The 144,179-nt window shown below is 38.6% G+C and overlaps 1 protein-coding gene across 1 annotated transcript; it reads left to right on the top strand.

Annotated features, from left to right (window-relative positions):
• The first annotated feature begins 26,313 nt into the window (after positions 1-26,313).
• SLCO4C1 (solute carrier organic anion transporter family member 4C1) lies at positions 26,314-113,936 on the top strand. The gene is made up of 13 exons (XM_055565547.1): positions 26,314-26,736; positions 31,174-31,437; positions 79,826-80,008; positions 85,740-85,836; positions 87,724-87,845; positions 88,818-88,930; positions 91,514-91,658; positions 92,411-92,606; positions 98,486-98,639; positions 102,203-102,393; positions 103,998-104,062; positions 108,412-108,549; positions 110,709-113,936. Exons 1-13 carry the CDS (start codon positions 26,406-26,408, stop codon positions 110,867-110,869), a joined length of 2,160 nt encoding a protein of 719 aa, XP_055421522.1. The 5' UTR covers positions 26,314-26,405; the 3' UTR covers positions 110,870-113,936.
• The last annotated feature ends 30,243 nt before the right edge of the window (positions 113,937-144,179 follow it).

Here is a 144,179-nt window from a genome sequence, read left to right as displayed (position 1 = left end):
ATCTCTTGAAAGCGAAAGTCACTCAGTCGTGTCCAACTCTTTGCGACCCCATGGATATATATATAGTCCATGGAATTCTCCAAGCCAGAATACTGGAGTGGGTAGCTGTTCCCTTTACTCCAAGGGACCTTCCCAACCCAGGGATTGAACCCAGGTCTCCTGCATTGCAGGCGGATTCTTTGGAAGACCAGCTGAGCTATAAGTGAAGCCCCATCCTCCCCTGCAAACCCCTGGTCCATAAAAGTGGCAGGAGCCCTTTTTCTGGGTCTTTATCTATTTAAATTTAGTAAAATCTAAAACATTAAAATAAAGAACTTCTGCTCTGCAGAAGAACAGGAAAAGACAAGCCACAAACTGGAGGAAAATATTTGAAACAGACACATCTGATAAATGGCTGTTCTTCAAAATAAAAGAGAATTCTTAAAACTCAATGAGAAAGCAAACTGATTTCTTCCCAAACATTTTAAACTTTTTATTTTGTATTAGGATATACCTGATTAACAATGTTGTGGTTGTTTCAGGTGTATAGCTAAGGGCCTCAGCCGTACATATACTTGATTCCATTCTCCCCCGAACCTCCCTCCCATCCAGGCTGGCACATTTTAACATGGAGCAGAGTTCCATGTGCTATACAGTAGAAAACAAACTGATTTAAAAATGAGTCAAAGACCTTAACAGATATGTAACCAAAAAAGATATACAATCAACAAATAAGCATGTGAAAAGATGCTCAATATCATATGTCATCAAGAAAATGCAAATGAAAATAATGATGAAACAGAATCATGGAGATAGAGAACAAACTTGTGGTTTCCAGGGGAAGGGGGTGGTGGTTGAGGAAGTGTGGATTGGTAGTTTGAGATTAGCAGATGCAATCTATTATATAGAAAATGGATAAACAATGTCCTACTGTATAGCACAGGGAACTACAATTACTATCCTATAATAAACCATTAATGGAAGAGTATATGAAAAATAATATATACAGATATGTATAACTAAATCACTTTGCTGTTCAACAGAATTCACATAACATTGCAAATCAACCATGATTCCATAAAATACATTAAAAAAAATGAGATACTACTACAGCCTGTTAGAATGGCTGAAATCTGGAATACCAAGAAGTCTTGGAAAGAATGTGGAACAGCAGGAATTCTCATTCATTGCCGATGGGAATTCTGAATGGTGCAGCCACTTTGGAAGACAGAGTGGCAATTTCTTACAAAACTAATGATACTCTTACCATGAGATTCTGCAATTACACTTCTTAGTATTTACCCAAATGAGTTGAAAACTTACATCCACATAAAAATCTGCACATGGATATTTATAGCAGATTTATTCATAATTGCTTAAACCTGAAAGCAAACAATATGCCCCTCAGTAGGTGAGTGGATAAATAAAGTGTGGCATATCCAGACAGTTATATTATGCAGCACTAAAAAGAAATGAGCCTTCAAGCTGTGTGAAACGACTGGAGGAAACTTAAATTCATATTTCAAGTGAAAGAAGTCGATCTGAAGGAGCTACATACTATATAATTCCAGGTTACATAACATTTTGAAAAGGGTAAAATTTGGAAACAGTAAAAAGATCAGTAGTTGCCAGGGGAGAGGAGGACCCCCAGGCAGAACACAGATTAATTCTAAGGACAATGAACCTACTCTGTATGATACTATAATGGTGGATATATTTCATTATGCTGCTGCTGCTGCTGCTAAGTCGCTTCAGTCGTGTTCGACTCTGTGCGACTCCATAGACGGCAGCCCACCAGGATCCTCCGTCCTTGGGATTCTCCAGGCAAGAACACTGGAGTGGGTTGCCGTTTCCTTCAATGCATGAAAGTGAAAGTGAAGTCGCTCAGTCCTGTCCGACTCTTAGCGACCCCATGGACTGCAGCCTACCAGGCTCCTCCGTCCATGGAATTTTCCAGGCAATAAGTTTGTCCAAATCCATAGAATGTACATCAAAAGAGAGACCTAAAGGAAATGATGAACTTTAAGTGGTAATGATTTGCCAAGATAGTTTCACCAGTTGTAACCCATCTACCACTCTGGTGGGGGAAGTTGATAATGGAGGAGGCTCTGCATGTATAGGACAGAGGACAGGGTTTATATGGGAAATCTCCGTACCTTCTCTTATTTTTGCTGTGCACCGAAAACAGAGCTCTAAAAAATAAAGTCTATTATTAAAAAAAAATACTTACTGTTCTCCAATCAGACATTTCTTTTCCACATAATTACTCATTTTTCCTTCTGATATGGCTTTCATGCCATTTAACTAGAAGGCACTTTTCTGTTTATTTCATGCTAGGTGTAGCTAGTTATACCTTTATGTGTATGATTTTATCACTCCAAATAAATGTTATGCTCCTTGAGAGAAGGGATTTTTCTTCATTTCTCTGAATATTCTCTTTACTGAGAATATGCATGCCTTGATCTCTATATGACTGAAAATAAAATATAAGAACAACTTTATTCTGTAGAAAATATTCAAAATGTGTTTTTCTTTTCACTTTGCATCTGTATTTTATAATTTTTTAATTCAACAATGCTGACATTATTATTATTAATACACTATATTTTTTAATTTAAAAGCATTGGGAGCAACAGGAAGCACTTATTTTAAGGAGAAATAAATTATAAGACTACCTAAGAATGCAGGATTTGCTTGCTTAAAAAAAGTGACACAAATTCATATGGCAATGCATTACTGAATTTAGTTTTCTTCCTTGTCTCTAAGACTACAAAGAAAAGAGGTTGTGTTACTTTGTTCCTATGAATTGATAAAAAGGAAGTTTTCATAGTTTTTTAAATGAAAATTTTATATAAAATTCACTACTTAACATAATAAATATTGTGCATGCTCAGTCAGTTCAGTCGTGTCCAACTCTTGGTAACCCTATGAAATGTAGCTTTCCAGGCTCCTCTGTCCATGGGATTCTCCAGGCAAGAATACTGGAGTGGAAACAAATACTGCTGTTTCCTTCTCCAGGGGATCTTCCTGACCCAGGGATTGAACCCATGTCTCCTACGTCTTCTGCATTGCAGGTGGATTCTTTACCACTGTGCCACCAGGGAAGCCCAAAAAGAATGGTACTTACCTTAGTGGTGGTGGTGGTGGGGTTGCTAAGTCGTGTCTGATTCTTGCAACACCATGGACTATAGCCCACCAGGCTCCTATGTCCATGGTGTTTCCCAGGCAAGAATACTGGAGTAGGTCTTTAATAGCAAATATGACAAAGCTGCACATACTTTTTCATATCCTACTTTGATAGGCAGAATGATAGCCCCTCAAAAATGTCCATATTCTTAACTGGGGCCTGTCAGTATGTTTCAGAATGTGGCAAAGGGGAACTAAGGTTGCAGATGGAATTAAGGTTCTAATCAGCTGACCTTAAAAATAGAGAGAGTATCCTGGCTTTTCCAGGTTAAATGTCATCATGAGAACCCTGGATTGTGGAAGAGGGAAGAGTCAGTGTCAGAATGAAAAGATGTGAGAAAATCCAAACTGCCCACATCTTGCTTCGAAGATGGGAGACGGAAGGCGACCATGGGCCAAGGAATGCCAGCACTTTGATTTTAATCCAGTGAGACCATTCTGGATTTCTGATCGTCAAAGACTGTAAGGTATTATATTGCTTGTTGCTTTAAGTCACTAGTTTGTGGTAATTTGTTAAAACAGCAATAGCAAATAAGTGTATCTATCATATTTAGTTCTCAAAAATTTACAGGAATGATACTGTCACAGAGATAATATTCATCAAATATTCCCTCCCCTCACTTACATTTTCCAGTCCCCTCGAAGTCAGATGTTAGTCATTCTGGCCAATGACATGTAAGCAGAAGTGAAATGGGTCCCGTTGGGATCAGATTATTTTCTAGCGCCACCACTGTACGGTTTAGGTGGTACAGCCCTGAGACAGCAGCTTCTCAGTCAATGTGCACCCCCGAGGCCTGCATACAACAGAGAAAACGTTCTCAAACCCTCTTTGAACATGCGGTGGAGCTAGAAATAATTTTAGCCACCGCAGTTGGAGTGGTCATTTGTTACTGCCATGTGACATAGTTTATTATAAAAAAATATGCAGATACTAAATATAACTTAGTAAAAATAGTGCTGTCAGGAACTAAGTTTCTGTAATTTCTAGAGTTCTGGCTTAAAGATAGAAATTACAGAATTTCCAAAGACTTGATGGTAACACTGCCCTTATACTGTAACCTCTCATCTACACTTTTAGCACATAAAATTTCCAGATCTAACTTGTGCTCTCTGGCTGGTGACTGGAATAAGGACTGTGTATTTTATTGAAAAGATTCATATGTTCCTTATGGATGATGGTCAATAGGCAGAAGAAGATGCAGTTACACAAATTAAAGAGGTGGTTTTATTTTTGCTTAGAGGTAATCCCACCTCTCATGGACGTGCCTGGGACAGAGTCTACAGTAATGCTAGGAGAGGAGCCAATATTTTTCTCAAAGAATTTTGAGCCTCTCATATGCCTGAATGGGCTTCCCTGGTGGCTCAGATAGTAAAGCGTCTGCCTGCAATGTGGGAGACCTGGGTTCAATCCCTGGGTCAGGAAGATCCCCTAGAGAAGGAAATGGCAGTCCAGTCCAGTACTCTTGTCTGGAAAATTCCATGGATGGAGGAGCCTGGTGGGCTACAGTCCATGCGGTCGCAAAGAGTCGGACATGACTGAGCGACTTCACTTTCACTTTTCACTTTCCTGCATTGGAGAAGGAAATGGCAACCCACTCCAGTGTTCTTGCCTGGAGAATCCCAGGGATGGGGGAGCCTGGTGGGCTGCCGTCTATGGGGTCGCACGGAGTCGGACACGACTGAGCGACTTCACTTTATGCCTGAATAATACTTCTGTGGCAGCTGTTTGCTGTGAACTAAAGTTTGGTTTCACCTTAGCCTAGAGATCTTTAAAGGCAAGTTGTCCCCATTTGACCCAGTTAATAGCAGAAGAACTTTAGTGTGAATCTGTTTTATAAAGTAATCAAAGATGCCCCCTAGGTTGTTTATTTACAGCAGATGGGGTCCTGTTGCCCTAAAGGTCACTGGTGTCAAACTAAAATTTTTACACATTAATAGTTTTCAACATAATAGATGTTTAGTCAGTTTGAGTTGGACTGCTTTCTGTATCGTGAGAAACTATGCCCAACATCTGCCAGCCATGGATAAAATAAACCCTGTAGCTTCAAAAGCCTGGAGGAAGAAATGGAGACCCACTCCAGAATTCTTGCCAGGATGATCCCATGGACAGAGATGGCTGGCAGGCTACAGTCCCTGGAGTCACACAGGCTGAAAGGACTGAGCACACACACACACACACACACACACACACACACACACACACAGCTACAAAATCAGAGCTGCTGCTGCCCTTTGGAGCTCTCTGACCCCAACTCCCTGCTGGGCTCCTGCAGGACTTCACTGAGACATGTAAGTCTCCTCCGTGAGTCTCCTCTCCCTTGGGAGTTCACTTGCCTCCCTTTCTCTAGATTAGTCTTCTCACCCCTTACCCCAGGGCTTTAGGCTGCAATACTATCACTATCAGTTTATTTTCCTGGGCTCCAAAATCACTGCAGATGGTGACTGCAGCCATGAAATTAAAAGACGCTTGCTCCTTGGAAGAAAACCTATGACCAACCTAGACAGCATAGTAAAAAGCAGAAATATTACTTTGCCAACAAAGGCCCATCTAGTCAAAGCTATGGTTTTTCCAGTAGTCATGTACAATGTGAGAGATGGACTATAAAGAAAGCTGAGCGCCAAAGAATTGATGCTTTTGAACTGTGGTGTTGGAGAAGACTCTTGAGAGTCCCTTGGACTGCAAGGAGATCCAACCAGTCCATCCTAAAGGAGATCAGTCCTGAATATTCATTGGAAGGACTGATGCTGAAGCCAAAACTCCAATACTCTGGCCACCTGATGCGAAGAACTGACTTATTGGAAAAGACCCTGACGCTGGGAAAGATTGAAGGCGGGAGAAGGGGATGAGATGGTTGGATGGTATCACTGACTTGATGGATGTGAGTTTGAGTAAGCTCTGGGAGTTGGTGATGGACAGGGAAGCCAGAGTGCTGCAGTCCATCGGGGCGCAAAGAGTTAGACAGGACTAATTGGCTAAACTGAACTATCATGCGGTGAGGACTTCCCCCACAAGCAAGCCTGTCTTGCTGAGATAAGGCTCATAGTACTACTGCCATCTCATGGTCATATCTTTCCCCTTTTTCATCCCTGAAATCCCTTGAACTCACTATGGAATCTTATAGAATGTCTGATTTTGTCTATCATTGCTGGGCTTCAGTTCAGTTCAGTTCAGTCTATCATTCTCAAAAACTTGTGGTTTTGCTTTGACATTGTTTAGATGTTAAAGTCTCTTTTTTTCTGAAATTTATTTGGTAATAGGTTCAGATGCTTTTAAAACTTTACTTTGTTTTAGATCAATTTCATTAACAGAAATATAACTGCTGTTATATTTATATGTAACTGTAAGGGACCTTGCGAGCACATTTAAATGCAGTGACTAAGACCATAGTCTTTGTCTCTGATAGACCAGTGTTTGAATTCCAGTTTTGTCACTTAATTATGTAAATTTGGGCAAGTTACCTAATTTCTTTAAGCAACTTTTCTCTTTCCTGCAGAAAGCAGGAATAGTAATTGTATAGAACCATGGGTCTTACTTATCTATTATTGCATAATACATTAATCTAAAATTTAGTGATTTTAAAACATTTATCACCCAGTTTCTGTGGGTCAGGAATCTGGGAGCAGTTTGCTTGGGTGGGCTTCCCTGGTGGCTCAGATGGTAAAGAATTCCCCTGCAATGTGGGAGACCTGGGTTCAATCCCTGGTTTGGGAAGATCCCCTGGATGGCAACCTCCTCCAGTATTCTTGCCTGGAGAATCCCCATGGACAAAAGAGGCTGGTGGCCTACAGTCCATGAGGTCACAGAGAACCGGACATGACTGAGCGACTAAGTGCACAGCACACACTCCTGGGTTCTGTGGCTCAGGGTCTCACGGGGGTGGAATCAATGTGTCAGTTGTGACTGCAGTCAACTCATGTCTTACATACAGAACATTCTTCCAAAGTCAACCATGATAATTATACTGCTTTTGTTTGTAGTATTCAGCTTCTCAAGGTATGTTGGACCAATGGCCTCAGTGACTCCACCGGCTTTTGACCAGAAGTCCTTTGCCACGTGGACCTCTCCATGTGGCTTATACCATGAAAATTGCTTCATCAGAGAAGCAAGCAGGAAGAGCCCAAGAGTAAGTACAAGCTAGATGGAAGTCAGGGTCTTCTGTAGCATAATCTCAGAATTGACAGCTCGTCCCTTAAAAAAAAAACAAAAAAAAAAAAAACTAAAGTACAACTTTATTCAGATTTTAACAGTTTCTCCACCTAGGGTCCAATTCAGAGTAGTCATGTCTCCTTAGTCTCTTTGTAACCTTTCATCTCTTAGTAACCATTCCTCAGTCTTTCCTTGTGTTTTGTAATCTTGACTTTTTCAGAAGAGCTAGTTATTTTGTAGGATTGCCCCTTAATTTTGAATTGTTGATATTTTCTCATGATTTTGTTGAGGTTTTGTATTATTAGAAAGATAACACAAAAGTGATATCCCTTTCCATTTTATCATAACATGGGTACAAGATGTCAATATATATTGCTGGTATCCATAAGTCTGGTGGTTTGGTAAAGGTGGTATGCATCAGGCTTCACTTCAATGAAGTTACTATTTTTTTTTTATATCAACCTGCCACTACCACCAATTTTGACATATTCTGTTTATTAGAGATAAGTCACTAAGTCTAGCCAGGACACACAAGGAAGGAGATGACATAATGGCATAAGTATCAAGAGGTAGGAGTCATTGGGAGTCATTTCAGAAATTGCCCACGATACTATGAAAGGTAAGTGTCCATCAACAGATGCATGGATAAAGAAGATGTGGTATATGTATGTATGTGTATATACACACAATGGAATATTATCCAGCAATTTAAAAGAATGAAATAATGCCATTTGCAGCAATATAGATGGACCTGGAGATTATCATACTAAGTGAAGTTGGAGAAAGACAAATATCACATAATATGCTTATATGCAGAATCTAAAAAAAAAATGATACAAATAAACTTATTTACAAAACAGAAACACTCAGACTTGGAGAACAAACTTATGATTACCAGGGGGAAAGGGGTGAGGAGAGAAAAATTGGGAATTTGGGATTGATGTGAACACTCTATTATATTCAAAATAAATAACCAACAAGACCCTATTGTATAACTCAAAGAACTCAGCTCTATTCTGTAATAAATTAAGTGGGGAAAGAATTTGAAGAATACATACTTGTATGGGTATAATTGAATTACTTTGCTGTACACCTATAACTAATGTATCATTGGTAATTAACTATAATCCAATATAAAATAAAAATTTTGTTAAATAATAAAAAAGAAAGGTAAGGACACAGTGGTTGGTAAAATAAGGTCACAAAAATGCCCATAAAGGACTTAGCACATCACTGTCAATAATGATCGTTATAATAATTATTTTGTGGCTTTCTTTCAAATTGATTTATTTGACAAAAGTTTATTCAACTCTTATAATGCTAGAACGGGAAATAGAAAATTATTTGGTTTAGGGTAGCAATGATAATAAAAAGGTAAATAAAATATTTGTGAATTTTGATGAATGATATAAAGAAAGATATCAGAGCAGGTGATTGTGTGTGTGTGTGTGTGTGTGTGTGTGTGTGTGATGACTGTTTCAATTCAGACAGGGAAAGCCTACTTGATATAATACTTATGTGGAGATTGAACATGGAGAAAATATCAGCTTTATAAGATTCTGGAAAGTAATCTTGTAGGCAGAGATATTAGCAAGTTCCAGGACAATGAGGCAGAGAAGAGTTTGGCATGTTAAGGATATAGGAGAAACTTAAGAATAAAGTACACTGCTTGTATGTGTGCTAAGTCGCTTCAGTCGTGTCTGACTCTTTGTGACCCAATGGACTGTAGCCCACCAGGCTCCTTTGATCATGCGGATTGTCCAGGCAAGAATACTGGAGTGGGTTGCCATGTCCTCCTCCGGGGGATTTTCCCAACCTACGGATCAAACCAGCGTCTCTTACGTCTCCTGCATTGGCAGGTGGGTTCTTTACCACTAGCACCGCCTGGGAAGCCCAAAGTATACTGAGCAAGAGGTAGCGTCATAATGCTGGTGAGGTAGTCAGGGACTAAAGTATATAGGACCTCATAGGCTGTGGGAAGGATGCTATTTTATTCTAAGTATGATGGAAAGGATTGGACTGTTTTATGAAAGATCTTATTTTTAAAATTTTATTCTAAATTTCTATTTCTACAAATTATAGACAACTTGCAAGAATAGTGTAAGGAAGTTCGTATATGAGAGGTGAAAAATACAACAGTGTCAATTCTCTCTGATCAAATCTATTGTCTTCAAAACATCTAAGACGGTATACTGGCTTTTCCTTTTCTAGGATTCAGAGAAGACAAGATTTCTATATATCAGGCACCATCAGAATTAGGTCACTTTTCAAATATTCAGATAGTAAATGCAAAAATATTTGGGGACTATTGAAATTATCTCAAGTGTTTAAATTTGGGAGAGTCATAAAATGACACCTGTTGACCGGTAGGAAATTATATTTCAGATCAGTCTGGTGTCATTGCAGGTATCCTATGGGCAATTTTATTTTACTGCTTGAATTTCACCTTAGGGTTTTTGCCTTAACACTTAACATTTTTTGGAGGGGGGCAAGGAAATAATAGGCACAAGTTTCTGAGCCATGGCCATTTTAAAGGAATGTGTAATTGATCCAAAACTTTGATACCAACAATACTTGAATATTTTGACACATATATGATAGTACCTAATTAATATTTGTGCCTACAGTATCTCCATGCTTACACCATACCATACTTACTGATTTTTTACACTTACTTTAGAAAGTATTGTATGACATTCATTGAATACATCTTTTATACTCAGGTTCATTGTTTGGGCAAGCATTTGTGGGCGTACAATTGAACCTGCTTTACTATTTCATGACTCATTCCACTCCATGGATGACCTCGAAACTAGGTAGTATTTCATCTGGCTTCTTTCTTGTTTTCTTCTCACCCACGTCTCAGAACTGAATCTTTCTTTCTTGGCTAACATGTACCTTGAATGCCTTAGACATAATTAGAATAAATGGTAAACAGTACACCAGAAATCAAGAAGTCTATTGTCTATTCAGTCAAGGAGTGCTAAGAAAGGAAGGTGGTCACAATAAACAAACATCTTAGCTGGTGAGCTCATGAATGGTTCTAGTTAGAATAGAACATTTATTTGCCTGGCCAAGGCCTGGAAGAAAATATAAGGTTGCTAGCTATGGGAATAGGATCATGGGAAAAAAGCGGCCTAGTAGAAAGACAAAATTCTAAGTATGGCTCTGACACGAAATAGATGTTAGATGAAACAAATTTTAATTAAGTTTATATTTTTATCAGTATTTTATGAAATGAATGGATGGCTGGAAAGGGGTTCAATGGTTATCTAACCCAAATCTCTGTAGTATGAATGCTAATACATTCCCACAATATCCCTATTAACAAACCAGCTAGCCCCTTCAGTGAAAGAGAATTTTTTACCTACTGAGGCAATCTGTCCCATTTTGTATACCTCTAGTTCAATGGGTCAAATTTTTTTTTGTCTCAGGTCCATTTATACTGTTAGAACTTACTGAATAGAATATCATAAACAGCTTTTTGTTTATATGGGATGCATCTATTGATAGTTATATTAGAAATTAAAATGAGGCTTTTAAAGACTTAGTTCATATAAAATAGTGACAATACGCCCATTAAATATTAGCATAAATGTTTTTAAATTTTAATAATTATAAGCTAGACACAGGAAGGCGACTACTGCATGATCTCACTTACATGGGGCATTTTTTTTTTTTTTTAAAGTTGAATTCATGGAGACAGAGAGGAGAGTGGGACCAGGGACTGAAAGACCTGGAGGAATAGGAGAGGTGTTGGTCAGAGTATAAGCTTTCAGTTATAAGATGAAGAAATTCTGGTGACCTAATGTATACCACAGTGACTACAGTTAATGCATTGTATACTTGAAATTTGCTAAGAGAATAGATCTAAAGTGTTCTCATACACAACACACACACACACACACACACACACACACGTAACTATATAAATTCATGGGTATGTTAGCTTGGGGCTTCCTTGGTGGCCCAGATGGTAAAGAATCTGCCTGCAATGCAGGAGACCTGGTTTTGGTCCTTGGGTTGGGAAGATCCCCTGGGGAAGGAAATGGAAACCCACTCCAGAACTATTCCTTAGGAAATATCGTGGACAGAGGAGCCCAGCAGGCTACAGTCCATGGGGTTGCAAGATTCGGATACAACTTAGAGACTAAACTACCACCACCACACCTTAAATATATATCAGTTTTGTTACTAATATCTCAATAAAGTTTAAAAAATACATTTAAAACAATGATAGTGAGGAGAATGAAATGGTTTTATCTCTTTTCAAATCTCTTTAATGTCTAGCTTAATAAGGGATTCTTATGTCTTCTTTTTTGTGATATGTCAAACAGCCTCTGGAAAACTTCACTGTTCCTTTATAAGACAATGGGAACCTAAAAGGCAAAAAACATTCTAGTATTATTTAAATATAGCTGTGAACTTGCAGACCCCTTGAAAAGGTCTCAGATTTTCCTGGGGTTCCTGGATCGCATTTTGAGAATCACTGTTCCAATTACTTATAAAGGATTTTCTTTATTTTGAACTCATGTTTTGCTTCTACATGAAAGGTCCTTTTACTAATCTTAAGAACCATAAGGAATAAATGTGATCTCTGTTTCAAATGGTACCCTCACTCGAATATTGTATAACAGCTAGTTATCCCTGTATCTTTCCTTCAGGATAAACTCTCATACTTTTTTCAACTAATTATCTTGTGAAAAATTACAGTTTTTCATCCCATCTTATTTATAACATCATTGGGCCTGCTCCCATTAGTCAGTTCTTTCCTTGGTGCATGAATCAGGGTAGTAAACAATATTTCAGGTCAGTCTGAATGATGCAGAGAGAAAATCTTAACCTGGATTTCATACTTCAATTAATGTTTCTTAAAACACACATTTGATCCATATTTTAACTAGCTGATATTTAGTCAAATGTTTATTTTCCAGTTTTAAGTTGATTTATAGAATTTTTTTAAACCTAGGTCATCTTGTTAGATATGGATCATGGTTTTAGTTTGTGAATCTTGATGCTGCTATACAAAGTTTTCATAATACTAATGGCAGATATAATGCAATATGTTCACCGAACTGTTTTATATACTGAGCTGCTTTGGCACTGAAGCGTAGGTCTGAGTTTGATCAGTGACATATTGACAGACGTTCCCTATGATCTGTTTCAGTGCTAGCCAGGAACACGCAGTACGGAGGTGCACTCTCTCTCCAACTGACTGACTGCCAGGAAAGACTTCAGAGAGAACGAAAAAGTGGGAGGAACGCGGATCCCTGAGTTCTTCATTGGAAGGAGAACATTCAGGAGAGCCTCCTAAAGAGGAAAAGTCACATTGAACCTTTCATGAACCAGAGAAAATCTGTTATTTATGAACCAGAAAGAATCTGCTTTAAGTTCATGGAATTATTTGGCAGCCTATCCCAATACATGTTCTCAGCTTCTATTAAAATTCTCTATGGTTGACATTCGTCTGTTATTCAATCACTGTTTTGCTAGAGTCATTCAACCAAAAAACGTGATAATACCTCAATAATACTGAGGAGACTAACAGTACTGTCATTTGCCTCACGTTTATTTATCGAATCCACATGAATATAAGATAACTGTTGGTAGATGCTACAGTGAAATTTAGATAAATGATAAGTGACGCTGGCCTCAGAATAAGTTGGGTTGTGTTCCCTTATCTTTGATTTTCTGAAAGGGTTTATGTAGAATTGCTTTGCTGTTTAGTTGCTAAGTTGTGTCTGACTCTTGCAACTCCATGGACTGTAGCCCGCCAGGCTCCTCTGTCCATGGGATTTCCCAGACAAGAGTACTGGAGTGGGTTGCCATTTCCTCCTCCAGGGGAGTCTTCCTGACCCAGGGATTGAACCTGTGTCCCCTACTTTGCAGGAGGATTCTTTACTGCTGAGCCACCAGGGAAGTCTAGAATTGATAAAGTTCTTCCTTAAATGCTCAGTGGAATTCCTTACAGAAGTCGATGGGTCAAATAACAAATTCCTATTGGCTATCTGTTTTACATATGGTAATGTATGTTCCATGTTACTCTCAGTGAACTCAAACCAGGGCTTGATAACAACCTATAGGGACAGGATCAGGAGGAAGGTGGGAGGGATGTTCAAGTGGGAGGGGACATGGATAAACCTATGGCTGATTCATGTTGATGTTTGGTAGAAACCAATGTAATACTGTAAAGCAATTATCTTTTAATTAAAAAAAAGTCAATCGGACTGAAGTTTTCTTTGTGGGAAGATTTCTAATTACAAATTCAATTTCTTTAACAGACCTAGACTTGTTCAGATGATCTGTTACCCCTTAAGAGTTTTTTTTGTAATTTGTCTTATGGACTTCTGTTCATTTCACCCAAACTGTCAAATTTGTAGGCATAGGTTATTTATAACTATATCCTTTTATACATGTAGAGTCTGTAATGATATCACCTCTCTTGTTCCAGATATTGGTGATTTGTGCCCTTCTGGTCAGTTGGACTAGAAATTTTTCAATTTTATCTTCTAAAAAAATCGGTTTTAGTCTTGTTAAGTTCTCTATTATTTTCCTGTTATCTATGCCATTAATTTCCTCTCCAGCCTTTATTATTCCCATTGTTTTTTATTTGATACTTTACATTTAAATTGTTCTTTATTTTTCAGTTTCTTATGGTAGAACTGAAGTCACTGACTCAAGCCCTTTCTTCTTATAGGCATGTTATAAGCATTGTTTTACTAGCATCCTGCAAATTCTGATGCTTTTTTTTTTTTTTTCATTCAGTTATTTTCATTTTGATTTTGTTTTTGACCTGTGGGTTGTTTGAGCTGTGTTATTTGGTTTTCAAACATTTGGAGATTTTCTACCTATCTTTGTTACAGATTTCTGATTTGATTCCATTGTGATGAGAGAACATATTTTGTGTGGCTTGAATCTTTTAAAAATTACTGAGACTTTTTTGATGGCTCAAAGTCTATCTTGATAAACATTCCATGTGCACTTTGAAAGAATGTGTATCCTACTGTTATTGGCGAGAAGTTCTACAAATGTTAATTAGATCAAGATTGCTTATAGTGTTGTTTGAATCTGGTATACTCTTGAGTTTTCTATTTGTTGTATTAATCATTGAGAGCATGTTAATTATTCTGAGCATGATTGTAGATTTGTGTATTTTTCCTTGCAGTTCTATCAGTTTTAATTTTCATGCATTTTGACACTATTTTAAGTGCATAATTATTTGAGATGAAGTGCTATTGATGAATTTACCCCTTTATCACTAAGAAATAAATTTATTTATCTCAGATAATATTCTTCTCTGTGAAGTCTATTTGGACTGTTATTCATGTATCCATTCCAGCTTTCTTTTGATTAGTATAAGCATAATATATCATTTTCAATCTTCTACTTTTAGCATTTATATTTAAAGTATGTTACTTGTGGGCAGTATTTAATTGGTGCTTGCGTTTTGTATCAGACCTGATCATCTTTTCCTTTAAATTGTAATCTTTATTTACATTTAGTGTGATTATTAATATCAGTTCAGTTCAGTTCAGTTGCTCAGTCGTGTCCGACTCTTTGCGACCCCATGAATCGCAGCTTGCCAAGCCTCCCTGTCCATCACCAACTCCCAGAGTTCACCCAGACTCACGTCCACCGAGTCAGTGATGCCATCCAGCCATCTCATCCTCTGTCATCCCCTTCTCCTCCTGCCCCCAATCCCTCCCAGCATCAGGGGCTTTTCCAATGAGTCAACTCTTCGCATGAGGTGGCCAAAGTACTGGAGTTTCAGCTTTAGCCTCATTCCTTCCAAAGAAATCCCAGGGCTGATCTCCTTCAGAATGGACTGGTTGGATCTCCTTGATTATAAATATATTTAGGTGTAAATCATCACCTTGTTACTTGTTCTCTTTTTGTCTTATCCATTCTGTCCCCTTTCATCTCTTATTCTGCCTTCCTTTAGATTAATTGAATGTATTTCCATTTTATTTTTTTCCCTTGGCTTTTTTATTATTGTTGCTATTTTAGAGGCTGCTCTATGCCTCAGGGTGTAAGTCATCATATTAAACCTTTGACCTGTTGTCACTTCACAGATATGACATTCACAATAGCATACTTCCATTTCTTTTTATCTGGTCTTTGCATTATTGTTGGCATATGTTTTGCCTCTACACAACTATGAATCCCACAATACTTCTTTATTTTTGTTTAAACAATGAATTGTCTTTTAAAGAGACTGACATAATAAAATCACACATATTTCTCCATGGGTCTTAAGCTCCATCTCCTCATTTCTGGTGCTCTTTATGGCTTTGCACAAATCATTATTTTCACTTGTTATCATTTTCCTTTAGCCTGAAGGACTTCTATAACATAGCTGCAGGTGCTCTGGAAGATAAATTATTAATATTTCCTTTTTTTAATGTCTGAACACTTGTTTCACATTCATGTTGCCTTACTGGCCACTGTCCTTCTAATCTGTTAAGATGGTTCTTTTCCTGGACTAGCACCATTTCTTTACACATCTCTCTCGGCTCTGCTAAATACTAGAGGGAATCCTCTGCCCATCAACCCAGTCCAGCTTCCCATTCCAGTGTTTTGTCTTGCACATTCTAGCTATCTTGGACCTTCAGCTTTGTCTTCTCAACTCGAGAGAGTCTTCTGGGTTTTCTATGGATTTCACATCTTGTCCCACCCTACCCACACACACCATCACTTGAAAACTCTCCCAAGGCAGCAAACTGCTCACCTAGTTTGTTTCCTGTCTCTTTGAGTTTACTCCCCTTCATAATCTGGTATCAGGTGTCTTGAAAACATTTTTTTCCCCCTTAGAGTCTTTCTTTTTGTCTTCTTCTTTTGGGTATTTCAAGAAGAGATTAAATCTAGTCTCTGTTACGCCATCCTGCCTAGAAGTGGAAGTCCCTTTACTGACCTTTTAATGCCAGTTTTTGTATTCCATTTTTCGTATTTTTAAAAAAATTGTTTTTGTTTCACAACTGCCTCAGAAGTTTTTACTTCTTATAGTTCTTCAGTATTTTTTTTTCTTCTTCTGGTCTAGCAAATTTTCATCTCCCCTGATAAGTTGGAGTATGGAGAGGCTTGTACCTTCTCTTTAACTGAAGAGACAGTTGAATTGTGTTAAACTGTCTGTTAAATTGTGTTAAACTGACAGTTAAACTGTCAATCAATTGACAGTAGATTCTGTGTATTTCTTTGGATACTCACTTAAGCAATTCTCTTATTTTCATATCTCTTTTGCAGAGTGTACATTTTGTCCTTGCCCTATAGGACCATACTCTAAGAGCTTTTCACAAGTTGTAGAGTGGAAATGTATGGGTTTTATTTTACCTGTGTCTACTGCCTTGAACTTTGTTTATTAAAGCTCTTACTTTATTTACAAGTAAATTATTATGCTAATTAATAGCATCTTGCTAGCTCCCTTCATCTCACACTAGACGTTTCCTAACTCCCAGTGAATTCTAAAAAGATTATTGTGAAAGAATATATGAAAATTCCTCACTCACCACTGTCACTTTTTCTGTTACTGGCCTATTTCTGCCTCTGAATGCACTGAGATTTTGGGTGTATTGGACCTTAATCTTGATAGAAGCAGGCTGCTAGAACTAAAATCTTCATGTCTCATATAGTTTTATAAATCTAAATTCTAGTAACTTTCATTATCTCCTTTTGTTAAGAAGTGGAGAGTGGTTAAATTGTGGGTGTCATGGGGACTATCAAGAGTGGTAGGATGGCTGTTTCTCTATTCAGTAAAGAAGGTATTTTGTAACGATTATGACACTGGCTGTGTAAATCCTATAGAACTGGACATGGAACAATAGATTGGTTCAAAATTGGAAAAGGAGTCAAGGCTGTATATTGTCACCCTGCTTATTTAACTTATATGCAGAGTACATCATGAGAAATGCAGGGCTGGATGAAGCACAAGCTGGATTCAAGATTGTTGAGAGAAATATCAATAACCTCAGATATGCAGATGACACCACCCTTATGGCTGAAAGCAAAGAGGAACTAAAGAGCCTCTTGATGAAAGTGAAAGTGGAGAGTGAAAAAGTTGGTTTAAAACTCAACATTCAAAAAACTAAGATCATGGCATCCGGTCCCAACACTTCATAGATGGGGAAACAATGGAAGCAGTGTCAGACTTTATTTTTTTGGGCTCCAAAATCACTGCAGATGGTGACTGCAGCCATGAAATTAAAAGACGCTTGCTCCTTGGAAGAAAAGCTATGACCAACCTATACAGCATATTAAAAGGCAGGGACATTACTTTGCTGATGAAGGCCTGTCTAGTAAAAGCTATGGTTTTTCCAGTAGTCATGTATGGATGTGAGAGTTGCACTATAAAAAAAGCTGAGCACCGAAGAATTGATGCTTTTGAACTGTGGTGTTGGAGAAGATTCTTGAGGGTTCCTTGGACTGCAAGGAGATCAAAGCAGTCCATCCTAAAGGAAATCAGTCCTGAATATTCATTGGAAGGTTGATGCTAAAGCTGAAACTCTAAAACTTTGGCCACCTGATGTGAAGAGCTGACTCATTTGAAAAGACCCTGATGCTGGGAAAGATTGAAGGCAGGAGGAGAAGGGGATGACAGAGGGTGAGATGACTGGATGGCATCACCGACTCAATGGACATGAGTTTGAACAAGCTTCGGGAGTTGGTGATGGACAGGGAGGCCTGGTGTGCCGCAGTCCATGGGGTCACAAACAGTCAGATACAACTGAGCAACTGAATTGACTGATAGAATCACAGCATGTTGAAGACTGCTTCCAGGGATCAAAACCAGACCTTGAGTATAAAAACAATGTGTTACAGAAATAATATCATAATTACTAATTTGGTATTGTACAGTCTGAGGTTGTTGATATTTCTCCTGGCAATCTTGATTCCAGTTTATGATTCATCCAGCCCAACATTTCACATAATGCACTCTGCATAGAAGTTAAATAATACAATATATAAGACAAAATACAGCCTTGTTGTACTCCTTTCCTAATTTGGAACTAGTTCATTGTTCCATGTCTGGTTCTAACTGTTACTTCTTGACCAGCATATAGCTTTCTCAGGAGAGAATTAAAGTAGTCTAATAGTCCCATCTGTTTAAGAATTTTTCAGTTTGTTGTGATCCACACAGTCAAAGGCTTTAGAATAGTCAATGAAGCAGAAGTAGATGTTTTTCTGGAATTCCCTTGCTTTCTCCATGATCGGAGTGACTGAACTGAACTGAATGTTGTGATACTTGACCATAAGTATGCTTTTAAGGAATTCAGTGTTTTGAATGAATTATAATAACAATCACTTATCAATGAAAGGCTTAACTTGATACTATATAGTAACTTTTATACTAATAGTTCATTTTTCACTCCCTGCTGAGTTTACTTTCTTATGAGAATTATTGTATTAAATGTTTACCTTTTTTATTTTAAAAATTACGATCAGTCCTATTTATAGATACTTTCATTGTGATTTATGATTTGTATTACTGAATGAAAAATATAGCTGTGTTCCTTATTAATATAAACATATTTTCCTGTGAAACTGCAATTCAAAGCAGTATTTTACAAATCTAGTCAGCATTAAATTTTTTATTGGATATAATTTGTAATTTTTAATTATACATTTTGGAGAGAGTTTAAAGTGAAGAATACTAGGAGAATCACTACTCTTCTTGAATGGGGCAATGAAACAATCTTTTCTGCTTTTGTTTAATATAAGATCTAGTGGTATAAATCTTTAATGCTGGGAATTTTTCTTAATTTTTTCTGGTGTTGCTTCACTCTGTTTTGTTCTGTCCTTTTAAAAAAGTTTTTATTGGAGTATAGTTGATTTACAGTGTTGTGTTAGTTTCTGCTGTAGAGCAAAATGAATCAGTTTTACATATACATATACCCACTCTTTTCCCATAAAGGTCATTACAGAATATTGAGAAGCATTTTCTGTGCTATACAGTAGATCCCTACTAGTTACCCATTTTATATAGTAGTATGTATGTGAACACTAGGATTTTAAGTTATTTCAAAAATATCTGCATTTGACCATCTTTCTCTTCAGGCTTCCTCAGGATCCCTCCAATTTTAACATTCTATAAGTCTCATAATGTTATACTGCCAAAGATTTCACATCCTGTCTGAAAGTGGAAGGGAACTGATGGAGTATTACAAGCAAATGAAGGAATAAAAAATACTCTAGATAGGCAGATAAGTACATTTTCACCCTATAAGCGTATCTACATAGAACACAAAAATATAATCATTAGAATGCTTTTAAGCATGGGGTCAGAGCAAGGGGAGCTGGTGGGATCATCTTGAAAGCTTCTGTCACTGGTCCAATTCCCCTGGGTTCACCCAGCTCCTGATATGGAAGATCCACTACTGCACATGCCAGAAAATGGAACTTCCAGGTAGGGACTTCTGCTCCTGTGTACACTGGGGGGCGGTTTCTACTTTAAAATCTAGATGCTGTTCTTTCTCTCATTCTCCACAGTTTAAAAATATAGCAAATAAAATCTGCTAAAAGAATAGCAATTTATTAATTACTTCCTAAAAAATTAAGATGGCATTTTGAATATGCTCACTAGATTTACCCTAGGTTGAACAAAGAATTTTCAAATGACAATTTTCCACACAATTATCAGAGACAAAAATCTATGAAATTATTTGGTTTTTGCAAACTTCAACCCCCTTCGTTTTAAAATTGCAGCATAAAGGATGTGAGGGAACAGGAAAGTACTTCTTGCATTTTCATGAAGAGCAAGAACTTAAGATGAAGCAATGCTACTTTTGCTAATCTTTCAGCAAAATTCTACTCTTCCTCACAGCAAGAGTGGCAAATTCTCCTTAGCCAGCATGGATTTAAGTGCATGAAGATTATGTTTCTTTGATTTTGATAGTTCGAATTTGTTCATTCAAAGCTGCAAAATAGTCTTAAACTACGAATGTACTTAAATCTCATCAAGCAAACTTTGCTGATTGGTTAAGTTAATTTGTATTTCAGAGATAAAATGGTGACCATATCTGTTTATACATTTAAATACCACTTATTTTTGTCGAAACTCTTTTTCAATGAGTCTAGAATGATTACATATCAATTCTAATTTGAATATTTGCAAAATCTGGGGAATTCAGAGCAGCATTAGTCTTCTAGACCTCATCAATACGAAGTAAATATGAGTTTTGATCTCTCAGAATTGCTATGCAATAATTGTAACCACAAATACAAGCTATAGCCATTACAAGAGAGAAAATGCAGAGGCCAGAAAAGAGATCTAACTGAGAGAAGTTCATTCAAATCCTTAATAAGTGGTTGACTATTTATTAGTTATATGACTTTGGAAGAGTTGCTAATCCTTTCTGGAGTGTAGCTTCTTTAATATGTAAAATGAATATGATAGTAGATACTGCTCTTAACTGGACATGGAACAACAGACTGGTTCCAAATAGGAAAAGGAGTACATCAAAGCTGTATATTGTCACCCTGTTTATTTAACTTATATGCAGAGTACATCATGAGAAACGCTGGGCTGGAAGAAGAACAAGCTGGAATCAAGATAGCTGGGAGAAATATCAATAACCTCAGATATGCAGATGACACCACCCTTATGGCAGAAAGTGAAGAGGAACTCAAAAGCCTCTTGATGAAAGTGAAAGTGGAGAGTGAAAAAGTTGGCTTAAAGCTCAACATTCAGAAAATGAAGATCATGGTATCTGGTCCAATCACTTCATGGGAAATAGATGGGGAAACAGTGGAAACAGTGTCAGACTTTATTTTTTGGGCTCCAAAATCACTGCAGATGGTGACTGCAGCCATGAAATTAAAAGATGCTTACTCCTTGGAAGGAAAGTTATGACCAACCTAGATAGCCTATTCAAAAGCAGAGACATTACTTTGCCAACAAAGGTCCATCTAGTCAAGGCTATGGTTTTTCCTGTGGTCATGTATGGATGTGAGAGTTGGACTGTGAAGAAAGCTGAATGCCGAAGAATTGATGCTTTTGAACTGTGATGTTGGAGAAGACTCTTGAGTGTCCCTTGGGCTGCAAGGAGATCCAACCTGTCCATTCTGAAGGAGATCAGCCCTGGGATTTCTTTGGCGGGAATGATTCTGAAGCTGAAACTCCAGTACTTTGGCCACCTCATGCGAAGAGTTGACTCATTGGAAAAGCCCCTGATGCTGGGAGGGATTGGGGGCAGGAGGAGAAGGGGACGACAGAGGATGAGATGGCTGGATGGTATCACTGACTCGATGGATGTGAGTCTGAGTGAACTCCAGAAGTTGGCGATGGACAGGGAGACCTGGCGTGCTGCGATTCATGGGATCGCAAAGAGTCGGACACGACTGAGCAACTGAACTGAACTCAACTGAAGGTTTAAATGATTGGACATTTAAAAAATCCTAGTTTCTACTTCTACTCTTTCCTTAGGTTTTAGGCCAGGGTAGACTTTTTTTTGACTGGAGAGGATAAAAAACAGAATGTACATGTGTTTGTGCTCAGTTGCTTCAGTCGTGTTGAACTCTTTGTGACCCCATGGACTGTAGCCCACCAGGCTCCTCTGTCCATGGAATTCTCCAGGCAGGAATATTGGAGTGGGTTGATATGTCCTCCTTCAGGGGATCCTCCTGACCCAGGGGTTGAACATTCGTCTCTTATGTCTCTTGCATTGGCAGGTGGGTTCTTTACCCACTGAGCCACAAATGTATGTCTGTTCAAAATAAGATAAATGTTTTATATCTCAATCCCTCATCAGTAAAATAGGCTTAGTATATATATAAGTGAGAAAAGTTTTACAAAATAGTACTTATGTGTCATCCACTGTGAATTTTCTTCTAAATTCTAGTTTATTTCATTAAGAAGTAATAGTGTTTGACAAACATTCCTCCATGCTACATTAAGTGAGCCTACTGTCTATGGTTACAATAAATAAAACGTCTCGTTTCAGGATGAATGATAACCTTTCCATCACCATACTCTCATCTCTGGATGTAAGGATACACTTGGATAGGACCAGCATGCACTACCGAATTATAGCTGTTTGAGAGGCATTAGCACATCCCATGGACGGAGGAGCCTGGTGGGCTGCAGTCCATGGGGTCACTAGGAGTTGGACACGACTGAGTGACTTCACTTTCACTTTTCACTTTCATGCATTGGAGAAGGAAATGGCAACCCACTCCAGTGTCCTTGCCTGGAGAATCCCAGGGACAGGGGAGCCTGGTGGGCTGCCGTCTATGGGGTCGCACAGCGTTGGACATGACTGAAGCGACTTAGCCGCAGCACCAGCACTGAATCTAGAAGTAGCTTCTTTGGTAGGCAATTAACCTGAATGAGGATAGGAAGACTTGAAAACTGTCTCTAGAAGTGATTATAAAAAGCACGTGCTTTTTATGGTTAGCATGCGCTAACCTTTTTATAACCAATTTGGCAGCACGCGCTACCGAATTACTGCCGTTTGAGAGGCACTAGCACTGAATCTAGAAGTAGCTTCTTGGGCGGGCAATTAGCCTAAATGAGGATAGGAAGACTTGAAAACTGTCTCTAGAATTTGCTATAAAAATTCTCAAACAATATGTCTGAACTACATTTAGCAAAGTTAATAGAGGTCTCAGATATTACTGGATACTATACTGCTGTCATTGTTGTTCAGTCTCTCAATCATGTCTGACTCTTTGCAACCTCATGGAGTATACAGTCTGTGGAATTCTCCAGGTCAGAATACTGGAGTAGGTAGCCTTTCCCTTTTCCAGGGGATCTTACGAACCCAGGGATTGAACCCAGATCTCCATTATGGGTGGATTCTTTACCAGCTGAGCCACAGGGGAAGCCCAGAACTTGATAGCATGATTAATTAATATTTAGTGAAGTACTCCAACTTTCGATGAAAGGGCCCTTACAAATGAATAATAGTACTAATGTACTGAAAATGATATCATATAGCAGTGTAGTGGAAAAGACTCATTGGAAAAGACCCTGACGCTGGCAAAGATTGAACAGGGGGTGGTGGCAGAGGAAGGAGAAGCGGGTGGCAGAGGATAAGATGGTTAGATAGCATCACCAACTCAATCGACATGAATCTGAGCCAACTCAGGGAGATAGTGAAGGACAGGGAAGCCTGGCATGCTTCAGTCCATGGGGTCACAGAGGGTCTGACATGACTGAGAGACTGAACAATAATGATAGCAGTATAGTATCCAGTAATATCTGAGACCTCTATTAACTTTGCTAAACGTAGTTCAGACATATTGTTTGAGAATTTTTATAACCAACAACTGGGGTTTCCCTGGTAGCTCAGATGGTAAAGAATCCACCTGCAACTCAGGAGACCCCAATTTGATTCCTGTGTCGGGAAGATCCCCTGGAGAAGGAATAGGCTACCCACTCCAGTATACTTGGGTTTCCCTGGTGGCCCAGACGGTAAAGAATCCGCCTGTCACAGGGGAGACCTGGGTTCCATCCCTGGGTTGGAAAGATCCCCTGGAGGAGGGCATGACAACCCACTCCAGTATTCTTGCCTGCAGAATCCCCATGGACAGAGAAGCCTGGTGGGCTACAGTCCATGGGGTCTCGAAGACTCGGACACGACTGAGTGACTAAGCACAGCACAGCACAGCATAACCAATAGTCAGATCTGAAGAAGTTGGTTCCTTAACAGTCTGCAGTCTTATGAAGCCTAACAGCTTTGTGTACACAGCCCTGATTACGTAGCAAATAGACAGTATTTGTGGTTTTTATTATGTTCCTTTTAGAATAAGCATTTCATTTAGGGAAAGATGAACATTCCAAGATCATAATGTCTTTGTTTAAAATACATTACTTTCAGATGCATTAGTTTACCTTCGGAAGGGGAGAGAGAATGGGTTCTTTGAAAACCTAATCATACCATGATCAAGTCACGCCTCAGCTCCAAACCTTCCTGTTTTAATCACAATAAAGCCAAAGTCCTTATAATGGCCTACAGGGTCTGGCCCCTGCCACTTCTCTCCCACCCCACCTGTACCCCTTTACACCCCTGCTGTGGCTTCTAGTGCTCTCCAACCATCTCATTTGAGCCCACTCTACTTCCCCAGCATACCAGATTCCCTCCTTTACTTTCTTCAGGTTTTTGCTTAAAAACCTGAGGCCTTTCCTGTCCACCCTATTTAAAATTGCATCAAATTCTCCCCCTTCCCCCAAAACACCCTTCCCAGCCTGTCCATAGCATTTTTTCTCCATAGCATTTGTAGAGATGTACTCCATTATTCTTGCCTGAAAAAGTCCATGGACAGAGACTGGTGGGCTAAAGTCCAGAGGATCTCAGAGTTAAACAGGACTGAGCACTCCCAGGCACTACATATGTAGGGGTTTCCCAGGTGGGCTCAGTAGTAAAGAACCCACTTGCAGTGCAGGAGACAGGGGCTGCAGGTTCCATCCTTGAGTCAGGAAGATCCCCTGGCCAAGGAAATGGCAACCCACTCCAATATTCTTGTCGAGGAAAATCTTACAGTCCATAGGGTCAATCCCACAGTCCACAGGATGACAGTCACACATGTCTGAGAACACACGCACTGCATATTTAGTACTTATTGTCCGTCTTCTATCAGAATGTAAGCACAGTAAGCCTAGGGGTGTTTGTCCGTTTTTGCGCACTTTTTCACCACCAGGGCTTAAAACAGTGTTTGGAGTCCGGAAAATAAATGTGTTTTGTTGAATGAATGAAAGGACGAATGAATGAATTGTAACTACAATTAGCATAATGGTATTCGGTTGTTCAAGGTGTTATTCTTATTTATTCCACAGATAGAAATTATTTACACTGCTATTAGCATCGTTCATCTGAAGGTATGCAATGTACAGCAGAAAGAATATTATATATATACATGGCTTTAAAGTTTCCTAATCTGTATTCCTTCACTTTGGGGGAAGTGAAAGCTACAAAAAAGGTGGTTATCATGCCAATGGCTGTGGTGGTGAGGGCTGGTAGGTATTTCCGTTTCTAGGGAGGATGACAGGTACAAAGTCTTTTAGCAGGATGCTCAAGGAATCCAAAATACTGTACCTGTTGCGGCTCAGATCCTTGGGAGTCCAGACCGAAGCCTGATTCGCTAAGCGGCAAGGGCAGACTTCCCCAGGTGGCTCAGCAGGTAAAGTGTCTGCCCGCAAGGCGGGACACCCGGGTTCGATCCCTGGGTCGGGAAGATCCCCTGGAGAATGGCGACCCACTCCCGTAGTCTTGCCTGGAAAATTCCATGGACGGAGAAACCTGGTGGGCTATACAGTCCATGGGGTCGCAAAGAGGGGGACACGACTGAGCGACTGGTTCAAGGGTAGAAGGCCGCTGACGAGTTTCTGGAATTTTCTCGTGAAGCAGGTGTGTTCACAACCTTCCCGTCAGCGGCCAGACGACTCCCACAACGTCTTGTTGGTTCCCAGTCCCTGGGAAGGGGCGCGGGGGAAACCGGGGGCCCCCTCTCAGGCTCCTGAGGAGGCTGACGGGCCGCGCGACGAGAGAGCCCCTGAGGGGGACGCCGGGGAGGCGGGGACTCGCCCCGCGCGGGCGTCCACAGGCGGGCGAGGCCGAGGGCCGACCGCACCGCCGCGGGGCCGGCGGCCGCCAGCTCGCTGAGGAGGCTCCAGGCGACGACGACGGCGAGAGAGCCCCTGAGGCGGACGCCCGGGAGGCGGGGACTCGCTCCTCGCGGGCGGGCGAGGCCGAGGGCCGACCGCACCGCCGCGGGGCCGGACGCCCGCGCTCGGCGGCCGCCAGCTCGCGGAGGAGGCTCCGGGTGACGACGCCGGGGAGCCCCTGAGAGGGACGCCCTCCCGGTTGCCCCTGAGAGGGACGCCCGGGAGGCGGGGACTCCCTCCGCGCGGGCGGCCACAGGTGGGCGAGGCCGACGGCCGCCAGCTAGCTGAGGAAGCTCCCGGGGACGACGACGACGACGACGGCGGCGGCGGCGGAGACAGACCCCCTGAGAGGGACGCCGGGGAGGCGGGGACTCGCCCCGCGCGGGGGCGCTGCCACCTGCCCGGAGGAACCTGGGTGAATTTTTTATTTATTTATTTTTATTATTATTTTTTTGCGGCTCCGGCAGCCCCGGGGAGTCGGGACGACGAGCCCGGATCATGAAGAGCTGTAAAGGCATCGAGAACCCGGCTTTCGTCGCCTCCAGCCCAGACACCCCGCGCCGCGTCTGTGCGTCGTCGCCTTCCATCGATATCTCCGTCCTGCCCACCCCGGCCGCGGGCTCGCCGCCGCCGCCCGCGCCTCAGGAGCCCCTGGAGCGCCCCGAGCCGCCTCAGCTCTCGGGGGTTCCCGGCGCCTCTGGGCTCGGGTCGCTGTCCGAGTATGAGGAGGGGCCCTGCGGCTGGGGCAGCTTCCAACCCCAGGCTTTCCAGCGCTGCAACACGCCCCTGGGCTTTCTGTTTCACTACTGCCTCCTGGCCCTCACGCAAGGTGAGGACCGGCGCCGGCTTCGGGAAGGAGGTGGGAGAGCTGCGGGCGTCGAGGGGCGCCGGGGAGGAGGAGGGGCAGGTGCGCCGCCAGCCCCGGGGGTGAGGGGGTCTGCGCGCCTGGAGGGGGGGTGGTCCCCGGGCTCGGGGCTGGCAAGCTCTCGCACAGACGCCACCCAACCAGGTTCACGCTTCTGCATTTTTAGCTTCTCTTACAGCGAAACATTGAAAACTTGCCAGGCAAGCTCTTTCTCTTCTAAGTGTTCTACCTCCGGCCTAGCAATTTCCTGCAGAGAAGGTGGAAATGAGGGGAGCCCTCCTTCGGGAACTGGGTGCAAAAAGCATGCATTTTGCTAAAAAAACAAAACAAAACAAAAAACCCCACAACACTTATTAAAGGGATTTGTCTTTACATCGCTTCTGGAAGAGAGTGGATAAATGTGCAGCTGAAGGTAGGGCGGTTCGCCAAGGAGAAACTTTTTGGACATACATAGGATTGGTCAGATCTATGCATTCAAGTTTTTGTGAGTGTAATTGGAGAGCATTGGATGTTCTCATGAGTCTAGGGAATATAAATCTGCAGAGGCTTCAGGCGTTATTAACTGGTAAGCGTAAGTGAAGTCGCTCAGTCGTGTCCAACTCTTTCCCATGGACTGTAGTCTACCAGGCTCCTCTGTCCATGGGGTTTTCCAGGCAGTAGTACTGGAGTGTTTTGCTATTTCCTTCTCCAGCGGATCTTCCCGACCCAGGGATCGAACCTGGGTCTCCCGCCTTGTAGACACACGCCTTACCGTCTGAGCCATCAGGGAAGTCCTATAAGTGAAGTGAAAGTCACTCGGTCTTCGCGACCCCCATGGACTGAGAAGTCGAAGTCCGTGGAATTCTCCATATCAGAATACTGGAGTGGGTAGCCTTTCCCTTCTCCAGGGATCTTCCCAACCCAGGAATTGAACCCAGGTCTCCTACATTGCTGGCAGATTCTTTACCAGCTGAGCCACAAGGGAACTGTTAAGGCACTTCACACGGATCTCTCTTAGATTCTCTTAGGAGTTACTGATGGAGAAGGTACTGGCAACCCACTCCAGTACTCTTGCCTGGAGAATCCCATGGACGGAGGAGCCTGGTAGGCTGCAGTCCATGGGGTCGCTAAGAGTCGGACACGACTGAGCGACTTCACTTTCACTTTTCACTTTCATGCATTGAAGAAGGAAATGGTAACCCACTCCAGTACTCTTGCCTGGAGAATCCCAGGGACGGTGGAGCCTGGTGGGCTGGCGTCTATGGGGTCGCACAGAGTCGAACACGACTGAAGCGACTTGGCAGCAGCAGCAGCAGCAGGAGTTACTGATAAAAGCCCAGGTTTATACCCTCAGGAAGTTGCAATCTAAGTCTCTATTGGAGGGATAGGTAGTGAGGCAGAGGGACAATGATTCTCACGAAGGAAGGCATGCAGAGAATGAAAGAAATGGAACTTATGCTAGGGCGACTATGAAATGGCACATCTTCAAGGACATGCAATAAGAGCTGGAATTTGATAGTATGTAGATTTTTTTGGGGGGGCGGGGTCACAGTTTAAAACTTTTGTAAAGGCAATTAAGTACTGATGGAAAGAAATGTAATCGGAAAAAAAAAATTGGGTTTGAAATAGCTCTTTTTTAAGATTAACAGAAGACTGAATCGAAATATATTCTACCTGTTCCTATTCCTGCCCCACTGTCTTAAAGCAGCTCAGTGTCGCTTGCACAGGTTAGGTGCTGAGTAAATATTTGTTGATTGCGAAGCAGCTGCAGCTCTTCTCCGAGTGACAGTTTTGTGCTTGAGTTACTTCCTTTTCCACCTTTCTTGTCCCAACCAAAGTTGGCCCTCTCTCAGCATCTTAACCTTAGTTGTCCAAAATCAGTGATTACCAAGCATCTTAAGGTCAAATGTAAAGTTCAAAGAAATTAGTTCAGTTGCTCAGCCGTGTCCGACTCTTTCACAAGTAAAAATTTATCTTGTGTTTTAAGACATATTCTGAAACTGCAATATTATTCCAGAATATATCATTTTATGTTTAATATAAAATATTGTTTAAAATTATTATCAAATGTAATTGAAATTCTTAGAGAAATGTGTCAAGTTTAGCCTGGAGTTACCCTACCTAGAAATCTCCAACTTCAGAAGTGTAATCTGAGATGAAAATGATTCCATAAATTCTTATTTCAGCTTAAGTTTGAATGACTGAAAACATTATCATGTTTCTCAATCTTGATTCTTGGGAATACCATTTCCAAGATACAGTATTATAATAGGTGATTAATTGGTGAAAAAAGACCCAAAGCTTGTCAAATGAATTTACTTAACCCAGCCACTTATCAAAAATAAACAGTATTTCTCTTAGCACTGGCTTTCCTGTTGGCTCAGACAGTAAAGTGCCTTCCTGCAGTGCGGGAGACCCAGGTTCTATCCTTGGTCTGGGAAGATCCCCTGGAGAAGGAAATGGCACCCCACTCCAGTACTCTTGCCTGGAAAATTCCATGGACAGAGGAGCCTTGTAGGCTACAGTCCATGGGGTCACAGAGTCGGACACGACTGAGCAACTTCACTCACTCACTCACTCTCTCTTAGCACTTAATTTCCTAATGTACCTCCTAGCTTCTTGCATTTACAGTGGACATAGTATGCAGCCTTTCATGAGATTTCTTTTTTTAAAAAAGCAAAGTTCTTGGAGTTTATGTAGTGTAGAATTTACTTTGGGATCCTAGGCTTAAAATGCTGTCTTTCTGTAAGAGTCTACAAATTTACTTTCCCAGAAATTTTTTTTACTGTAAAAGCAATGAATTCTAATGACTGATTTTTAATCAGTATAGCAAGGGTGTTGGGAAGTTGATTTTAGATGGGAACTTTTCAGATTCTCAGACAACCTTGGTGGTGGTTTAGTCACCAAGTCTTGTTGACTCTTGCAACCCCATTGACTATAGCCTGCCAGGCTCCTCTATCCATGGGATTTTCCAGGCAAGAATACTGGAGTGGATTGCCATTTCCTTCTCCAGGAGATCTTCCTGACCCAGGAATCGAACCCAGGTCTCCTGCCATGCAGACAGATTCTTTACCGACTAAGCTATACCCCTTATAAATCTGTCATTCCTAGCTATTTAGAAATTATATCTTAAAACATCAAGAGCTATAAATTGGTGTATAGATTTATTAAATTGATATGAAAGTAAAAATCATGTTAGGACTTTTAAAATTTGTAAGAAGTTTCTTGCAATATATTCCCAGTTACAGTCTTGATAAAGCAAAATTTGAAGAGATTACAGAGATAATGTCTTGGATATACTCTTTCTATCAATTAATGATTGAAAACAATTCATGGTAGCCTCTTAAGTAAAAAGAATAATCAGTTTGAAACTTTGTAATTTGATTAGATGGTTTTTTATTTTCACTTGATAGTAGTATCTTGGAGAAGGCAAGGGCACCCCACTCTAGTACTCTTGCCTGGAAAATCCCATGGATGGAGGATCCTGGTGGGCTGCAGTCCATGGGGTCGCTAAGAGTCGGACACAACTGAGCGACTTCACTTTCACTTTTCACTTTCATGCATTGGAGAAGGAAATGGCAACCCACTCCAGTGTTCTTGCCTGGAGAATCCCAGGGATGGGGGAGCCTGGTGGGCTGCCGTCTATGGGGTCGCACAGAGTCGGACACAACTGAAGCTTCTTAGCAGCAGCAGCAGCATAGTAATATCTAAACTTCTGTATAATCAGTATCCTAATTAGACATTTTTGTTGTTAGTCAGATTTGAATTTTCAGCTTTTTCTTGTTTATTTTATATTCTTTGATCACAGTTATAATGAGCAGATGAAGTGTAAGTTGTTATTTTCTGTCACGTTGCCTATGATTTAGAATGCTAGTAATTGAAATAGACTTTTAGTTTGTTTATTTTTGCCCCAGGAACTTTTAAATGATGGCTTTAATGACTCTAAGAGTGCTAGAAGAAGACAGAGGTTTGAGAACTCAATTGCACCTTTCATAAGACTAAGTCAAGGATTGAGTAATTTGAACAGTTTTAGCATTTGACCTCTCAATCACCTATATGTTTTGTAGTCTTCCAACTGAGGCCCATGGGAATATACTATACCTGGAAACTCTCTAATGAATCAGCTTCATGAGACTACCAGTCTCTTTTGTATTTAAAGAAACATGGTTAGCTGTAATTCAGTATGTGATAAACATCAACTTACTTAATGACTGAAAATTTACAAATGTATAATTTAAAAGAGAATTGATTTGTAAAGGAAATATGTTTGGCTTGCTTAGTTTTGAAACGTTGAGATTTTTAAAATTGGACATTTAAAAATATCGATAGAAATGAACAAACTTTAGTAATGTCATGTTAATTATCATACTCTATATGGTAAAGTTGTAATAATGCACATAAATTTCCTCTTTTCTCTTTTAGGTATTGTGGTGAATGGCCTAGTAAATATTAGCATTTCCACTATCGAGAAGCGCTATGAACTGCAGAGTTCCCTGACTGGCTTGATATCATCAAGCTATGACATTGCCTTCTGTTTGCTGTCTTTATTTGTATCATTCATTGGTGAAAGAGGACACAAACCCAGATGGCTTGCGTTTGCATCCTTTATGTTAGGGCTGGGAGCGCTTGTGTTTTCACTGCCCAAATTTTTTAGTGGAAAATACCAATTTGGGTCTCTTTATGAAGGTAAGTTTCTGTTCCCTTCTTGCTTGTTTTAAGAAGTTGTACTGCACCTCACTTGTATGGTATTTAGGGTAAGGGCTTAGCTGTATTCCAGTGTTCACTGCTTTGTTATGATATGATTTGTGTGGAGTAGGAGATTATAGAGACAGATTGTGCATTGTTCATTGCTTCAGTGGATCTCCAAGTTTTTAATCTTCTAATACTCATTCCCCATATTATACACAATCTTCCTTAAAAAAAGACATGACCTGTTTTGCTTTGCTGGTGGTGTGGCTTCGCTGGGGCTTTAAGATCTAGTTTTTCCCCTTAGTTCTGTTTGCTGTGCTTACAGCTCTGCACCCTGGACCTGTTGACTCCTGATTTGAGAAAGAGAGGTGAAACTTAAAGGAGTAGGGCCTTTTCTGAGTACTGAAACCAGTTTCACTTTTGACTCTGATTTAGAGACGCAGAACTTAGTTACCTAAAGTGTTGCTCTGCTCAGTACATTATTTAAAGGCTCAGAAAGGAAGTTTGATTATTTATATTCCTTCTCCTTTTTTCCCCCAAAGTATCTTTTTTTAATGGAAAACCAATTATGGGAGAACCCGAGAAATGTGCAAATGAAAGTAGACATTTTAAACACTTTTTGTCCTTCCTGAGACTTTTAATAGCAAATATTGAAATAAAATCAGAGAGCCACAAAATCAGAAGCTTTCAGAGGTTAGGTAAATGAAAAAAAGGCTTATAGTAAGAAGAAAGGGGAACTGGGGCCTGCTGCATGATAGTCATTATTTTCAAAAAGTTAAGATTTTTATATTTGTATTAGTATTGAAGATTCATATTAAAGTGTTAACATTTCCCAAGATCTATTTCCCAGTTGTAGACTGACAATAGGACAGTATTTTCAATAACAAAGTATATATATCATACAGCGTGGTTTTAGGGATAGACATACTAAGTAAGCAAACTTCATTTTAGAAGTAAAAATAGAATTTGCAAGTATATGGATCAAGAGAAGATATATTAAAAAGGTGGTAAAGCTTGAAATGAATGAGATAAGGTGAATGTGTTATCTATAGAAAGAACAGTTACTGGGTTCTAGTATATTATCTAAGATTCCATAAAATTTTATTAGTTCAACTGCACATACTTTCTCTGGGAGTAGTTTTATAAATAAGACATGCAGGATTTAGTATAGTATCTTTGATATCCTAATGGTAAGGGAAAAGCTGAATTTTTATCTGTCACAAGAAATACAAAACTGATTCTGTGATAGCAAAAACAGTATTGTATTGATAGCCTTTAGGTGGTGATCTTTGTCCAGATTTTAATCCCTCATTTTTCCAGTTGATCAGATACCCTACTGTTCTTAAAGTATACAGACTTTGTTAAAAAAAAAAAAAACCAACAATACAACTTTAACTCTTTGAACTAAAACATAAACACCTGCTCCAAGTGCAAAAGCCTGATCTGTCCTCAGCCATCGTCTTTGCTTCCTCTCTTCCATACACCCGTTGTGTCGCAGCCAGTTTGAATAATTTCTATTTCCCAAAGGGAAATTGCCACAAATTAAGGAGTGTGTGGCCAGAGATGAAGCCAAGAAGGTTCTTGAAACCAGATTATAAACTTTCAGTACATTATTGTATATCATGCAAGTTTTCACCACATTCGTGTTGATGTTTTCCATGATTTTAGTTGAAGTAGATTAGGTAGAGGAATTGGATGAGCTGTAAATTTTTTACTCTAAATTTCCTCATAATTTAAATAATAATTTCTCTATGGAAAATAAAAATAAAAATTCAGTTTGCCCTTATTCTGCCATTGGTATGATGAATATTTATTGGTATGGACTCTACCTGATGCCGAAATAATAGCAGTGAAACAGTTTCATGCCCTCTGGATTGTATATACTAGTGGGAGGAAATACAAAATAAAGCAACAAACACTACTGAGGTGAGTGTATAAGGGAAGAAATAGTATGAGGTAATAGTGCACACAAGGGAAAATACATGGGCAAGGGAAGGCTATTGTGATAAAAACTGGATAATGAGGAGCCAGTCCTGAAAGATGATTTCCAGGCAGGAGAAAAAATGATTGCAGGCTTTGGAGCAGGAAACAGCTTGGTAGATTTTAGGAAGTGTCAATTTTGGCCAGCATTCTCAAAGGTAGGGAGAAAGTAGCTGAGATAAACTTGAGAGGCAGGCAGACCACAGCGTGAGTCATTTGGATTTGTCTTTAAATGCAATGGGAATTCATGAGAGAGTTTTACACAGGGGAGTACATGATCTTATTTATGTTTTTAAATGATCATTTGGCGTCTGTTGTTCTGAGGGACAAGAGTATTTGTGAGAAAATCACCCAGGAGATTTTCACTATAGTTCAGGTGAGCAATAAAGGTGGTTGGGGTTGGATTGGTAACAGTAGAAATTTAGAGAAGTGATTGATTTTCAATCTACTTTGGAGGAAAAAGAGATGGGTCTTTTTTTTTTTTTTAATTTTTAATTTTATTTTATTTTTAAACTTTACATAACTGTATTAGTTTTGCCAAATATCAAAATGAATCTGCCACAGGTATACATGTGTTCCCCATCCTGAACCCTCCACCCTTCTCCCTCCCCATTCCATCCCTCTGGGTCATCCCAGTGCACCAGCCCCAAGCATCCAGTATCGTGCATCGAACCTGGACTGGCAACTCGTTTCATACATGATATTTTACATGTTTCAATGCCATTCTCCCAAATCTTCCCACCCTCTCCCTCTCTCACAGAGTCCATAAAACTGTTCTATACATCAGTGTCTCTTTTGCTATCTCGTACACGGGGTTATTGTTACCATCTTTCTAAATTCCATATATATGCGTTAGTATACTGTATTGGTGTTTTTCTTTCTGGCTTACTTCACTCTGTATAATAGGCTCCAGTTTCATCCACCTCATTAGAACTGATTCAAATGTATTCTTTTTAATGGCTGAATAATACTCCATTGTGTATATGTACCATAGCTTTCTTATCCATTCATCTGCTGATGGACATCTAGGTTGCTTCCATGTCCTGGCTATTATAAACAGTGCTGACTCTTTGCAACCCTATGAACTATACAGTCCATGGAATTCTCCAGGCCAGAATACTGGAGTGGGTAGCCTTTCCCTTCTCCAGGGGATCTTCCCAACCCAGGGATCTAATCCAGGTCTCCCTCATTTCAGGTGGATTCTTTACCAACTGATTTGTCAGAGAAGCCCCTTGGTAACCATAAGTTTGTTTTCTGCATCTGTGACTATTTCTGTTTTGTAAATAAGCTCATCTGTACCATTTTTTTAGATTCCACAAGTAAGTAATATCAAATGATATTTCTTTCTCTGACTTACTTCACTCAGTATGACAATATCTAGGTCCATCCATGTTGTTGCAGATGGTGTTATTTTGTTCTTTTTTGTGGCTGAGTAATATTCCATTGTACACACGTACCACATCTTCTTTATCCATTCCTCTGTCAATGGACATTTAGGTTGCTTCCATGTCCTTTCTATTGTAAACAGTGTTGCTATGAACATTGAAGTAGATGTCTAATTTTGAATTATAGTTTTCTCCATAGATATGTCCAGGAGTAGGATCGCTGGATTATATGGTAGTTCTGTTGTTAGTTTCTTAAGGAACCTCCGTGTTCTCCATAGTGGCTTTACCAATTTACATTGCCATGAACAGTGTAGGAGGGTTCTCTTTTCTCCACACCCTCTCCAGTATTTATTGTTTGTAAATTTGTTGATGATGACTATTCTGAACTGCAAGTGAGCGGTAATACCTCATTGTAGATTTAATTTGCATCTGTATACTAATTAGTGTTGTTGACCATCCTTTTGTGTGCTTTTGGGCCATCTGTAACAGTCAGTTTTAATGGTCTGCACTAACTTGTCTGCTCAAGTGAATTAATCCACTTTTGTAAATACAGGATCGTGTAACCACAAATCTGAGTTATTTATCCAACTCTAAGGAGAATGTTGAGAAAAAAACTGGAGATTTAAGTGAGAAAAGGAAAACAAATGAATTTGAAAGCTTTTGGAAATAAATTAGAAGGAAATGTATAATCTTCTTAGGTAATTTTAAATAAATAACCTAAAGAGAATACCATTAAGAAATCATATTATTTGAATCATACATGTCATTTTAAGTTAATTTGAAACCGACATTGAGGAAATTAATATATTCCTTTGTATGCTTTTTTTTGTTGATATTGTTTTGAACTTGAGGGAAACCAAACAGCAGTTTGGATGAAATACTCTCTGTAAGAGGAGATTAAAGTAATGTAATATAATTGGTAAGTAGAAGAAAACAAAATATGAAATATGATAAGCATGTATAATTTCCACAGGTGTGAGAATAACACAAAAGGAGGTTAAGAATTAGCAAAAAGGAAGAAAAGTGTTTGGAAACAGCTTGAATTTTCTATTCTATAAAAAATAAATTTAAGTAGGTTTGGGAAATTATTTTCTTAAAGGAAATTTTAGTGGAGACATAAGGGTTAGAACTGAACTGAACTGAACTGAAGGGTTAGAGGCAATTATCTAACTTTGAATGGAAAAAATAACATTTATCAAAGAGAAGTTTTACTTGTTGTTATTGGACAAACACAAGAAAAAAGGAAGAATTAATTTCAAAAAAAAGGAAAGACAAACACACAAAAAAGAAAGAATTAATTTTAGGGAAATAAATGCTTCTAAGGGCTAATTTCTTTATATGTTAACTTGAGAATAGAATAATGTCATAAACCACTTTCAAGTAAATCATATTCGCCACTCATTTTTGCTGTATTTTGGGCTTCCCTGGTGGCCCAGACGGTAAAGCGTCTGCCTGCAGTGCTCAAGACCCGGGTCAGACCAACAACAGAACATAACATATTTTAATATAGCTTTTAAATATTGTTAAAATGCAATAAATAATCAAAACTTTGCCACATAACATTTTGTCTTCATCCAAGCACTTTTTAATTTCCTTTGGATGAGTGTTAATTTAATGTTGGTAAATAAAATTATCTTTTCTTGTCTTTGAGACTTTGTGACAGGAGTCATTTGTAAACACTTAAGAATTATAGAGAACTAATTACTAAATCCAGTAAAGCTATTTTTCTCTATTGATCAATAGTTGGATACATTTTCTTAAGTTGTATTATTTTCTTGTTTCTCTTTCATATCCTTTTCTCTCAAAAAAAAAAATATATATATAGCTCTCAACACTTCCCATTTGCTTAATCACTAAATTTCTAATGTTTTAGAAATGGTATTTCAGGGAGCATTTTGCATCAAAGGACTTTAGTTGCACAGGCTGACTAACTAAAAATGTTGAATTAGGAAAATGATTAGAACAGGACTCAAGATTGGACTTAATTTTTAATTACTGTTTTTGTCTTTGTCTTGTGTTCTTAAAGCTTTTTTTTTTTTTTTTTTTGAATATGGAATGCTTGCCTAGAATGGAAAAGACAGAGGGCCAAAAATCTTAAGAGTTTTTCAGTGAAATACAGGACGCTTTAATTTTGCTTGGCCTCTGGGTGTTCCTTCTTCTTCATATTGCTTCTTTCTTATGAAAATCACTTTGATTTTTCTTAGATTTAAATTTTACTATAATGAAATAAAGAGGGCAGGTGGTTTCTTAGGTTAAAATATATAGTAGTGTAATAAAGTGAATTATTTAAAATGATCTTTAAATTTAATATACAACAGTAAAAGAGCTAGAGTTAACTTTAGGGGTATTCAGTGCTGTAGAAGAACCTATCACTGTTTTTAATATCACTGTTTTTACTGTTTCCCAGACTACCTACCTTAATGTAGCCAGTTTTGTTGAAATTCATATGACCTAACTTCTGAAATAGAAGAAACTCACAGAGAAAAATAAGTAGGGAGTCATGTGTCAATGAGATGTTAGCACAAACTCAATTCTGCTCACAGTTATAGTTTGCGGACAGATACACATTTTTAAGTTCATGGTCTTGATAATATGAATTATCCTAGACGGTTGGTACCCTTATTTAATGCCCTGTGGAGATCCTAATTCTAATTCAAGAAGTGAGACTCAGGAATTTATGTTTTTAAAAATACCCAGGTTATTTTAGAAGTCCATTTTGGGAAATACGTGTCCAGTTTAGAATTTCCTTATTTTGTAGTATCAACTGTGGACATAGAAATAAATGTTTCTTTTCATTTCAGGATTATTGCTTTATATTTTCCTTTAAAACAGGAGTTTCACAAGCATAAGGAAATACTACCTACTTTAATGTAGCCGGTTTTGTTGAAATTCACATGACCTAACTTCTGAAATAGAGGAAACTCACAGAGAAAAATAAGTAGGGAGGCATGTGTCAATGAGATGTTAGCACAAACTCAATTCTGCCCACAGTTATAGTTTGCAGACAGATACAAATTTTAAAGTTCCTGGTCTTGAACAAGACAGTAATGTTGCTACATTTACCAAAATATGATCTGCCAAGCCAAGTTTCTGATGGTATCAGGGATATGTTAAGCATGGATTCCTCTAGTTCAATGAGTTTGGGAAAAGATGAATGCTAAAGACGTGCCTTATTGTATCACTGTAAAAGTGAATGCATTGTGTGACTCTTTAGTTAGGGGATATGAAATGTATGGTTCTGAACTTATTGACCAAAGAACTCCATGGATATGCTTGTCCCTTTACCCTGCTTCCACTATTCACTTTACATTTTCTCCTCCAGATTATTGAATTTGGAAACTTCATTATGGCCAGCACCGATAACAGCATATGTAGGTAGGCCAGCACCTATAACAGCATATGTAGCATATCCAACAGGATAGTAGGTACCTGAGAAATGTTTGTTGAGTTATCAGACATATAAATGAATGACTGGACCCCTTCAGAAGAGGCATGTTAGGAGTCTGATGCCTTGTCCTTTCACAGAAGGCAGTAAGAGTAGGTTATGGCAGATAAAGGCAGTCTGGGATTCTCTGTTCACATTTTCTATTAGCTTGGCCTTATGGAACCCAAAATTACTCCATAAAGAATAATTTCCCCTTCTTTTGGCCACTGAGTTGGAAAGAATTATAAGTTATCAGAGTCAAAGATTATTTGCCATAAATGACTTTTATGGGTAGGATTTGGTATCTGAAAAATTTGCAACATGAAAAAGGAAGCTAAAATGAGAAGCATATTCAGAAATAGAATCGAAATGCATTGATATTAAATTTTTGGCTTTCATCTTAAATTGCTTGCTAAAATATTGATTTCGCTATCTACTGTACTTCTAAAGTGATACCAAAATGTCAGATGTTTTTGGATAGACTGTAATAGTGATTACGCTTATTTATCTTCATGTGTGAAATAAAAGGAAATGTCTGGTAGGGCACTCAAGCGGACCATAGGCATAGTTGTGTCTAACCCGATGTAATATATGGGAGGTAATGATTAAGCAATGCTTTTTGTAGCTTCCTCAGAATGGTTGGTTAAAATTGTGGTAAGAAAAAAATGAGGAAATTCAATTTTCTTGGTCACTAGTTCTTAAAAATGCACAAATTAGCCAGTGTGTTTTACTGTATTTTTTCTTTTATTTTAGTGGTATTAGCACATTACATTGAATGAAAGTATCAGTAGTATAACAGGGATATTAAGGTCAGACAAAACAGTTTAAAGTTTTGCTCGAGCACTGGATGATAGAGCTGTGTGATCCTGCACAGGTTTTTTTCAACTATAAATCATGATGGTAGCAGTAACTGCTACTTCATAGGAGATTACACACAGTGCTGAGGCAGTGCCGGGTATGGGTAAGTTCTCATCAAATAATAGTAATGAATAAAAATTATGTTCATGCTAATTAACAGCTATTTTACTGTAAAAAACTGCCTTTCTTGGTTTGTTTTAGTTATTATCAATGGTAGTTACAATATGGACAACTAAAAATCTTTCAGTCTGATACATATGTTTTTGTAAGTGCCATTTGATATCAGCATATCCAAAAGTCTGGCGAAACTTGATTTGCTGTAGCTAAATTAATTGGGACTACTCAATATAACATACTAAAATATTGCCTTTTAAATAGCCAAGGTGCCTCTTTCTAAATAGTTTTAATTTTTTCCTAATTTTGAATATGATATGTCCCTTTGGCAGCTAATCAGAAGATAGAAAAATTTAAAAAAATGATATAAAAGGGGAAAAACTAGAATATATGGAATAAAAGGAACTAAGTCTGCATGATAACACATCCTAGATAGCACACTATCAGCAGTTCAGCCTTTTAATGTATATACATATTCATATGTGTATTCACAAGTAGTTATGCACAATTGCACTTTTACATTACATAGTCATTAATACCATAGTCATTGGATCCATCCATAGTCATTGGATGGCTGGATGGTATCACTGACTCGATGGACATGAATTTGAGTAAGCTACAGGAGTTGGTGATGGACAGGGAAGCCTGGTGTGCTGCAGTCCATGGGGTGGCAAAGAGTCAGACACTACTAAGTGACTGAACTGAACTGAGTCATTAATATATTCTCATACCTTCTTACTAACCTTTATACATATTCATATATCTTTATGTCACATTTTCACATATATATACCAATGCACATTTTAAGGAAACAATATTTTGAACTTATGGGTATCTATTCTTTAACTTAGAATATATGTGGGATATTGTAAATATTAAAAAGACAAAACTGAAGAATATTTATGCTTTTATATTGTTTCATTTTATAGATAATCTATTTAACTGACCCTCCTTTGTTGTGATTTTTATTAATGCATTTTATTTTTCTGGTTACAAAAGTTCTATTGGTCATGGCAGACAGTTTGAGTAATACTAAACAGTAGAAAGAGGGGAAAAAAATTCATTATTATTCTTTCCTCAAGAGAGCAACTTTGGGATTATCTTAATATTTTTATTGTGTATCTCTCTTATAGAGTTAGTATAGTATTTTTCATAGTTTACAACTTATGAGCATTCTTATTCTTGTACCATATTCAACTATATATAATTAACCATTCTCACAGAGCTAAATAATTACATTTTAAAACTTTTCCATAATAAAGCATCTCATAACATTTTTATGTTTAAAAATTGTACTATACTTTGGTAGTTATACAGTTCTTAACATTTTGAAATTGACTTTTTTAATTCAGAATAATTCTGTAAAGACTCATCAGAGTTGAGTTTATTAATTACTCTTTCCTTTTTATTGCTAATTAATAAGTTTTTCATGGTATGGATTTACCATGTTTTGTTCAACCATTTATCTGCTAAAGGGCATTTGAGTTGATCTTAGTTTTTTGGCTATCCCAAGTTAAGTTATAAGCATTTGTATACGGATTTTTGTGTGAACATACTTTTCACTTCTCTGGGATGGACGTCTCGGAGTAAATCTGATGGGTCGTATGATAGTTCTCTGCTTAGTTTATTACTGTTTTCCAGAGTGATAGTACCATTGGCAATGTATGAATGATCCAGTTTATCTACGTCCTTGCCAACATTTCTTGCTGTCATTACTTTAAAAGTTTTTTTTAGTATTTATTTTTATTTATTTGGCTGTGCTGGATCTTAGTTGCTGCACACGAGATATTCAATCTTTGTTGTGACATGCGGTAATTTTTAGTTGCAGCATGTGAGCTCTTTAATTGGGGCATGTGGGATCTAGTTCCTGAAGAAAGATGGAAACCAGGCCCCCTGAATTGGGAGCATGGAGTCCTAGCCACTGGACCACTAGGGAATTCCCCCTCAGTATTTTTTATTTTACCCATTTTGATAGGTTGTAGTGAAATCTTGTTATGCTTGTAATCTGCATTTCCCTAATGGCTAATGATGTTGAGCATCTTTGCTTGTGCTCTTTTGCCATTTGTTTGTCCTTCATGTAATATCTTTTTTATTTTTTGCCCATGTTCTAACTAGATTGTTTTTTATTTTTACTGTAGAGTTTTGCAAGTTACTTATGTATTCCAAGTACTAGATCTTTGTCACATAAGTAGGTTGCAAATATTCTCATCTTGTCTGTAGCTTATCCTTTTCAACATCGTTAACAGAGATTTTCGCAGAGCAAAAAATTTTAATTTGAGTGAAATTCAGTTTCTCTCTTTTTCCTTTTGTTGTCAAGCCTAAGAACTCATTTCCTAGTCCTTGATCTCAAAGGTTTTCTATTTATTTTCTTCAAAAAGTTTATCAGTTCAGTTCGGTTCAGTTCAGTTGCTCAGTTGTGTCCGACTCTGCAACCCCATGGACTGCAGCATGCCAGGCTTCCCTGTACATCGCCAACTCTTGGAGTTCACTCAAACTCATGTCCATTGAGTTGGTGATGCCATCCAACCATCTCATCCTCTGTCATCCCCTTCTCCTCCTGCCTTCAATCTTTCCCAGCATGAGGGTCTTTTCCAATGAGTCAGTTCTTTGCATCAGGTGGCCAAAGTACTGAAGCTTCATCAGTCCTTCCAATGAATATTCAGGACTGATTTCTTTTAGGATGGACTGGTTGGATCTCCTTGCAGTATAAGGGACTCTCAGGAGTCTTCTCCAACACCACAGTTCTGAAGCATCAATTCTTCGGCGCTCAGCTGTCTATATAGTCCAGCTCTCACATCCATCGGTGACTACTGGAAAAACCATAGCTTTGACTAGAGGGACCTTTGTCAGCAAAGTAATGTCTGTGGTTTTTAATATGCTGTTTAGGTTGGTCATAATTTTTCTTCTAAGGAGCAAGTGTCTTAATTTCATGGCTGCAGTCACCAACTGCAGTGCTTTTGGAGCCCAAGAAAATAGTCTGTCTCTGTTTCCATTGCTTCCCCTTCTATTTGCCATGAAGTAATGGGACCGGATGTCATGATCTTATTTTTTTTGAATGTTGAGTTTTATTCCAGCTTTTTCACTCTCCTCTTTCACTTTCATCAAAAGACTCTTTAGTTCCTCTTCACTTTCTGCCATAAGGGTGGTGTCATCTGTATATCTGACATTATTGATACTTCTCCCGGCAGTCTTGATTCCAGCTTGAGCTTCATCCAGCCTGGCATTTCACATGATATACTCTGCATGTAAGTTAAATAAACAGGGTGGCAATATACAGCCTTGACGTACTCCTTTCCCAATTTGGAACCAGTCTGTTTATAGTTTTTCATTTTCCATTTAAATCTGTGATACATCTTGAGTTGATATGACTCTTTATATTTGTATTATTTGTTTATTTGACTCTTCTTTGTATTTCCAGTTAACATTCTGTTTACATTTTAAAAACAGAAATGTGAAACTAATGTACTTGCCACAATAATCATTACCAGTTTGTTGTTCATTGTTTAGTTGTTCAGACCTGTCTGATTCTTTGCAACCCCATAGACTACAATGTTGACTGCACGCCAGGAGTCACTGGTTCAGAGAAATCCTGAAATCCCACTGGGAAGCTGTCATGCTTGTTCCTTGAGTAAACTCTCCTCCAGCTTCTTGGGAGGGGCTTTACAATTCATTTTTCTCTGTTGGTCCTGTTTTATAATTATCCCTGGCTATATTTGGATGCTTAAAAGTTGTATTAGCCTGTTTCTTGCCTATAAAAATTAGGGAACTGAGGGTCATTTTAATGTTTATTCAGTCATAATCTCTCCTAGAAGAGGCTAATGGTTCATTTAATAGTGTAGATGGTTCAGAAACTAATTGATTCAGGTATTGTTATTGTTTAGTCCCTCAGTCATGTCCAACTCTCTGTGACCCCATGGACTGCAGCACGCCAGGCTTTCCTGTCCTTCACCATCTCCCAGAGCTTTCTCAAACTCATGTCCATTAAGTCGGTGATGCCATCCAACCATCTTGTCCTCTGTCGTCCCCTTCTCCTCCTGCCTTCAATCTTTCCCAGCATCAGGGTCTTTTCCAGTGAGTCAGCTCTTGGATCAGGTGGCCAAAGTATTGGAGCTTCAGCTTCAGCATCAGGCCCTTCAATGATTATTCAGGATTGATTTCCTTCAGGATTGACTGGTTTGATCTCCTTGCAGTCCAGGTGACTCTCAAAAGTCTTCTCCAGCACCACGGTTCAAAAACATCAATTCTTCCGCACTCAGCCTTCTTTATGGTCCAACTCACATCCATATATGACTACTGGAAAAACCATAGTTTTGACTATACAGACCTTTGTCAGCAAAATAATGTCTCTGCTTTTTAATATGGTTTCTAGTTTTGTCATGGCTTTTCTTCCAAGGAGCAAGTGTCTTTTAATTTCATGGCTTCAGTCACCATCTGCAGTGATTTTGGAGCCCAAGAAAATCATTTCACATGATTCAGGTTTATGTGTCAATAATCACACTCTAAGTTTTGCATTGTGTCTTGTCTCTTTGGACTTAGTTAAGCTTATCAGAGAAAGGAAGAGTCAAACCCTTTGGCACTTTTCCTTGAGCCTTATTTTCCAATTAAAAGTATTTGCTTGAAGTGCAGGTCATTAAAACAAGTAGGTTGGTAGTATGAGAGATATGCCTATGGTTACTTGTGCCTTCCAAATCTATTTCCATCCATGTACAATAGGTAATGCATACTTCATGATGCATACTTCAGGTTGCAGTGTCCATAATCCTGTTTATGTCTAACATACCAGCATCTAAGAGCAAACCAACAGTTGCTTTTCAAAATAATAATATATGCCAAAAAGCTTAGTCTTAGCTACAAAAACCCAGGGATCTTCCCTTTGGAGACCTGCCAGAGGCTTCCTACATCTTCCCAGTCTGCCATAAACACTGTCCAAACCTGCTGTAAGAACTTTATCATGTTCCAGAACTCACAACTCAGAAGGCCTCTGAGCAACACAGGTCAATTAAAATAGACTGTGGAGTAGATAAAACCAAGGCTATGGCCCTACTCCCTGTTAATGGCATGGGATGTATTTTGCTTGGGGTCACCTTAATCCATTCAGTGCCATTAACAGCGAGTGGGGCCATAGCCTTGGTTTTATCTACTCCACAGTCTATTTTAATTGATCTGTATTGCTCAAAGGCCTTCTGAGTTCTGGAGCATGATAAAGTTCTTGCAGCAGGTATGGACAATGTTTATGACTGTTTATGGCAGACTGTCCAAAGAACACTGTCATAAATATTGTCCATACCCGTTGGCCGTACCTGAAGCTGAAGCTCCAAATACTTTGGCCACCTGATGGGAAGAACTGATTTCTTAGAAAAGACCCTGATGCTGAGAAAGATTGAAGGCAGGAGGAGAAGGGGCGACAAGAGGATGAGATGGTTGGATGGCATCACCGATGCGATGGGCCTGAGTTTGAGTAAGCTTCAGCATTTGGTGATGGGCAGGGAGGCCTGGTGTGTTGCAGCCCATGGGGTCGTAAAGAGTCAGATACGACAGAGTGACTGAACTGAACTGAACTGATGGCAGACTGGGAAGATATAGGAAGCCTCTGGCAAGTCTTCACAGGGAGAACCCCTGGGTTTTTTTTAGTAAGGCTAAGCTTTTTTGCCTACATTATTCTTTTGAAAAGCAACCATTGGTTTGCTCCTCAGTGCTGGTATGTTAGACATAAACAGGATTGGGATCACTGTGCAACCTGAACTCCTCATCATGAAGTATGTTACCACTGTGGTGGTGGTGGTTTAGTTGCTCAGACATGTCTGACTCTGTGACCCTGTGGACTGTAGCCCACCAGGCCCCTGTGTCCATGGGATTCTCCAGGCAAGAATACTGGAGTGGGTTGCCATTTCCTTCTCCAGGGGATCTTCCAGACCAAGGATTGAACTTGGGTTTCCAACGTTGCAGGCAGATTCTTTACTAGCTGAGCTACAAGGGAACAAATCATAAAATTAGACATGTGAAAGTTGGACATTTTGTTTTTAAATGAAATGGTAGATGAAAATAAATTTGAAAGGTGCAAGTAAGTATAGGCATATATCTCATACTACTAACTTACTTGTTTTTTATTGACTTGTACTTCCCTCTTTTCCAATGGAGAAAGGTTGTTATAGGCAGGAGTTAGCATGGTTTTACTACAAAACCCTAGATGTCCTCATTACAAGGATCTCTCAGAGTTCCTTGTGACTAGCTAACAGAGCAGGAAAAGGTGTAGCCTGGTTTACAAAGGGTTTTTGCTGGCACCTACCAAAGGTGAATATTTTGTAGAGAAATCCCACTCAGGCATGTCCCTAAAAGCCAATCGTCCGTGGAAATTCTGTTTTGATAGGAGAGAAGGCCTGAGGTACAGATTTTCATTGATTCACACACAACAGTCTGGGCTTCCCTTGTGGCTCAGACAGTAAAGAATCTTCCTGCAGTGTGGGAGACCCAGGTTTAATCCCTGGGTCAGGAGGATCCCCTGGAGAAGGAAATGGCAACCCACTCCAGTATTTTTGCCTGGAAAATCCCATGGACAGAGGAGTCTGGTGGGCTACAGTCCATGAGGTCACAAAAGAGTTGGACATGACTGAGTGACTAACTCTTCCATGCACAACACTCTAATAGATAAGCTGGCCAGTCAGAAGGTTGAAAACAAAACAAAACAAAAATTAAAGTTGTTAACAAGGTAATTTTAATAGTATGCTTGAGTTAATACATATGTATAGTGGACTGCAGCCATGAAGTTAAAAGATGCTTGCTCCTTGGAAGGAAAGCTATGACAAACCTAGACAGCATATTATTAATAAAGATCAGAGACATTACTTTGATGCAAAGGTATCTTTAGTCAAAGCTATTGTTTTTCCAGTAGTCATGTACAGATGTGAGAGTTGGATCAAATAGAAGGCTGAGTGCCCAAAAATTGATGCTTTCTAACTGTGGGGTTGGAGGAGACTCTTGAGAGTCCCTTGGACAGCAGGGAGTTTAAACCAGTCAGTCCTAAAGGAAATCAATCCTGAATATTCATTGGAAGGACTGATGCTGAATCTGAAGCCTAGAATGTAAAGGTGTTTTTTGCCACTTGTTAACTTGAGGGCATCCTTTGTAGAAGACACTCTCATCAGGAAGAAAATATGGTCTGTCCAGTGAGTGTCAATCAGTGTTTTTCCCCAGCCACTGTGCTTTTTGTGGAATTGACCCATATTAAAAATGACCACGTAGTATAGAAGGAAGCTAAACATGGGTTCAAAATGATTTTTCCCTCCTCATAGACTGGTCTAACTCCTGTATTGCAGATGCATTACCCAATTTACCAACTTCAGGGTCCAGTCCTGAGAGCAATGATTTGGTAACATTCCCTAGGGCAACTGATATACCCCAGGAGAGCCAGAGTATATCTATCCTGGTTGCAGTTTGTCCTCCTAAGACAAATACATATTCTAGACATGAATTTATTTTTACCACCTGTGATGCTTCTAGCAACACTCAGTGTTGTTTGACTTACTCAATTCATTATTATAGCTAACTTCTGAAGAAGTTGCATCACTTCTGATGAAGAAATTCATTTGCAGCAGAATTACGGTAACAGACTTCTGCTCATGAAATTCCCTTGTGTGTCTTACTATGTACCCCAACACCCAGAAGTCTCTGACTTGGTAGAATAGTGTCTGTTTTGTTATAACTTGCAGAATAAAATTTCCTTCTCTACAGAACATGGTATATTCATTAAGTGAGGCAGAATGCATTCTGTGTTGCTGGGACCTCCATAGCCAGCATACATAGGGTACTGAACTAGGGAGTGGCAGTGGGTTGGAGCCTTTTAGTTCTGTACCTAAATATCCACTTAGAGAATTTGTTTCCAGCCTTAGTCTTCATACTAAATAATCAACAGGTAGAGAAGATGACCACTGAATTTGCAGAAGTGATGGATCCCTGTTAATAAGGGAAATTGGGTTGTTTTTAATCACTGGCAAGGCAGAGTGTATTTTTGACTGAGGGTTCCTGTTAATATCCCTGTACCCAGTCAGTTCAGTTGCTCAGTTGTGTCCTACTCTTTGCAACCCCATGCAGTGCAGCACTCCAGGCCTCCCTGCCCATCACCAACTCATGGAACCTACTCAAACTCATGTCCATTGAGTTGGTGATGCCATCCAACCATCTCATCCTCTGTTGTCCCCTTCTCCTCCTGCCTTCAATCTTTCTCAGCATCAGGGTCTTTTCAAATGAGTCAGCTCTTTGCATCAGGTGGCCAAAATATTGGAGTTTCAGCTTCAACATCAGTCCTTCCAATGAACACCCAGGACTGATCTCCTTTAGGATGGACTGGTTGGATCTCCTTGCAGTCCAAGGGACTTTCAAGAGTCTTCTCCAACACCACAGTTCAAAAGCATCAATTCTTTGGTGCTCAGCTTTCTTTATAGTGCAACTCTCACATACCCAATAGTACTTGTTAAAAGGAAACCCATGGAATGTTGCCGACTGTGCACAGAGCCCGCTCGCGGGCTGCCAGACCTTGCTGAGCAGAATGTGTGGCCGGCTGGCCGCTGCAGCCCTGCTGAGGGACACGTGCCGCTGTCCGCGGTGGTCTCCCCGAGGTGTCTGCTCACTTAGGGGTCCGGCCCTCCACAGACAGGAGCGAGAGGATGGAGAAACAGCCCTGCTTCTTGGACCAGGTGTTGCTGCAGTTCCTGTTGTGTCCTCTCTCTAATAAGCCGCTCAATGAAGCATTAATGAATTGATGAATGAAGAGTTAGGAATAGCCTATGCAATTACTGATGGGGTTCCTAATATGATACCACAGGCAACTAGGATGACACATCAGAATAGAAGCAAGAAGAAGTGGAGCAGCATTAGATTGTATTTAAAAGCAGCACACACAAGTCAATATGCTAAGTACCATCTACCTTTTAAAAGGTCAGAGTGGTGGGGAAGAAGGTTTCTGTCTCTCCATGCACTTACTGTCCGTGTTCCGTTGGTATCTTCAGCAGGACTGTTTTACTCAGGCTGTGTGGAGGAAAACTTCCCACAGGGCTGCGCTGGCACCACCAGCCTGTGCTTTTACAGTCAGCTGTTGCTGATTACCGTATCTGTTTATGTGTTCTTCCACCTTTGGACTTGGATGGCTATTAACCTCTTCTGGCATAGATAAGGAAACCAGAGCCAAGATGGTATATCCTCATGATATGCCTAAGTGTCTGTCTCTGAAAGCCTGACCACATGGAAATATTGGAAACCCACTTACTGTGCTGGAAAGATGCTTTGCCTTGCGTCTCTCAGAGGTCTAGGACTGTGGGACGCTTAAGCTGCAGAGGCTTCTTTAATGTACCTTGGTTCTGCCCTTTGGTTTTCTGAAGGTTCTCATTTATACTAGGGGTATCAGAAGAAACATGTCAAAAGAATGTCTTGTTGGAAATTAACAGCCCCAGCCATCAACTTGTGACTTATCCCATTCGTAATGAAACGTTACTGATTGGAAATTTTAGTTTATTTTAGATTCAAAGTCTTTGGTAAAGTCACATGATAAGGATGACTGAAATAGTTCTGAAGAAGCTATGTTGGAATAGTTGTAGAGAAATGCATTTGAACTAATGTGATTTAAAGCTATAAATAAAATGGAAATTTCATGGATGTGCCAAAATTCTGAGTTTGTAAAATCACCTTCACTTCTTTGGCATCAGATGCTTACATTAATTATAATAAAATAATAAATAAAAATATACTGATACTTTTCATTAAAAAAAAAAAAAAGGAGCCCTGTGGCACCCTAATCAAGACAGAACAGCTGAAGACTTATAAAGACTGTAAAATCCCTCATCAACTGAGAGACAGGCAGGTGGTAAGGAAACAGCCTGGATGATAGAACTGATTACAGAAAGGAGAATTATCAAGCTTGTCAGCTGTCTGATTTATTAGAATAAGCCACATGGACTATATTGCCATGTGGCTTCTAGTTGGATTCAGCCACTGGGAGTTTGCATGGGTTGAAGGAGGGGTTCTCCTGCTTATTTTCCTGGTATGAAAGTTGCTATGTGTCTCTGCCTAAGGCCACATTGCTGCAATTTCAGTAACTGCCCAGTCGCACCCAGTGTTTCTTCCTTTAACTGCCTTTGTAAAAAAAAATTCACTTGTAAAGCATCCATACAAAAATCTTAAATTTGCTTATCTCTTTTATCTGTGCCCTACTGCAACCTTAACTCATATATAAAAATATACACATATTCTAACTTGACTCTTAACAAATATTTTGATTTAAGCTCTTCCTTGCAACTGGCTGTTGTTTTGAAGTGAGATTGTGCTAATGTTGTTGCCGTTTAGTCGCTAAGTCACATTGGAATCTTTTGCAACCCCGTAGACTGTAGTCTGCCAAGCTTCTCTGTCCATGGGATTTCCCAGGCAAGCATACTGGAGTGGGTTGCCATTTCCTTCTCCAGGGGATCTTCCCCGCCCAGGGACTGAACCCAGGTCTCCTGCACTGACAGGTGGATTCTTTACTGCTGAGCCACTTGGGAAGCCCAATTGTATTAATACTTCATACAAAGTGAGAAACTTTTTATTTTCTTCCTTATATTGGAACAGTTTAAATACCATACATGGATTGACTGTTCTTGATGGAGCTTTGATATACATTCTCTAGAGAAACCATTTTGGATAGGTTGATTTTAGAAGTACACTTTTGATTCCTATTTCAATTTATTCCTGAATCGTGTGAAAGTGAAAGTCACTCAGTTGTGTCCAACTCTTTGTGACCCCATGGACTATACAGTCCATGGAATTCTCTAGGCCAGAATACTGGAGTGAGTTCCCAACCCAGGGATCAAACCCAGGTCTCCCGTATTGCAGGCGGATTCTTTATCAGCTGAGCCACAATAGGTTCATTCAAATTTTATATCATTTGTAGTCAATATTTTTATTTTAAGAGATTTTAAATTTATTGGTATATGCTTATACATATACTTTTCTAGTGTTAAAAAAATTTTATGCATTTATGGTCATTCCTGTTATATTCATGATATGCAATTCCAGTTTTCTTATCTTTTAATGGGTTAATGGCCTGTTAGGTCCAGAATTTCTATTGTACTTTAGAGATGATAAGGAGATCAACTTTTAAATCTTATTATTAAAAAGTTTTTGTCTCTTTATCTTACAGTCAGGAGCTCTTATAGAAATGTTTTGAATTCACATCCCAAACTATTCAAGAATCTGATTAATTTTACTTTATGTCACCATTAACCATGAGATGAATTTCTTAAATACATAGGATAGGCTCTTAAATCTTAAGAAATTTTGAAGTTAATCTAATCCAGACTTTACTTAACTGTAAATGAGGAAAGCAATAGTATCACTATCATAGGATTTTTCTGGAGATTAGATAAGAAAATGTTTGCCATTGAAGGACCTTGCTTAAGATAAGCACCCAGTGTGTATTATTTTTATTGCTGTTAACATAAATGAGGATAAGATAAAAGTAATGCATGGTAATTAAGAGCCCAGTGAGTCATACAGGCCTAGTCACTGAATAAAGAAAAAATAGTAAATGAAAATCTCCTTAGGGCAACTCAGATGACTAGACTTGAACAATGGGTGTGGTATCAGGAGAAAAAGCACTTGACATGGTCATTATAGCCAAGGACTATATTATGAATGCTTTTCATGTTTCAGACTTGATGACTAGAAAATGGATGTTATGAACAGGTATTGGAATATCAGGTAGATAAGTTAGGTTTGTGGTGAAGAATTTGGTTTATATTTAGAGGTACAAGCTTGGCATTAGAAGTATAACTCTAAATAAATAAAATATAGATTTCTTTTTTTTAGAAAAGTGTAATTCTAGAGCATAAAACACTGGAAGTTCAAATTGAGATTTGGAGTCATCCTCACAGTTTCTACATCTGTATGTTCATTTCAAAGGAGATGTGTTATAAGACAAAAGATGGGAAGCAGAATCTGAGCCTTGGCACTCAGTTCAGTCACTCAGTTGTGTCCAACTCTTTGCGACTCCATGGACTGCAAGACTCCAAGACCCAAGAGTCTTCTCCAACACCACAGTTCAAATGCATCAATTCTTCGGTGCTCAGCTTTCTTTATAGTCCAACTCTCACATCCATACATGACTACTGGAAAGACCATAGCTTTTACTAGACGGACCTTGGTTGGCAAAGTAATGTCTCTGCTTTTCAATAAGCTGTCTAGGTTGGTCATAACTTTTATTCCAAGGAGCAAGTGTCTTTTAAAATTTTGTGGCTGCAGTCACCATCTGCAGTGATTTTGGAGCCCCCCCAAAATAATAGAGTCTTGGCACTAGGAATCACTAAGTGATTACTGATAACACTAATCATTTCAGAATTATGTCTGTCAATACAAGAGTTAATTTAAAACTTTTAATTACCTAGGGTTGTTTTATTTTACCTGACACCTTCGTTATACTTCAAAGCAACGTGTGTTTTATGGAACACTAGTTCTGTGAGATGTTAGACATTAATGGAGAAAAAAGCCACTTGAATGTATGACAGATAATGTATAAAACTTTCATATTACTTGTAAATGCATGCTTATTAATCTAAGAGGAGAGGTACTATAATACAATAGTTCCCACACTGATTTGACCATAGCACCCTTCCATTCATGGAAATTCTCAGAAGCCTAGGATTCCATAAATTATACTTGAGGAAATCTTGCTTTGTATCTCTTTAGATAATGGTTCAGCTCATTTAATTATAGCTCCCAAAGATCACGGAGAATGTATTGGAGGATCAGAAGACTAGGAATCCAATTATTAGGCTATGTTGCAAAATCTGACTCCACATAGCATGTGACTTTGATCTTCAGTTTCTTCATTTGTAGAATGATTGCAGAACGTTGTAAAGATTAGGCTAGAAATGTATGTGAAAGCTTATAGTTTTTTCCTTTGGAATAATAAATTATGAGTAAAATAGGATAGATTTCATTGTAGTTAAAGGTGAGTGTTATTTGGCACAAAGTGTAATTCAGGTTTGTAATTTCAGTGTTTCTCTTTTTTTAAAAATGTTCGTAATTTGATCTTTGCCTTTTTGGGACTTTCTTCAGTTCAGTTCAGTCGCTCAGTCGTGTCCGACTCTTTGCGACCCTATGAATCGCAGCATGCCAGGCCTCCCTGTCCATCACCAACTCCCTGAGTTCTTACTCATCCTTATATTTAAGTTATTAATGGCCTTTTTCCACCTGTGTATTCTTAAATCATTTAGAACTGCCTGTGACGCTGGATGTCCAGTATAGTGTTAGTCACTCAGTCATGTCCACCTCTGCAATCCCCTGGTCTGTTGCCCGTCAGGCTCCTCTGTCCATGGAATTCTCAGGCAAGAATACTGGAGTGGGTTACCATTCCCTTCTCCAAGGGAGCTTCCCAATCAAGGGATTGAACCCAGGTCTCCTGCATTGCAGGTGGATTCTTTACCAGCGAGTCACCAAGGAAGCCCCAGATATACAATATAAATGCTCATATTTTCTACCAAGAATATTCTCAAGAGTCCATATGTCTGTGCACTTTGGAGTCTCTTCAATGTCCAGTTGAAGCTATGTCTTAGGAAGACTATTGATTTCATGGTTCCCTGGCACCCATTTATGCAGATTGAAACATATAGGTTTAAATGCATATTTTCACATTTTAGGGACATTTTCTTAAACTACATATCTGAGTATTTTGTTCTTTGATGTTAGTTGGTTGTTTTTTTTTTCCCCCTCAGATACTTCAATTATGTGTATATATAATCTTCTTTGGCCACCTTATATCCTTCGCATTTTCTCTGCCTTTTTCTTTATCTTTCATTTTACTCCCTTTTGTAATGTCTGTATTATGTGTCCATGACTGTGTTTTCTCAACCTGTTCATCCTTGTGGTTTACCTTCCTTTCCACACAGTTTTGGCTATTCCCTTTTACTTTTTTCTTGGAGTTTTACAGTGCAAACTTCATCTCCTCTTTCTCTCACTACTTCTTTTCTAAGTTATTTCATTTCTGCTTTGCCATTACGATGTACTCACATTTTTCATCTGCTCCATGAAAATATATTTTTTAGTCAGTGTCCGAATCTTAATTTGAATGAAAGTATGTTGCTGTTTTTTCTTAACAACATCTTTGTATGGATGCTGTGATAGTTTTTTTTTTTTTTAATCATTTTATTGGTTGAGCTAGGTTCTCATGGGAGATGAGTGATCAGCTCAGCATCCCAGGTGGGTTAGTTGACAAACAGGCAGAGGCTCTCCAGGTCTTCAACTCCCACAAATACAGAGCCCTAAATCATCTGTGAGATTCCCTGTGCTGCCTCTCCCCACCCACTTGCTCTATTTTTATGAACCAAAGCAGCCCGAGAATACCCTGCTGCAACCTGACTTATCATGTGTTTCTCCATCAGTTGTTTCAGGAACTCTCGGGAAGCTTGGACTTCAGAGTGTTGCTGCCTACCTCCAGAAAGAGTATTTTTTCCCCCCTCCTTTTACACAAATATGCCGCCAGCTGCCTGCCATTGGGCCTGGGTAAGAAGGGTCCTCCCTTGATCCCTGTGCTTACAGGGATGCATATTACAGATAGTGAAACTCAGAGGTAATTTTTTCTTCCCTTTAAAGTTTTGTAAGAAAGATTTTTGAAAGAGTAATAATAAGATAAGTGAACAGAGGTCATAGGAGAGGGAGATAGGGATGAGCTACCATCTCCAGGTCAGAAGATGCTGTGTAGACTTGTTGTTCATTCGCTAAGTTATGTCTGACTCTTTGCGACCCCATGAACTGCAGCACACCAGGCTCCCCTGTCCTTCACTATCTCCAGGAGTTTTCTCAGACTCATGTTCATTGAGTCAGTGATGCCATCCAACCATCTCATCCTCTGTCGTCCCCTACCCCTCCTGCCCTCAATCTTTCCCAGCATCAGGGTCTTTTCCAAGGAGTCAGTTCTTCGCATCAGGTGGGCAAAGTATTGGAGCTTCTGCTTCAGCATCAGTCCTTCCAGTGAATATTCAGGGTCGATCTCCTTTAGAATGGACTGGTTTGAACACCTTGCTGTCCAAGGGACTGTGAAGTCTTCTGCACCACAATTCAAAAGCATCAGTTCTTCAGCACTCAGGCTTCTTTATGGTCCTACTCTCACATCCGTACATGGCTACTGGAAAAACTATAGCTTAGACTTACACATACCTTTGTCGGCACAGTGATGTCTCTGCTTTTTAATACACTGTCTTAGGTTGGTCATAGCTTTCCTTTCAGGGTGCACACATCTTTTAATTTCGTGGCTTTAGTCACTGTCTGCAGTGATTTTGGAGCCCAAGAAAATAAAATCTGCCACTGCTTCCACTTTTTCACTTTCTATTTGCCATGGAGTAATGGGACCAATGGAGAAGGCAATGGCACCCCACTCCAGTACTCTTGCTTGGAAAATCCATGGACGGAGGAGCCTGTTAGGCTGCAATTCATGGGGTCACTAAGAGTCAGACACGACTGAGTGACTTCACTTTCACTTTTCACTTTCATGCATTGGAGAAGGAAATGGCAACCCACTCCAGTGTTCTTGCCTGGAGAATTCCAGAGACGGGGGAGCCTGGTGGGCTGCCGTCTATGGGGTTGCACAGAGTCGGACACGACTGAAGTGACTTAGCATAGCATAGCAATGGGACCAAATGCTATCATCTTAATTTTTTGAAATGTAGAGTTTCAAGCCGGCTGTTTCACTCTCCTCTTTGATCCTCAACAAGAGGCTCTTTAGTTCCTCTTCTGCCATAAGGGTGGTGTCATCTGCACATCTGAGGTTGTTGATGTTTCTCCAGGCAGTCTTGATTTCAGCTTGTGCTTCATCCAGCCTGGCGTTTCTCAGGAAATACTCTGCATGTAAGTTAAATAAGCAGAGTAGTGGGATATAGCTTTGTCATACTCCTTTCCCAGTTTGGAACCATCAGTTGTTTCATGTCTGGTTCTAACTGTTGCTTCTTGACCTGCATACAGGTTTCTCAGGAGACAGATAAGATGATCTGGTATTTCCATCTCTTTAAGAATTTTCCACAGTTTGTTTTGATCTACACAGTAAAAGGCTTTAGCATAGTCAATGAAGCAGAAGTATATATATATATATATTTTAATTTTCTTGCTTTCTCTGTGATCCAGTGAATGTTGGGAATTTGACTTGGGGATGGTCAAATTCAAACAAAAGCAGCAGCTCGTTCTCCTTCTTCAGGGCAGGGGTTAAGGTGATGGGATGTGGAGTCTTGGGAAAAAAAGTCACTCCCTGGGGAGAAAGAGAGGTTGCTTTTCATCCAAGTCAGCCACCTCAGAGTACAGGTAAATGAAGCAGACGGGGTTCCCCATAAAACTGCTTCTCGAGAGTTTCAGGCACTTCCTGGAAATACTGTCAGGAAAGTGTGGTTGGGGGAATGGATTGCACTCCTTCCCAATGCTTGACAGCAGGATAGGCCAGAGGAAAAGGTGGCCTCTTTACCTTTAACAGGTGTTGAAGGTGAATGCCCTCCAGGGTGGAGGTGGGGTGGTGGGGTGAAGCAGGCTGGAGCCCTCTGGACGAGGCTAAGGGTTGCTCTGAGCTTTATATTTAAGTTCTGAATATTCTGGATTATGGATTTCCTTTTGCCGTTTGGCCTTTAGTTCCTGCACATGTTGCTGGGCTGAGTTCGGCACCAGTTTGTTCATTAAAGAAAATTTGAGCCTTAATTTTTTTTTGGCAACATGCCTCTTATGTTCTTAAATGACATAGAAGCTCCCTCTTGTGGTGTCTTGTCAAATCACATACCTTTAATTTAGCATTGAAAATATTTTGTCAGAAACTTTTTGATTTCACATCAGAAGTTGAAATTCAAGGTTCAGATAGTTCCCTCAATTATTAATACCACAGAAGTCATGTAATAGGTAAATCTAGCTATCTTGTAAAGCTGTATTATAACATACGCAATTTAATAAATTGATACTACTTAACATGAATGGTCTTCTTTCAGATCATTTCAGATCAGGTCAGTTGCTCAGCCGTGTCCGACTCTTTGTGACCCCATGAATCGCAGCACGCCAGGCCTCCCTGTCCATCACCAACTCCCAGAGTTCACTGAGACTCACGTCCATCGAGTCAGTGATGCCATCCAGCCATCTCATTCTCTGTCGTCCCCTTCTCCTCTTGCCCCCAATCCCTCCCAACATCAGAGTCTTTTCCAATGAGTCAACTCTTTGCATGAGGTGGCCAAAGTACTGGAGTTTCAGCCTTAGCATCATTCCTTCCAAAGAAATCCCAGGGCTGATCTCCTTCAGAATGGACTGGTTGGATCTCCTTGCAGTCCAAGGGACTCTCAAGAGTCTTCTCCAACACCACAGTTCAAAGGCATCAATTCTTTGGCGCTCAGCCTTGTTCACAGTCCAACTCTCACATCCATACATGACCACAGGAAAAACCATAGCCTTGACTAGACGGACCTTTGTTGGCAAAGTAATGTCTCTGCTTTTGAATATGCTATCTAGGTTGGTCATAACTTTCCTTCCAAGGAGTAAGCGTCTTTTAATTTCATGGCTGCAATCACCATCTGCAGTGATTTTGGAGCCCCCCAAAATAAAGGCTGACACTGTTTCCACTGTTTCCCCATCTATTTCCCATGAAGTGATGGGACTGGATGCCATGATCTTCCTTTTCTGAATGTTGAGCTTTAAGCCAACTTTTTCACTCTCCACTTTCACTTTCATCAAGAGGCTTTTGAGTTCCTCTTCACTTTCTGCCATAAGGGTGGTGTCATCTGCATATCTGAGGTTATTGATATTTCTCCCGGCAATCTTGATTCCAGCTTGTGCTTCTTCCAGTCTAGCGTTTCTCATGATGTACTCTGCATATAAGTTAAATAAACAGGGTGACAATATACAGCCTTGACGTACTCCTTTTCCTATTTGGACCAGTCTGTTGTTCCATGTCCAGTTCTAACTGTTGCTTCCTGACCTGCGTACAAATTTCTCAAGAGGCAGATCAAGTGGTCTGGTATTCTCATCTCTTTCAGAATTTTCCACAGTTTATTGTGATCCACACAGTCCAAGGCTTTGGCATAGTCAATAAAGCACAAATAGATGTTTTTCTGGAACTCTCTTGCCTTTTCTATGATCCAGTGGATGTTGGCAATTTGATCTCTGGTTCCTCTGCCTTTTCTAAAACCAGCTTGAACATCAGGAAGTTCATGGTTCACGTATTGTTGAAGCCTGGCTTGGAGAATTTTGAGCATTACTTTACTAGTGTGTGAGATGAGTGCAATTGTGCGGTAGTTTGAGCATTCTTTGGCATTGCCTTTCTTTGGGATTGGAATGAAAACTGACCTTTTCCGGTCCTGTGGCCACTGCTGAGTTTTCCAAATTTGCTGGCATATTGAGTGCAGCACTTTCACAGCATCATCTTTCAGGATTTGGAATAGATCAACTGGAATTCCATCACCTCCGCTAGCTTTTTTGTAGTGATGCTTTCTAAGGCCCACTTGACTTAAGTCCAGGATGTCTGGCTCTAGGTCAGTGATCACACCATCGTGATTATCTGGGTCATGAAGATCTTTTTTGTACAGTTCTTCTGTGTATTCTTGCCATCTCTTCTTAATATCTTCTGCTTCTGTTAGGTCCATACCATTTCTGTCCTTTATCGAGCCCATCTTTGCATGAAATGTTCCTTTGGTATCTCTGATTTTCTTGAAGAGATCTCTAGTCTTTCCCATTCTGTTGTTTTCCTCTATTTCTTTGCATTGATCGCTGAAGAAGGCTTTCTTATCTCTTCTTGCTATTCTTTGGAACTCTGCATTCAAATGTTTGTATCTTTCCTTTTCTCCTTTGCTTTTCGCTTCTCTTCTTTTCACAGCTGTTTGTAAGGCCTCCCCAGACAGCCATTTTGCTTTTTTGCATTTCTTTTCCATGGAGATGGTCTTGATCCCTGTCTCCTGTAGAATGTCAATGTATTCTTTAGGGCCCTAAAATCCCAAGGATGGAGGAGCCTGACAGGGTGCAGTCCATGGGGTCGCTAAGAGTTTGACACGACTGAGTGACTTCACTTTCACTTTTCACTTTAACACATTGGAGAGGGCAATGCCGACCCACTCCAGTACTCTTGCCTGGAAAATCCTAGGGATGGGGGAGCCTGGTGAGCTGGCGTCTATGGGGTCGTACAGAGTCGGACACTACTGAAGTGACTTAGCAGCAGCAGCAGCAGAGTGCATCTCTGAACGAAATACTGATGTTTCACGGTAGGCTGAAATGTATCCTCTAGTAGGTTTTTGTTTGTTTGTTTTAAGGAAAGGTTAATTCCATGAGATTTTAAATATGTTAAATATTTGTCTTTTATCTATGTTTGGATAACAGTTTTGCTGAGCGTAAATTTTCTGAATCACATTATCTTTCACTGATTTTCTATGTCATTCCTTTACTGCCTTTATGGGATTAATTTTGGTTTAAAGTAGTCTGAGTCCAGCTAAATCCTTTTTTAAGATTTCCCTCTGCCTAAGTGATTATCTTTTTTCCTGACTGTTCAAAGAAGTCTTTCTTCATCATTGAAATCTAGTAGCTTTTAAGGGAATGTCTTGTTGAAAGTTCTACATCAAAATCACTAGGGCTGTTCAACGTCTTTTAAAATTATAGATTAGTCTATTTCAGGAAAGCTTCCTACTTGAATATATGTATTTTTTATATTCTGATTGATTCTGCATATGTTTGATTTTCTTTGTCTAGATATCATTTCTATAATTTTCTCTCTAATCTTTTAAGTCTTGGTTTTTGTTCATTTAATTTTTTTTTTTTTTTTTTTGTATTTCTCAAGTGTTTTCTGTCTGTCCTTGTAATTCTCACAATCTCTATTCTCTCTCTTGCCCATTGCATTGTGACTTTTATTTCTGTGGTAGTTTTCATTTGTATTTCATGTGTTTCCAGAGCTTTCAGCCTACGTTTTCTCTTTTTAAAATCCCTTATCTCACCATATTTATGAGCTTATTAAATCCCTGTTTTCAGCTTTTGATTTTAAGAACCAATTGTTTTCATCACTTTAAAGGCTAGCAATATGGTAATTGTTCTGTTATGTATTTGCTTTTCCTTTTGGGTTATGAGGAAATTATTTTGAATGAGGTGAATTATTACCTTGGATAGCTTTTTGTATGAAGTTTGTATTAACTTTCTTTTGCTGTATAGCATATTACACAAATTTACCACCTTGAAAACGCACAAATATTTTATCTTACCATCTCCATAGTTCAAGAGTCTGGCACAGCTCTGAGTTCTCTTCCCAGAATCTCCATCTCAGGGTGTCAGCTGGCTGTGTTCTCATTTGAGGCTCTAGACAAGAATTCTTTTGCAAACCTATTAAACTGTCGTGAAGTATCCATTTCTCAGAATTGTTGAACTACGATTTTCCATTTCCTTGACGATTGTCAATGGGGGTTTCTCTCAGCTTCTAGAAGCTCCTCACCTTTCTTGGCACATGGTCCTCTCCATCTTTAAAACCAGCGAAAGTTCACAGAATCTTTTTGCTAATTTAAATCTTCTGCCTGCCAGAGAAAGCTTCTGCTTTTGTAATTAGATTGTTGAACACAGTCAGTTAATCTCTCAGTTCAGTTCAGTCGCTCAGTTGTGTCTTACTCTTTGCGACCCCATGAATCGCAGCACGCCAGGCCTCCCTGTCCATCACCAAGTCCCGGAGTTCACTCAAACTCATGCCCATTGAGTGGGTGATGCCATCCAGCCATCTCATCCTCTGTCGTCCCCTTCTCCTCCTGACCCCAATCCCTCCCAGCATCAGAGTCTTTTCCAATGAGTCAACTGTTCACATGAGGTGGCCAAAGTATTGGAGTTTCAGCTTTAGCATCAGTCCTTCCAAAGAACACCCAGGGCTGATGTCCTTCAGAATGGACTGGTTGGATCTCCTTGCAGTCCAAGGGACTCTCATGAGTCTTCTCCAACACCACAGTTCAAAAGCATCATTTCTTCAGCGCTCAGCTTTCTTCACAGTCCAAGTCTCACATCCATACATGACCACTGGAAGAACCATAGCCTTGACTAGACGGACCTTTGTTGGCAAAGTAATGTCTCTGCTTTTGAATAGGCTATCTAGGTTGGTCATAACTTTCCTTCCAAGGAGTAAGCGTCTTTTAATTTCATGGCTGCAGTCACCATCTGCAGTGATTTTGGATCTCTTAGACTAATTCAAAATCAACTTAGTACCTTAAGTTAGTTAATTAGTAAGATGGATTTACTCTGAGAGTTCCCTTTGCCACTGTTACATAATCAGAGGTGTGATGTCATAGTCAGGCCCGGGAATTAGGATTGGGAGCCCTGGGCACCGTTTTAGGGCCCTGCCTCACTTTACATGCATGCAGGAGAGGGCCTGCAGCTCTGTTCTGGACAAACAAGAATTGTTTTCTGGCTGAGATGGATGTTCCTCCTGAATAAGTCATGGAGCGTTTCTTTCTTTTCCACATGGAAAGATTGCTGCTTAGATTTAGAATTTTTGTCTGGCTTCTCAGCTTTATGACACATTCTTATTTTGTTCCACCTTTATGACTTCTCAGTGGTGCTAGGTAGACAAGTATTCTTCCTATAAGATGTTCACATTTATTTCTAAGTGTACTTAGTGTTTTTTTTTTATACATTTTTTTTTCTCTTGTCATCTAACTTATGCATGTGAAGCTTACTTTGTTTTGTATATTCTTTTTATTTTAATTAATTTTGTATCTTACTGCTTTACTAAATTCTCTTATTGTTTTTAGTAGTTTTTCTGTTGGTTCTGGAATGAATTCAGTGTCCCAAAAAGAAGTTATGATTTCTGCAAATATGAGTGGCTTTACCTCTTGATTTCCTATTCATAGGCTTCTAGTTCTTTTCTCTTTCCCTCTAGTACAATATGAAAATTTGCAGAGTTAGTGTGTATCCTTGTCTTAGCTCCTGATTTTAGCAGTCTGTATGTGTGCATATACATACCTGTGTGTGTATACACACATATATTTAATTATGTTAAATACCTATTCCTGTTTTATGTTGAATAATATGATTTAGTTGACATTTGTCAATTGTCTATTTAAAATCTATGAAACTGGTCATTTGATTTTTCTAATTAGGTCTAATATGTTAAATTTTAATAGACTTCATAAAACTAAGATCATGGCATCTGGTCCCATCACTTCATGGAAGATAGATGGGGAAACAGTGGACACAGTGTCAGACTTTATTTTTGGGGGCTCCAAAATCATTGCAGATGGTGATTGCAGCCATGAAATTAAAAGACGCTTACTTCTTGGATGAAAGGTAAGACCAACCTAGATAGCCTATTCAAAAGCAGAGACATTACTTTGCCAACAAAGGTCCATCTAGTCAAGGCTATGGTATTTCCAGTGGTCATGTATGGATGTGAGAGTTGAACTGTGAAGAAAGCTGAGCGCTGAAGAAATGATGCTTTTGAACTGTGGTGTTGGAGAAGACTCATGAGAGTCCCTTGGACTGCAAGGAGATCCAACCAGTCCATTCTGAAGAACATCAGCCCTGGGTGTTCTTTGGAAGGACTGATGCTAAAGCTGAAACTCCAATACTTTGGCCACCTCATGTGAACAGTTGACTCATTGGAAAAGACTCTGATGCTGGGAGAGATTAGGGGCAGGAGGAAAAGGGGACAACAGAGGATGAGATGGTTGAATGGCATCACCGACTCGATGGACATGAGTTTGAGTGAACTCTGGGAGTTGGTGATGGACAGGGAGGCCTGGCATGCTGCGATTCATGGGGTCGCAAAGAGTAAGACATGACTGAGTGAACTGAACTGAATGTACTTCTTTATAGAGTCATGCTGTATTTTTTATACATGTTATTGGATTTTGTTGCTAATATTTTGTTTATGACTTTTTTGTATTGATATTCACATATGAGATTGGTCTATGGTTTTCTTTGGTATTGTTAATCTTTTTCATGTTATCAATTTGTAGTCAAAAATATTTTGGTAAGTTTTAGTCCTGTTTTATGTATTGGAGTACTTTAAGTAGCATTAGACTTATTATTATTATTAATATATAAAGTTCTGATAAAATTCATCTCTGAAACTAACTGTGTTGGGAATTAGCCATTTTAGGTGTTCGAATTAATTTGCTAGAATTTTTATCTAAGTAGTCTCTTGTGAATTTTAAAAGATTTCTTCTCTTTATAGTTTATTTCCTTCTTTTCATGTATTATTTGTATGTATGTTATTTCTCCTTTTTCATTATGTTAGTAAATATATTTTGCTGGTTATTTCAGATGATTTTTTTGTGTGACTTTTCTTATTTTATATTTTATTAATCAGATGTCTATTCATTTGTTAATTCTTTATTGCTTAGATGCTTCTTAATTGCTTGATTTTTTCCGTATTTCTTTTTCCTGGATATTCTTTTGTATGTTATTTTCTCCATTGATATTCTACAATAAACTCATCTAGTGCCAGTAGTGTTAGTGGGCTAGGGGCAATTCACTGATATTAATATGTGATTTATTTTAACATGTCTCTTATTTTGAGTTCTTTCTTTGGGGAGTGTCTTTTTTGTTTGAGATGCTTTGCTATGGTACTACTTTAGTTATAGTGTATAAATTTGGATGTGGGTGTAGATTTACAGAAATATTGTGAAGATAGTATAGTTTGAGTTTATACCACAACCATTTATTCCTGTTATTAAAATCTTGCTTTGTATGCTACATTTCTTATGATTAATGATCTAATATTGATACATCATTTATTAATGTTGAAGAACTTCCCTGGTGGCTCAGACGGTAAAGCGTCTGTCTACCATGCGGGAGACCTGGGTTCGAGCCGCGGGTTGGGAAGATCCCCTGGAGGAGGAAATGGCAATCCACTCCAGTACTTTGCCTGGAAAATCCCATGGACAGAGGAGCCTGGTAGGCTACAGTCTATGGGGTCGCAAAGAGTTGGACACGACTGAGTGACTTCACTTTCAAACTTTTCTGCTTGTTAACTGAAGTCCCAACTTTATGTAGATTTAGTCCCTTGGACTGCAAGGAGATCCAACCAGTCCATCCTAAAGGAGATCAGTCGTGGGTGTTCATTGGTAGGACGGATGTTCAAACTCCAATACTTTGGCCACCTGATGTGAAGAGCTGACTCATTTGAAAAGACCCTGATGCTGGGAAAGATTGAGGGCAGGAGGAGAAGGGGATGACAGAGGATGAGATGGTTGGATGGCATCATTGACTCAGTGGATATGGGTTTGGGTGGACTCTGGGAGTTGATGATGGACAGGGAGGCCTGGTGTGCTGCGGTTCATGGGGTTGCAGAGTCGGACACAACTGAGTGACTAAAATGAACTGAACTGAACTTAGTTCTACCTAGCTTCCTTTTTCTGTTCTATGATCTGATCCAGTATGCCTTATTACATTTGGTTGTCATTATCCCTCTGGCTCCTCTTGGCTTTGATAATTTCCCAGATTTTTCTTTTTCTTTCTTTTCTTTTGATAACCTTAGCAGTTTTGAGGCAGATATTTTGTAAACTGTCCGTCAATTAGGATTTGTCTGATGTTTTTCCTGTGATTAGACTAGGCTTATGGGATTTCCACAGGGAGGACCATGCAGCAAAATGCCATTTTCATCACATCATACCAAGGATATGATATAAGCATCACTTATCACTCTTGATGATAACCTTGATTACCTGGCTCAGGTAGTATTTTTCAGGTTAATTTGCTGTGAAGTTGCTCTTTTCCTACTTTCTATAGTATACAATTTAGAAGAAAGTCACTAAATGTACCCCACATTTCAGAAATAGAGTGTTATGTTCCATCTCTTTGAGGATGGAGTAACTGCATAAATTACTTGGAATTATTCTGGATTAGGATTTGTCTCTCCTTCCACATTTATTTATTTAAGTAAAATAAAAATTTAAAAATCCACTTCTTTTCAGTGTGGATACATGGATATATATCTTACACTTTTGGTTATAATCCAATGCTACTTTATTTTGTTGTTCAAATTATTCTAGCTTTGTCTACCTGGAGTTTTTCCATTTGGCTCCTGTGTACCTTTGACTTACCTCCATTACTGTAGATGTTTTTGTTTGTTTTGAGAACTTCCTTATGTCCTGGCACTCTGAAATGCTTCAGGCTCATCCTGTGTATTTCCTACTCCACTTCTAGGATTAACTGTTTCTCTCATGGGCCCTGGTTTCTTTATTACAGGATGGGAAATAACTTTATCATTGAGAGTATAGAGATTATATATAGATCCTTTTGCCTTTAGTCTTGAAGACTCCACTCATTTCCACAGTTACTCAGGACCCATCCTTTTAGTGAGGGCGTTTCATGCATTTTTATTAGTTAGATCCTGTTGTCACATTCTATATTTCCTCCTGACGCCTTTTGGCCTTTTAAATGATTTTACTGTTTGTACTATGATGTTCAAATGCATAGTGCCATGTATCCACAATCAAGCCAACATATACAGTAGTTTCACTACCCTAAAAAAATCCTGTGGTGCTTCATATATTCAACCCTCCCTCCCCTCTTCCCTTGGCAACTATTGTCAGGCTTTTGCTTTTCCCGATTGTCATATGTTTACAATTATAACGTGTATATCCTTTGTGGATTGGATTCTTGCACTTAGAAATATGCACTTTAAGATTCTTTGCCTTTCTGTGGCTTGAAATGTCACTATCAATTTTTATCAATTTTAGGAAAAGTAGTAGAAGAAAATATTCAGAAGTAATGCAGAAAGTAATCCAGTATATTGGGTACAGTAGTTTTATAAATAACTCTTAGACCTTGTTTATTTGGGAAAAATGATAAAATAATATCTGTTACAGAGCCTTAAATGTAGTAATGTAAAATGGTTTGTAGCTGGGCTGAGCTTCTAATACCCACAAGCCTTGGACAGATGAAGTACTTACAAGAGATCTGGGGAGAGGGGCTGCAAAGATCAGTGACAAAACTGATTGTCAAGAAATAAACCACGCATAAGAAATTTAATGAGATCTATTCTTTGATTAATTGACAGAATGCTGTACCCTTGTATTTTCCCACTAAAATATATTACATGTATGAATTAAAAATTAAAGTAGTAAAAATGATAGGATAAAACCTAGCATAAATGAATTTATATGTAATCATGGAGAAAGGAAGACTTTTATAAATTAGATATCAAAATTAGAAGCTCTGAAGTGAATTTGAAAATTTAGTTCACCGAAAAACATGAAGGTGGCCAAGAGGCATATGGAAAAATGCTTACTTTGCTGATTTTTTTCAAATGAAATTTTAAAATTGTGTGTGTATATATATATTTTATTTATGTGAGGTTGGTAGTGATTCAAGCTTTTTTTATGTAAAGTGTTCCTTCATTGCTAATGGGATTGCATATTTTTATAACTTTTTGATAAGGCAGTTTGACAAATCAAATATAAAGATTTACACATGCTGACCTAGAAATTCCACTTCTGTAACTTGTCCTATAGATAGGCTTGCACAGATATGCCAAAATAAATTTAAAAAATATTCATTATGGCATTATTTTGACCTAAATGTATGCATAATATGATAACATTAATAATTTGTGTTATATTGTTGTTGTCTAGTCACTAAATCATGTCCAACTCTTTTGAACCCCCATGGACTAGCCTGCCAGACTACATTGTCCATTGGATTTCCCAGGCAAGAATACTGGAATGTGTTGCTATTTCCTTTTCCAGGGGATCTTCTCAACCCAGGGATCAAACCCACATCTCCTGCTTTGCAGGTGGTGGATTCTTTACTGCTGAACAATGTGTGAAGCCATATATGTTATATCATTAATTATTAAATAGTAGTTGTGGACTTGGTAAATAAATCACATTTATTCTGTGGAATATTATAACACTGCCAACAAAGAAATTTAATGATAGCTTTGATTTTTAATATCAAGGATATCTAGGACATAAGAAGTAGAAACTGGAGGTTGTTGAATATAACAATAGTATGTTTAATATGATCATGTATAAAAATATAAATGGATATGGCTTGTGAATGTCGAGAAAATGTCTGAAAAATGATCAAAGAAACTGTTGACAGGGGTTATTGCCTCCATCTAAGTGACATGGGAGAGCATAAGGTGGAGGAAAGTAGAGGTATGGGAGAGTTTCTTTTTTTTGCATTGTTAACATTTTCTCCATTGCCCTTTTTAAAAAAGAAATTTGATTGCAGGATAATTGCTTTACACTATTGTGTTAGTATCTGCTGTACAGCAGCATCAGCCATGGGTATACATATGTCCCTGCCTTTTGAACCTCCTTCCCACCTCCTACCCATCCCAACCTTCTGGGTTGTCACAGACCATCAGGTTTTAGCTCCCTGCATCATACAGCAAATTCCCACTGGTTATCTGTCTTATGCATGGTGATGTATATGTTTCAGTGTCACTCTCTCAATTCATCCCTCCCTCTTCTTCCCCCACTGTATCCACAAGTTTGTTCTCTATGTCTGGGTCTCCATTGTTGCCCTGCAGGTAGACTCATCAGTACCATCTTTTAGATTCCATATATATGCACTGATATATGATATTTGTTTTCTCTTTCTGACTTACTTCACTCTGTGTAATAGGCTTTAGGTTCATGCACCTCATTGGGACTGACTCAAAGGAGTTCTTTTTTATGACTGAGTAATATTCCATTGTATGCATGTACCACATCTTCTTTATCCATTCATCTGTAGATGGATATCTGGGTTGCTTCCATGTCCTAGCTATTGTAAATAGTGTGACAACTATCATTGGGATACATGCATCTCTTTCAGTTATGGTTTTCTCAGAGTGTATGCCCAGTAGTGGGACAGTTGGGTGGTATGGTAATTCTGTTCCTGGATTTTTAAGGAATCTCCATATTATGCTCCATAAAGGCTATATGAATTTACATTCCTACCAACAATGCAAGAGGGCTCTCTTCTCCATACCCTCTCCAGCACTTATTGTTTGTAGATTTTTTTTTTTTTTTTGATGATGGCCATTCTGACCCTAGGAGGAGATACCTCACTGTAGTTTTAATTTGCATTTCTCTAATAATGAAAGATTTTCCAGTGGTCATGTATGGATGTGAGACTTGGACTGTGAAGAAAGCTGAGCACCGAAGAATTGATGCTTTTGAACTGTGGTGTTGGAGAAGACTCTTGAGAGTCCCTTGCACTGCAAGGAGATCCAACCAGTCCATTCTAAAGGAGATCAGTCCTGAGTGTTCTTTGGAAGGACTGATGTTGAAGTTGAAACTCCAATACTTTGGCCACCTCATGTGAACAGTTGACTCATTGGAAAAAGTCTGATGCTGGGAGGGATTGGGGTCAGGAGGAGAAGGGGACGACAGAGGATGAGATGGCTGGATGGCATCAGCAACTCGATGAACATGAGTTTGAACTCTGGGAGTTGGTGATGGAGAGGGAGGCCTGGCGTGCTGTGATTCATGGGGTCGCAAAGAGTCGGACACGACTGAGCGAATGAACTGAACTGAACTGAACTGAACTGAATAATGAGAGATGTTGACCATCTTTTCATGTTTATAAGCTGTCTGTATTCTTCTTTGGAGAAATGTCTGTTTAGATCTTCTGCCAGTTTTTTGATTGGATTGTTTGTTTTTTTTGGTATTGAGCTGTATGAGCTGCTTGTATGTTTTGGAGATGGATGCTTTGTCAGTTGTTTCCTTTGCTGTTATTTTCTCCCATTCTGAATTTTGTTTTTTCACCTGGTTTATAGTTTTCTATGCTGTGCAAAAGCTTTTAAGTTTAATTAGGTCCCACTTGTTTATTTTTGTTTTTATTTCCATTATTCTAGGAGGTGGATTATGGAGGATCTTGCTGTGATTTATGTCAAGGAGTATGCTGCCTATGTTATCCTATAGGAGCTTTATAGTTTCTGGCTTTACATTTAAGTCTTTAATCCACTTTGGTTTATTTTTGTGTATGATATTAGGAGGTGTTATAGTTTCATCCATTTACATATAGCTGTCCAGTTTTCCCAGCACCACTTATTGAAGAGGCTATCTTTTCTCCATTGTATAACCTTGTCTCCTTTGTCACATAAGGTGCACATAGGTTTGTGGGTTTACCTCTGAGCTTTCTTTCTTGTTCCATTGGTCTGCATTTCTGTTTCTGTGCCAGTACCATAGTGTCTTGATGACTATAGTTTTGTAGTTTAGTCTGAAGTCAAGAATGTTGATTCTTCCAGTTCCATTTTCATTTGTCAAGATTACTTTGGCTATTTGATGTCTTTGTGTTTCCATGAAAATTATGAAATTTTTTGTTGTAGTTCTGTGAAAAATACCATTGGTAGTTTGATAGGAATTGAATTGAGTAGTTCTGTGAAAAATACCATTGGTAGTTTGATAGGAATTGAATTGAATCAGTCAGTTGCTTTGGGTGGTATAGTGATTTTCACAAAAATGATTCTTCCAATACAAGAACATGGTATATGTGTCCATCTGTTTGTATATTTTTGATTTCTTTCATCAGTGTCTTGTACTTTTCTGCATAAAAATCTTTTGTCTCTTTAGATAGGTTTATTCTTAGGTATTTAATGGGACTGTTTCCTTAATTGCGCTTTGATTTTTCATTGTTACTGTGTAGGAATGCAAGGGATTTCTGTGTATCAATTTTATACCTGTGACTTTATTCATTGGGCAGCTCTAGTAATTTTCTGGTGGCATCTTTAGGGTTTTCAATATAGTATCATGTCATATGCAAACAGTGAGAGTTTTACTTCTTTTCCAATCTGGATTCCTTTTATTTCTTTTTCTTCTCTGATTACTGTGGCTAGGACTTCCAAAACTATGTTTAATAATAGTGGTGAGAGTGGGCACCCTTGTCTTATTCCTTGTATTTCCTTGATCTTAGAGGAAATGCTTTCAGTTTTTCTACACTGAAAATAATGTTTGCTGTGAGTTTGTTGTATATGGCTTTTATAATGTTGAGGTATGATCCCTATGAGAGACTTCCCTGGTGGCTCAGTTTGTAATCTGCCTGCAATGCAGGAGACCTGAGTTTGATCCCTGGGTCCGAAAGATCCCTTGGAGAAGGTAATGGATATTCACTCCAGTATTCTTGCCTGATGAGTTCCATGGACAGAGAAGCCTGGCAGGCTATAGTCCATGGGGTTGCAAAAAGTCAGACACAACTGAGCAACTAAATACACATGCACACATGATCTTTCTATGTCTACTCTTTGGAGAGTCTTTTATTATAAATGAGTGTTGAATTTGATCCTTCTGTGTCTACTCTTTGGAGAGTTTTTATTATAAATGAGTGTTGAATTTTGTTGAAATCTTTCTCTGAATCTATTTAGATGATCATATGGCTTTTGTCTTTTGATTTGTTAATATGGTGTGTTACATTGATTATTTTGCATATACTGAAGAATCCTTGCATTTCTGGAAAAAAGCCCACTTGATCATGATGTGTTGTTGTCCTTTTAATGTGTTGTTGGATTCTGTTTGCTAGAATTTTGTTGAGGATTTTTGTATCTATGTTCATCAGTGTTATTGGGCTGTAATTTTCTTTTTGTGGCATCTTTGTTTGGTTTTGGTATGAGGGTGATGGTGGGTTTGTAAGTTGAGTTTGGGAGTTGTCCTTCCTCTGCAATTTTATGGAAGAGTTTGAGTGGTATAGGTGTTAGCTCTCCTCTAAACTTTTGTTAGAATTCACCTGTGAAGCCATCTGGCCCTGGGCTTTTGTTTGCTGGAAGATTTTTTTATTACAGTTTTGATTTCTATGCTTGTGATTGGTTTGTTCGTATTTTCTGTTTCTTCCTAGTTCAGTTTTAGAAGGTTATACTTTTCTAAGAATTTGTCTATTTCTTCAAGATTGTCCATTTTATTGGCATATAATATAGTTGCTCATAGTAGTCTCTTATAATCCTTTGTATTTCTGCATTGTCTGTTGTAACTTCTTTTTCATTTCTCATTTTATTGATTTGAGTCAGTCTGGATAATGGTTTGTCAACTTTATCTTCTCAAAAAACCAGATTTTGGTTTTATTGATCTTTGCTATAGTCCCGTTCGTTTCTTTTTAATTTATTTTTTCTTTGATATTTATGATTTCTTTTTTTCTACTAACTTTGGTGTTTTTGTTGTTGTTCTTCTTATTCTTTTTCTAGTTGCTTCAGGTGTGAGGTTAGGTTGTTTATTCAATGTTTTTCTTGCTTTTTGAGGGAGGTTTGTATTACTATAAACTTCCCTCTTAGCATTGCTTTTAGCACATCCCATAGGCCTTGAGTTGTTGTGTTTTTATTGTAATTTGTTTCTAGGTATATTTTTAATTCTTTTTTATTTCTTCAGTGATCTCTTGGCTATTCAGAAGCATATTGTTTAGCCTCCATGTGTTTGTGTTATTTTACAGTTGTTTTTTTCCCCTGGAGTTGATAGCTAATCTTAAAATGTTGTGGTCAGAAAAGATGATTGGAATGATTTCAGTCTTCCACAATTTGCTAAGGCTTGATTTGTGACCCAAGATGTGATCTATCCTGGATAATGTTCCATGTGCACTTGAGAAAAAGAGTGAAATCTACTGTTTCGGAATGAATTGCCCTGTAGATATGAATTAGGTCCATCTGGTCCAATGTATCTTTTATAGCTTGTGTTTCATTATTAATTTTCTGTCTGGATGACCTGTCTATTGGTGTGAGTAGGGTATTAAATATCCCACAATTGTTACTGTTGATTTCCCCTTGAATAGTTGTTAGCATTTGCCTTATGTATTGAGGTGCTCCTATATTGGGTGCATTTATAATCATTATATCTTCTTTTTGGATTAATCCCTTGATTATTACACAGTGTCCTTCTTTGTCTCTTGTCATGGTCTTTTTTTAAAAGTCTATTTTATCTGATATGAGTATTGCTACTCCTGTTTTCTTTGATTTCTGTTTGCATGGAATGTCTTTTTCTAGTTCCCTCACTTTCAGTTGTATGTGTCCCCAGGTCTCGGGCATATCTCTTGTAGGCAGCATATATAGAAGTCTTGTTTTTGTATGTATTCAGCCAATCTGTGTGTTTTGGTTAGAGCATTTCATCCATTTACATTTAAGGTAATTATTGATATGTATGATACATCGGAGAAGGCAATGGCACCCCAATCCAGTACTCTTGCCTGGAAAATCCTATGGATGGAGGACCTGGTAGGCTGCGGTCCATGGGGTCGTGAAGAGTCAGATACGACTGAATGACTTCATTTTCACGTTTCACTTTCATGCATTGGAGAAGGAAATGGCAACCCACTCCGGTGTTCTTGCCTGGAGAATCCCAGGGACAGGGGAGCCTGGTGGGCTGCTGTCTATGGGGTTGCATAGAGTTGGACATGACTGAAGTGACTTAGCAGTAGCAGTAGCATGATACTATTATCATTTATTGTCTTTGGTTTGTTTTTGTAGCCTTTTTCCTTCTCTTGTGGTTTTTTTTTTTTAATTTTATTTTATTTTTTAAACTTTACATAATTGTATTAGTTTTGCCAAATATCAAAATGAATCTGCCACAGGTATACATGTGTTTTCTATCTAGAGAAGTCCCTGTAACATTTGTTGTTAAGCTTGTTTGGTGGTACTGATCTCTCTTAACTTTTGCTTGTCTGTAAAGCTTTTCATTGCACCTTTGAATGTGAATGAGATCCTTGCTGGATAGAGTGATCTTGGTTGTAGGTTTTTTCCTTTCATTACTTTTAAGTATATCCTGTCATTCCCTTCTGATCTGCAGAGTTTCTGTTGAAAGATCAGCTGTTAGCCTTATGGGGATCCCCTTTTATGTTACTTGTTGCTTTTGCCTTGCTGCTTTTAATATTTGTTCTTTGTGTTTAATTTTTGTTAGATTGATTAATATGTGTCTTGGCATGTTTTTCCTTGGGTTTATCCTGTATGAAAATCTCTGAGCTTTCTGGACCTGAATGGCTATTTCCTTTCTCATTTTAGGGAAGTTTTTGGCTATAATCTCCTCACATATTTTCTCATGCCCTTTCCTTTTGTCTTCTGGGACCCCTATGATTCAAATGTTTTTATGATTAATATTGCCCCCCAGAGGTCTCTGAGACTGTCCTCATTTCTTTTTAGTCCTTGTTCTTTAGTCTGCTCTGCCTCAGCCACTTCCACCATTATATCTTCCAGCTCATTTATCCATTCCTCTGCCTTAGTTACTCTGCTATTGGTTCACTCCAGTGTATTTTTCATCTCAGTTATTGTGTTGCTCATTGCCGATTGTCTATTCTTTAATTCTTCTAGGTCCTTATTGATCATTTCTTTCATCTTCTCTATCTGTGCCTCCAGTCTGTTTATCCATGCCTCCATTTTATTTTCAAGATTTTGGATTATCTTTAGTATTATTACTCTGAATTCTTTTCCAGGTAGACTGCCCATTTCCTCTTCATTTGTTTTGTCTTTTGGGTTTTTACCATGCTCCTTTATCTGCTACATGTTTCTCTGGCTTTTCATTTTGTTTAATTTGCTATGTTTAGGGTCTCCTTTCTGCAGGCTGGAAGGTCAGGTTCCTCTTATTGTGGAGTCTGCCCCCTGTGGGTGGGGTTGGACCAGTGCCTTGTGAAGGTTTTCTGGTTGGTGGATGGAATTGGGTCTTGTCTCTCTGAAGGGCAGTGCCATGTCCAGCAGTGCTTTTTGATGTGTCTGTGGGTTTGGTATGCTTTGAGCTGCCGTTCTGCTAATGTGCAGGGTTGTGCTCCTGTCTTGTTGAGGGATTGTCATGGAGCATCTGTCCCTGGAGCTTGCTGACCTTAGGGTATGGTTTGATCTTAGTGTTGAGATGGAGACCTTTGGGAGAGCTCTCATCAATTAATATTCCATGGGGTTGGGAGTTCTCTGGTTGTTCAACGTCCTGGACTCAGGTCTCCCACCTCAGGGGTTCAAGTCCAACCCTTTACTGTGGCATTAAAACACAGCATAGAAGATTAAAAACTCCAAGACTGTTGGTAAAAGCAACACTCAACAGCCCAGAACACTCAGAGAAACACACACCAAAGTCCTCCAATATTTCTAGGAAGTTCTCTAAACCTGTTGTGGGCTGTGTGGGGTCTGCCCAGTCTCAGATCTGGCCTTACTCCGGCTTGTACTTTGTCCCAAAGTCCACAGTCTCTAGAGTCCACAGTCTTAGGCTAATTGTGGGTATTTGATCCGCTGCACCTGTGGCTGCTAAGTCTCTTTTTCTTCTTCGGTCACACAGCCCCTGGTGTTCTGCTTTGGTTTTGGGTCTGCCTCTGCTTGGAGGTGGGCTTCCCAAGTGACTCAGTGGGTAAGAATCCTGCAGTGCAGGAGACACTGGTTTGATCCCTGGGTTGGGAAGATCCCCTGAAGGAAGGCATAGCAACTCACTCCAGGTTTTTGTCTGGGAAATCCGGTAGACAGAGGGACCTGGTGGACGGCAGATCACTGGGTTGCAAAGAGTCAGCCATGACTGAAGTGAGTGAGGACACACGCACACACTGCTTGTAGGTTGTCCTCTCATGACTCTTCCCTGCCTAGACATGAGGAGGCAAAGGCTGAGACTTTTTAGGACTCACTTGCTCACTCTGACTGGGGAGAGGGAGGGGGTATGGCAGCCACAATTGGGATGTGAAAGTGAAAGTGAAGTTGCTCAGTTGTGTCCTATTCTTTGCGACCCCATGGACTGTAGCCTACCAGACTCCTTTGCCCCAGGGATTTCCCAAGCAAGAGTACTACAGTGGGTTGCCATTTCCTTTTCCAGGGGATCTTCCTGACCCAGGGATTGAACCCAGGTCTTCTGCCTTGCAGGCAGACACTTTACTGTCTGAGCCACCAGGGAAATTCTAGGGGCTGCCTGTGGCAATGGAGACCTGCTGGATGTTCTTACAGCCTGATGTGGGTCATGCGCACTCAGAGCAATTGGCCCCAGACCATGGGTCCCTGGGAAGAACCAAGCTGGCTTAGCCTCTCTGCAGGGTGCAGGCAGAACCCATGTCTGCTCACAACCTGGTGGTGATCGCCACCTCTGGGGTCTGGGCTGCATCAGTGCCGATTTGTCTGCGGCTTCAGGCACTTTCCCTGGGTTTGGTAGTGGCTTGTTGTTGTCACTCAGTTATGTCTGACTCTTTGAGACCCATGGACTGTGGCACGCCAGGCTTCCCTGTCCTTCACCATCTCCCAGAGTTTGCTCAAACTCATGTCTATTGAGTCAGTGATGCCATCCAACCATCTCATCCTCTGTCATCCCCTTCTCCTCTAGCCTTCAGTCTTTCTCAGCATCAGGGTCTTTTCGGATGAGTCGACTCTTCATATCAGGTGGCCAAAGTGTTGGGGCTTCGGTGTCAGCATTCATCCTTCCTGTGAATATTCAGGGTTGATTTCCTTTAGGATGGACAGGTTTGATCTCCTTGCAGTCCAAGGGACTCTCAAGAGTCTTCTTCAGCACCACAATTTAAAACCATCAGTTCTTCAGTGCTCAGCCTTCTTTATGGTCCAACTCGCACATCTGTACATAACTACTGGAAAAACTGTAGCTTTGACTATAAGGACCTTTGTCAGCAAAGTGATGTCTCTGCTTTTTAATAGACTGTCTAGGTTTATTATTACTTTTTTTCCAAGGAGCAAGCATCTTTTAATTTCATGGCTGCATTCACCATCTACAGTAATTTTGGAGCCCAAGAAAATAAAGTTTGTCAATGTTTTCATTTTTTCCACAACTCTTTGCCCTGAAGTGAAGTGATGACACCAGATGCCATAGTCTGGTAGCTTGCATTTCCTGCTGTGGAATTGTAAATTGCAGTCAAGTGTAATTCTGCCTGGGGCTCTGACTGGTTTGGTTGGTTTTAGTGGCCGCTGGCAGGTGCTCACTCAGCTGCTGTCTGTGAGTGCAGAGTTAGGGTGTCCCAGTGACAAGGACCTTTTGCCCCCCTGAGATGCCCAGTCTTTTCCCTGACTCCCTGCACTGTGTCATCCCAGCTCCCTCAGAGAATGGAAGCCAACCCAGGTCCTCTCCCTGAGGCCCAACACCCGCACCTGAGCCATGACACCCTGCTCTAACCTCTGCTGCAGGCGGAGGCATCCAAGCTGCTTCTTGGTCGTGACGTCCATGTGGTGGATTCCGTCCATTGTGCCTTCTGAGCGCCCACCACTGTGCTCCCCTCTGTGGTTCTGAAGCTTCCCCTGACCCCACCCGCGAGAGAGTTTCCTAGTGTGAGGAAACTTTTCCTCCTTCAGGTCCCTGTCCCGAAATCCTTTGTCTCTTTTATTATCTTTATCTTTTGCCTTGTCTTGTTCTAAGGAGATTGGCTTGCCTTTTTGAAAGCTTGGGTGGTTCTGCCAGCATTCAGAACTTATTCTGTAGGTATTGTTCCATATACTGATGAATTTTTGATGTATTTGTGGGGAGGAAGGTGATCTCGCCTTTTTATTCCTCAGCCATCTTCTCTCCTAACCCTGTATATTTTTCTTGATGTTCTTCAAGCATGTTGAAAATTTATTTAAACAAGCAAGTTGAAGCTCATTGATTACTTCCTCTGGGAAAAACAAAAAAACACCAAACCCCATAGAATACTCATATAATCAAAATGTCTACTGGATTATTACAACAAAATATTTTCCTAAAGGCAATTTATCTATTATAAAAAAGGAAGTAGGAGAAAACAGTAAAACAGTAATGCATATACATTTGTTCAATTTTGCAGTGTATCAAGTAATAAGAGATCGATAGTCTAAGCTACTACTTCCAGGAAAGTGAATATTGAAATCAGGAATTATAATTCAAAGGTTTGACATGGCCAGGGAAATATCACAAATAATGCAGAGTTAGTCCCATTATAAATACGAATTACCTGCCAAAATATCCGCCAACCTATTATAGCATGAATATATACAATATTATTGTAGAGAATATTTTAAATACAAAATTTTAAGAATTATTTTTATGCATTGAATTTGCATCTGAAAATTTGATGACTATCAACCAGTTAAAGAATATTCAGAATTGGTGTTTTCGGGGCCCTGCTGCTGCTGCTGCTGCTAAGTCACTTCAGTCATGTCTGACTCTGTGTGATCCCATAGACGGCAGCCCACCAGGCTCCCCCATCCCTGGGATTCTCCAGGCAAGAACACTGGAGTGGGTTGCCGTTTCCTTCTCCAACGCATGAAAGTGAAAAGTGAAAGTGAAATCTCTCAGTCGTGTCCGACTCTTAGCGACCCCATGGACTGCAGCCCACCAGGCTCCTCCGTCCATGGGATTTTCTAGGCAAGAGTACATCTCATCAATTTGGAAATAATAAACCTTGATCTGACATCAAGAAAATGAAAATAGAATTAGCTGAAGTCATTGTTAAAATACAAATTCCTGGATGCTACACTAGATTTAAAGTGAGAGGGTTAGGGATATATTTTTAACAAGTCTCTTAGTTCATTAATATAATATGATGAGTTTGTTTGTGTGTATATGTTAGTCACTCAGTCATGTTTGACTCTTTGTGACCCTGTGCACCGTAGCCTGTCAGGCTCCTCTGTCCATGGGACTTCCAGGCAAAAATACTGGAGTGGGTAGCCATTCCCTCTCCTCCAGGGGATCTTTCTACTCAGGAATTGAACTCAGGTCTCCTGCATTGTAAATGGGTTCTTTACTGCTTGAGCCACCAGGGAAGCCCATGATGAAGTTAGAAAATATGGATTTATTATGCCTAGCTTTTAAATGTAATATTTTTATAAAAGGTTTTATTTAATCAAACTTAAAGGTAACCATTTTCAGGTATCCAAATTGGAAAGAAAGAGGTAAAATTATCATTCTATGCAGATGATATGATATGTAGAAAACCTTAAAAGAGTCCACACAAAAACTTCCAAAATTGATAAATGAATTCAGCAAGGTAGTAGCATACAAGTTTAACACACAGAAATCTGTTGTATTTCTTTGCACTAACAATGAAGTATCAGAAAGGAAAAGTAAAAAGACAATCCCTTTTAAAATTTCATTACGAAAGTAAAATAAACCCGACAAAGGAAGTAAAAGACTTATATTTTGAGAACTATAAAACATTGATAAAGAAAACAGAAGACAATTTAAAGAAATGGAAAGATATCCTATGGTCTTGGATTGGAAGAATTAATATTGTTAAAATGGCCATACTACCCAAAGCAATCTATAAATTTAATGCAGATACCTATCAAATTCCCTATTACATTTTTCACAGAACTAGAACAAATAATTCTAAAATTTACACGGAGCCATAAAAGATCCAAAGTTCCCAAAGCAGTCTTGACAAAAAAGAACAAAGCTGAAGATATAACCTTCTCAGATTTCAGACAATATTGCAAAGCTACAGTGGTCAATACAGTGTGGTATTGGCAGAAAAGCAGATGTGGATTAATGGAACAGAATGAAGAGCTTGGAAAAAAACACACACATATAGGGTTAGTTAATCTTTCACAAAGGAGGCAAGAATATATAATGGAAAAAAGACAATCTTTTCAGTAGGAGATGTTGGGAAAGCTGAACAGTTGCATGTAAATCAATGAAATTAGAACATTCCCTCACATCTGACACAAAAATAAACTTAGTGGCTTAAGGAGTTAAATATAAGACATGACACTATAAAATTTCTAGAAGACAACATAGACAAGACATTCTTTAACATAAGGTGTAGCAATGTTTTCTTAGGTCAGTCTCCAAGTCAGTCAAAATAAAGGTGAAAATAAACAAATGGTGTCTAATCAAGCATATAAAATTTTACATAGCAAAGAAAACTATAAAGAAGACAAACAGACAACCTACAGACTGAGAGAAAATAGTTGCAAATGATGTGAACAACAGGGGCTTAATTTCCAAAATATACCAATAGCTCATACAACTCAATAACAGAAAACAACCCAATCAAAAAATGGGCAGAAGACCTAAATTTCTCCAAAGAAAACATACAAATGTTCAATAGGCACATGAAATATGCTCAACATCACTGATTATTAGAGAAATACAAGTCAAAACTACAATGAAGTATCCCTTCATACTGGTCAAAATGGCCATCATTAAAAAAAAAAAAACACTACAAGTATCAAATGCTAGAGAGAGTATGGAGAAAAGGAAACCCTCCTACACTGCTGGAAGGAATGTAAATTGGTACACCCAGTGTAAATTGGTGGAGACAGTTTGGAGGTTCTTTAAAAAACTAAAATGATCCAGAGTCTACTCCTGAGCATTTATTCAGAGAAGACTCTAACTTGAAAAGATACTTGCTCCCCAATGTTGATATCTACATTATTTACAATAGCCAAGACAGGGAATCAACTTAAATGTCTATCAATAGGTGAATAAGATAAAGAGGATGCAGGGTGTGTGTGTATGTATGTGTGAATATATATATACACACGTACATTCAATGGAATAATATTCAGCCATTAAAAGAAAGAAACAATGGTTATCTGTAGTAGTAACATGGATGAACCTAGAGAGTATCGCACTAAGTGAAGTAACTCAGAGAAAGACAAATGCCATATGACCATATATTGATTGATAAAATCAATATTGTGGTAAAAAAAAAAGGTATATATATATATATATATATTTAAACTTTATTTTGTGTTGGAGTATAGCTGATTAACAATGCTGTGATAAGTTTCAGTTGAACAGAGAAGGGATTCAGCCATGCATACACATGTAACTGTTCTCCCTCAAACTCCTGTCCCATCCAGGCTGCCATGTAACACTGAGCAGAGTTCCCTGTGCTATATAGTAGGCCCTTTTTGGTTATCCATTTTAAATATAGCAATATTGTACATGTCCATCGCGAATGCCCCAACTATACCTTCCCTCAATCCTTCCCTCCAGCAATCATAATTCATTTTCTAAGTCTGTGAGTGTCTTTCTGTTTTGTAAGTAAGTTCATTTGTATTGTTTCTTTTTAGATCCCACATGTGTGGGATGTCATAGGATACTCCTTCTCTGTCTGACATCACACAGTACCACAGTCTCTAGGTCCATCTATGTTGCTGCAAATGACATTATGTCCTTCTTTTTAATGGCTGAGTAATATGTCATTGCATATATGGACCACATATTTTGATGCTGTCATGTTTTGAAGCTGTAATGTTTCATATGGGCATCCTAGGTGGCTCAGTGGTAAAGGATCCACTTGCCAGTGCAGGAGATGCAGAAGACCCAAGATCTATCCCTGGGTTGGGAAGATCTCCTGGAGGAAGAAATGGCAACCTACTCTAATATTGTTGCCTGAAAACTCCCACAGACAGAGGAGCCTGGCAGGCCAGTCTATGGGATTGCAAAGGAGTCAGACACACCTGAGCGATTGAGCAGGCATCCAATGGTTTGTGTATTTTCTTTAATAGTATATGTCTTTTAAATACCTTAATTATATTCTAAGTATTTTTAAGTATAATAAAGTGAAGAAGGAAGGTTACGTTCAGTTCGGTTCAGTCACTCAGTCACGTCCAACTCTTTGCGACCCCATGAATTGCAGCATGCCAGGCCTCCCTGTCCATCACCATCTCCCGGAGTTCACTCAGACTCACGTCCATCGAGTCAGTGATACCATCCAGCCATTTCATCCTCTGTTGTCCCCTTCTCCTCCTTCTCCCAATCCCTCCCAGCATCAGAGTCTCTTTAGGCAAGTATAATTTATGAAATTTATATTATTAGCTAACATTTTGATAAATTTACCATCTTATTTTATTTTTTCCCTAAAGATACTTGCTTATCAGCAAAGAATAAAGGCAGCTGTAGCACTTCAAGTTCTCCACTTTTCTACTACTTGTATGTCTTTATTTTGGGACAACTGTTCCTGGGAACAGGAGGAACTCCTCTGTATACCCTGGGAACAGCCTTTATTGATGACTCTGTGCCCATCCACAAATCTTCTCTCTATATAGGTAAGTTTGCCGCTAATACAAATATCTTAGTGTCATTTCATGTTATTGCTTATTTAATTTATAAGTAATGTACAACATACACTTTTTAAGAAGTTAGTTGTGATTTCATAAGTATTTACACTAGGTAAATGCAATATTACTTTTTTTTGTTTAACTATTTGCTGAAGTACCATGTCCTTCAGTTGAATGTGGTTGATTTTTATCGGCATCCTCCTTTATCTCCTTTGCTGGGCATTTCAAGCCTTCCTGGAAGTGCCATCCAAGAAGTAGGTCATCTTGATTGCTGGAATGCTTCCCAGGCTAATGTACACAGGTGTGGGGATAGAGTTTTGCTGTTCTGTTTGACTTACTTCACCCTACATGGAATTGACTAAAGTCAACAAAAGAAACCACACAATGGTACTCAGAAACTTCTGTGGAGTTGTCCATTTCAGATTAATGCTTTTTACATAGGACTCAATATTTTCCCTTTGTAATCTAATTCTTGACAGCACAAGTTTCTGTTAAATTCCATCCCTGGAGTTCCTGGAAGGTAGAGCTGACTAAACCATGCATGGCCTACATCCAAATTAATGTGTAATATATTTACATGTGAGTTTTCACTTTATCGAGGTTTCCCTAGTGGCTCAGGTGGTAAAGAATCTGCCTGCAGTGCAGGAGACCTGGGTTCAATTCCTGGTCAGGAAGAGCCCCTGGAGAAGGGAATGACTCCTTATTCTCTTACTGGAATGGCTCCAGTATTCTTGCCTGGAGAATTCCAGGGACAGAGGAGCCAGCGGGCTATAGTCCATGGTATCTCAAAGAGTCAGACACAGCTGAGCGACTGACACTTTCACTTTCACTTTATCAGTATACTCAAATGTAGGGGACTTTGTCCACTTGGACTGCTCAAAGAGAATACTATAGACTAGTTGGCTTACAAACAAGAGAAATTTATTTCTCACAGTCCTGGAGGTTGGCAAGTACAAGATCATGGTGCCCAGAGATTTAGTATCTGGTGAGGGTGCATTTCTTGATTCGTGGGCAGCTGCCTTTTAGATGTGGCAGAGGGGACAAGTGAGGTCTCTGGGGCCTTCTTTTAAGGGCACTAATCCTGTTCTGAGGGCGTAAGTCTTATGACCTAATCCCTTTCCAGAGGCCCCACCTCCAAATGCAACTGCACTGGGAATTGGGTTTCAACATATGAATTTTGGGGCAACATCAACTTTCAATGTATAAAGAGACCTGTTGCCATAGTTGCTGGAAGTCACCTATGTTCATTGTAGCCCTGAATCTCTGATACAGAAACCACTACACTTCTACCTGTTCGCTTGCTTTGCTTTGGTCTTTGCACAAGATCTGATGCTCTCTCACACATTCTGGCTGATCTGTACAACTCCACTTAACTAATTTTACAGTGCTTTTATTTCAGCTAGCTACCAGTGCTGCTTTTCAGTCTTCCAGTTCACAGATTTTCTCTCTGAGGTCCTCTTCTAATCAGTGCTTCTCATAAAACAATTTCAATCTTTGTATTTTAGTAACACACAAAATACCAAGTTTTTCAAAGATTGTTTAAGAATGGAAGGGTGGGGTGAAGGCCCAAGATACCATCCCAGATTTTATATTCCCTGGGACTGACAGTTTTCATGGCTACAGTGTATTACAGCAGAAGGATACAAAGGAGAATCAGCAAAGGGAAAAGGCACCTAAGGTAAAGTACATACACAACCATGCACAAGCTTCAATCACCCACTTGCCCCTAGTGGAGCCACAGAGGCCAAAATTAATTCCTCCAGCCAGGAGTTGTAAGAGCATATATGAAATGTTTTCTACCAGCTACGTTAATTAGAGATTCAATGCTCAAGGATTTTACTGGGAATTGGCCATATAGGAACCCTCTGCCTTGCACATAAGAAAGTTCTAGACTCTCAGAAGGAAGACAAGTGTTTGGAAAAACCTCATTGTTTGTACAAACAGTTTCAGCACAATGATCCACCTTTATATGGGAATGGTGGCATCCCTCGGGACATTTAAGATCCCAGATGCAAATCCAGGGTCAACCTCACAAGCACGGTCTTTCTAAAGATTACAGCCACAAAGCCTGCTACTGTAACTCTTTTCAGTACTGTAGGAATTCACTGAATGGTAATTTTTGAGAGTAAAGAAAAAAAAAAAAACAACAAAAGTAATAAAACTGGGAAACTCATTTAATTTGTTTTCAATGTCAGGTAACTGATTCTTTTCATTGGATAATTAGGTTTTGTTGAGTGAAATCCTTTCTTAAGCTTTTTAATGTTTATACATTTCCCCATTTCCAAAATCTTCCCCCATTCTTTCTTTCTTTTACAATAGTATCTGTTACTGATAGGATTCCTCCCTCTATGTGAAACAGTTTTAGGCAGCAAGGCAAAAATGGGAAAAATGAAAACAGTCAAAATTTGGTACCTATTAGAATGATGGGAAAATTGTAGTCACACAGCATGTCTAACCTCACAGCCATCTCCATGCCATTCACTCGTTATGTCTTTGTCTTTAAATGCTTTTTGGAGTTTACAATTTTTGTCCTTTAATTAAACTTTTAAGTTCATTAAATCTTATTTTGTGTTAAAATCTTATTTTATTTCTCCCCTCTATTAACTTCGTAGGTATATGCTCTTTTATTGTTCATCTACTAATTACCTTATATGCAAACTTGATTTTATGAAATTCTAATGTTAATTGATACTTTTATCACATTCCTGATCATCACATGATCTTAAAACCTTTGAACTTTATTCTTGTCCCAACATTTAGTCAGTTCTTTCTGTGTCTTGTGATCCCTTCTATATTTAAGCTCCTGAAATAAGTATTATTAATGATTTATTTGGGATTCCTAGGTGGCACCAGTGGTAAAGAACCTGCCTGCCAATGCAGGAGACGTAAGAGATGTGGGTTCGATCCCTGCGTTGGGGAGACCCGCTTGAGGAGGACCTGGCACCTTACTCCAGTATTCTTTCCGGGAGCATCCCATGGACAGAGGAGCCTGGCGGGTCATGGCCCATAGGGTCGCAGAGTCAGACACGAACTGAAGCAACTTAGCAACAGCAGCATCAGCAGTGCTTTATTTAAAAATCATTTTCCTTTAACTTGAAGAACAATTTTAAGTCAGTAAGTTAGAAATTATATTAATAATCATAGGAAAGGAGTAGAAGTGAACACAGTAGAATAGTGCTTTTAAAGTACTGAGAGAACATTAATGGGCAGTTAATCTTCTGTTTCCAGTGAAAATACTCATCAGGGAAAAGAGTAAAAAAAAAATCATTTTTAGATGGAAAAATAAGAGAATTCAGCACAAGCAGACTGTTCCAATATATTAACTTCAGCTCTATTATCTCCTCTCCTATTCCAGTTACATGTATGCTAGGCCTTTTTTTTTTTTTTTAAATATATTCTTTGTCCTTTAATGTCCTTTCTATACTTTCTATCTTTATTTTTTCTTGCGTCTTGATAAATATTTACTGATTGAATAATATATTTTCCAGTTTCATAATAACAAGTTTAGTTCTAAGTAATCTACTGTAGATCCATTTCATGTTTGTTTTGACAGATGTATTCTATAGTTCTAGAATTTTTTTGAGAATCACTCCACGTGTCTTTTAATAACTTGCTGCTGCTGCTGCTAAGTCACTTCAGTCATGTCCGACTCTGTGCGACCCCATGGACAGCAGCCCACCGGCTCCCCCGTTCCTGGGATTCTCCAGGCAAGAACACTGGAGTGGGTTGCCATTTCCTTCTTCAATGCATGAAAGTGAAAAGTGAAAGTGAAGTTGCTCAGTCATGTCCGACTCTTAGTGACCCCATGGACCGCAGCCTACTATGCTATGCTAAGTCACTTCAGTCGTGTCCGACTCTGTGTGACACCATAGACGGTAGCCTTCCAGGCTCCCCTGTCCCTGGGATTCTCCAGGCAAGAACACTGGAGTGGGTTGCCATTTCCTTAGGCTTCTCCATCCATGGGATTTTCCAGGCAAGAGTACTGGAGTGGGGTGCCATTGCCTTCTCTCTCATATGCCGGAACACTGAAATGCGATGTCCTTTATCTAATTTCAGGGACTGAGTTTATCTGAAGCTAAGCTGCACTTATGCTGTGACCCAGTCTACCTCTAACTAATCCTTGCTTTTAGAGTATAACCTCCTTGGGGCCAACTTAAAATGTAGGGCAGGGAAACTTTACAAAATGTACTTTGAGCTGCATCATTTGTATCCCTACTTCCTAAAGCCTAGCAAGGAACAGTTTCCCCTTCCAGTGCCTCTTGTAGAATCAACCAGTGTACTCAGGAAAAAAAAAATCAGTCTCGATTTTTGTTAAATATCTCTTTTCTTCAGAATCTTAACACAGTGATCCTTCACTATTTTTATCTCTTTGCCTTCAAGTATATATTTTAAAATAATTTTTATAATTTTTTAAAAGTTTTTCTTAGTGGGCAATTTGGTTGGAAACACTAGTCTACCTAGTCCATCTACCATTCTTATAAATGTATCTATCTAAACCCAGTTGGATTTAATTTATAAAAAAGATCTATCACTAAAGATAATTTGGGAATCATCAATTTCCAACATTTTAAATCATGTATTTCTATCCATAAAAGTTTTGTGAGCATGAATCTTACATATACTTAAACTTTTCTACTAACACATTTTTTACATTTAAAAATATGTATTAGTCACTAAGTCGTGCCAAACTCTTTTGGTGACCCAAAGGACTGTAGCCTGCCAGGCTCCCCTATCCATGGGATTTCCTGGGCAAGAATACTGGAGTGGGTTGTCATTTCCTTCTCCAGGGGGTCTTTCCTATACAGGGACTGACCCACATCTTCTGCATTGGCATGTGGATTCTTTACCACTGAGCCACCAGGAAAGCCCATAGATAAATAAAAGTCTTCTATGTTTTCAGATCATCTTGCATGACCTCCAGTTTGGAGCTTTAATCTAGTACATAAATCATTTTTGCCACTGATGTCTGCTTCACTTTGTGTTTGGTATATTCCTTTCCTTTCATGTATAGGAATGAGAATTTCAGTAGTTAATAATCATTTCAGAAGGTGGTGCCATATGAGGATATAATTTTTTGTATGAACAATTTTTTAATAAAAAGTAAAAAGTTGTATATGGCAAAATTTTAAATATCAATTAAAATGGGAGATTCACTAAGAGCAAGAGTTTACTGGTTTACTTTTAAGAAGCAGACTAATGACCAGATCCAGGTTTTAAATCAGCTGCCATAGTCCAAAATAAAGAATGCTTTTGGAATGTGTACAGCAGGCTACAGTCCATAGGGCCGCAAAGAGTCAGACACGACTGAAGCAACTTAGCGTGCATGTATGCACAGAAGATAAAAGGCTTCTCATTTCACATTGCTTTCTTCCATGAGCATTGTAGACAATAATTACCATCACTGTTCACAGAGGGTAATGGTAGATGAAGACTAACCCTGCTGTGAGTTCACATAATAGAGCTTTCCATATATTTATAATTATTGGATTTGTTGCAATCATTATTGTAGTCTAAAAAATTTTATATAGATTCATGTATTTGAAGCTCCTTGACAGTGATACCACTCAAATGGCATTTTTTTAGTTAAAAAATGTGTAATTTTGATATAATTTGAATCATTTTGTTTTTCTATAGTAAAATATTTGTCTTTCTTAACTTGTCAGACATTCAAAGCAAAATTGCACAGATGATCATGTTCAGTGTCTTTGCTTTTTTCTAGGAATTGGCTATGCCATGTCAATTTTAGGCCCTGCTGTTGGCTATGTGCTGGGAGGACAATTGCTAACCCTGTACATTGATGTTGATTTGAAATACAGGCAAGGCGATATCTATTTTTCTTTTATTTAGATTTATATTATTATTTTAATCATGTTAGTACCATAGACAGAGCATTTTTATAGTATTTCTTCAGACTGTCATGAGGGATTTTTCTGGGAAAAAAACTGAATACACACAATTTTTATGTAGTATTTTGGCTGCGTTGCTTGATGAATTAATGCCACATCATCACTTGGTATAGTGTATTTATTCATAAATAAGGATGACTAATAGTTAGCTGGTCTTATTTTTCAAAATATACAACCAAGATGCTATGCATTGTTCAAAAATAATAATTTAATTAAAATTAGTTGTGCTTTCAGTAGATGTTGCTGTGGGTAGATAGCCTGAAAGAGTCGTGATAGTTTATGGTTCTCAGGCAAAGTGCTGTAGTAGCTCTGATAATACCATAGAGATAACAGTTGTTCAGCTTTAACAATTGTGACACTGGAGGATAAGAATAGATAATGTTTATTTATCCCATACTATATTTCAGACAATATAGGTATTTTTGTGTATGTAAGATATATATAATACAGGTTTTCTGTATATAAAAAAAATATATATATATATATATAAAACTTTGTTTTACATGCCATTTTATTTAATTCTCTTACTTATCTTATAAGGTAGTTGATATACAGAACTGGGTAAGTGGCCAAGGCATGAAATGAAGTAGGTCTTTTTGACTCTGAAGCCCCCTTCTTACCCACTGAGTTACCTTCTCCTTTTCTTGAATAGAGAAGTTAGTAACCTTTGATGAGGGCATGTTATCTCATTTTACTGTAACTACACAGTCCTTTGCATGACTGTGAACAATGAATAAGAAAATATAGTCACAGCATATGATCTGTTCTTTAGCTAATAGTCCCAGGTTAATCTTTTAGAGACAAGGTTAATCTTTTAGAGACTGTAGGTTAATAGAAACATTCAGAGGTTGTACTATGTAACGATACTGTTGTATGCAGTCCTAGGTTAATCTTTTAGAGACTATCTAAAAGGTTTGGAGAGGAAGTCCTGGAGTAGAGAGCTGGGCTTTCATTTTGGTGGGGTGAAATGAGTTATCGTAATAGTGTGTTTTAGGGAAAAGCCTGTTGATATAAAAACATGACAACCATTTTAAGAAACTGTTAATGTATATCACTTTAAGCAGAATTTTTACATTCAAATGAATGCCACAATTGAAGCACAGTGTATTGGCTTTTAACAAAAATTGGTGATTTGCTGTGAGATGTATTTAGTATTCTATATTATATTATCTATATCTATATTATAATATGGAGAAGGCGATGGCACCCCACTCCAGTACTCTTGCCTGGAAAATCCCATGGACGGAGGGGCCTGGTGGGCTGCAGTCCATGGGGTTGCTAGGAGTCGGACACGACAGCGCGACTTCACTTTCACTTTTCACTTTCATGCATTGGAGAAGGAAATGGCAACCCACTCCAGTGTTCTTGCCTGGAGAATCCCAGGGACGGGGGAGCCTGGTGGGCTGCTGTCTCTGGGTTCGCACAGAGTCGGACACGACTGAAGCGACTTAGCAGCAACAGCATATTATAATATCTACATATTATAATATTTAAAGAAGAAAAAGTTAGCCAAGATTGAAGAATGTTCAGAAATTCTATGTATGCCTTCGAATAGTTAACATACTTATATTTACTATTAAATAGCTAAAACTTTTATGTTGTATTTGTCGTGTGAAATACTTGTAGGCCATTTATGCCTGCTATCCCTTGGGATTCTTCAAAATGGCTCCACTTGAAATTTTGATTAATATAATTTCTCTGTATATGCATTTGAATTATAAATTATGTAGTTATCAGGGCTGAGTTCTAATTAACAAGAGAGAGTTGACATCTGCCTCTTGTTTTTCTGTCACACAGCATTGATATCACTGAGGATGACCCTCGATGGCTGGGGGCATGGTGGATTGGATTTCTTATATCTTGGCTGCTTGCTTGGTCTTTAATAATACCTTTTTCTTGCTTTCCAAAACATTTACCAGGTAAAAATGTCTTCTTTAAAACCAGAGAGTTTTATTCCAATGCTAGGCCAAGTGGTGCTTCCTAAATGATTAATAAGAACCCTGGGAATTAGTAAGAACTCTGGAAAATTCAATGTTTTTTTTTTTTACATAGAATCTTAGTTGTCTGCTTATGCAAACTTTTGAATATGCCTCTATTTTAGGAGATATTGGGTAACAATCTTAATATTCATGGCTTTTGTTGGTTTTTCATTAATACCTAATAAAACTGTACATATTCACCTTTTTATTAAATACTTGCTAAATTTGTAACTTATGTGTTATAGGAATCTTGTTTTATGTTTATGCAAGATATAATATCTTTTAAACTATTAGTTTGTATTTAGTTAGTAACTTTAGGACCCAATCTACGTTAAATTATTGATGTTAGTTATTGGTTAATGATAATACAAGTACTTTTTTTTTTTTCAGTTGTCACAAAAGTCATGCTGTAGTATACTTATTTCCCACCAAATTTCAATACTAAAAATTTGTACAAAAATAAAAGATTAATGGAAAAAATATCCATTCCTTTCTCTGTGAGATTTTACTTCTTTATAATTGTGTGGTTCATAAACATATCTATAGAAGTATTTTTCTCTAGGCTGAAGACATTTCATTGTTTCTATTGTTATATGTACAAGAATAGATGATTAACTTTTGGAAATGGGCAAAAGAAAAGTAGGAAGAGTAGCAGTTGATGGACTCATTGATTTTTTTCTACTCTGGGCCATTCAGCTTCTGATTCCGCATAGTGACTTTTCTCAACTTTATTCACAGTACTGTTATTAAAAATTAAAGGACATGATAATAGTAAATATTATTTCATCTAGAAACTGTTAGAATTAGAGTAAAAGAAAAAAGCTTTTAACTCACTTTATTTAATGTGTAAATGATGAGACAGAATCATTTGAAAGCAAGAAGATAGAGTGAGTATATTTACTACTTTTTTAGGTACAGCAAAAATTCAAGAAGAAAAAGTTTCCCAAACTCATCAGAGTGATTCCTTACAAGCTACAGATGGTAATTTTGGACAAAGTTTTAAAGATTTTCCAGCTGCTCTAAAGGTACAGTGTGTACACACACACACTCATACATACACATGTACTCCACACACAAATACATATGTATATATATATCAGTATCAGTATCAGTTCAGTCATTCAGTTCCTCTTCACTTTCTGCCATAAGGGTGGTGTCATCTGCATATCTGAGGTTATTGATATTTCTCCCGGCAATCTTGATTCCAGCTTGTGTTTCTTCCAGTCCAGCATTTCTCATGATGTACTCTGCATATAAGTTAAATAAGCAGGGTGACAATATACAGCCTTGATGAACTTCTTTTCCTATTTGGAACCAGTATGTTGTTCCATGTCCAGTTCTAACTGTTGCTTCCTGACGTGCATACAAATTTCTCAAGAGGCAGATGAGGTGGTCTGGTATTCCCATCTCTTGAAGAATTTTCCACAGTTGATTGTGATTCACACAGTCAAAGGCTTTGGCATAGTCAATAAAGCAGAAATAGATGTTTTTCTGGAACTCTCTTGCTTTTTCCATGATCCAGCAGATGTTGGCAATTTGATCTCTGGTTCCTCTGCCTTTTCTAAAACCAGCTTGAACGTCAGGAAGTTCACGGTTCACATATTGCTGAAGCCTGGCTTGGAGAATTTTGAGCATTACTTTACTAGCGTGTGAGATGAGTGCAATTATGCAGTAGTTTGAGCATTCTTTGGCATTGCCTTTCTTTGGGATTGGAATGAAAACTGACCTTTTCCAGTCCTGTGGGCACTGCTGAGTTTTCCAAATGTGCTGCCATATTGAGTGCAGCACTTTCACAGAATCATCTTTCAGGATTTGGAATAGCTCAACTGGAATTCCATATTGGCAATATCAATATTCAGTAGTTACTCCTTAGCATGTAGTCCATTATCCCATATCTCATATGTAATGGGTGGATCAATTACCAATGAATTGTAACTATGTTTTTGAGAATGCCAAACCAGTATTTTTCCTTTGTGGAAAAAGTGGCAGTTAGAGGTTACTTCTTTTGAATTTGAGGTTAAAGAAACAATAGTGTTATGGTCTATTTTATTAAACTTGGCAGAGTATTCTGTTTAGCATCATAAAAGTTTTGTACATAAGGGAATTTATAATTTTACCTTTTCAAGATTTGAAGTTATTTACTTTTCATTATTTTTTTTTCTTCCTCAAATGAAAGCCTTAAAATATTTTTACTTCATTCACCCTATCTGTTAACTCTCCTTCCTCCCCTCCCATATAGGCACATTCTTGTGTTTTGCTGTGGTTGTTTATAATTTTAAATTCTAACTACTGTTATTTTCTTTTATAGTAGTTTTGTTTTATTTCATATGTTTCTATTTAAATTTATTTTTATAAATTCTCACATGTATTACCTCAAGACTCATTACTCACCAATGCTTTTTTTAATCCTTATGTTCTCATGCTTGAATATCTCAGTTCTGATTCAAATCTCTATAGATACAGCATTTTATCACTGTCTTCTCAGATAGGATGCCATCTAAGTATCCTTGAATATCAGAATGATATTTCTAACTGGATGAATACTTTCAGATCATACTTCTTTAATTTTCATTGTATGTTGATAGTGTTTGGCTCCTTTCGAGTTAAATATGTTAGAGTTGAGAAGTTTCAAGTTAATGTGATTCTTAGTTATCCTTTCCATCTGCCAATTTGTGAATTTCTCTTTGCTTTCAGGAACTTTACTAGGTCCTATGAGTCTATCATTTTTCATTAATGCTTACTAGAAATCCATTACCTTTTTCAATCTGAAAGCTTAAATATTTTCTAGTTATTATTCTAAAAAACTATTGCATTTCTTCATTCAGGTGCTTTTTCCCTTCTGTCATTCTTGTTATTTTTATGTTGCATCATCTGGCTCTGACTTCTGAATCTTTTATCTTGCCTTTTTGTGCCTCCTCTGTGTGTGTGTGTTGCTTAGTTATGGATTTTTTTTTTTTTGCATTGAATATTCCAGAACTATACTTTGTAGTTTTTCACTTTATAGTTACATATGGTGAAATAAGTGAATCTCTCTACTCTTCTCCGGTAGATTAATAGATTCTGAGAACACCAGAAATACAGACCCTTGTTTAAAATTGCTTAACTTTATATCCAACTGAGGTTCTTAACTACTAATTGCTTCACTTGTGGAGCGAAACTACAAGTATGATACTTAGGAACCACTCTCATCTCTGTTCACAGTCAATTCTTCATTTATTGACTATAGAAATTCAGAACACAATAAAAAAATTGAGTAAGACGTAGATTTATTATATGGAGATTTATAGTAAGACTGGGGAAGGGAACTTTCCAAACCAGCTTTCACCTCCTTTCCCTGGTCCCTTGCTTGTGATCAGGGCATGTTTACCCTACTGATTAATTATGTGTCAATTTTCTAGGTGCTCTATGTATAAATTTTATCAACATTTATATAGAAGGCTATCAATAATCAATATTTGTATTTTTGTGCTAAAGGAAATGCTGAAATTTTAGAAATAATTATGTTGTATTTATTTAAAATGTGCTATTTCATCAGGGAACTTACCATTCTAGTGCTACATTTTGCAGTATAATAGTTATTCATTTGGTGAACTGTATTTTCTCTTTAGAATTTGATGAGGAATACTGTCTTTATGTGTTTAGTTCTATCAACTTGTTCAGAAGCCTTAATTACTACTGGATTTGCTACCTTTTTACCTAAATTTATAGAAAATCAGTTTGGATTGTCTTCTAGCTCTGCAGCTACTCTTGCAGGTAAAACATTTTCTTTTGTTGTAACTTTAATAATTTTATTTTACCACATTAGATGTTTATTAAATTTTATGTGGGTAAAATTTTGGATGCTGCTGCTGCTTAGTTGCTTCAGTCGTGTCTGACTCTGTGCAACCCTATGGACTGTAGGCCTCCAGACTCCTCTGTCCAGGGAATTCTCCAGGCAAGAAGACTGGAGTGGGTTGCCATGTCTTCTCCAGAGAATCTTCCCGGCACAGGGATTGAACCCTGGTCTCCTTCATTGCAGGCAGATTCTTTACCACTGAGCCACCGGGGAAGCACAAAATTTTGGATAGCCACTTGTTGAAGTTTATACTGATTTTGATATGTTTCCGATTTTCTGATATGAGACAATTTGTTGTATGAATTTGAGAGCTACAGAGGCTATATACATATTAATCTTAATATTCAAAGCATTAATTTTATTAACTTCTCGTTTTAATATGACTGTTAACTCATTTATGCATATTTCTAAATCACATGAATGCTTCATATGTTAGAACCAGAGTAGTACATGTTTTTGATGTTTTCCAATTTTTGGTATGAGGGAAGTAGAAGGTGCCATTTTCTATTGGGTTAAAATGGTATAAATTTATTAAAATTATATAAAAATCGACTGAGTGACTAACACACACACATATAAAAATTATTGTTTTAAAATAGTATAATTTTTGGTATAAATTACTGAGTATACTTGTATGTTTTCTCACTGTTTGTATCTTTTTTCTCATTAGGGACTGTTTTAATTCCTGGAGCTGCTCTTGGTCAGATTTTAGGTGGTGTTCTTGTTTCGAAATTCAAAATGACGTGTAAAAACATAATGAAGTTTGCTTTGCTCACATCTGTAATTTCACTTGTACTGACTTTTGTGTTTGCTTATGCCAACTGTGAAAATGAGCCATTTGCGGGTGTGTCTGAATCATATAATGGGTAAATATATTTCATTGCTTTTTGATATCAATATCAGAGTAATATACCGTGTGTGTATTTCCAAGTGTATGCTTTCTTAAAGAAAATGATGAGTAATTGGCTTAAAAAAAAATTGGAAGGCTGCTTTTCCTATGTAAGAATATGTAGTTTTTCTATTTAGTTTCAGTAACTGATATCATATTAAAAGTTGGATATTTTCAGGAAGAATTTAAGGAACAACTATTCTGTACTGAGTACTATGCTCAGGGATACAAAGATCAATATTACAGAATCTTTGTCCATAGTGGATTCAACATCCTAGGGAGAATTTCATGTTATATGTTCCTGTTGATTTAAATTTTGAAACTCCTTATGGTGAAATTCTTTCATTAGGTGGATTGAACATAGAGCAGGAGAGAAATTAAAATGAAGCTAGAACTAGGTGATGGTAATCATTGTTGTATTTACTTTAGAAGTTTGTTTTAAAGAAATAAGTTCTCGTTTTTCTGACCTATAAACATGTTTCTGCCTTTAACTGGTTTGACTATTTTATCTTTCTTTGCCTGGTTTATTCTGCTTTGAAATTGTAATCCACAAGTAGAGGATCAGGGCATTGTTCAGCAGAGTGTTTTATAGCCCACAGTACTGCTTTAATTGCTTGAATATATGTGTTTGAGACTGTTGAAGGGGATGTTGCACCAGGTCAGGAACTCTATAATTCTGTATTAATATAGATTCAGATAACATAAATATAGAGAAAAATTTGTCAATAGCATTCATGATTTGTAGCTAATGTTTATGTCTGTCATTCTATTAATGAAAAATGGCGAATCTTCTAAAGCAGTGTTTGGTTCAGCTTTATTACCATTATTCAGCATTTATTGCCTGCTTCGTCTGGTAGACTTTTACAGCAAAATTCCTACTCTAAAGGATTTTCCTGGGTAGCTGCATAGATTGGGAGACAGAACAGTGAATGAAAAGTGTGTTAGGTGTTGAGAGATATAAAGGGCTGTGGAATTCAGAAGAGAGCTTTTCAGTTTCTTTAATTTAGATTTAAGTAAGGCTTCATGGCACAATAGAGAAATAGGGCTAATATATCCTCTTAAATATACAAAAAGTTTCAGAGAGAAAGATTTGGAGAGAGGGAATGCAGAGGAATATGTTAAGCCAAAGCATACATGCTAGAAAGTGAAGGCTAGGTTCAGGTACTGGTTTGAATGGGACTTAAGTCATGTGTCTGGACATAGGAGGGAAATACCTGGAAAGGTTGAAAGGTAGATAGAGGATAAGTTGTACAGATGTGATTGACACCCATAAACTTCACCCAGATGTGCTCCAAGAAACCACAGTTTTTTGTATGTTCCTTTTAGAAGTACAGAAACTTCTACTCTATCACTTTGGCAAATGATGTAGATGTGAGTCCATCTGGTGTTTTCTACCTTAAACAAGAGTCACTACCCAATGAGTTATCCTTAGCTTACTCAGAAGGGAGGGCAAGTGAGGTGGTATCAGTTTGAGGTGTCTGTGGGGACTGGTCATGGAGAGAGATCAAGATATGGGACATAGAGATCGTGCTTAATTACATACACATTCTTAGTGATGAAAAGACTAAAAGTGAGTATACACACACACACACACACACACACGTGTGTGTGTGTGTGTGTGTGTGTGCTCAGTCATGTCTGACTTTTTGTGACAGCAGGGATAGTAGCCCACCAGGCTCCTCTGTTCATGGAATTTTCCAGGCAAGAGTACTGGAGTGGGTTGTCATTTCCTACTTCAGGAGATCTTCCCAACCCAGGGATAGAACCCATGTCTCTTGCATCTCCTGCATTGGCAGGTGAGTTCTGTACCACTGAGCCACCTGGAAAAACCCATACACACATACATATAGAGATAAAGCCAAGCCACAACAGAGGTGTGACAGCGTCAGATCATTTTTCTCTGTGGCCCTACATTCTTAATTTACCTCTGTACCCTGCATATTAAAATGTCCATATCATGGACCGCTTAGTCATAATAACCGTATGCAAGAAACTCACTTGTAAGAAAAAGTATATGGATAGAACAGACTTGGAAGCTTAAGAAATACCTCCTTAGTGAGTGGGAGAAAGAGAGGTTGTCAAGATGCAGGATTTCTAGTAGAGTGATGCCAAGAATCTTTGCCCTTTGCTGTGTAACCATAGATGAATAAAAAGCTTTTATAACTCTGAATTAATGAATTAGGCTTATTGTTAGGTTCATTCAAAGTCCTATATAACAGTATATCCAAAGCTTAAGATCAGTAATACTGATCATTTCAGGGGATGTTTGTAATATTCATAATATTTGAAATAAATGTGTTTTTAAATGTTTGATATGAGCACAACACTGGGCTTCCCAGGAGATGCAGTGATAAAGAATCTGCCTGCCAATGCAGGAGACACAGGAGATGCAGGTTTGATCCCTGGGTCAGGAAGATGCCCTGGAGGAGGAAAGGGCAACCCACTGTAGTTTTCTTGCCTGGAAAATTCCATGGACAGAGTTCTTGGGATCTCAAAGAGTCAGACACGACCAAGTACACACACACATGAGTACAACACTAAATTCAGTTGAAAGGAGATTGTCAATATTTCCAGAACTCTAGTAGTTATTAAAATTTGCCATTGTCCTATATCACCTTGGTAATCTATCTGTAAGATCTTTGGGTCTGTTTTGGTAATCAGTGTTGGTTATGGTGATTTGCATTTTACTTTATACTTAGTAAGTACACACAATATTTTTTCTTTCTATGGCCTAAAGCTGTAATTTCATTGCTTATCTGAAACAGCACCTTAAAGAGGCATATCCATCAAGGAGTTGCAATAGATTTAGGGAAATCTTTGCTTTTTGTAGAAGCATATTTATAGAATAATATTTTGGATTCAAATAAAACATTAATGATTAAATTCAGCTATTTGTGATTAAACATGTTTCTTATATCTACATATGTATATGTATAAACACACAGTTATGTGTATTTTTGTGTATATTAAATATAATATTAAAATTTTAATATTCAATTTTTTAAAAGTATTCAATTTTTTAAAATAAAATATTTTACATATTTTAAAAATTTAAAAAATCCATAAACTTAACAAACGTTGGCTGTTTTCCTGATAATAGTTCCCCCTTCACTTCATGAAATAAACCTTTACAAATATATAGGCTACAGTGACTAATCCTTGATAATAAGGAATATATTCTATATTTCTTTGTTTCTGTGGTAGTTTACATGACTGTCTTAAACTTTGATGCTCTTAGTAATCATTTATCAATAATATGGGAATTATAAGAATATTTTAATTTAAAAGTTACTGTGCAGAGACTATTTCTAGAGTTGCAGGGATAGTTTTTCTGTCACCTTATTTCTACATATATATTATAAACTAGATGAGAGCAGAGACTGTAATGCTTGATTTCATGAATGGAATCATGCTTGATAAAGAAATCTAGCCGCAGCTGGTAGAATAGATTTGAAGGAGAGGCTCCAAGCAGGAGATGAATTACTTGAAATTAACTCTTTGATCACCCTTTCCTTCAAATTCCCCACTGGTTATCTTCCTGTTTATATCCTTCTCTTTAATCTGTTTCCTGTATGAACTTCTTGTTTTCCACCTACTCTTTAAGTGTCACCTTTTTGCAATATAGCAGTTACTGCCTTCTAATAGTTAGATAAATCACTCATTTATGTCTTTCATCCCCAGTACAAGAACCGTTGCTTCATGGTTGCAGGAAATTTTATTCCACCCTGACTTCCATTCTTTTTCCTTCCTTCCTTTCTCTCTTTCTCTATCTTTATTTCTGTCTCTTTATTTATTTTGGATCTATATCCACTAAAGCACATAATTGGAGCTCGTTATGTATTCATGAAATACATGAACTCCCAGGACCTCTCTGTACTCTTCCCACTCTTTACATGGTTGATCTTATCATTCTCATAGTTTCAGCTACATCCATATGCAGATGGATATTAAGATACCTGGTTCCAGACCAAATTTCTTCACTGAATTTGGGACTCTTAATCTCAATATGCATTTATAAAACCATACCCATCGTCTCTTCCCCAAAACTAGCTCTTTTCTGCCAAAATGCCAGGTTAGACACTAGGAGTCATTCTTAACTCTTCCATTCGGTTCCTGTCTCCACTCAGCCAAACACTGAATATTACTGATTCTACATCCAAAATATTTCTCAAATCTGTTTTCTTTCATCAGTATTCTATTTCTCTACTACACATTGTCATAACTTATTGCCTGGGGTATTGTAACTGGAAACTTTGTATAACTCCTAGGGTTATTTCTTTAAAATGTACTTTTAACAATGTCATTTCTCAGTCTAAAATACTTGATTACCTTTTCAAAATAAGTTAAAGCCCTTTGTTTTCAACAAGGCTCATGAGGCACTCAATAATCTGATCCATGACTATTTTCCAACTAGATTTCCTATTACTCTCTGCCTTAGACGTCATTCATATTTCTCCATATAGAATGTAGAATGCTATTTCCCATCCTTATACCTTTTATCAGCTTCTCTGAAGTGCCTTTCGCCTTTCCCATTTACCCAGCTAACTGACTCATTGACGACTCAAGTAGCAGCCCTTCAACCCTCTTACCTAAACTGTGGCTTGTTTTAAGCATCACTTCTCAGTGCAGGTATCTAAAATGCATGTTGTTGATATCTGTAACCACAGTCTATAACCATATTATTGTATACATTTGGTCCATCTCTGCTCCTGGACTGTGAAATCTTTCAGGATGACAACCACCTTATCAGTGCTGTGGTCCCAATTCCTAGGATAGTGGCTTGCACTTGCTCAATATATGTTCGTTGAATGAATAAATAGATAAGGGATTGGAAAAATATCTTTGTCTATGCATGTGTGCTCAGTCATGTCCAACTCTTAGCAACCCTGCAGATTGTAGCCCACCAGGCTCCTCTGTCTGTGGAATTTTCCAGGCAAGAATACTGGATTGGGTTGCCATTTCCTTCTCCAGGGGATCTTCCTGACCCAGGGATCAAACCTGCAGTTTCTTGTGTCTCTTGCATTGCAGATGGCTTCTTTACCACTGCACCACATGGGAAGCCCATCTTTGCTGAGGGTAACCCTTTATATTTTAAAAGAGGTTGCCTCCTATTAAGAGGCAGGATGGAATAACAGTGAACCTGGGAACCAGGAATATTAGATGGCAGAGAAAGTTAAGTAAATTAATTCCTCTAGGCCTCAGTTTTCCCATTGATAAAGTGAGTATGCTCAACATTATAACTGTATTCATCCTTCCAGGTTCAACATTTTACCCGTTCCCTAGGGAAATACCCTGGAAAAGGAAATGGCAACCCACTCCAGTATTCTTGCCTGGAAAATCCCATGGACAGAGGAGTGTGGCAGGCTACAGTCTATGGGGTCACAAAGAGTCGGACACGACCGAGTGACTTCATTGTCTTTCATGTTAGGGAAATACTGTAGTGTCTGGAGACATTTTGGTTGTCATAGCTATGGGGATGCTACTGACATCCAGTGGGTAGAGGTTAGGGATGCTGTTGAACGTCTTAAAATCCCCAGAACCAGCCCTCCCCAACCCCCACCCAAAAAAAAAAAATTATCTGGTACCAAATGAGAAACCGCTTTGCTTACTCTGCTTATGTTTTTTAAAATATTGACAGACATTCTATTATATAGTTGTTGTTTCTACTGCCCATCTCTTCCACAAGAAGTTAAGCTCTATGTGAAAAGGCAGACATTTTGTTTGTTTGCTAATTAAATAAGCATTAAGTGAATGAATAAATGACTGAATGGCAAGATACAGCAATATTTGCTTCTGATCTGTTCATTAAAAGTTATAACGTAGATAATTTATCCATCTTTTATTTCATGCTGACAGGACAGGAGAACTGGGAAACTTGACGGCTCCTTGTAATGCCCACTGTAACTGCCTGCGATCGTATTATTATCCCATCTGTGGAGGAAATGGAGTCCAGTATTTTTCTCCCTGCTATGCAGGTTGTACACAATCTGTTTCCAAAATACATCCAAAGGTAACTTGTGTTTGCTCCTTTACTACCGTACGAGGCAGTATGTTTATGTATTTCTGGATGCCCTTCTGTCTTCCTCTAGTGGAGTTATGCTATGACCAGTCTCTTCTCCCTGGCCTACCGCCTCCATTCAGAAGCCAGGCATAAAGTTTCAGTCGAGTGAAATGAGTCAGCTCTAGAGCTCTGCTGTACAGCATTGTACCTACAGTCAACAATAATGCATTATACACTTACAATTCATTGTTGTTCTTGCCTTAATTTTTTAAAAAGGCCCCAACCACTCCCATTTTTTATGCCTCAGATTCAATTACTGTCACGGCAGTTCCTCACATATATCTTTAAGCATCACTTCCGAAATATTATTTACCTTTTTACATTTTTTAATTTTTTTTCAACTATACTGTATGTCCTTGAAGGCAGGAAACTTCTCTTATTCTTACTAAATACATTGTATATAATAAAAACTGAATAAATATTTGTTATTTTTAATTGATAAACGATGGACACATTAAAAAATGTGTAAATCACTAACCCATTCTCAAGTGCAAAGTTACTTTTGGTAGTGGATTAGAATGCATATTAACTTACCTGAATATGATTTATTTTAAATTCAATTAAATCATTTAAAAAAAATCCCATAGAATTTTGTTGTACTATATCTACAATCTAAAAATTCTATCTTCATTAAATTTAAAAGCCTTGGGAAAAATAATATTCACATTACTAGTAGTACATAATAGGTTATGTTATATATTAACAGATAATGTGATAACTTTGAAAAGATCTGAGGGAAATATATGATATAAAAGACTACAATGAATAAGATACATAAGAATTATATGACAAAACAGGACAATCTTGGTTATTTGAAATATGGATTAGTGATATGGCATTCTTTTTTTTCCTATATGAAGATAAGTTTAAGATCACAAAATTACTTCATATTTCTTTTAGAACTAACATGGATATCTGTGTGTGTGGTTATACATATTTATATGTTCATATACACACACATAAATATGCCTATGCATATGTGTACCTATCTAATGATTTTGTGTGTGATAAATACATTGAACATTTATCTTAGCAGAGATGTAGAATTTCATTTTTCTGCTGGGGGTAAACCAGAATGTGGGAAAGAGTATACATTTTTTTCATATTATCTAGCTTCAATTCAGTTCAGTTCAGTTGCTCAGTCGTGTCCGACTGCAACCCCATGAACTGCAGCACGCCAGGCTTCCCTGTCCATCACCAACTCCTGGAGCTTACTAGATTTAAAAATAGTTTAAATTTTGCTTATTAGATTTAAAAATAGTGGTCTAAGAATATTGAAAATATGGCAGAAAAAAATGTGATAAATCATAGCAGATTTAATAGACTTCATTGACATGTGCAGTTTTAATCCTTGGAATAAAACCAATTAATTAGATCACTACCATAAAGTTCCTATAAAAATGTAGGAAAGACATCAGGAAGATTTTTAAAGCCCCAGAACTGAGGGTTACCATACTTTCAAATCTGTGGACATTTGGGGAGGCTTTAGTTTCAAAACAGGTTGAAAAAATTAGGTATTTGTGTCAGTTATAAGGAATCAAATTCCACAAGTGAGCATGGTACATATCACAGATTCAGAACTATCTAGAAGGTAAACTGTTCCTTTGAGAAGCAGATAAGTAGGTAGCTTTTTCCTGTATATTAAAATAATCAAAAAAATATCAGTAAGTGCTACTAATTAACTTTGATTAGAAGATTACGACAAGGAATTAAATTGTTGGAAGGGTTTTATCCACATATCAAAATGTATAGACACAAATAACATCCTGCACAAGGAAACCAATATAAATGAATAAATAAATAAGTAAATAAATAAAAAATTCTAATACCCAAAGCACACCTGAAATGGTATTGGTCATTTTGACATGGTTAATTCAATATTTGTATTTGTCACCATATATTATCATTACTGTTTTAAACAGTAAAGTTGTCTTCTTGTAATTGTTTTAGAAAAGCAAGTTAGTTTGACTTCCAAATTTTCTATTTGTCCTGGTTTTTTTTTATGCCCAGCTAATCCGTGTAACAACTCATTTTTTCACTGGATTTTTTAAATGAAATATTTTAGATAGGCAAAAATGCATTAATAATAATGTAATAAAGAACTGTACACGTTTGTTCACAGAAATAGAATATATTTCGTACCAGTGGTCTAAACGACAGAAACAGATGTTAACTAACAGCTAGCTATATTATAGGCAACTGTATATTTTTTTATGTAAGGGAGTTGTAAAATTTCATTAGGATAGAAAATACTGTTTTCAGTTTTTCTTCTTAATATTTCTAAAGGCTCCATTATTTCATTATTTGGTGTATCTGGTTGCTGAGTCCATAACAGTCATTTTAGGAATGTCACCTCCACATCTGGGTTTCCTGAATCAGTCCCAGTGGTTTGTGGCCTTTGGGGCAATGAAAGCACTGATTCACCTTGACTTCTCTAGCTCTGCTCTGACTTTACTGTGGCCTTAAACATAGACAAAGATTTGTAGTGAGGATAAAGTTGAGATGTAAAAAGCCTTTGCAAAATGATTATGCCTCACTTTTCATACACCTGAATTATTTTCCTACAAAAGTAATACTTGTGATTTTTAAAACATTTTACTTTCCAACATATCATGCTATTATAGTATACATGTATATATACATGTATATGTGTATACATATATTAAATGGTTAATTTTTATATGTAAAATAACCTTTAGGATAATGTAATAACTTGTTTTTTGTTTATGGTAAATATGCCATCTTAAGAGGGATACAGTTTCCTTTTTTAGAAAATTAAAGTAAAAAGTTCAGTTGAAAGCAGTATTTTTTTCCCCAAACTCTTGTATTATTTAATTTTACTGTGGCAAACACTTAAAATTATATTAAGTGTTTGTTCTTTCAAGCTAGCATAGATAGTGAGATTGTCACAATGCATGCTTTTCTTTGTATCATAATAATGGAAAAGAAGAAAATTAGCAGGAAAACTGTTTGAGCAATTGAATAGTTCTATTGAAAGCAGTCTAGAATGTGTGTGTGTGTGTGTGCACTCCATTGTGTCTGACTCTTTGTGACCCCTTGGACTGTAACCAACCAGGCTCCTCTGTCCATGGGATTCTCCAGGGAAAGATACTGGAGTGGGTTGCCATTCTCTCTCCAGAGGATCTTCCTGACCCAGGGATTGAATCTGGGTCTCCAGCATTGCAGGCAGATTCTTTACCATCTGAGCCACCAGGGAAGCCCCCTAGATCATCTAATAGTTATATTCTTGTCAATTTGTCTTATAAGACATGAATCAGTAACAGGTTACAAATTAAAATCATAGACACATAAGTCAAATACAGAGTATTCTACTTTGTAAATATGGCCCTTTGTTTTCAGTTGCTTAATTTCTTAAGGGTTATCATTGTTTGTTGTGTTTGAATTAAGATTGTGTAAGAGTGTTTGCCATGTCTAGAAATCACTTAATTTGCAATGATAAAATATGTTTTCAAGATAAGCACTTTCCATATATTTATGTCTAATATTTCTAGGTATATTATAACTGTTCATGTATTGAAGGGGAAATTCACATTACACCTACTCCATCAAGTGTTAGTCTTGAAGCTCAAGCTGGAAAGTGTTCCAGTCAATGTAAAAACTTGCCCCCATTCCTTGGCATTTTCTTTGCTGCAATTGTTTTTACCTTCATGGCCGGTACTCCTATAACTGTGTCCATCCTAAGGTATGTGTTACATTGTGAAATTTGCTATCCCTAAGGCAACATGTTGAATGAAAAAGAAAATGGACTCAGGGATGCATTTGGGGTTTATATTGACTGTTGGTTCCATTACTAATTCAGCCCTCACTAGATCATTAGTTCTATGGCATTGGAAGAGCTACCTCATTGAACCTGAGATGTTTGAGGCTTTAATGAGATCATGGTTGTGAAAGTGTCTTAACATTACCTACTTGACATCTGGTCAATGCTATTTTCTCTGCTCCTGTAATGAGGCTTCAGTTGTAAGCTGTGGTTATGATCAGTTGTATTTGAGTATGATGGAAATGGCAGTGCATTCCACATGTCAGAATCAGAATGATGGGCATTCTGCCTTATACAGTAGGTGCTGTTATAGTAAACCTTCCCATAAACAGTAAAAACGCTGCCTGTCACCGGGCTCTTCACAGTGTTTCATAGTTTCATTGCCTCTTCCTTCTTGTGTGTGTGTGTGTGTGTGTTAGTCATTCAGTTGTGTCCAACTCTTATTTTAATTAATTTATTTTTTAATTAAAGAATAATTGCTTTACAGAATTTTGTTGTTTTCTGTTGAACATCAACATGAATCAGCCATAGGTGTACATATCCCCTCCGTCTTGAACCTCCTCTTTGCAACCCCATGATCTATAGCCCCCCAGGCTCCTCTGTTCATGGGATTTTCCAGGCAAGAGTACTGGAGTGTGTTGCCTTTCCCTTCTCCAGGGGATCTTCCCAAACCAGGGATTGAACACAGGTCTCCTACATTGGGACATGGATTCTTTATCATCTGAGCTATAAAATATTTCCTATTTGCCCTTTTACAAGCTCGTCAGCCTTGTATATTTCCTAACAAACTAGTTTTTTTCCCTCTTCAGTCTTTGTTTCTTGATACTCAGTCACTACCTTTCCACATACTTTTTGACAAGTGGAAACTTTAGAGATTTTGTCTAAAAACATTAAGTAGTCTGTTAATATTACACCTATTTTATCTACATCACCATTTACCTACATATTTGTTTTTTAAAGACGGATCTCCTTTATCTCCTGTCTAACTCTCTTGTGTGCCAACATCATGTCTCATCCATCTTTGAGAGTTATTACTGAAAGGACTTGTTGTGGAATCAAATCGAGTGTCAGAAACTGTTTTACACTGACTCTAATTTGTAACTTTAACTCACAGGTGTAATTTCTGTCTCAATGTTAGTAAGAGAGTAAGAATTATTTGCTTGCAACTTAAGTCATGTAACTTGTAACATACAGAATAATCAAATAGTCAAGAAGAAATAGTCTGGTTAATGAATGTCGTTTCTCCTTTATGTTTGGTGTTATTCCTACATATTCTGTGTATTTGTTAAAACTCATTTGACTCTCTTTGGTATTATTTGCACTATTTTAGTTTAGATAAAATTTTTCTTCTCTTACAATTCCAGAAAGGTTGAACTGTATATAAGCTGTTATAAATAATTGTTTACTTCCTGTGTATAATGTTTGCTTTAATCTAGAAATGTTGAGCTCATATAAAAATGAATTTTCTCAAAGAGTAAATATACTATACAACTATTTTTTGTCTCCTATGCATTAAATATATCCAGGTGTGTTAATCAAAGACAGCGATCTCTAGCATTGGGAATACAGTGTACGTTGCTTCGATTATTAGGTATGTCATCTTTCTAAGTGCATTGGTAACTGCTGACTATTTTTATTCCTTACTGTTATTGATTTATTTACTTACAATATGTGCCAATAAAACAATTAGTTTATTTGTAGTGGGCAACTACATAATTGTCTTTGAAGAAAACTATCTTCCACTATTCAAGATGTAGTATTTATATATCACATAAAAAGATACAGACTTTACTTTTTACCTGATTGATTACCTGTTGTTTCCAATTCTGTTGCAAATATAACGCTAAAGAGTATATTATATTTATTTAAAATATGACATATGATCACCAGCACGTTTCTAATAGAGCACAGTAAAAGACAAATTTTTTGTTTATTCACATAAAACCTACTACCAACATAAATTATGATAAAACCTTATTTATTGCCATTGTAATTCCTTTTTCTCCCTGTATTTAACTCCATTTGGGACATAATCTTCTTGCATTAGCAGTGAAAAATAATGACTTTGTATGTTTCAATAAAAACTGTACTGTAAATATTGTGTCTAGTTAAAAATTGATGAAAGAAATAACTGCAGATCAGATCAGATCAGTCCAGTCACTCAGTCATGTCCGACTCTTTGCGACCCCATGAATCGCAGCACGCCAGGCCTCCCTGTTCTTCACCAACTCCCAGAGTTCACTCAGACTCACGTCCATCGAGTCAGTGATGCCATCCAGCCATCTCACCCTCTGTCGTCCCCCTCTCCTCCTGCCCCCAATCCCTCCCAGCATCAGAGTCTTTTCCAATGAGTCAACTCTTCGCATGAGGTGGCCAAAGTACTGGAGTTACAGCTTTAGCATCATTCCTTCCAAAGAAATCCCAGGGCTGATCTCCTTCAGAATGGACTGGTTGGATCTCCTTGCAGTCCAAGGGACTCTCAAGAGTCTTCTCCAACACCACAGTTCAAAAGCATCAATTCTTCGGTGCTCAGCCTTCTTCACAGTCCAACTCTCACATCCATACATGGCCACTGGAAAAACCATAGCCTTGACTAGACGGACCTTTGTTGGTAAAGTAATGTCTCTGCTTTTGAATATGCTATCTAGGTTGGTCATAACTTTCCTTCCAAGGAGTAAGCATCTTTTAATTTCATGGCTGCAGTCACCATCTGTAGTGATTTTGGAGCCCAAAAAAATAAAGTCTGACACTGTTTCCACTGTTTCCCCATCTATTTCCCATGAAGTGATGGGACCGGATGCCATGATCTTCGTTTTCTGAATGTTGAGCTTTAAGCCAACTTTTTCACTCTCCACTTTCACTTTCATCAAGTGGCTTTTGAGTTCCTCTTCACTTTCTGCCATAAGGGTGGTGTCATCTGCATATCTGAGGTTATTGATATTTCTCCTGGCAATCTTGATTCCAGTTTGTGTTTCTTCCAGTCCAGCATTTCTCATGATGTTCTCTGCATATAAGTTAAATAAACAGGGTGACAATATACAGCCTTGACATACTCCTTTTCCTATTTGGAACCAGTCTGTTGTTCCAAGCACAGTTCTAACTGTTGCTTCCTGACGTGCATACAAATTTCTCAAGAGGCAGATGAGGTGGTCTGGTATTCCCATCTCTTTCCGAATTTTCCACAGTTTATTGTGATCCACACAGTCAAAGGCTTTGGCATAGTCAATAAAGCAGAAATAGATGTTTTTCTGGAACTCTCTTGCTTTTTCTATGATCCAGCGGATGTTGGCAATTTGATCTCTGGTTCCTCTGCCTTTTCTAAAACTAGCTTGAACATCAGGAAGTTCATGGTTCACGTATTGCTGAAGCCTGGCTTGGAGAATTTTGAGCATTACTTTACTAGCGTGTGAGATGAGTGCAATTGTGTGGTAGTTTGAGCATTCTTTGGCATTGTAAGCCCCCTAAAATGTAAGATTCAAGATATAGGAAGAATAATAAGACAGAAACATGTCTTACACATAATTATTTGTGTGTATAATTTTACATATAATATACACTGCCGGGAGCTGGTGAGAGGCACTCCGCTCATGGCAAAGGTCATAAGGAAGTAGGCTCGGCATACGCAAAGGCGGGATCGAGCCTTAGGAGTCCCCCTGAATATTCTCGAGCATCTACCCCCAAAAAACCAGAGTCTGCCTACTTTACTGCTTTGTGCTCTCACCTCTGACTTTTCGGGGGGCTGTCCCCCACCACCATCTCACTCTCTCTGATAAAGAGTTAACTTACAGCTCCAGTTAATAAGTTCCTGGGCATTGCTGCTGCTGCTGCTAAGTTGCTTCAGTCGTGTCCAACTCTGTGCAACCCCAGAGATGGCAGCCCACCAGGCTCCCCGTCCCTGGGTTTCTCCAGGCAAGAACACTGGAGTGGGTTGCCGTTTCCTTCTCCAGTGCATAAAAGTGAAAAGTGAAAGTGAAGTCACTCAGTCGTGTCCGACTCCTAGCGACCCCATGGACTGCAGCCTACCAGGCTCCTCCATCCATGGGATTCTCCAGGCAAGAGTACTGGAGTGGGGTGCCATCGCCTTCTCCATCCTGGGCATTAGGAGTGTTTAAATCCAAACCCCTCAGATAGCTCTCTAACTCGCCTGACAAGTTTACCCGGACTCCTACAGCTATGCATACAATTGTTTACAATCTCCCAGCCTTGAGAGGCACGGGAAGCTTAAGACCTCTCAGAGAGTTAGAAACTGTCAGAATAAAACTAGTAAAAGATTTCATTGATGAGCCAATTTTTGCTGCCAAGTTTCCACATCCCCTGTATTGTATCCTTGAATGTGTATTAATTAATATAGTTGGTATGTAGAAAAAATAAGTAGTGGCCTTGGTGTTAGCAACTTTAGACCCTTAAGGTAATAAATTCTTTCCTTTGTTGTAAACCCACTGCACCTCTGCCCTATAGGAATGCAACTTTATCTAACACCTTCGGAGGATGGCGCCAAACCTTAAAATAATTACTCTTAGAGAAAATAAGTCTTACAGTTGACAAACCTTTGTCAAGAGTCATAAAATGTTAATAGGCCTTCTGGCCAGAAGATGATGTAAATCACCTAAACCATTTGTATAAGATAAGTTTGCAGAAAAGAAACCCTGGTTTTCTATAAGGATCAAAGACTGCTGACTTTGTATGATTTCACATCCCCTATTATCCTCTATGTGTAACTTGGGGTATAAAAGCCCCTGTTGAAAATAAAGCTACGGGCCTTGCTCACCAAAGCTTGGTCTCCCCATGTCATGCTTTTTCTCAATTTCTGGCTGAAGTTTCCATCTGGAGCGCGGAGGTCCTCTGGGACCATTTATTTGCCTGGGCTTCTAAGACCCACTTGAGAAGGTGTCTAAGGTGGGGCACCTTCCGCTATTCGAGAGGCTATGCAGCCTCCGTGGTCAGAGCTAACCTGGTGTCACAGGTTATATTGATTTTCTGTGTAAACCAAGCTACTCAGCCTCTTTTCTCCACTGAATTTTCCTACTGAGCTATCCTCATGCTATTACTCTTTATATCTCTAATTAATATTTAAATAAATCACCAACGCCATCTCTCCTTCGAATACCCTGGATCAGCCAGGGCTGGACCCCGGCAATACACATAATGTTACAATTGTTTATAAAAACGAAAACCAAAAGCAGGGAACATTAGAGATCCCCTAGACCAATTTCCCCCTTTTTTAGATGAATAAATTAAGGACCTGAGAGATTCAGGGATTTGCCCATAGTTGTACAATTAATGGTGAACTCAACATGTTAGTGTGAATGTGTTTGTGCATGTACACTCCCATGCACATACATGTCAGTGTATGTATGTATATACAGTATATATATATGTATACTCACACACCCGTATTACTTTACATGCACATGTACACTATATACATACACATAATACATATGCTGAAGTTTAGGAGACTTATTCCATGCATCAGATATTTATTTTGATTTTTTAAAAATATAATAGGTAATTTCAAAGACATTTATTAGAAAAGCAATGAACAAAAATATTTCTTTAAATATTAATCCAACACATTAACATTTATTAATGTTTTATTTAATAGCAAATAATACATTATTTATTATATATCATTTATTTATAAATAATAATTTATTAATTAATAAAGTACTATTTATTGATGTATTAATCTAATAGATTAATAAAATGTTTATTAAAATAAATTTTGAATTGACTAGAAATATATAATAATTATCTGTAATTGTTTTAGAATGTTTTATCTGTGTTTCTTTATATTCCTATCACGTGCACATGAACTGATTCATTTGTAGGATAGACAGATTAATACCTGTTTCCCATTTATGTAGAAAATATATGTAAAAACCCTGTTACTGTAAACTATAACCTTCACTCGTGTATTTTACATGTGATTTCTTTTAGGCACCATACCTGGACCTATTATATTTGGCAGCACAATAGACAGCACATGTATTCTCTGGGATATTAACGATTGTGGAAGTAAAGGAGCTTGCTGGATTTATAATAACGTCAGGATGGCGTATATGCTAGTGGCCATAAGTAAGTGGTGACTTCTTGATAACTTTGCAGTAAATGGATTATGACAAGAGAAAAGATATCTTATTGTTTCTTACTTAGGTTTTGACATGTTTTGGTCCATTCAGTTGGACTGTCCTTTAGTCCTGAAGCAGAGATCAGTTATCAAAGCATGTTTTAAAAGGCCATGTCTAGAGTCTGTGAGGCACAGTCCAAGATAGAAGGGAGTAACATTTTAGCTGTCCTTGCATCACATATTATATAATTTTCTTTTAACAATTTTTCTCAATTTTTTTTGGAAAGTATAACAAAAAGCTAAAAGGGAATTCTGATAAACTTGAATGACTGTCATCTAAGCACCTGGGCTTTGGAGAGCACATAGAGCCTAGGTCAGGATGTATTCTTGGCTCTAAGGTACTTCCTAAGAGACCTAAATATAATAATAAAAAAAAATGATATATTCCTAAAATATATCATATTTTTATGATATAACAGGTTAGCTGTGATGTTTAACCCATTTTGCCTTCAGAAGATAAAATTAGAAAATTTAAAAAACAACCTAAGAAATTGTGCTTAGTTGCTCAGTTGTGTCCAACTCTTTGTGATCCTGTGGACTGTAGCCCACCAGGCTCTTCTGTCCATGGGGATTCTCAGGGCAAGAATACTGGAGGGGGTTGCCATGCCCTCCTCAAGGGGATTTCCCAACACAGGGATTGAACCCAGGTCTCCTGCATTGCAGGCAGATTCTTTACTGTCTGAGCCACCAGGGAAGCCCATGAATACTGGAATGGGTAGCCTGTCCATTCTCCAGGGGAACTTCCCAGCCCAGGAATTGAACCGGGGTCTCCTGCATTGCAGGTGGATTCTTTACCAACTGAGCTATCAGGGAAGCCCCTTATTTCTCCTACATGTGTTTAAATTCAGAGTATGCTGTCTGAATTCAGTGGATAATAAATTATCCACTGAAGAAATAAATACATAAATCTAGGAAAACAATGAGATGATAAATATTGACTAAAATAGGCAAAATTAATCTTCCCATCACTTTTACCTGTTAAGAAACATTTTTTATTCAGTGTATTTTTATGTTTAAAAATTTATTTAAGTGGTTATGCTTATACTTTTTGACCAAAAATGTAGATAATTAATTTTTCTTTTACCTACTCAGTGATAAATATGAGAATTCCTCCACCAGAAACATATGTACCTTTAAATATTCCAAAAATATTATAATAATAGTACCTATAATTAGTCTAAATCTAGAAATGCTTAGCTCAATGAGTATTTCTGTTTCTCATATACCCAGTTTGAGTAAAATATTAATGATTAATACAAATTAGCTACTGCAAAAACTACAATGTGAGGTCATTTAATATATTTAGTTAGCACTTAGATGCTTGTACGCTGACCAGAAATAGTTTCTTTAAAGAGAGAGAGCCTCTTTTTAATTTTTAAAACTTTGGTAAGAAAGGTGATATTCTTTCAAAGAATGCTCAGAGTTCTTTGAAAATAAATTGAAGCCTGTGATGTGAATCTAAATGTTTCATATTTTTAGTTGATGCTTAAAGGTAAATTTTAAGTACTGAATATTATATATTACCAAAGAGACTTTCTCCTAAGAACTCTGAAGCTTTTTTTATTTTTAGAATTACTTTTCATCATGGACACAAAAATGTTGCAACTGATTATTCAGGTTCAATGATGATGTACGCTATCAGTATCTTTCCTTGGTTAAGAATGTACATGCTGTGTATGCTGTGCTATGCTGAGTCGCTTCAGTCGTGTCTGACTCTTTGCAACCCTGTGAACTGTAGCCCACCAGGTTCCTCTGTCCATGGATTCTCCAGGCAAGAATAGTGGAGTGGATTGCCATGCCCTTCTCCAGAAGAATGTACAATCATAGCCAAAAAATAGAATAGTTATTGTATATTTTTGTTGTTTAGAAAAAGAAGACTCATTCATTGATTTGTAGACAATGTTCTATTGAAAACTATCACCTTTCTTACTAAAGTTTTAAAAATTAAAAACATAGAGCTAATTGCCTGTATACTCCTTTTTTTTTACATGAAAGTGAAAGTTTCTTTATGTAGTGAGATTCTATTCATGAAGAATTTTCAATGAGGATCAATTTTTGTAATAATTAAAGCCTAAAATCCATGATTAATTACTGTTTTTCTATTTAGGTGTTACTTGTAAAATTATCACTGTTTTCTTCAATGGACTTGCAGTCTTTTTGTATAAACCACCACCGTCAGTCACAGATGTGGCATTTCAAAATCAGAATGCAGTTTTGACTGCGGTTTCATTAGAATGTGATCTCAGCAAAGCAGGGAATGACGGATGAAACAGCAAAAGAGAAGATTGAAAATCGGCCTGCATTTGTAAGAATGCATGTTATCACTGCAGCATTAACTATCCAATATGGGCAATCATATTTTAGAAATTGGTTTTTTATAATTAAATGTGTTTCCTGTATATGTATGAACTCTGAATTTGTTTTTGTTTTAATATAAGAAACAGACCTGTGCCTTCAAAGCCCATCAAAAGCCTCAGAACACACACACACACACACACACACACAGATGAAATCCCCAGCTAATAAACAATACTAGAAAGAAAAGCCAATGTTTGCTTAACAGTTTACATTTTAAAACCAAAGTGATGTTTCTATCCCTCTTACAACTTGTTTTATTTTAATTATCATTGTCAGTAGTTTGGCCTTTTTAAGAAAATTCATGGTGTAAAAATTTAAATATATTTAGTCTAAGTTCTAAGTTTCAAGAACTATTATTGAAAGAACATGAATTTAAAACCATCTAAATAATATTATTTGCTTTTAAATTTATATGTACTAGTCTGTCCTTGATTTATTACAGACAGTCAGTGAACTGTTAGAGTGCTGGTTACTTATCTTTTCTGTGTCCCAGTACATAGTGCATTCAGAAATATTGCATTCTATACACATATCTTCACTTTAACTCAGGAATTCCAGAAAGTGACTTGTTGATATTGCTGATTTTTAACATTTTTATTATTCTGTGATAGTATTATTCAGTTCCATGTCTTCCAGAGGAAGGTGTCAGCTTCAGTAAAGTGCCAATTAGGTAGGAAAAGATTTCTTTTTTTTAAAAAAAGTGGCTTATGTCCATTTTATTGATTTTCTTTAAAAAGCTTTCTTCATGAACTATGATCAGTGTTTATATACTCAGTAGCTCAACTTTTCTCGTTTGAAAAACAGATCACCTAGTACATCACTTATAGCACATAAGCAGTGCTTTGCTTATAGTAGGCATGTATTATTGTTTGGTTAAAACATTAAACTCTACTTTTAACTAATCTGTGTATTTAAAGATTAAGTATTTCACATATATAGCATTATAATTCCATTTTTTCAGCTCAGACTTCAGCCAACTTTGTGTACTCAGAATTGTGGAGGAAATATATCAGTAAACATCAATAGAAATAACTTCTACCTGGTCAAGAACTTTACTGATTAAGAAAATTGTTGAAGTTCATACCCATTTGAAATTTCATAAAATAAGGTAACTGGTTTGATAAGACTCATTATCAGCTTTTTCCTAGGTTAGCTGTTTACAATCAGTGTTTTATTGAGTAACGAAATGGGTAAAGGCCTGATAGGAGACCAGGATCAGAAGCACTAGTAATTCACAGAATTTTGAAGAGTTATATTTTGTGGTAATTGGTGGCCAGAGGCAATTCAAAAATTGAGTAGCATTTATAGATTGAGATGCAAGGAGTGAATTTGAAGTGAGGCAAGCAAGCACACGTGAATATTAGGGAATTGGAGGAGCAGTGGGTCACTCATTAGAGAGACAGATCTACTTAAACTAGGAACACGTAAGCGCTAAAGGCTGAAGCCAGAATGGGTGGTCAAAAACCCAGGTGCTTGAGAAACAGGAAATGCATAACAACCAAAGAGACAGTTCAAGGTAGACGGGAACAAACATGTGATACTCCCAATTCAGAAGCAGTCTCCCTCCTACCCAGCCACACACACACACATTTTAGATTATTTTTTTAGTTCGGCTGTGTGGGTTTTCGTTGCTGCTCAGGCTTTTTCCTAGTTGCTGGGGGCAGGGACCACTCTCCAGCGGCAGTACTCAGGCTTCTCATTGGGGTAGCTTCTCTTCTTGCAGAACATGGCCTCCTGGATGCACTTAAATACTGCAGATCCGGGCTCTAGAGCAGAGGCTCAACAGTTGTGGTAGACGGGCTTAGTTGCTCCGTGGCATGTAGGGTCTTCCTGGACTAGGGATTGAACCCATGTCACCTGCATTGGGAGGCGGGTTCTTTATAATGAGTCACCAGGGAAGCGCCACTCAGACACATTTTAAATGTTTCTTAGAGCTAAGGCTAAAGGGAGATTTTAGGCTTTTTATATCCTATGTGTGGGGCTTCCATAGTGGCTGAGTGGTTAAGAATCTGCCTGCCAATGCAGGAGACGTGGGTTCGATCCCTGGGTTGAGCAGATCCCCTGGAGAAGGAAATGGCAGCCCATCCCAATATGCTTGCCTGGAAAATCCCATGGACAGAGGAGCCTGGTGGGCTACAGTCCAGGGTGTCATAAAAGAGTTGGGCGCGACTTAGCGACTGAACAGCAGCAACCCTATATGTGGAAGCTGGGAGTTGATTGGAAACATTTTCTAGATGTAAAATAATGGCAAATCCTTAAGAACTCATTTATAGAGTGGAAACAAAAACTATAAAACGTATTAGTCTAAAGCTACTTGAGAGAAAAGAAAAAAATCACTCCACTCATAGAAATAGTTGAATGAATAAGTCACTAAATGATTGGCATTCACAATGATTTTTAGTTATAAAGGGTTTCATTGTGTTCAGCATACTCAATTTTATTAGACGATAAACATTTTTACAAAATTTGTAATGAAAATGATTAAAGTGAAAATAATTTTGGCACTTCTGAAAGAAGTCAGACTCATTTATAACATACATATTTACAAAGAATACCTCCTCTTATGCCAGGGCAATATAGACACTACTATAATTTTTAAACATTGTTTATTCTTTTGAAGTTACCTAGATTATATGAATTAGTATTATGCTACTTTTAGAACATAATTTTTTATAATATGTATTTTTCACAATTTATAATGATTTTTAAGTTTGTAATTTGGTGATTTTTTTGTACATAATTGAAGGTATGTCTTAAAATTTAACATTTGAATTTTCTTAATTGTAGGAAATACAAATGTAAAACCTTTATATATGGAAGGAACTGTACAATTGTTTAGCTGTATAAATTGGAGGAAAATGCAAATAAAATTTTAGCTCTATTTTTTCAATTTTTATTATAAATAATTATGTGAAATCTATATATTTTAAAATATCAATATGTTTGTACTTGTTTAAGTGTTTAATCTTATTAAAGTAACAGATTTAAAAATATGATTTATCTCTGTTTATGTATACACACACATTTGTTGGTTGGGAGAGGGAAAATCTGACCTGTTGAACTTGCGAATGTAATTTACTGCAATGATTTCTGCTGTCTCAGTGGATGTATTTAATTCAGTATAAGCCATTCATTATGAAATATATACTAAGATTCTTTCACACAAAAGTTTCCATGTAAAGCAGATGAATATATAGGATTGATATAATAAGGATTTGTGTTAACAGATGGTTTGTTTGGAAGTATCTGACACCAAAAGTAATGTGTCTTCAAAAGGCTATACATTTAATTCATCATGGATTATCAAAATACTCAGTACAATATCTTTAAAGAAATCACATTGGTCATTAATTTGAGATGTAATGATGTTTTGCCCTCACTTTAACACATTCAGTTTCCTTTAGCATTTTGTACTCCAGACAATAACACTAACATGTTAAATTTGTTGTTTTTCAGTTACTCAGTCATGTCTGACTCAGTCATGTCATGACTGCAGCATGCCAGAGTTTCCTGTCCTTCATTATCTCCCAGAGTCCACCCAAACCCATGTTCACTGAGTTGGTAATGCCATCCAAACATCTCATCCTCTGTCGTCCCCTTCTCCTTTTGCCTTCAATCTTTCCCAGCATCAGGGTCTTTCTCAATGAATGAGGCAGCTCTTTGCATCAGGTGGCCAAAGTACTGGAACTTCATGTAAGTGATCTAAAATAACTAAGCAATCAGAATCAGATCTGGTGAAGTGGATCAAAACATTTTAGCATTTTAGCATGATTGCCAGAGAAGGCAATGGCACCCCACTCCAGTACTCTTGCCTGGAAAATCCCATGGACAGAGGAGCCTGGTAGGCTGCAGTCCATGGGGTCGCTGAGGGTCGGACACGACTGAGCGACTTCACTTTCACTTTTCACTTTCATGTATTGGAGAAGGAAATGGCAACCCACTCCAGCATTCTTGCCTGGAGAATCCCAAGGACGGCAGAGCCTGGTGGGCTGCCGTCTATGGGGTCGCACAGAGTCGGACACGACTGAAGCGACTTAGCAGCAGCAGCAGCAGCAGCATGATTGTAAGTGTATCAGTGGTATACCTCCGTGACCAGGTGACTGAGTGGGAGCGGTTGCCATTGCTGTTCATGTGGCAAGAGCATGTCTGCCCCATATCACTGACCCAGGAAAAGATCCAAGGACAAAATGCACAGTACAATTTCCACTAAATGAGTGTCACTTTTACACCATCTGAAGGTTCGAAAAAACTATGTTGAACCATCCTAAGTTTGAGACTGTCTGTAGTGAGGAATTTAACCTACTCTGCTTCAGTTCAGTTCAGTTCAGTTCAGTTGCTCAGTTGTGTCCGACTCTTTGCAACCCCATGAACTGCAGCACACCAGGCCTCCCTGTCCATCACCAACTCCTGGAGTCCATCCAAACCCATGTCCATTGAGTCGGTGATGCCATCCAGCCATCTCATCCTCTGTCGTCCCCTTCTCCTCCCACTTTCAATCTTTACCAGCATCAGGGTCATTTCCAATGAGTCAGCTCTTCACATCAGGTGGCCCAAGTTTTGGAGTTTCAGCTTCAACATCAGTCCTTCCAAAGAACACCCAGGACTGATCTCCTTTAGAATGGACTGGTTGGATCTGCTTGCAGTCCAAGGGACTTTCAAGAGTCTTCGCCAACCCCACAGTTCAAAAACATCAATTCTTCAGTGCTCAGCTTTCTTTATAGTCCAGCTCTCACATCTGTACATGACTATTGGAAAAACCATAGCTTTGACTAGACAGACTTTTGTTGGCAAAGTAATGTCTCTGCTTTTCAATATGCTGTCTAGGTTAGTCATAACTTTCCTTCCAAGGAATAAGCATCTTTTAATTTCATGGCTGCGATCCATGTGATTTTGGAGCCCCAAAAAATAAAGTCTGCCCCTGTTTCCCCATCAATTTGCCATGAAGTGACGGGACTGGATGCCATGATCTTAGTTTACTGAATGTTGAGCTTTAAGCCAACTTTTTCAGTCTCCTCTTTCACTTTTATCAAGAGGCTTCTTAGTTCCTCTTCACTTTCTGCCATAAGGGTGCTGTCATCTGCATATCTGAGGTTATTGATATTTCTCCCGGCAATCTTGATTCCAGCTTGTGCTTCTTCCAGCCCAGTGTTTCTCATGATGTACTCTGCATATAAGTTAAATAAGCAGAAGCTTGTCCAAGATAAGGAAAAATGGAATCACTGATTCAAACGTGTCTGAATGTTTTTCCCCTTCTCTCTCTTTTCCTTGTTTAATATATATCCTTCTTTTGCCTTGGTTAGGTTAAATCAGTCTATTGTTAGCTTTCTGTCTCTGTAAGTGGTATAATGATGATTATCATGGATCTTTGACAAGGAGTTTCAAGGCCTGAAAATTAGCGGCAGCAAAACCTATTGGATAACACTACCCATGAAAACACTTTTTAAAAAAATAGCAGAGATCAGATAATTCTAGTGAAAATGAGGCTGCTCTTGCTTGAAAATATCAGTTGTTATTATCTCGGGTATGAGCTGGACATACATATGGTTTATACTCACTACAGTTCTGCTGTTTCACATGTGAGACAGCTAACACCAAGGGAAATTAAGTTTTCAAGGCTGAAAAGCTAATAAGTGGTCAGAGATAGAACTTGAATTGAGTTTGGCTCCGAAATTTTTATGAAGTTTCTGTTGGTAAGCAAATTTTAGGCACACAGACATGAAAATAATTTGGTCTCCCTGGTGGCTCAGCCGGTAAAGAATTCACCTGCAATGCAGGAAGGTTGCGTTCCTGGGTTGGGAAGATCCCCTGGAGAAGTCATAGACTGCCCACTCCAGTATTGGGCTTCACTGGTGGCTCAGCGGGTAAAGAATGTGGAAGACAGGTTTGATCCCTGTGTTGGGAAGATCCCCTGGAGAAGGGAACTGCTACCAACTCTGGTATTCTGGCCTGGAAAATTCCATGGACCGTATAGTCCATGGGGTTGGTAAGAGTCGAACTGGACTGGATGACTTTCACTTCCCTTTCCAGAAAAAGTGTTTCATATCCTTTCCAGGCTTGCAATTTGTGTTTTGACCAGCAGGTGGTAGTGTTGACCTGGCTACCTCAGTAAAAGTGCTTTGCTTTTTGAATTTTTTTTTTTTTTTTTTAATTTCTGACTGTGGTGTCTTCCTTGCTGCAGGGGACTTTCTTTAGTTGCAGAGCATGGATTCTAGGGTGCTGGGGCTGCAGTAGCAACTGAACAGTTACTTAGTTGCTCTGCAGCCTGTGGGATCTTTCTGGACCAGTGACTGAACCCGTGCCCCCTGTGTTGGCAGGCACATTCTTAACTACTGGCCCAGCAGGGAAGTCCTGAACCTTTCCTTCAGTTCTGTTCAGTCGCTTAGTTTTGTTCAACTCTGTGAACCCATGGACTGCAGCACGCTAGACTTCCCTGTCCTTCACCATCTCCCAGAGTTTGCTCCTACATGTCCATTGAGTCGGTGATGCCATCCAACCATCTCATCCTCTGTCGTCCCCTTCTCCTCCTGGCTTCGATCTTTCCCAGCATCAGGGTCTTTTCAAATGAATCAGCTCTTTGCATCAGGGGGCCAAAGTATTGGAGTTTCAGCTTGAGCATCAGTCCTTCCAATGAATATTCAGGACTGATTTCCTTTAGGATGGACAGATTGAATCTCCTTGCAGTCCAAGGGACTCTAAATAGTCTTTTCCAACACCACAGTTCAAATCTTTTCTTAATGGAGGAGTATTTCTGACTCTTTGATAAAAATTACATTTACAGTTTTTCATTTCCTATCTTTTAATAATTTTTACATAATTATTTTCTCATTACATATCATTGGAAAGGTTTCCAGTTAGAAAGGAAACTATTTAATAACTAACAAGAATTATTTGGTGAATGCAACAGAATAGATTTCATTATGTTGATTTTACTTGCTTAGAAATAGGATGTCACATATTTCTAATTTCATAAGTTTTCTATCCAAGTTCTGACCAAGAGTGAATTTTTCATATTATTCTATACTTTATTTTAAAATGCCAACTAGCTATCTGAATTATCTTTCATAAAAAGAATTTGATCATTTAAAAGCAGAAAAAACACCCCAAAATAAAAAAAATTTCAAAATTGTGTTCACGTTGTCTTTTCATTGCTCAGCATGCATTCTGTACATACTAAAATTAACATTTTTTTACTTTTTGCTGACATTTCATCTAATCAGTGTTGATAAGACCTCTTCAATATTAAATGAAAAAGAGAGCAAATCTGATATGAGAACATAAAATGATCTCATACTTTATATTTCTAATTAAACCTAAATCAAATCCCTTATGATTATACAGTGCAAGTGAGAAATAGATTTAAGGGACTAGATCTGATAGAGTGCCTGATGAACTATGCATGGAGGTTCGTGACATTGTACAGGAGACAGAGATTAAGACCATCCCCATGGAAAAGAAATGCAAAAAGCAAAATGGCTGTCTGGAGAGGCCTTACAAATAGCTGTGAAAAGAAGAGAAGCGAAAAGCAAAGGAGAAAAGGAAAGATATAAGCATCTGAATGCAGAGTTCCAAAGAGAGCCTTCCTCAGAGAACAATGCAAAGAAATAGAGAAAACAACAGAGTGGGAAAGACTAGAGATCTCTTCAAGAAAATTAGAGATACCAAGGGAATATTTCATGCAAAGATGGGCTCAATAAAGAACAGAAATGGTATGGACCTAACAGAAGCAGAAGATATTAAGAAGAGGTGGCAAGAACACACAGAAGAACTGTATAAAAAAGATCTTCACAACCCAGATAATCATGATGGTGTGATCACTCACCTAAAGCCAGATATCCTGGAATGTGAAGTCAAGTGGGCTTTAGGAAGCATCACTACAAACAAAGCTAGTGGAGGTGATGGAATTCCAGTTGAGCCCTTTCAAATCCTGAAAGATGATGCTATGAAAGTGCTGCACTCAATATGCCAGCACATTTGGAAAACTCAGCAGTGGCCACAGGACTGGAAAAGGTCAGTTTTCATTCCAATCCCAAAGAAAGGCAATGCCAAAGAATGCTCAAACTACTGCACAATTGCACTCATCTCACACACTAGTAAAGTAATGCTCAAAATTCTCCAAGCCAGGCTTCAGCAATACGTGAACTGTGAACTTCCTGATGTTCAAGCTGGTTCTAGAAAAGGCAGAGGAACCAGAGATCAAATTGCCAACATCCGCTGGATCATGGAAAAAGCAAGAGAGTTCCAGAAAAACATCTATTTCTGCTTTATTGACTATGCCAAAGCCTTTGACTGTGTGGATCACAATAAACTGTGGAAAATTCGGAAAGAGATGGGAATACCAGACCACCTGACCTGCCTCTTGAGAAACCTATATGCAGGTCAGGAAGCAACAGTTAGAACTGGGCTTGGAACAACAGACTGGTTCCAAATAGGAAAAGGAGTACATCAAGGTGGTATATTGTCACCCTGCTTATTTAACTTAAATGCAGAGTACATCATGAGAGACGCTGGACTGGAAGAAACACAAACTGGAATCAAGATTGCCAGGAGAAATATCAATAACGTCAGATATGCAGATGACACCACTTATGGCAGAAAGTGAAGAGGAACTAAGAAGGCTCTTGATGAAGGTGAAAGAGGAGACTGAAAAAGTTGGCTTAAAGCTCAACATTCAGAAAATGAAGATCATGGCATCTGGTCCCATCACTTCATGGGAAATAGATGGGGAAACAGTGGAAAGAGTGTCAGACTTTATTTTTGGGGGCTCCAAAATCACTGCAGATGGTGACTGCAGCCATGAAATTAAAAGACGCTTACTCCTTGGAAGGAAAGTTATGACCAACCCAGATAGTATATTGAAAAGCAGATTTACTTTATCAACAATGGTCCATCTAGTCAAGGCTATGGTTTTTCCAGTGGTCATGTATGGATGTGAGAGTTGGACTGTGAAGAAAGCTGAGTGCCGAAGAATTAATGCTTTTGAACTGTGGTGTTGGAGAAGACTCTTGAGAGTCCCTTGGACTTCGAGGAGATCCAACCAGTCCATTCTGAAGGAGATCAGTCCTGGGTGTTCTTTGGAAGGAATGATGCTAAAGCTGAAAATCCAGTACTTTGGCCATCTCATACGAAGAGTTGACTCTTTGGAAAAGACTCTGATGCTGGGAGGGATTGGGGGCAAGAGGAGAAGGGGACGACAGAGGATGAGATGGCTAGATGGCATCACTGACTCGATGGACTTGGGTTTGAGTGAACTCTGGGAGTTGGTGATGGACAGGGAGGTCTGGTGTGCTGCGGTTCATGGGGTTGCAGAGTCGGACACGACGGAGCAACTGAACTGAACTGAACTGAAAAGCAGATTTCAGTTGTTTTTATGATTCTCAAATCCTTTTTGGCTAGCTGAGAAATGCATTATGTTATATATCATTTTCTTACAAAACTGCTTCTCTCAAGGTTTTATTTTCAAGCCAATAGAGGTTTTATTATGCAGTTTTGTGACTAAAGTTGCTCTCCTCAAAAGGCTGGAATCTAATTGGCAAAATAAAATACGTGTGTTAAGGGTTAACATTAAAGCAATTAAAGATTTAAACACAAAGTCAAAATATTCACCTTTCAGAAACATTTATTGACAATGCTTGGAACTCCTGAGGCAGGCCCTTCTGCCTGTATTTAATCTTTAGGGGCTTGTGGACTTTTGTAAATTGAACTGTTTAATCAATAATATTAAAATACAGTTCAATTTTACTACCAGGAGTTTTGTGGCGGGGGAGTTCGGTGTCAGGCATAGCATTGATAACATGGGAATATAGCCCGTCCCTCACATCCCCCAGTCCCGAGCTGGAGCTTATGGTCGGTACATGTCTGTAAGTGCAATACAGTGTTCAAACTGTTACCAGAACACACAATGGGAGTGACATAGTAGCTGATGCAGGGCAGTGACAGCTGTATCAGTGATTTGGAAGGTGGCGGATTGATGTCATGTCACAAAGCGATGCCAGTCGCAAATGGGCTGCAGTGCTCTGTGCCCCGGCTGGTCCAGTTAGAGCTGTCTCCATAGTGGAGCAGACGCTTGGAAGCCCTGATTATCCAGCCCGACCTCGTTTTCCACAGGTGATAGTACTTTATTCTTATCAGAGAAGACAGAGACTATTTAATAGTACTGTTCTCAGCTTCTATTTGCATCGCTTTATGCCCTGTTTACAAATTAACGTTTATCTTCTTTCATTCCATTTCAGTGGAAAAGAGGTCCTTTTTAGCAGTTACCTACCTACTAACCTATCACTTCATTCCATTCTGAAACCCCTTGATCTTCTTTCTCAGGACATTCCTCAATCATTTCTCTCTCTTCTGTGGAATATATTAATTTTTCTCTGTTTCATTTCATTTTTTCATTTAAAGAGTTCTGTGTTTCTCCTTCTATAGGACATTATCTGTCTCCCTCATGCTTTCCAATGCCCAAGTCCAGCCCTGATGAGTCTTTAGAGTTTTAGTGGACACCTCCCTTGGGCTAAATCACAGGCATTGGAAACTTAATTTGTCAGCAGCTCGTTTCACCATCTTCCCTGTCCTGCTGGCTTTTCTTACCTGTCTGGTTTTCTCTCTTTTAATTAATGACTGGATCCAGCTGAGCCCCAAACAGCTTCTGCCTTTGCATTCTAAACCCCTCAGCATCTATTCTAAATCCATAAACAATTCCCATCTCTACCATTGATTATGAACACACCACTATTGCATATAATGACTATAATTTCAAGGAAATAAACATATAAATATCAATAACCTCAGATATGCAGATGATATCACCTTCATGTCAGAAACTGAGGAAGAACTAAAGAGCCTCTTGATGAAAGTGAAAGAGGAAAGTGAAAAAGTTGCTTTAAAACTCAACATTCAGAAAACTAAGATCATGGCATCTGGTCCCATTACTTCATGGCAAATAGATGGGGAAACAATGGAAACAGTGAGAGACATTTTTGGGCTCCAAAATCACTGCAGATGGTGACTGCAGCCATGAAATTAAAAGACGCTTGCTCCTTGGAAGAAAAGCTATGACCAACCTAGACAGCATATTAAAGAGCAGAGACATTGCTGACAAAGCTATGTATGTCATAGCTTATGACTATGTCTAGTCAAAGCTATGGTTTTTCCAGTAGTCATGCATGGATGTGAGAGTTGGACCATAAAGAAAGCTGAGCACCAACACTGAGAACACTCCTGAGAGTCCCTGGGACTGCAAGGAGATCCAACCAGTCCATCCTAAAGGAAATCAGTCCTGAATATTCATTGGAAGGACTGACGCTGAAGCTGAAACTCCAATACTTGGCCACCTGATGTGAAGGACTGACTCATTTGAAAAGACCCTGATGCTGGGAAAGACTGAAGGCGGGAGGAGAAGAGGACAACAGAGGATAAGGTGATTGGATGGCATCACCAACACAATGGACATGGGTTTGAGTAAACTCTGGGAGTTGGTGATGTACAGAGAGACTTGGCGTGCTGTAGTCCATGGGGTTGCAAAGAGTCGGACACGACTGAGTGACTGAACTGAAATGAAACATACAAATATATAAACAACTTAGAAACAGTTTTAAATTTCTTCAATAAATATGTGTTGGTACATATATGTTGGTACATACATAGTACATATATGTACTATGTGAAAGCAGAATAAACAAAATGCCATGTCTACATCTAGAGTAAATTTTATTTCTTCATAATATATGTTATTGTGAAGAGACAATAGAATTTTAAACCACCAAGAATGATTAAATACTAAATTTAGCTTCTTAATTTTATTTTCAAACATTTCTTTTTAGGAATATATGATAATTTCATAATCTGAAATATGAATTACTTTGCTGATATAGATTATCAATGGAAACGGTTATTCTCTTGAATTCTCTTTTCCAACTCTATAATACCCAGCTGATTGGCCAGAGATAGGGAAAAAATATGAAACAAAATTGAGAATTTTGAATATATTTTAAAATAACTTTAACAGGTGGAATTCTCCAGGCCAGAATACTGGACTGGGTAGCTGTGCCCTCCTCCAGGGGATCTTCCCAACCCAGGGATCAAGCCAGGTCTCCCGCATTGCAGGTGGATTCTTTACCAGCTGAGTCACCAAGGAGCGGAATTAGGGTATCAAAGCAAAAATCGCTCTAGCAAAGTTAAACCTGAAGGAAGACTTTATTCAAGGTTGCTGCAATAGGGGAGAGACGCCAAACTCAGTATGAACTCAGCTCTGCATAAAGAAAAGGTGGTTCGTAAGAGGTGGGGTGGGGGGGAGATTGTAGGCCATCTGTGTTTGCCATCTGGCTTTAACCCAAGGAAAAGTAAACTTTCTAGTTTTTTCGTGAGTGAGATACTTTTACTACTCAGAGCAAGGAACCCACTGAAGTTAGACTCCAATCCTTACACAGAAATGGGTGAAGGAGGGATGAATAATACCGTATTTTATCATTCCATTTCAGTGGGAAAGAGATCCTTTCTAACAGTTATCTACCAACCTCATCTCTTCAACTCATTATGAATAGAATCTTCCTTGATAACGCATTTTAAGGGGAAATCTCTCAAGTCATTGCGAAAGACAATGCTAGGTTATAAAATAGGCAAAAAGACTAAAAAAAGAAAGAAAATGTTTACATCTCAAATAAGCAGAGAAAGAATTTACGGTGACCAATTTTCTAAAAGTAAATGTTCTAAGGTAGGTCCTAGAATTAGGAAGAAGCTTAATTTTTAAGATCAGTCAAGCTGAGGGATATGTTGAGGCTGTCCTTGTCAAAAGGAGGGACATTCTTTTTTTTTTTTTTTTTTTTACTTTATTTCGATCTTTCTTAACCCTGTCTGAGCACAATTTTATATAGGGTGTTTTTATGGTTGCTTGTGCCAACTACAGATTGGTACTTGCCATCCTTGGGCACTTGCTGTCTACCTCTACAAGGATTATATCATGTGTGCAGCTGGTGACCTCCAATGCCCCCTGAAAGGAGTGCAGAGTGGAGAGCAGAAATGCAGCCTCCTGTTCAGGGTTGGGGGGGTGGGAACCCGCAGGGCAGGTCTTCAGGTAGTTAGGTATTCTCAGGAGCTGATTTTATGAGCCCAGTTCTTGAATCTCCTCAGATCTAGGAAAGCACTGAAGTCCTTCATGGTGACAGCTGTTTCTCGTGATGAGCAGAGGCCTCATGACACCAGCAGACACCTTCTAAAAAATAAACGTGCTTGATTGCATGTTCTCCCACCTTCACCAAAGTCACATAGGAACTGACCTTCCCCCGCTACCTCTTTGGAGTAGTTTCTCAGAGTTGTTTGAAGTGCTGTCCTCTGGGCTGTAGTCTTCAGTCAGTTCAGTTCAGTCCAGTTGCTCAGTTGTGTCCGACTGTTTGTGACCCCATGGGCTGAAGCACGCTGGGCCTCCCTGTCCATCACCAACTCCTGGAGTTCACTCAAACTCATCTCCATTGAGTCGGTGATGCCATCCAGCCATCTCATCCTCTGTCGTCCCCTTCTCCTCCCACCTTCAATCTTTCCTAGCATCAGGGTCTTTTCATTTTGCCCCAAATACAACTTTACTCCCAGCTCTCACATTGTACCTTTCTTTTTTAAAGTCAACACTTGATATTTTATTTTGAACTTAGGGACTCTGTGATATAGTAATAACCTTTCATAAATTCTAGTCTAATTTAACCTTTTGTTTTTTTAATTAAATGATACATCTGTCAATGGATTTGTGTTTTTACTCAAAGAGTTGTGGAGCAATTAGTTCCTCAAAACTGTATAATATCCTCAGCAAACATTGATCCTATTCTGACTCTTTAAAATTCTGATATGAGAAGACTACATATAAAAGACTGCTGTGAACAGAGCAGGCAGAGATAACACAGGCTCAGACACACTAAAGCTAATTACTTACAGAAAACGGTTTGAATGTGGGCCAATAAGAGATTGGGGAGTAAGCATATTAAAGCCACTATAATAGAAGACATGAAATGAGACAAAAGAAATGAGGGATGGAAATGTAATGCATGGAAGGAAAGCCATACAGGAGATTAAGAAAATTACATTGCTATCATGTTTCATTCCAGTTGAAATGAATGACCTGCTTTGGCAATGGTTCGTGAATCCAGTATTTATAAGAGAACACAAGATACATGGGTGGTATACAGGTTAGCTTTTTTTTTTTTTGCCTTTGTTTCTTTGATTTTTCTGTTCTCTTTAATGCTTAAGATAATTAATTACATTGCAGATATACAGTTCTGTACACGTGAAGCCTCAAAAAATAGAGACTCTGTGAGCTGAAGACAGGACTTGCCCAATGTCATGTCCTCTTTCTTTATCAATCAAAACACTGCTGGATGTGCACATCAATAGCTATTTAAGTAAGGAGATCAGTCCTGAGTGTTCAGTGGAAGGACTGATGCTGAAGCTGAAACTCCAATACTTTGGCCACCTGATGCGAAGAGCTGACTCATTGGAAAAGACCTTGATGCTGGGAAAGATTGAGGGCAGGAGGAGAAGGGGACGACAGAGGATGAGCTGGTTGGATGGCATCACCAACTCATGGACGTGAGTTTGGGTGGACTCCGGGAGGCCTGGTGGTTTATGGGGTCACAAAGAGTCGGACACGACTGAGCAACTGAACTGAACTGAAGTAATGAAATGATGGGTTGTCAGAGCAGGGTTGTTTTCTCAATTTTCAATGAATTGTCAGGCCCAGGAAGTCAGGCCCTCTGTTGGGTAGATGTCTTGAGTTTTGGTGAATTTTGGTGGAAAATTCACATTCATATAAATGTGAATAATATGCTTTATTATTCTTATGAAAAGATATGGTGGCACTTCCCTGGTGGTTCAGTGGTTAGGACTCTACTCTTCCACAGCATGTAGCACGGGTTTGATCCCTGGTTGGGGAACTAAGATCCTGTATGCTGTGGGTGCAGAGTGTCCCCCTCCCCCCAGAAAAGAGGTTATATATATATATATATATATATATATATAAATTCACATGCATAAAAAGATAAAAAGATAGCAGTGGACCTGGTCATTAGGGAGGGGAAACAAAACTTAAATGTGGTGTTCTAAACAAAAAGATCAGTTCAGTTCAGTTCAGTCACTCAGTCGTGTTTGGCTCTTTGTGACCCCATGGACGGCAGCACACCAGGCTTCCCTGTCCATCACCAACTTCTGGAGTTCATTCAGACTCATGTCCATCGAATCAGTGATGCCATCCAGCCATCTCATCCTCTGTTGTCCCCTTCTCCTCCTGCCTTCAATCTTTCCCAGTATCAGGGTCTTTTCAAATGAGGCAACTCTTTGTATCAGGTGGCCAAAGTATTGGGGTTTCAGCTTTAGCATCTTTCCTTCCAATCAATATTCTGGACTGATCTCCTTTAGGATGGACTAGTTGGATCTCCTTGCAGTCCAAGGGACTCTCAGGAGTCTTCTCCAACACCACAGTTCAAAAGCATCAGTTCTTTGGCATTCAGCTTTCTTTATAGTTCAACTTTCACATCCATATATGACTACTGGAAAAATACTGAAAAAAAAAAAAAAAACCCTAAAAAGATAGTCTTAGAATTACTCCCATTTTAATGAATATGCACTTGAGTGTCAGGAAAAGAGGCACAGACTGAGGTGACTTTACTGTACTCCTATATATAGCACAGTAGTTTTTCAGAGATTGGGTGCTGATCCAGAAGGTCCCAAGCTTTCATGGTTCATAACCAACTTATCATCTCAGTAAATTTTTCATGGCACATCTAGATCCAGAGAAACAGCTAACAGTTGTGTTTATTAGATCCAAAATTTAATAAATATTTATTTCCTATAAATTAACAGTTTTTTGGGGACTTCCTTGGTGTTCCAGTGGCTGAGATGCTATGCTCAAAATGTAAGGGGCCGGGGTTTGGTCCCCAGTCAAGGAACTAGATCCTACACGCTGCAACTAAGAGTTCATATACTTCAACCAAAGATCCTGCATGCTGCAGCGAAGATTTCATGTGCTGCGACTAAGACTCGGCACAGCCAAATAAATAGATATTTAAAAACAGTTATTTGAAAAAAAGCATACATAAATTGAAAGAAAAATTATATTTTTATTTCATTCTTCAGTAATCAGAATTACTAATATACGCACTTGTTGGGCACATCTTCTTAAAGCTTAGGATTGGATTCAGTTCAGTTCAGGTCAGTCGCTCAGTCGTGTCCGACTCTTTGCGACCCCATGAATTGCAGCACATCAGGCCTCCCTGTCCATCACCAACTCCTGGAGTTCACTCAGACTCAGGTCCATCGAGTCAGTGATGCCATCCAGCCATCTCATCCTCTGTCATCCCCTTCTCCTCCTGCCCCCAATCCCTCCCAGCATCAGAGTCTTTTCCAATGAGTCAACTCTTTGCATGAGGTGGCCAAAGTACTGGAGTTACAGCTTAACATCATTCCTTCCAAAGAAATCCCAGGGCTGATCTCCTTCAGAATGGACTGGTTGGATCTCCTTGCAGTCCAAGGGACTCTCAAGAGTCTTCTCCAACACCACAGTTCAAAAGCATCAATTCTTGATTGGAAACTGCAATTCTTGTTTCCTTTCCTACTTTGCTTTTCACAGGTATTTGCTTTATTATCATTGTTGTTGCTGTTGTTCGGTTGCTCAGTCATTTCAGACTCTTTGGGACCTCATGGACTGCAGCACGCCAGGCTTCCCTGTCTTTCACATCTCCTGGAGCTTGCTCAAACTCATGTCCATTGAGTGGGTGATGCCATCCAACCATCTCATCCTCTGTCGTCCCCTTCTCCTCCTGCCCTCAATCTTTCCCAGCATCAGGGTCTTCTCTGATGAGTCAGTTCTTTGCATCAAGAGGCCAAAGTATTGGAGCTTCAGCTTCAGTTTCAGCCCTTCCAATGAATATTCATGGTTGATTTCCTTTAGGATGGACTGGTGGGATCTCCTTGCTATCCAAAGGACTCTCAGGAGTTTTCTCCAGCACCACAGTTTGAAAACATCAATTCCTAGGTGCTCAGCCTTCTTTATGGTCCAGCTCTCACATCTGTAGTACTGGAAAAACCATACCTTTGACTGTACAGACCTTTGTGGGCAAAATGATATCTCTGCTTTTTAATAATGACTGCTGAAAACCCAGCTTTGCAAGGATATGTCATCATGTAAAGGAATATAGTACAATCAAATATTAAGACTTTTTGAATTTCTCAAGCTAACAGTTTGTACAGAGTACAACAGATACTGAGTACTGCTGTGTTTTCCTAAAAACTTTAAATATTCCACTGGGCCTTTGAAATAGTCGAACTCATAACTTCCTTCCGTCTCCTCCTGTATGGAGGACATTTTGCTTTTAATTATATTCCCTAAGATTTTTTCCTCTTTGCTTAGTTAGATGCAAAGTTTGTAATCTGCCATTTTTGACCTGATTCAAGTATTACAAGTTTTTATTACTGATTTATATTTACATTTTCACTGTTTTATATGTTAGTTAATTCGTATCCCATAACATTACCACAACCTTCTATAAGTTAGAAGGGAGATATCACACTTCTTAAAAAAAAAATCATTTTAGAGACAAAGGGGAATCTAACAAGGATGACATTAGTTGCCAGAAAAGGTACAAGGTTTGTACCTAGGATGAGTATGATAACCATGGTTTCACATTATTACATTGTTTTAACAAACTCAGAGTATGTGGCTTGCCCAACAGTCCAACTCAATACCTAAATTTCAATATATCATTATACTTTCCACAGCTTCATGAAATAAGGTTTTTTTTTTTTTTTTAATGACTAGCAAAGAAGACATATGGTTAAATTATGACAAAAAAATCTTCCTGTGTGTTAAACTATGTAAGACATCAGAACTCAGGTCCAAGTTCAGTTCAGTTCAGTTCAGTCACACAGTCGTGTCTGACTCTTTGTGACCCCATGAACTGCAGCACGCCAGGCCTCCCTGTCCATCACCAACTCCCGGAGCTTACTCAAACTCATGTCCATTGAGTCGGTGATACCAGGTTCAAGAAAGTTTCTGGAATTTTCTTTTCAGGAGACTATACTTAATATTTTCTTAATATTTAATTTAATATTAAATTACTTAATATTTAAATTATAACGTTTTTATGTGACTATCGACACAAATCAAATAATTTTTCATCCCTTCACCGTTCTTTGCTCAGTCTTTCCACATCTCATGATTCAACTCCCTTAATTAACTGCTGTGAAAGTGCATTAGGCTTTCAAATTTTTTCTTACATGTAGTCACACACACACACATTCGCAGAGAGTTTTCTTACTTATTCATTTGTCTATTTTATTTTATAAAACTCTAAAGCAACTCCCCCCCCCTTTTTTTTTTTACTATATCATGGGCAAATTCACTGTCTCTCTAGATAGATCTAACCTATTAGATTTTTTTAACACTCTTACAGATTTATGATGTGTGACTATCATGATTAATTTACTCTTTCTTTCCATAATATAAAAATATTAATAATATGACAGGTCAATATCTTTAAATGGGTTTGAGTGCAATACAAGATGCATCAGACATCAGAGATGAATTTGATGAGTCTATCAGTTACTATGAGATAAACAATCGTACCTGAAGATATACAATACAGCCTAAACTGGTAGATGTGATACTTTAGAACATAAAGTGATTTCAGAACATGAAAATGAAGGAAATCAAAAGAAGAGAAAACATTTTATTTTTAATAGTTTTGAAACCATGTCATCCAACTTAATAGACCTGAGATTGATATCTTAGAAAAATTTCTAAGGAATAACAAATTTTAAGCAGAATATTCAGGGGATGAGATCACAGTGGAATGAAGATGAACTAGCGGCATTTGAAAATCATCCAGTAGTAATCATGGAAGAACATACCAATTTTTAAAATGCATGAAAGAATACTTTCTTGTGGGACAGTGTTTGCCAAATTCAGAGCCTTTTAAAAAACATAACATAGATGGGACTCCATAATGATTTGACTTACATCATAAAATGATTATCACACTAAGTTTAGTAAACAAGCATCTCATATAAAAACAGAAATAAAGAAGTGTGAAAAGAATTTTTTGTGTCAAGAACTCAGAATTCCCTGTCTTAATATTTAAATATAACATGCAGCTGTATGTTGATTATATATACCTTGTTGTACATTACAGCCCTAGTATTTATTCCAGTTATAACTGATACATCTTACAACTTGTACCTTTTGACCACCTTTCCCCAGTTCCCCCTCCCAGCACCCCATGCCTTTGGTAACCACAAATCTGATCTCTTTTTCTATGAGTTTCTTGCTTGTTTGTTTTTGAAGTATGAGTGACCTACAGCGCTGTGTTCATTCCTGTTATACACAGTGATTTGATGTTTCTATATATTTTAAAATAATCACCATGATAAGGCTAGTTATCATCTGTCACCATACAAAGATATTACATACTTATTGACTGTCTTCCCCAACTGTGCATTTTTTCCTACCCATGATTCGTTTATTTTGGAACTAGAAGATTACAGTTAATCCCCCTCATCTATTTCTCTCCTCCCAGCTTCCTCCCCTCTGGCAAAACTCCTGATTGTTTTCTGTATCTATGACTTCATTTTCTTATGTCTGTTCATTTGTTTTTTATTTTCCTCACATAACTGAAATCATACAGCTTCTATCTTTGTCTGACATTTCAAAAAACTTGCTTTTATTAAGTTTGCAGCGCTGTTTGACATTTCAAACTCTCTGTGTATATTATTTATACAAAGATTAAAGTTTAAAACCTTTTGATTCATATAGGAAAATGGATTATTTTTGCAAAAACATGGACTTACAAAGAGTTTTGTGGGTTTTTCAGTGGAAGGTCTAAAATTTTCCTTCTGTACAATTACCTAAACTTCGGTAGACCTTTCACAGTATATCCTTCTTCATTCTACTCGCCCATGTTTTTATGAAAAAGATGTACAGAGACTGATGGATCTCAAAGTAAAACACACGGAGCGAAGATTTTCTGAAATGTGTTATTTGTCTAAAAATTTGTAATAGACACACTGTGTCTGCACAGGATGCCAGAATAATCAGCTAAAAAGGGAAGAATTTAGTCAAGAGAATGTGCAAAGTCTTGGTTCATTGCCAAGGTTTTTCCATCTTGTATAGATACCAATTCAGTGCTTTCTACTGAAATCATTTATACTAACGTGTTTTAAATACATTTGCTATGGAATGGTTAAATAGATCTCCAAGCTTTTTTCTGCACTGCACACACACACATGCATGTGCACACACACGCGTGCGCGCACACACACACACACACACACATTTGTACTCACAGTCGAATCCTGAGTTTTAAAAAAGCTTCTTGACCACAGTAATAGAAGTCTGCAGAAATCCAATATTTCATTTGTATGCTTACGGGCACAACTTTAAATTCATTTGATTGAAAACCTAATACTGGCAGCTTAAGGCATGAAAATAATTGGGGGTTGGTGAGAAAGGCAAGCTTTGTGATTTATTTACATGGGGTAAATTGTAGCCACTGTGTGCCTTAAAGTTATGTGTTCCGCAGCTTTGTTAATAAAAGAAATGTGTATGACTTTAACATACTCTGAAAATCAAAGTAATCATTTTTCTTTGTTACTGATAAGCACCCTTAAGCTATATAACACTGAGAAAATTAGAATCTAGTAAAATCATCACTGAGTTCATGTAATATCTAGATATCAGAAGTTTTATCATTAAATTAATAAGAAGAAAACAGTTCATTATGCTGTTAAGATACTATCACGAGAGATAATAAGCCTAAAGAATCTCCCTGAAAGAACTTCCTGGTCTTGTTTCTCTTTCCTTCTGCTGGTACATTTCTGACATGCTTTGATTGCATCATCTATTTTCCAGTCACAGAAATGCGATGCATCTGGACTTGAAGTTTGATCCCGGCCAGGAGAGCAAACTTTGCAATTCCAACAGCGGCTGACCTTGCAGTGGCGAGTTATACAGGCGGCTTTTGCAGTAGGAACAACTGGAACAGCATTTTTGTTAAACCAAAAGGAGGGAAAGTCATTTGGATGAAATGACTCTGTTATTATGGGGTATATGATAATGAATACAATAACTAAGTTTACAAACTAGCTTTCAGCAAAATACCGTATTTACAATCACTTGGAATGAACTAAAATAAAACCCAGTTTTGACTTGAGTTTTTCACATTTGTTCTCAGGCTTTCCTGAGGGTATGGTTTCTGAAAGTTGAAGAAGTATTTTTTCAGCAGCGTTTGAAAACTGGAGTTTCAGGAAACAATGTCTACTTTTGTAAAAATTAGTCTGTACATTTCCTCTTATAGATAATCTTGCATCAGTGATGAATGAAATTTAATACTGTAGAACAAAAACTTTCAGTACCTCTCTAAATTAATGTTAGAAGCAAATTATCTTGGATAAAAAATTCTAAAATTGTAAAACTGGCATAGTACTATAAGTTCAATGCCAATTCATTAATATCTGGTTCCTCCTCAACCTTTAAGCCTGCTCTTTTTTCTGGGGGTGGAGGAAGGTGGCTCTTCTTGCCTCCTAGATGCCAACTTTTCTCTTGTTCCAGACATTTTTTTTTTTTTTTGGCTGTGCCACCCAGCATTTGGCATATTTAGTTCTTCAACCAGGGATCGAACCTGGGCCCTTGGCAGTGAGAGTGTGGAGTCCTAGCCACTGGACTGCCAGGGAATTCCCCCCAGCCCATCTTCTGGTTTATGCTGTATCAGACTCAGCCACATCAGTTCTCAAGTCCCATCCACACATTTTCAAATGTTCCATTAGCATCACATACCCGGTGCTATCAAAACTGGGTTAAGAGTCCACACATGCTTTTCTTTCTGACCATACTTATTCCGTCATTTGCTTCAAATCGCACAAATTCAAATCATCTTAAGGCACAGATTCCACCTTACTGTGCCAGGATACAGTCAGCACCCAGCCCCTTCCTTCAGCCTCCGTGAGGAGCTTACCTACTGTCCATTGTCTTCCTTGCTGGTCATGGAGCAAGTCCGACTCAGGTATGGATCACGCCAGAAGTACCTGGGGATTGATTGCTTATAATTGAAACTAAAATTTATGAAAAATGCATACTTTGAAAATCCTGAAGTTAGTCACATAAAGAAGTTTTCATTTGATTTTGCAGAGACTACATAATCACAATTTTATATACTCAGCTACTGATTTATGGAAACATTAGAAATTTGCAAAACATCTGCCAGAAAGTGAAATGTGGAAGTGTCCTCATAGCCCTAGCATAACATATGTATGTCTTGGATCATATGATCCATTCTTGTTAAAGAAGATGTGAACATTTTTGCCTTCAGTCATAAAAATTGCACTTCTCGTCACACAGATCCAGTGTGTGGGTCCCCTATCCTTCGGCTTCCCATACCAGGGTGTTGTCTGCCAATCATTTTGTTCTATGACATCTTTATTACGAGCTTGCTGTTTTCTGTAGAGCTTATCTATGGCTGGTTAGTAGTCTTTTCCTAAGCAGGAAAGCCAGGTGGTGACTAGAATGACGATGGAGTACCACGAGTGCAGAGAAGGGAAGCAAGGGGAAACTCAGTGATGGCGCCTTGCACAGACTCGCAGCCCAGGGCATCTGGGGTCATCCTGTGCAGGGAGAGCACTGCTGTTTCTGGGCAAGCAGTGCTGAAAGAGTTCTGAGCTCCTGGCAGAAAGTGTCCCCATAACCCTGGCAGGAAGTACATAAAAGACCCCTTACAAATCACTGTCAGAGACAGAACACTACTGTGGGCTCAGTCTATTTGGAGAAGGCAATGGCGCCCACTCCAGTACTCTTGCCTGGAAAATCCTGTGGATGGAGGAGCCCAATGGGCTACAGTGCACGGGGTTGGGTGCTTTAAGTTCTATCACTGACCTAGTCATGAATGTACCTCAGAAATTTAAGGTAGAGAACACGTCATGTATATTTTTGCACTGATTCAAGTCACTTATCTCATAGCTGCTACTTCATGAATCAGTAAAGTTTAGAAAAATTCAGAACCCGTATGTTCCTGAAACCAAGTGTCTTCACATATATGAACTTCTTTAGTCCAGGTAACCTTTTGGGATGGGTTTAATAAATGAAGAAATGGAGATTTGAGAAGAATTAAATGACTGTTATTCAAACTAACCACTATAAAAGAAATGAATGAACACACGCTAGAGCTATGTTGGCATAGTAACATGAAGACCTCACTGTCTCTTTCTTACATACAATACATGTAAAAGGTATCTTTTATGGGGCAGCCTTAAACCCAGTAAATAATAATTCTGGTCAGCTCTATAACTAAGCATGTTTCAGGAAACGAGTTTCAAAACTTAGACATAATAGCATACATCATAAAATTTACTGCATACCAACAGAAACCCTGGGTAAGTAGAAGAATATAGGAAATCATTTAGATTATTTTGCAACATTTGGCTTCTCCCCCGCCCCCACACCCCTGATAACCTGAAAGAAACAGCAACATGAAGTACATCAGTTATAACGACTATTTGCCTGTCATAACTTTTGGTTCTCTTCATAAAACTGATCGATAATGAAGTGGTATGTTATTGAAGATAAATAACCCAGCATGGCCCCAGTCATGGGACTTAGAATGGAAATAGGAATGCGAGAGTCCCTGCCAGAAACCTTTTCACCTTCCCCCAATCTCCAGTTGACCTTTCCACCCTCTCAATCTATTCTCTTGATGTATCACTTCACATGACTGTCTGGGGAGGCCTTACAAATAGCTGTGAAAAGAAGAGAAGCAAAAAGCAAAGGAGAAAAGGAAAGGTATAAGCATCTGAATGCAGAGCTCCAAAGAATAGCAAGGAGAGATAAGAAAGCCTTCCTCAGAGATCAATGCAAAGAAATAGATGAAAACAACAGAACGGGAAAGACTAGAGATCTCTTCAAGAAAATTAGAGATATCAAGGGAACATTTCATGCAAAGATGGGCTCGATCAAGGACAGAAATGGTATGGACCTAACAGAAGCAGAAGATATTAAGAAGAGGTGGCAAGAATAAACAGCAGAACTGTACAAAAAAGAGCTTCATGACCAAGATAATCACGATGGTGTGATCACTCACCTAGAGCCAGACATCCTGGAATGTGAAGTCAAGTGGGCCTTAGAAGCATCGCTATGAACAAAGCTAGTGGAGGTGATGGAATTCCAGTTGAGCTATTCCAAATCCTGAAAGATGATGCTATGAAAGTGCTGCACTCAATATGCCAGCACATTTGGAAAACTCAGCAGTGGCCACAGGACTGGAAAAGGTCAGTTTTCATTCCAATCCCAAAGAAAGGCAATGTCAAAGAATGCTCAAACTACCACACAATTGCACTCATGTCACATGCTAGTAAAGTAATGCTCAAAATTCTCCAAGCCAGGCTTCAGCAATACGTGAACTGTGAACTTCCAGATGTTCAAGCTGGTTCTAGAAAAGGCAGAGGAACCAGAGATCAAATTGCCAACATCCGCTGGATCATGGAAAAAGCAAGAGAGTTCCAGAAAAACATCTATTTCTGCTTTATTGACTATGCCAAAGCCTTTGACTGTGTGGATCACAATCAACTGTGGAAAATTCTGAAAGAGATGGGAATACCAGACCACCTGACCTGCCTCTTGAGAAACCTATATGCAGGTCAGGAAACAACAGTTAGAACTGGACATGGAACAACATACTGGTTCCAAATAGGAAAAGGAGTATGTCAAGGCTGTATATTGTCACCCTGCTTATTTAATTTATATGCAGAGTACATCATGAGAAACGCTGGACTGGAAGAAACACAAATTGAAATCAAGATTGCTGGGAGAAATATCAATAACCTCAGATATGCAGATGACACCACCCTTATGGCAGAAAGTGAAGAGGAACTCAAAAGCCTCTTGATGAAAGTGAAAGAGGAGACTGAAAAAGTTGGCTTAAAGCTCAAGATTCAGAAAACGAAGATCATGGCATCTGGTCCCATCACTTCATGGGAAATAGATGGGGAAACAGTGGAAAGAGTGTCAGACTTTATTTTTTGGGGCTCCAAAATCACTGCAGATGGTGACTGCAGCCATGAAATTAAGACGCTTACTCCTTGGAAGGAAAGTTATGACCAACCTAGATAGTATATTCAAAAGCAGAGGCATTACTTTGCCAACAAAGGTCCGTCTAGTCAAGGCCATGGTTTTTCCAGTGGTCATGTATGGATGTGAGAGTTGGACTGTGAAGAAAGCTGAGCGCCGAAGAATTAATGCTTTCGAACTGTGGTGTTGGAGAAGACTCTTGAGACTCTTAGACTGCACGGAGATCCAACCAGTCCATTCTGAAGGAGATCAGTCCTGTGTGTTCTTTGGAAGGAATGGTGCTAAGGCTGAAACTGCAGTACTTTGGCCACCTCATGCGAAGAGTTGACTCATTGGAAAAGACTCTGATGCTGGGAGGGATTGGGGGGCAGGAGGAGAAGGGGACGACAAAGGATGAGATGGCTGGATGGCATCACTGACTCGATGGTCGTGAGTCTGAGTGAACTCTGGGAGTTGGTGATGGACAGGGAGTCCTGGTGTGCTGCGATTCATGGAGTCGCAAAGAATCGGACACGACTGAGCGACTGAACTGAACTGAACTGATGACAAATATCAAGTGTTGGAAAATGCTGAAAATTCTTAGAGGTACTCTGTAGGACGTTGTCTTCTCAGAGAGAAGAAAATGGCATTATTTTGACTTCTTTTCCCTTAGGTTTGCTTCTCAGTATACCACTTTCCAATATTGTAATCCTGTGGAAGATTTGGCTCTTTTCTCAAATCATCTCATTTTAAGATAATCTCTTCATAGGCTGACATTTTTCAAAGGAAAGAGGAAAGACTTGAGTTGAACAAGATTCTGTTTTACTACCCTGCAAATATTTCCTAGGAAGAATATCCTACAACCTTGAAACTGGAGAAGGACCTGTTTTTCCTTATCTTATGCCTGAAAACAAAATTAATTGAAAATTCCAAATTCCAAACTTGAAATGTCTGATGATTTGTCTTTCTTTTCTTGTGATTAGATACATTATTTTCTGTGGAATTAGGTAGTTAAGAGGAATAAATATTAGGAAATGGATATCTCAATTAAGGACATTCTTTTATTTTTAATTAACTATGCCCTTAAATACAATGAATTCTTAAATCATTCTTTATTATTTATTTAATGGTGAGATACAAAAGGGTTCATTAAGAGTAGCCATAGATCAGAATCTAGATTCTTGCATGCCACTCACCCTTCATTTAGAATGAAATTGTGAGAAAATATATGGATTTATGTAACTAAATATGGTATTACCATAACAATACACTAGTAATTTTTATCTGTGATAATAATTACCATAATAATATGGTGTTGATTTTTTATTTTGATTATTTGGCCCTGTCTCCTTCATATACTATTAGTTATCTGTCACTTAAGGGATCCAGGGATCTATTCTTTTTATTTTTCACAATATCCTGATGGCTTAGAAAAATCAAGTCAGAATGTCTGCTTTCAAGAATGGGTCTTCTCTTCATATAGCAAATAAATAGCAGGAGCCTTTGCAAAAAGAGTGTGAGGTTTCAGGAATGTTTGTGACATCATTGACTAAGCCTTTAAAGGAATGTCTTTTTAAAAAACAAACTTTTATCTACTTATTTTTGGTTGCTCTGGTCTTTGTTGCTGTGCAGGCTTTTCTCCAGTTGTGAAGAGCAGGGGCTGCTCTTTAGCAGCGGTGTGCAGACTTCCCGTTGCCATGGCTCCTCTTGTCGCGGAGCACACGCTCCAGGGCTCCGGAGTTTCAGTAGCTGCGGTGCTTGGGCTCAACAGTCCGGCTCCCAGGCGCTAGAGCTCAGGCTCAGTAGATGAGGCTTATGGCTTCGTTGCTCCATCGTATGTGGGATCTTCCCGGACCAGGGATCAAACCTGTTTCTTCTGCGTTGACAGGTGGATTCTTTACCACGGAGCCAACAGCGAAGCCCTAAAGGAACATCTTAATAGAGAAGCTTCAGAAATAAGGAAAAAATTAAAAAAAAATAAAAAATTCTAGCTGTAAAGCATTGCCATACTTCTTGTTGCTTATCTCTATCATTGACGTTTTGCAAGTCATCGGGAAAATGGATCTTGATTTCTTTTTTTTTTAATTTTTAATTAATTTAATTTATTTTATTTTATTAATTAATTTTTTTACTTTACAATATTGTATTGGTTTTGCCATACATCAACATGCATCCGCCATGGGTGTACACGTGTTCCCCATCCTGAACTCCTCTCCCACCTCCCTCCCCATACCATCCCTCTGGGTCATCCCAGAATGGCATTAAAACATGTATAATATCATATAAGAAACGAATCGCCAGTCCAGGTTCGATGCAGGATACAGGAAGCTTGGGGCTGGATCTTGATTTCTATCTTCAGTTATACTATGTTAGAAACTGGCCCATCAGTTAATAATTAAAGATTGCTTTTAGAATGATATGACTTGGTGTTTTCTTCCATAACATCACTGTGGTACAATGATATGGAGAGCTGTCAGGAACAAGGACCAGAGTTGCTTAATCTAAAGCAGAAACCAAATGCCTCTTAGTTCAGCAGGAAGCACACTAGTGTCGTAAAAGCAAGGACCAGCCTCCTGCGAACGGAAAATCTACTTTGCCAAATCAAACTTTCTCTTTCAGTTTAATTATCGTCTAGCTTTGATAGAATCATGTGCTTAAAAAATCCTTTTGACCTTCCCAATATTCCGAAATTTGCATTTTATCATTGGAAATTTAGAACGGAGAAGCTAGTATTAAAAGTAAAGTAGATCCCTAAGTTTGAAAGTAAATCAAGCTATTTGAATACTTTTTTTCTTCTATGGGACTGTATTATTTGTTCAATTTTTCTCCTCCTGTCAGAGTCTAAGCCTTGATCAGTCTTTGACCTAAGGATGAAAAGTTGCATAGGGATTATTTTTCTATTTTGGGAGCTTCCCAGGTGGCTCAGTGGTAAAGAGTCCACTTGCCAATTGCAGGAGATGCAAGAGACACAGGTTCAATCTCTGGGTCAGGAAGACCCCCTGGAGAAGGAAATGGCAACCCACTCCAGTAGTCTTGCCTGGAAAATCCCATGGATGGATGAGCCTGGCAGGCTATAATCCATGGGGTTGCAAAGAGTCAGACATGACTGAAAACCCACACACACACAAACCCACACACACACACACACACACACACACAGGAAGGATGAGGATACGAATTGAACTAACATCCTTTTTTCACAAAATAAATTTTCAAGGACTAGAAATACCTTGTGTGAAATTGTGTAATAGGGTTGAATATTTATTTTTGATGCTGATCTGCTCAACTAAAAATGTTTCTTTACTTGCTGTAATCTGCCTGGCTTTCCTTGCAATGCCTTAACTATAGGGTAGCACAGAGGTCTCGGGTCCGCCCTCTCCTCCCTTATTATATTTGTTTACAATAACAGTGTGTGTGTGTGCTGTGTGCTCAGTCGCTCAGTTGTATCTGACTGTTACGGCTCCATAGGTCTCCCCTGGTGGCTCAGCTGGTAAAGAGTCTTGCCCGTAATGTGGGAGACCTAGGTTCAATCTCTGGGCCAGGAAGATCCCCTGGAGGAGCAAATGACAACCCACTCCAGCATTCTTGTCTGGAGAATTCCATGGACAGAGGAGCATGGAGGGCTACAGTCTATGGGGTCACAAAGAGTCGGACAAGACTGAGTGACTAACATTTTCACTTTCACTTATGGCCCCATGGACTGTAGCTCACCAGGCTCCTCTGTCCATGGGATTTCCCAGGCAAGAACACTGGAGGGAGTTGCCGTTTCCTCCTCCAGGGGATCTTCCCGACCCAGGGACTGAACCCACATCTCTTTCGTTTCCTGCATTGACAGCCAGATTCTTTACCACTAGCGCCACCTGGGAAGCTCTTGCAGTAAATTCATTCAAATTCAGCAATTTAAAGTTTCTTTTTTAAAAAAATTAATTCATTTATTTTAATTGGAGGCTAATTACTTTACAATATTGTGGTGGTTTTTGCCATACATTGACATGAATCAGCCATGGGTGTACATGTGTTCCCCATCCTGAACCCACCTCCCTCCCCATCCCATCCCTCTGGGTCATCCCAGTGCACCAGGCCCGAGCACCCTGTATTATGCATTGGACCTGGACTGGTGATTTATTTCACATATGGTAATATACATGTTACCATATGTATATTTGGTATATTCTCTCAAATCATCCCACCCTCACTTTCTTCCACAGCCTCTTTATATAATCTGGTAACATTTTCTTTGGGATGAATTGGTATTTCAATTTTTTTTTAAATCATTTTCAGCTGTTTGCCAAGATGCCTTCTGATACGCACAACGTTGGGCTTGTGTGACCTCATGGTGATTCAGTAGACAAGTTCTGTGGAATCAAGTGATTTTTCTCTTGACTTTCTCCAGTCTCTTGTGGGGTGGCTAGTCCCATATATTCCTTGAGTTAGTGACCATGGTTGATTCATGGATGTTTCAGGTGTTAAAACATAAATGGAGGCACAGTGAAAATTTTCAGGACTTTATTTGAGTAAAAATCAATTCCAACTGGGCAGCTCCAAACCAGAAATGATTAGGAGTGTTCCAATGACAGGGTTTCGGGGAGAGGTTTTTATAAAGGTGAACACAAAGAAAAGAAATTACTGATTATCTATAGCTTAAAGCCTATTTTCTGTTTGTGATTGGTTGTCCTTAGGTTTCAATTTTGTAACCTTGAGGCGCTTATCAGTTCAGTTCAGTTGCTCAGCTGTGTCCCACTCTTTGCGACCACATGCATTGTTGCGTGCCAGGCTTCCCTGTCTGTCTAGGTTAGAATTACACAGGAAGCCAGGGCATTAAGCCCCTTCAGTCTAACAGCCTCTTGTTTAATTAATTTAACAGGGCACTGTGCTAAAACTTACTATTGGGGTTCACGGTTGCCACATTTTGCCACCAGTCACGAAGTTCCTATGCTTAGCTTTCTCTGATCCCAATCCCACATGCTTCTGATGGTCCCCCAAGTCTCTGTATCGGGATGGGACAAAGCTGATGCCCCTTCACAGATGAGGGGCTACCTTAGCCTCTCTGCTCCCCTCTGCCAGTACTGATATCGGATTCTGGACATGCCAGGTTGCGTGTGGCCCCACGCCAATCTTCCCTAGAGCAGAGAAATCCAAACCGAGGCCTTGGACCCAGTCCATCTGCCAGCTGGTCTTGTAAAGAAAGTTTTTTTGGGCCGTGGCACTTGTTCATTTATGTGTTGTCTATGTCTGTCTGCATGCTACAATGGCAGAGCTGAGTGGTTGTGGCAGAGAAGATAAAGGCCCCCAACAGAAAATATTCAATCTCTGGGCTTTTACAGAGACCATTTGTTGACTCATGCCCTACAGTCTTGCAGCCTTACCCAGTGACTGTAGATTAAAAACTTGGGGGTATTACCACCAACCTGAGTAGGATTTAAGACCAAAATTCCATGCAATAATCATTTTCTGTGTTATAAGTGATTTAAGTTGTAGAGTTGAAGGGAAGAAATACTACTTCACCCAATTACATTCTGGAAGACAAGACCTCTGGACCTAAATATAACATGTATGCAATGGTGGGCTGTCGCTTCAAGGCTTGTATGGATTGTGGCCATCAATCTATGCATTTAATGAATAAATTTCTACCTTTTTTTGGATTAACTTTCCCACTATAAAGAATAGCTTCACATAATTACACCCAGTGTGTAATATCTTCATTTTATGAAAAGTTCTGATATATGAGGCCACTGCCTCACTCCAGTGTTTCTGATCCAATCTACACATTCTTATGCTTTTACACATTTCAGTTTATCCTGAATGATCTGTCTCTCCACTGGAAACAGTCAAGATAAGGAGAAGCTCAAAGCTCTCTTTACTAGATCTCTGATGAGGTTTGGATTGTTGAGGTGAATTATCTTCATGCCTGGCCCCAGGCAAAGGTGGGGAAATCAATGGAAAATCTTTGAGAACATCCTGGTTGCTCTCAGTCCCTATCAGGCATATGGCCTGAGGACAGTGAGCTAACAACTTTATTTCCTCCTATGATCTTAAATTATAAGTTAAATTATAATTAAAGGGAAGCCTGTCATGCTGCAGTCCATGGGGTTGCAAAGAGTTGGACACGACTGAGCAACTGAACTGAGCTGATAATCTTAAATGATGTGACTTATTTCAATTCTCATATATTTCTCCTTGACGTCCTTAGACTGGAAAATGGGAGTCAGGAAGCATGAAAGAAATAAAACTGAAAACCAAAGTATCTGAGAAGAACTGAATTGCAGATAACAAAAAACAGTATCTCCAGCACTGTGAAAAATTCGTACATATTTTGCTTTAAAAACTAAAGAGAGGAAACTTCATTATTGTAATAGCTCATCCCTGTGGCTATTACCATGTGTGCTGGTGAATTAAAAAATATTCACGGCCTAAATAGTTGAGAGTTATATTTTATTCGGTGGGAGTTTTTAGGATTTCAAGCCCAGGAGAAAGCATCTCAAGTGATCCTGAGAGAATTGCTTGGAAGAGATGAGGGGAGGAACCAGGTTATACAGGAATTTTGCAACAACGGGCAAGTAGTCTGAACATCAAAACGTTACGGTGAATTAAAGTAAACCAGATATCCTAAGTCAGGAAATTTAGCACTTTTCTACGTATGGGAAGATGCAAGAGTCTGGGCTCAGTAAAATCATTCGTTTTGTATACATCTTTGCTCTTCTGGGCTGGTATCCTGTTTGCTCACATCCTAAGTTCCCTTGGGGCTCAGCATAAGGCGTGGCCACAGTCTGAAGGCTGTTAGATCATAGGTGTTCTTCTGCTTCCTGAGTGCCCTTAAGGATCAGGAGTTCACATTGGGTTGCTGCAATCTCGGATGACTGGGACATTCGTGATACAGCAGGAAATTTCTCAGTACTGTATTTTCATTTCTCTGTACTATAACTACCTTAACCTCATGTCTTGAGGTTATTTCTGTTTAAGAAGTTGCTTATAATCCTCCTCCATGTAACAAAATACTGTACGGTTCCTTTTTTCCAGTAAGTGCTTACTTATACATTATTTAAATTTATATTTTGCTTGATATTATTCAACATATAAGAATATTTCACTGTTAAAGTAATTAGGTCATAATTTATTATGGAAAGTGAAGATGTCTTTAGAAAACCAGAACCCTAACTGGTGAATTCAGATTTTATTGTTAGACTGTAACACAGTGGTAAAGACCATGAAAGGCTTTCAATCATTAACTCATCCATAAAATGGAAGCTGGGCTTCTCAGGTGTTACTAGTGGTAAAGAACCCTCCTGCCAATGCAGGTAGACATAAGAGGTGTGGTTTCAATCCCTGGGTTTCAATCCCTGAAGATCCCCTGGAAGAGGTCATGGAAAGCCACTCCATTATTCTTGCCTGAAAAATCCCATGGACAGAGGAGCCTGGCGGGCTACAGTAAATAGGGTCGCACAGAGTCAGACCAGACTGTAGCAACTTAGCATGCCAGCATGCAAAATGCAAGAGTAGTGTTCATTTTCATTTGATGATATTTTTCTTTGTTTTTGTTTTTTTTTTAGTGGATCCTCATGATTTGCGTTTTTAATCCTTGAGCTCCCATAGAGCCTCTCATGTTTCTTTTTGCAGTTTTTCATGGTCTCAGGTTATTCCTGCCCAGAACTGTGCACGTTAGAAAATGTAGACTAACAGAGTTCCTCTCTCTGCATCTCATCACTTCTTTTCTCAGACTGCCACCTTTCCTTCGATGAGAGGCCTGATCTCACATATTCCTGGGGTTGTGTTTTCTTATACTGCATGTCCTGAGAGGAAGAAGTTCTTTTCCAGCAACAGCAAACCCACCAGGAAGCATCCATTTAACATGGCCTATATTCCTCGCCCAAAGAAAGAAATGATGGAAAGAGAAAAAAATAGATGCCAGACACAGGCCTGCCTCAGAGCTCTGTGCCTTGCCAAAAACTTAGATGTCCCTGGAAGTTTTGATTCCACTTTGAAAAACATGATTTTAGATGAAAACCACTGCTTATTTCAAAGAATAGGAATGAGATTTTGCTAAAATCATTTTTGAGTATTGCTGCTTGACTGTATGTTCCTGAAAATGGCATTATCCCATTAAGTACTTCATAATGCGTAGTGAAATGTGTCATGAACTCCACCCCTTCAGCTCAGTCTATACCCCTCTTC

The sequence above is a fragment of the Bubalus kerabau genome, chromosome 1 (assembly GCF_029407905.1).
Source record: "Bubalus kerabau isolate K-KA32 ecotype Philippines breed swamp buffalo chromosome 1, PCC_UOA_SB_1v2, whole genome shotgun sequence".
NCBI classification, from domain to species: domain Eukaryota; kingdom Metazoa; phylum Chordata; class Mammalia; order Artiodactyla; family Bovidae; genus Bubalus; species Bubalus kerabau.
Note: the sequence above shows the minus strand (reverse complement) of the source record. Positions and strands in the feature narration are given on the sequence as shown.

What these genes read in the sequence shown, in the direction of transcription:
- SLCO4C1 (XM_055565547.1), top strand. Translation starts at nt 26,406, where the DNA reads ATGAAGAGCTGTAAAGGCATCGAGAACCCGGCTTTCGTCGCCTCCAGC. An exon ending in CTTTCCAAAACATTTACCAG is followed by an intron (nt 87,846 to 88,817) that starts GTAAAAATGTCT and finishes CTACTTTTTTAG; the next exon opens with GTACAGCAAAAATTCAAGAA. An exon ending in GTGTCTGAATCATATAATGG is followed by an intron (nt 92,607 to 98,485) that starts GTAAATATATTT and finishes TCATGCTGACAG; the next exon opens with GACAGGAGAACTGGGAAACT.